This window comes from Strongylocentrotus purpuratus, unplaced genomic scaffold, assembly GCF_000002235.5.
Source record: "Strongylocentrotus purpuratus isolate Spur 01 unplaced genomic scaffold, Spur_5.0 spur5_scaffold_20, whole genome shotgun sequence".
In the NCBI taxonomy this organism is placed as follows: Eukaryota; Metazoa; Echinodermata; class Echinoidea; order Camarodonta; family Strongylocentrotidae; genus Strongylocentrotus; species Strongylocentrotus purpuratus.
This window is the reverse complement of record NW_022145606.1, coordinates 31,212,819-31,356,997: the sequence shown is the minus strand read 5'-3', so window position 1 is coordinate 31,356,997 and position 144,179 is coordinate 31,212,819. Positions and strand designations below refer to the sequence as shown.

The window sequence follows — 144,179 nt, the reverse complement described above, 5'->3', positions numbered from 1 at the left end:
TCTTTGCAGTTACAAAGAGCTGCACATATCGAATTATTCACATATAAATAAAGCACAATTTCAACTATGTTAGAAAAATCGACTCGAAAGAATCCTCTCCCGAAAGAAAAAGCGCAGGTAATCTGGAAACTAAGATGTATTTCTGCCCTTTGATGTACAATAGTCCTTGCGAAAATGAAAAAACAGATATATGTCACAGGCCTTCTATATGTCTGCGCCGGTTCAATTGATTAAAGATTATCAAACACGGAGATCCACTAAAAACATAAGTCTGAAACATATATTTTGTGCCAATAATTCCAAAGAGGTATTTATTAGTATCCGATGTCAAAGATACACCGAAAATAAATTCCCAGTGTAACAACTGGCACTGTCTAATTCAAAACAACAGTTATTATAAAATATATTTCATGCAAAGCTTTACAATATATTGTATGGGTAGAATAAATGATAGAGAAGGCACACTCTAAAAAAAACTGCTCATTTTGAGTCAAAATGTTACTCTTTTGGGTGGTCAAAAGGAAACCACCCGACTTTTGAGTAAACTTTACTCAGCATGTGTTGAGTAACAAATCTTCCCATCTGTTGAGTAAAAATATTACTCAATAAAAGACTAAATATCTACTCAGTTTGAATGAGTCAACCTTTACTCAATATTTAATCTTTGTTTAGCGGTTTCCTTTTTTACTCAGTACTGGGTAGAAACGTAATCAACTCATGTCGAGTAAGAAACTGCTCATGAGTTGAGCCAAATTTTACTCAATTAACGAGTACATGTTTTGACTCAAATTGTTTGAGCGATTTTTTTGCTCAAATATTGAGTATGTTTTCTGGGTAACGCTTAGTTGCTCAATCAATATTGAGTAAAAACATGTACTAAGTTAAGTACATGTTTTTACTCCATTAGGGGTGCAAACCGATGCAATAGCAGCACCTTTAGGGGTTCAATCCTGCACCCTTTAAAAGGTGCAATCCTGCACCCATCATCGAGGAATACTGGTAATATTTGCTCGTACACAAATACATATTAAACATGCATGATGTTTCTTGGTTAGTAATCATATAATCAATATATCTATTGCTAAAACGTGAATGTAATTGTAACATGATCAGACAAAATAATATATTGGTTAATGATTGCCAAAGGAAAATACAAAATCAAAAAATTGATGTGCATTGTCATAATTTGCTTAACAAATCATGATAAATGTATTTTTATGTGAACACGTGGAAAGTAATCATGAATATGCATGCAATATGCAAACTTTTATTTTGCACCCTCTTTTGGTCGATAGGGTTCATTTTTGTGGGAAGGGTGCAAAATCTTATATTGCCCCCTTTTTTTAACCCCTTTTCCTTCAATAGGGTTAATTTTTATGTAAAGGGTGCAAACTCTTATTTTGCACCCTTTTTTGCACCCTTTTTTTCTAAGAGTGTATCTCAGTTCTTTCGCATCTTTCTGCACGCGCACATGCATGCACGAGACATGCACATGACAGACAATGAAAGAGTACAAAATATCCAGTTCCTTAGGTAGACAAAGGAACATACAGCTGCTATTATGTAAAAATGTGTAGAACAGGTGTCACATGCATATTGACAGCTAGTTGCACTTTCCATCGATCCAACTTTCACTCGCACCCGAGGTAAATTCGGGTAAGAGATCAATGTTGATTTATTTATCACCTGCCGCAGCGTAATACCCAACCGTAGTTTACTCAAAATTGATACAAACGAAATTCGTACTCAATGTTGAGTCATTGATTTACTCTTTATCGAAGGTAACAAATTACTCGGGTGACGAGTACCACTAAAATCAAGGTCTTACTCCAGCTTGAGTACTGAATTGCTCATTTTGTTACTCAACTTGTTTTACTCGGCACAATTTACTCGCTGCCATTAAGAGTGCACTGCGTAAGCTACACTGTACAGTGCGTCCCAGAAAAAACGAAACCGAGAACTATCGATGCTTTATCATAACTTCATCACAATTATAATTAATAAGTGACACATATTTGGAAAGCTTAGATCCCCCTCTTTGATTTGATGCAACTCTTATGATGCATATTTCACGCATGAGTGATTACAACAAAATTGAAAAGAGGAAACCAAAAGTTATTTGACGGGCGGTATCTGCATTTCGAAAGGAAATCACATTTCTAGAAGGTTCAATTTCTGCCCTTTCATATGACACCTCAATTAGGAAAAATGAGCCAGGAATAACAAAGTTCTGTTTGTTTTAAAAAATGCTTGCATTTCCATAATTTGATCAAACGAGTTCGTTTTCACTGGCTGCCTGCCGTAGAAACAAACAGAGTTGACAAAAGACTTAACTCCGTTTCTTTGAAGATCAGCCATGCATCAGGTATTTCGTCTTCTTTGTGATGAAATTATATTTGGTGCCATATATTAATAAAGGGGAACAATTGTAGCTCAGTTATTTAAGAATAATAACATTTAGCGGTTGACAAATGGACAAAATGTTGGTAAAAGTTGTACATTTTTCCGGCAGTAAGCTGCCTTAAAGTCTTGAGTTCTGGTAAAAAAGGAAAATAATACAGCATGCATGGCGTGATTGCAAGACGAAGATATCGAGGCAAAATGTTCAGATGATGTACTCCTCGAAAATTGATGTAATGGAACTGATCAGGCGCGGATCCAGGATTTCTTAGGGGTGGGGGCCCAAATTTGAAATCAATTTTGAATTTAGTGTGCTGAAATATGAAAATCGTGCCGGCCGATTTTTTGCTCGGGGGGGGGGGGGGGGGGGGGGGGGGGGGGGAGGTAATGTGCACAATTTTTTGTTGGGATGCCTTTGAAAATCTGAAAAATTGCACCCCCCCCCCCCCCCTCCGCACTTGAGCGCCAGGAGGGGGGGGGGATCTCCATAAAAAAAGGGGGAAAATCTTTTCCGGGGGGGGGGGCCTGGGCCCCCTGCATAAGCCACTGGAACTGATATACCGGTACTGTTGGGAAAAGGCTTGCTTTAGACGCGTGGGTCTTTATCCGATATAAGGTGACTTGTTACAGGTTAAGCATAAAAGTGCAGGGTTATGTTGGTACTCTCTCAGCCGGGACAGGTAGAGGGGGGGGGGGGGGTGCACTCTTAGAATCTCGGCCATCGAAAACAGGTAAATAATCTAACTTAGCAAACATAGAATATCTCACAAAGAATGAGTTCATAAAATTTAATATCTATATCTCAAATGATTACTAATGAACTTTACAAATTTCCACAAATTGACAATTCTGCATTGTGTACAGTTCATAATGTTAATAGCGAAATGTTCATTTGTGCTGCATGCTACGCATCGAATTTTGCCTTTACTTTGGTAGAAATTATATAAACTTGGTATCAAAAGATAGGTGGCCGGGCGGTGGATCCTGCCCCGGCCCTTTCAGGATTAAAAAGAAGGAAAAAAAGCCTCCCGGGTGGTCGGGACTCTGAGAAGCCCTGCACATTGGCCCGAATTCACGAAAGAGGTTTGTCGACAAACCTGTGCGTTATATGACGCGTTTTGATGCGTTTCAGACCAAGATTTGTCTGAACCTTGGTCAGAAACTTATCAAAACGCGTCATATGATGCACATAGACCTAGGTTTGTCAACAGGCTCCCTTTGTGAATTCGGGCCTGTTTGTCCTATAGACATCAGGTTTGAATTACGTCAATGTTATGTTCACACATTTCAATAAGTGACCTTGGGAAAAACCATGTTTTTGAGGCGTGGTATGTTGAATAAAGGAATGTTGAAAGCTTATTTCAGTTTTATTAACCCAGACAATTTAGAAGTTACTTATCAAATAGTTTGGAATAATCATAATATTTGTGTCGTTTCCAAAACCCTGTTTTGATAAATGCATGCATATTAACCATGTCATTATCCAGGGCCATTTTCAATGAGTAAACTAGAAAAACAAAACATATGGTTTAGATACATGGGAATACAGTTAGCCATTATAAATCGTTACTAACCAACCACTAAGCCGCGCCCAGGCGTAAGGTCAACCTGACAATACCCTGAACGACCTGAAAAAAAATATCAGTCCACTGCTGTGTCAAGCAGACAGCCAGTCACAATCTGTTCCAAACTTCTTCTTTTTTCCGTTAAAGGTTATCAGTCTTGTCAATGAAACCAAAGTTAACATACAAAATGTCCCAATAACATGGCGAAGTATATAAACCTTGAGTAAAAGTTCGGAAGTAATTACAGGGTATACCCCCGACTCATAGATAACCAATAACCATTATCATTTTAAATATGTAAACTAAAACCAATTAAAACAGATAGTTTATAATCATGGAAAAGACAGCTAGTTATTATTATATTAATCGGTTGTTCGGTATCAACTTGTTAAGGGCACCTCCTTTATTTATTTTAAAAGGAAGGAGGATAGGTAGAAGTTTCTGCCTCCTCCTCTAAAACCTCAATGGTCAAAATAAGAGCTGACATCTTGTCGTCGCCTCTTGATGAGCATCCATACGATGAAGAGATTAACGACCATGACGGCGTGAATGAAGCCGACGATGATGAACACCATCGTGAATGACTGGGTGACATCAAACAGATAACCTAGGAAATGATCATACCAGAATTATATGTATTTGTCAGGGAATTGTAATATTAAAATTGCAAAGCGTGCTAAAATACAGTTTCGACCATAGCCTTTTAAAACTCCTATTAGTATCCTACCAGGTAGATCTTTGTGACAGAGTTCGAACTATTTGAGGCTACATGAATTGCCTGACCGAGCAAGAGCAATTTCCATAGACGCATCTTTCCCTCTCAACTATATATGACTCGTATACAGAAGCGCCGTCGATAGCTAACTCTCTTCACCTAAAACTCACGAAAGTCTTTGCCTGTTTGTAGCGACTCATTCATTCGCCTTACTTTTATTATACATTCATATTGTACATAATAATTTTCTATCACGGTACTTATTTATATTTATTATTCGTAGCACGTGTGTTTAAACTTCCAATCGAGCATCGTGGTTCCGTGCACTCGTTCAGCCCGCGTATTTTCAACAACACGATTTTTTTATTCACTCCCGCTTATTACATCCTCGGTCGAGTCAACAACTCCTGCTTACAACTCAGTCGAGCCAAGCAAGACGTCTGATGATTTTCTCTCCGGGCAGATTCTCTTTCGTGCCTATAACCTCTTTTACGGCACGCAAACCCTTTCTCTGCCGTCTTCAACGGGTTGGCAGTCCTGCAGTGGAACGTTTAAATCAGGACCCGACATGGCTCTTGATATCCGCCGGGAGCTGCCAGTTTGTTCGTTCCGGTAGCTCTTTTCACACACGAGCTCGATTCACTGTAGCTCGTCTGAACCTTCATCAACGAGTTCGACTCACTGCAACTCTGATGATTTCACTTCAAAGGCCGGCTCATTAATCCATCGAGCAACCCTCTGCCCTTCATCACCACCAGCTTTGATGTCCACATTTCAACATTGGCCTCCGACATCGAGCGACTAGCTGCCTTCTCGCCTGTGAGCTTCATAATCATCATCATCATCATCACGAGCGTCAGCGTTGAGATTCTTCACGGCTCTTCAGCCACGACAACGAAGCAACATCTCCGCCATCAAGCCTCCGCACCATCATCGCGTGAGCACCTTCCTTCGTGTTACCCGTCATCATCTTCATTGGACTTTCGACGCCATTTCTATCAGTCGTAAGCTTTTATTCATGTCATTCCATTTATCCATGTCCATCTCATTACATGACCATTTAAACTCCGTGCATTATCTTTGATTCTCATTTATGTGATTCGTATTCTGAATCATTTATTCGCTAGCATGACAACACCTTGCAAGTGTTTAGTGTACAGGTCAGTACCTCAATAAAATAACGAAAAGGAAATTCTTGTTATCATGTATTTTATTGCCAGTGTGACCTTGCTTCCTCGTAGCTAAATTAAAAGAGAGTTATGTTGTGTGACCAGTGAACACGCTTTACAATTTCCATTCACAATACCACACATAATTTTAAATGTTTACTGATAGTGACGGAATAGTACTACTAAACATGATTACCAAGAGCTTTGAGAAAATCAAGCTAAGGCAATTTAAACTAGACTCGTGCGTCATCTTTTGAAATGTATGATTAGGCCTGACTAGATAATCTACCTACGTCTCTTAACTTAATAGAGGCCGCAGAGCGACAAGGAAATTGAACTTGAGACACTGGTTTCTCTATAACTTTCTGTCTTCAAATTTTCTATTTAGCTGCTCAAACAGCAATCCAGTCCAAAGCATTGATGCTGTCAGTCCATAATCCAAAAATGATTTATAATGGCAATATATACAATGAGGTATTGAACTTAAGTTGATTTCTCAAAGGTTCATCATGTTTAATAAAAAGAAGCTGGCTATGAATTACTCACCTGTAATTGTTCCTGCACATGTCGCCCCCAGTCCTCCCGCGAATAAACCGAGAGCCACGGCCATGTTAAAATTCCGATTGTCAAAGACTGCATCTTTGAATAAACTGGACATAATAGCATCCTCGATGAAGAAGGAGAAACCCTGGACAAAAGCCAAGGTAGCACGCACCGCGTAAGCAGAACTGATGAAGTCCAGCAGAAATGATGCCGTGCCGATGAGACCTATGGCGATGTAGACGACATAAACATTGATGCCTTTGCCGACGAGGATGATGAAGATGGTCCGACCGATAATGCCACCTATGCCGCCAATTGTGGAGAGGAAGATAGCTTTGGAAGGAGGGATTCCCAGGTGTTCAGCGTGGGGGACCAGAAACAGCATCCACGAATACATGGAGAAAAGGCACAAGAAATTAATCGGGATGGTGAAAAGATAGAGTGGTTCGTTTAATATTCCACAGAACCGTTTGCCGGTTTGAAAGGCGGAGCTTGTCCAAGATGAGCGCGCATTCGGGGATGTTTCCTGTGTACTGGTGTTACGTCTCTCGTTTTGAATCAAACGCCTTTTCTCTAAGACGCACTCTTCACTATCATCTTCCTCCTTATCCTCCTCTCTTTCCACTTCCTCCTCCTCCTCGCGATAACAGATGCCTTCTGTTTGCATTGAAGGCTCTCCTTTAGAGAGACACTTCTGTTTCTCTTTTACTTCATTATCACTTCTGCCTTCATTTGTAGCTGCGTTTCTTGGTGCTTTGCGTATCGTTGCACCGCACGCGAAAAGGTTAAAAGCAATACCGCCAAGGATAATAAAAGCCCCTACATAGCCATATGCTTCGAATGACCGTTCCATTATAATAGGGAGCAGCATGGATCCAGTGGTGTAGCCGTACAACGTGATTGTGTTCATCAAAACGAATTTTTCTCTGAAGAAATCATTCAGTGCAATCACTGTTGGCATGTAGGTCATTGACAAGCCAACACCTGTGGGAAAAAAATGAAAATGAAATATCCTGCGTTCGTCCCTGCTAGTGCTACTACTACTTCTACTACTACTATACTACTTTTAATATTACTACTGAAGAATGCAGAATTGACAACAGACTTAACTCCGTTTCGTTGACAATCAGCTATGCATGAAGTCTTTCATCTACGGCTGATTGTCTACGAAACGGAGTTAAGTCTTTTGTCAACTCTGTTTGCTACTACGGCAGGCAGCCAGTAAAAACGATTTCGTTTGATAAAATTATGGAAATGCAAGCACTACTTTAAACAAACGGAACTTTGGCATTCCTTGCTCATTTTTAAGATTGAGGTGTCATATGAAAGGGCAGAAACTCAACTTTCTAGAAATGTGATTTTCTCTATGAAATTCAGATACCGCCCGCCAAATGTTTGGTTTCCTCTCTTCAAATTGGTTTTAATCACTCATGCGTGAAATATGCACTATATGAGTTGCATCAAATGAAAGAAGAGTATCTAAGCTTTCCAAATATGTGTCATTTATCAATTATAATTGTGATTAAGTTATGATAAAACATCGATGATTCTCGGTTTCGTTTTTTCTTGGACGCACTGTATAATACTTAAACGCTAATAATGATAATAACTATTATCATGATAATACCAAAATAGGAATACCAAGCTGCTTTTTCTTAAAAGTTGATGGCGATTATTGCGTTTTCCGTCAAACCATTTCAATATGTAATGTTCTTGTAGCTGAGTAATCACGTCGTGAGATGGCGCTGTTAACTGTACCTACACGGAGCTACTGATTAGGAGAGTTTGGCCAACTCGGTTGTAGTTGGGCTCAATATAGATAATACGGCTTTTGTTGGGCAAATTCTTTGGCCCGAATTCACAAAGGAGGATTGTCGACGAACCTAGATGTATGTGCGTCATATGACGCGTTTCGACGCATTTCAAACCAAGGTTATACAAACTTTGTTGTACAAACCTTGGTTTGGAACGAGTCAAAACGCGTCATATGACACATATAAACCTAGATTTGTCGACAAACCTCCTTTGTAAATTCGGGCCTTTGCGAATGAAAGTGCCAGGCTGGACGTTTATTAATAAATATGATTTATGACGTCATGATACGCCATCCATATCGTTCAACTTACGCTGTGCAATACTATACAAATATTGACTGCTCATGAGGATGATGGTGTGAACACCACCGAGGGAGTGGTAATTCCCACCATCATCCGATTACAGAGCAGTCCATATTTGTTTTATATACCTCATCCTTTTTATTGATTCATGATTAGTTCTAGCTGTATGTCTAGATCTAGCTTTAAAAATCAGGAAACGAGATCAAAAGCAATTCACTCACTACAATAAGAAAAATCCAACATCAAGTCAAAATTAAAGGCAAGAGTATTGAATTCCTACGCGCTGCGCGTAACCGTGCGCGCGATTGCGGTAGCCTAGCAACTCATAAAAATTGTGTGCGCAACCAAGTCGCGGGAGGGGTTCGGGGTCCTATCCCAGGGTTTGATAGTAGCTATCAAACCCTATGACGTAATAAAAAACTTGATATATCGAAATGCTCTTTGACATGTGATATAGTTTTGACCAATCAGTGAATGACAATCTATGTATGAGGTATATAATAAACAAATAGTGAATGGTCATGAGTGCAATGGTACAAGATTTTGCCCGAGGTGAAAGATAAGAGACGCTATATTCAACGAGGCGCAGCCGAGTTGAATGGAGCGTCTCATCTTTCACCGAATGCAAAATATTGTTCCATTGCACGAATAAAGACCATTCACTATTTGTTTTATACAACACCTCGGACGTTAACGGGCTTAACACAGTTTTCCTAGGCCTAAATCTCAGCGATTTTTGTTTGTTTTCAATTAATGAAATTGATGATAGTGAGCGCGCACTATCAAGCAGGCAGCAAACCTTTATGTTTATTGTTACGCGGAGTGCAATTTCGTTTGATCCTTTCGCACCATTGCACTCTGACGTCACTTAGCTTACCATATACTTTGTACATTGTTAGTGACGTCAGAGTGCAATGGTGCGAAAGGATCAAACGAAATTGCACTCCGCGTCAATGATGCCATTCAATGGTACTTTTAGCGCATGTCATGTGATCAAGAATTGACCAATGAGGTTGCAAGAATCTTAGTAGGCGTTGTATAAAATGGCCTATGGACCGCGGGAGTTATAATGATTTAGCAGCCCCATATGTTATGTATTTACTCATCACTTTCGTCAGCATATATGTGCGCCAATTCGTATATCTATCATTCCGTGTTCCTGCTCCAGTAATGCACCAGGTTATATTTTTTTAATGAATGGAACTACGAATGACTTTATAATATAATTGTATTGACATAATGATATGATTCTCTTGATGTTCTGTCAAATTAATTCAGAAGAAGAAAACTTTTTTTCTTTTCATTCAAGCTATCCACTTCAACCAGCCTCTTAAAGGTGAATTTGGAAGAAAGTGGTGAAAATATGCATGTTTGCTATTGTTGCAATGCTTATGACATAAGGAATACAAATAGATTGATTGACAGAAATTTGCATGTGTTGTTAAATTATTATTAGACTTGGAAAGATCAAAAGTGTAAGCAGAGGAACCCGGAAGCGTTGATATTCTCCTTCGTGACGTAGTATATGTGACGTATTTCCGTGGACTGTTCCTAAACCCGGAAGTACAACGTATTATTTCAATGTAAAAACGTACACAAACATGGGTAATTTTGTTAGTAGATTTTGCAATTTTTGTGATATTTAATGAAGTGTTTTATCGAATTTACAATCAAGAAATAAACATTCTTTCAATTATATAAGCATTGGTTACTTCCCGATGTTTGGTTTCCTTGAAATATTGACGTTTGGTACTGTAAAATTGATCGTCTTGCAGATCCTGACACACCGGCTTCGCCTATGTTTTGTTTTGATAATTAGCGTAACTTGAATTTCGCGGCACGGGGAGAACTCGCGATAGCTCAGCTCAGCCGTTCGTAGTGCAGTGTTCAGTGAACACTGCACTACGAACGGCTGAGCTGAGCTGAGCTGCAATTGCAGCGTGACATTTTTTGGAGATAAAGTTGTTTTTCTCGGGTTATAAATTAGCTGAAACGTCTGTCATTCGAACAAATTAAGTATTATTACTCGGCTTGTAATTACTACTGGTCTAGATGAAAATAATTTCTCAGTGCTGATCGAAAAAAAAAACTCAGCAAAGAGACGGCGCGGTAGTGCGGTACTTTCTCTTCGCCATGCATGTTGAATCTACGATATACAACAGGGAAGAATCGTCGGGGTAGGACGAAGAATCTCCCCCTTTTCCCCATCGAAGACTAATACCGGTACTTCAAGTTATAATTTCAACTGGCCAGCCAGATGCTCAGAGAAGTCGAGCAACCTAGAGTCAAAATTGTAATTACTCCCTTCGCATATTTTGAGATAATGTCGCCCCACCCGCTGCATGTTTGAATGTTTCTCTATGCACCCGCCGAAGCTCGGCGTCGGAGCTTCCTGGAGTAGGCCTAGCTGGCAGCTTGAACTCCCGCATCACGATTCGATCAGCGTTACATTTTCGTCGTCTTTAATTCGCCCAATTCACCATCATCTTCACTTATATACCATCATCACTGCTACTAACTTCTTCTTCATCATACTCAAAGATCATTTCGAGTTCATCCGAGCTGTTTTCTGTCATTTTTACTGATGATTAATATCCCGATATAACGTCTATACTTTCACTCTGATATGTACACTGCAGTGCTATCTGATTGCGAATAGAATGCGCGCGGTGACCGTGTTGTGAATAGTCCACGGAATGACGTCACATGCTCAAATCTCCTAATGGTATCGTAGACGAAATTCTCTCAGAAAAACTTGATTCTCGTAACTTCATTCCATTATATCTCCTTCCCCTTATGTTTATTGACAATGAACTTAAAAACAAAAATGAAGAACTAAAAATAACCTTTCTAACGATACCTAATTCAATATGAATGGAATTCAGCTTTAAAGCCCAATGCATTAATCATATCACTAACTCCACCCATCCTAGGACCAACACCATTAAAGGGGAAGGCCACCCTTTGTTGGTTTTTGATAAAAGAAGCAGCTCAGTGAAAGTTTGAGCAAAATTCAATTAAAAAGAAGAATGTTATGAGTTTAGTTGGCAACGTTATGACGTATCTGCGAGCTCCTCTCTCATTTTTTATCTACATAACATTTCTTGTACTTTCATTTTCATCGTTATTGATAACGGAATATATTTTCGTCCATACATGGGTCGTCTAGAATCATATTTGTAATCATTACGAAATGGCGCGTATGTAATTACGAAAATGATGAGGAAATACATATGGGACTGCTACATCATTATAACTCCCGCTGTCCAATGCGTTTCATGCAGCGCAAGTTAAGCAATGCGCATGACGTTCATGACATCATAGTCATGTTTATTCAGCCTGGTACTTTCATAAGCTTTCGTATGTATGGTTCTCTATATACCATGCAGGGCACAACATGAGCTACATAATGAAATATTCCATTACATAGCTAAACTAAAAGATATTTTGCTTACCTGATAAAGCGAGACAGACTCCTACAGTAACTGAGTTTTTGAAGAAAGCGCTGGCAATAATACATGATCCACACAACACTCCGCCTAGCATAGCGACAACGCGATGGTTGATCTTCTTCAGAACAAGTGTTACAAAAGGACCTAATATGTTGACAAATAAGGAGAAACGATACTAAATTAAAGTTACAAATATGAACAAAACGTGATATAATTACGTCCAAAAGTAAACACTGTTTTTAGAAACGTTTAGGAATTTCCCATCATCCAAATGTCAGAGTTATACTTACATGACAACATGATTATACCATATTGCTACCCGAATATGAGGTGACATTTAAACAGATAAATAAGGAATTACATTCAAGGTGGGGGAGGAGGAGGAGGACACATTTGACTTACTTAAGAGGTACATAGATGTTGCAGGCAAGCTACATATCAATCCGACAGTAGCATAATCTGACTCCAGACGCTCGACCATTGTAGGAATAAAAACACCGAAAGACTTCGCGATGCCAGTTACTATAAAAAGTACCACGGATTTGGCAACAACAATCCAGTAGCCCCAATACCACATACTGAATCTTGCTATAACTTGTGTACCCTCAATGCAGATGTATGATTAATCCAATCCAATCGAATCCAACAAGTATTTTATTTAGCCCTGAAGATATCGCTTCACATGATAGGGTCACCAAAGCAAGATTTCACTTAAACAGGACCAATTTGGGCAAAACAATCCAGTGTTGTCTAGCAAAATAGATAGGGCTTCAAACATTTCATGAACTAGACGGATGAAGCTGACTTCCAAAGAGGTATAGGGCCCGTTCCACAATTTTGCACCAAATAAGAGATCATTCTCCTGCGTACAAACGTCCGCCAAAGTTGCTTTTCGAGTCGATGATTATTTCAAAATTAGGTTCACGTTGATTTATTCAGTGTGTAGGCTACAAAGAATAGACGATTCTTCTACTGTATTTCCACAGTACAGTGTCTCGTGGCAAAGTACATGTGCTTTCTTAATATTCCCATCAGCTTCTCTTCAAACAGGTTTTGATGAAATAGCTACAAGTTCATCTAAATGAACACTAGAAAATAGTCGTATACATATCAAAAACTTGGCAGGAACCTCAACAAGAAACCGACATTTGGGCTACAATCGATTTTAAAGTTAAAAGCAGTAGGTCTGTATTGCGAAAATTGACGATTAACTTGCAATATCAACAACATGCAAATACGTGTTAATAGAAAGAGGATGCCTGAATGCCTATGGGACCAATTGAATGATGTGCAGTATCATACCCTATGAAAGACTACGGAGTACGCCATTGTCATGTATGCACCTTTCAATAGATTACCTTGGGGAAAACAGATTTGTGTGACATTGTTTGTTTAATCCAATTCATTTGATATAATCTTTTTGTCCATTACTCGATAATTTGTACGTTAAATGAACTTTAAATGACATTTGCAATACAACATATGAAATTAAACGTGTTCGTAATTATAATCTTAATTGTTTACACGTAATAAAATCATCAAATGATATATATAATATACAGGCCTAAGTATATTATAATTTAAGTCTAATCTAAATGAAAAGAGAAATCCAATTAAAAAGCAGAGCTTGTTTTTCCGTGGATTACAAGGAGAAAAAAAAAAACCCGTAGTATACAGCGCACAGACTCATATTCTGATATGCGCTATATAAGGTATATTATTATTATCTATGCAAATACATGTGCATAGCAAAAGGATGTATGAATGCATATGGGAAAAAGGATATAGAGTATGGGCTTCATGATTCCCTATGTAAGGAGGCATACATTTATTAAAAATGTAATTGTTTATTTATGACTGCATTGAAGAAAAAACGAAAGATTCATCGGAATTTCGAATGACGACTATGCAGAAGAGGAACAGAGTCTGGGCAATGTAATCAGTGGTGGATCAATGTGGGGCCGAATTTGCCGCGACCCTGCTACCCGACATAGGCCCTAAAGCAAAAAGTCTCGTGGCAAAGCAGTTCCTTATATTTATATATTTCATCAGCTTCCCATCAAATAGAACCTACATGAAATATCTACGTGTTCCTCTAAATCAATACTAAACAAAATAAAGTATAAATATTCAAGAACAAAATTATTATCAAACTTGTACTAAAATCAGTGCCAAAGATAAAAGCGATTGGCCTTTATCGCGGAAATGGACGGTGAACTTAACGTGTAGACGTAGGCTGTGCCTAGTTTGAGAGTTACGTCAACGAAATGGAAATCGAAACGCAATGCTTGAATGAATGCATATTATATAGGTCAAAGTCTGTGAATCGCTGGCCAGTATCGGCTTTGTTATTCCCAATGAAAGGCCCCTTATATTCAACAGGAATTATTAAAGACTGGTTTGGGAAATCTATTATTTATCAAATTCATCGGAGTTTAACTGTAACTCGACAATTGCTACCTTGACCTTTGTTTGTTGCATGCACCTCGCTAGGCCTTTATCTTCTACACAGATCAATTTCTTTTAAAATCCGTTTAACGCGGAATCCGTCATTGATTTTAGGTATATTTCAAGAGTTGGATTATGATTGCATATCATGGCAATGTTCATTGAATAAATAAGTGATGGGCAATAATAGTATTTATATGGAATGTAAATGTATATAGGACTGTTTGAAGGTTTGGGTATACATTTCCGTGCAGTGTAAAATGATGTAGTGTACGTTATACACCGATTCGGGCGACTTCTGGTGGAAGTGCGCCGTCATAAGGTGACGCCATAACTGGCGTCACCTTATGAAGATGAAACAATTAAACATTTTATTTTCTATTGTACAAAATACGACAAAGATAGACGTCTCTTAAAAGAAAGGATTAAATTGAACAACCCCAATCTGAAACAATTATTGATGTCTAACCCAATTTTTACTCGTGAATTATTGGGTTACATATACGATACTAATCGTTTTAGATAGCTTTTAAAGCTATCAGGGATCCCCTTAACTTATGTCGATCCTGTAATAATATATAAAATGAAGTATTTGCGGTTTTTCCATGAACAATTGCAACTAACTCCCATCTCGCCTTTTCTGTGCATTTTATGCAATTTTAATATTGCAGCCTTTTTTTTTTTTTTCTTTTTTTTTTTAAATAAAACCATATCACTATTAATTTCATTTCACCAAGGAAAGTCGCTCGTGGGCTTGATTTCCGAAGCCCACGCCAAAGCTATACACGAAATTGACTGGCGCAAATAATCTTTGAGATTGAAGAGCGCCATCTAAACGAAGAACCAACCAACCGCGTCTGACTGCAGCTAGCTAGCTTACATTGCAACGGGTATGCTATACCTATACCGAACCTCGCCCAGGCCGGCCAGGGTCGCTGCTCCGCTAGCTAGTAACCGCTCTCGAGCTCTCTGTACTGTCAGCTGGATCGGAAAAGCCCCCCAGTTATAGCGCCGCCACCGGCGGGCAGGTACATAAAACCCCCAAACCGAATCGGTGTATAGATGAGGTAATCAATATAGATATGTTGGGAACGTAATTATAAAGACATATCACACTTTTGCTTACATAATAGGAGGATAATCATCGCAGGCGTGTTACATACCACTCAACCATAGTAGTAATAAGAACACAGACACATTTACCGATCACAGTACCATTAACAAGTAGAACAAACCTTCTTATGGCACGAACTTGCTTCTACAACAATCACATACACAGGAATACACAATAGAGCTTGCTATGACAATTTTACCTTCAAAGTAGAAGTGTTATTATTCCAATCCAATTCAAATGATAAGGATTTGAATAAAGCCTTGTGCCTTTTCTTTGCAGTTACAAAGAGCTGCACATATCGAATTATTTACATATAAATAAAGCACAATTTCAACTATGTTAGAACAATCGACTCGAAAGAATCCTCTCCCGAAAGAAAAAGCGCAGGTAATCTGGAAACTAAGATGTATTTCTGCCCTTTGATGTACAATAGTCCTTGCGAAAATGAAAAAACAGATATATGTCACAGGCCTTCTATATGTCTGCGCCGGTTCAATTTATTAAAGATTATCAAACACGGAGATCCACTAAAAACATAAGTCTGAAACATATATTTTGTGCCAATAATTCCAAAGAGGTATTTATTAGTATCCGTCTATCCGATGTCAAAGATACACCGATAATAAATTCCCAGTGTAACAACTGGCACTGTCTAATTCAAAACAACAGTTATTATAAAATAGATTTCATGCAAAGCTTTACAATATATTGTACGGGTAGAATAAACGATAGAGAAGGCACAACGTAAGCTACACTGTACAGTGCGTCCCAGAAAAAACGAAACCTAGAACTATCGATGCTTTATCATAACTTCATCACAATTATAATTAATAAGTGACACATATTTGGAAAGCTTAGATCCCCCTCTTTGATTTGATGCAATTCTTATGATGCATATTTCACGCATGAGTGATTTAAAAAAAAATTGAAGAGAGGAAACCAATTTGACGGGCGGTATCTGCATTTCGAAAAGAAAATCACATTTCTAGAAGGTTCAATTTCTGCCCTTTCATATGACACCTCAATTAGGAAAAATGAGCCAGGAATAACAAAGTTCTGTTTGTTTTTAAAAATGCTTGCATTTCCATAATTTGATCAAACGAGTTCATTTTCACTGGCTGCCTGCCGTAGAAACAAACAGAATTGACAAAAGACTTAACTCCGTTTCTTTGAAGATCAGCCATGCATCAGGTATTTCGTCTTCTTTGTGATGAAATTATATTTGGTGCCATATATTAATAAAGGGGAACAATTGTAGCTCAGTTATTTAAGAATAATAACATTTAGCGGTTGACAAATGGACAAAATGTTGGTAAAAGATGTACATTTTTCCGGCAGTAAGCTGCCTTAAAGTCTTGAGTTCTGGTAAAAAAGGAAAATAATACAGCATGCATGGCGTGATTGCAAGACAAAGATATCGAGGCAAAATGTTCAGATGATGTACTCCTCGAAAATTGCTGTCATGGAACTGATCAGGCGCGGATCCAGGATTTCTTAGGGGTGGGGGCCCAAATTTGAAATCAATTTTGAATTTAGTGAGCTGAAATATGAAAATCGTGCCGGCCGATTTTTTGCTCAGGGGGGGGGGGGGGGGGGGGGGAGGTAATGTGCACAATTTTTTGTTAGGATGCCTTTGAAAATCTGAAAAATTGCACCCCCCCCCCCCTCCGCACTCGAGCGCCAGGAGGGGGGGGGGGGGCATCTCCATAAAAAAGGGGGAAAATCGTTTCCCGGGGGGGGCCTGGGCCCCCTGCATCAGCCACTGGAACTGATATACCGGTACTGTTGGAAAAAGGCTTGCTTTAGACGCGTGGGTCTTTATCCGATATAAGGTGACTTGTTACAGGTTAAGCCTAAAAGTGCAGGGTTATGTTGGTACTCTCTCAGCCGGGACAGGTAGGGGGGGGGGTGCACTCTTAGAATCTCGGCCATCGAAAACAGGTAAATAATCTAACTTAGCAAACATAGAATATCTCACAAAGAATGAGTTCATAAAATTTAATATCTATATCTCAAATGATTACTAATGAACTTTACAAATATCCACAAATTGACAATTCTGCATTGTGTACAGTTCATAATGTTAATAGCGAAATGTTCATTTGTGCTGCATGCTACGCATCGAATTTTGCCTTTACTTTGGTAAAAATTATATAAACTTGGTATCAAAAGATAGGTGGCCGGGCGGTGGATCCTGCCCCGGCCCTTTCAGGATTAAAAAGAAGGAACAAAAGCCTCCCGGGTGGTCTGGACTCTGAGAAGCCCTGCACATTGGCCCGAATTCACGAAAGAGGTTTGTCGACAAACCTGTGCGTTATATGACGCGTTTTGATGCGTTTCAGACCAAGAATTGTCTGAACCTTGGTCAGAAACTTATCGAAACGCGTCATATGATGCACATAAACCTAGGTTTGTCAACAGGCCCCCTTTGTGAATTCGGGCCTGTTTGTCCTATAGACATCGGGTTTGAATTACGTCAATGTTATGTTCACACATTTCAATAAGTGACCTTGGGAAAAACCATGTTTTTGAGGCGTGGTATGTTGAATAAAGGAATGTTGAAAGCTTATTTCAGTTTTATTAACCCAGACAATTTAGAAGTTACTTATCAAATAGTTTGGAATAATCATAATATTTGTGTCGTTTCCAAAACCCTGTTTTGATAAATGCATGCATATTAACCATGTCATTATCCAGGGCCATTTTCAATGAGTAAACTAGACACACAAAACATATGGTTTAGATTCATGGGAATACAGTTAGCCATTATAAATCGTTACTAACCAACCACTAAGCCGCGCCCAGGCGTAAGGTCAACCTGACAATACCCTGAACGACCTGAAAAAAAATATCAGTCCACTGCTGTGTCAGGCAGGCAGCCAGTCACAATCGGTTCCAAACTTCTTCTTTTTCCGTTAAAGGTTATCAGTCTTGTCAATGAAACCAAAGTTAACATACAAAATGTCCCAATAACATGGCGAAGTATATAAACCTTGAGTAAAAGTTCGGAAGTAATTACAGGGTATACCCCCGACTCATAGATAACCAATAACCATTATCATTTTAAATATGTAAACTAAAACCAATTAAAACAGATAGTTTATAATCATGGAAAAAAACAGCTAGTTATTATAATATTAATCGGTTGTTCGGTATCAACTTGTTAAGGGCACCTCCTTTATTTATGTTAAAAGGAAGGAGGATAGGTAGAAGTTTCTGCCTCCTCCTCTAAATCCTCAATGGTCAAAATAAGAGCTGACATCTTGTCGTCGCCTCTTGATGAGCATCCATACGATGAAGAGATTAACGACCATGACGGCGTGAATGAAGCCGACGATGATGAACACCATCGTGAATGACTGGGTGACATCAAACAGATAACCTAGGAAATGATCATACCAGAATTATATGTATTTGTCAGGGATTTGTAATGTTAACATAGCAAAGCGTACAAAGACAAAGCTTTGACCAAAACCTATGTAGACATGCGTATGGGGGCACGATCATAGCTTAACCCTTACTGTACTGGGCTATTTTGAGCACCTAACTGGGGGGGGGGGGGAGGGGGGAGCCCCCCCCCCCCCCCCTATGATCTCTGTCGTTGAATGTCCGAAGAACACGAACATTTGCATGTTTGTAGATATTTCCGTAAGGAACAAGATAGTACAATTAGTTTTGTCCTAATATGCAAATTTGTGTCGTTATAGCCTAATTGCTTATGCAAAATGCTAATTTTACAGAAAACTCTACATTACATAGCGAAGAATGTTGAAAATGTATTGGATAAATGTTTCCTTCTTCTCAATTTCATGTGGCTTCATTATTGTTATGATATTTGAAAATGCATAGGTTAATTGGCATAAATTATGAATACGCAAATTACGCATTCATGAATATCAAATCTGGAAATGTACAGGGAACTAGAATCATTCAAAAAATTGTCAGACTCCATTTTTTTAATGTTGAAACTCACTATTTATGTGAAACTTCTTTTCTAACACAAACTAGTTATTTTGATGTAATTATTAATGATAATTTAAGCAAATTGTATGCGATTTTCAAATATTTGGGCCTATTTGAGCTTTTTAGTGATGTTTTCGTTGTTGGAAAGTATGTTTAGGTGTGAAGATCAACCAACAAGTGCATGGTGGGGATAAACGCTTCTTTCTTGAAGACAGGAGGTTTATTGTGATGCACTGCCAAGCAAGTGCACAACAAGGTATTAAAGAACTTAGAGATTAGATATATTAGTAACACATATGCTCTAATCATGTTGGGACAATCCTGTGGTACAACTTTTATACAAGGCTAATGAGGTCTTCAGAAGCCTATTTCAAGTCATATGTATCTCTGTTTTCCAAAAGCTTCATCTCAAAATGTTTTTCTGAAGAAATTTTTTTCGAAATTCATCATTTTATTTTCTTATGTATTTGGTTGTTTTTTATTTCGTATTATATCTATTGTTTTATTTCTAATGTATTTTTGTTCTGGAATACATCAAGTTACTTTGAGAAATATTTAAAAACAATTTGATATCAATTCATATCTCCCACTTAGGAAGAAATACCTCTAAACCTGTATTCACATTTCTACTTGTACGTGAATAGTTGCAATTTTGGCACTTTTTGATGTCATGCGCATACTAATTGTTATGTAACACCTTACAGGTATATCCGATTTCGACGAAAATGGTATCAAATGTGCGTAAGACTTGGAAGAAAATTCAAAATTCCCATCGGTTAAGGCGCTATCTCCGAAAATATTGAGGGGGCCTCCCAGAGTTGTCAGTCCATAATCCGAAAAATAATTTATAATGACAATACATACAATGGGGTATCGAACTTAAGTTGATTTCTCAAAGATTCATCATGTTTGAAAAGAAGAATCTAGCTATGAATTACGCACCTGTAAATGTTCCTGCACATGTCGCCCCTAGCCCTTGCGCAAAAAAAAACTGAGAGACACGGCCATGTTAAAATTCCGATCGTCAAAGACTGCATCTTTCAATAAACTGGACATAATAGTATCCTCGATGAAGAAGGAGAAACCTTGGACAAAAGCCAAGGTAGCACGCACCGCGTAAGCAGAACCGATGAAGTCCAGCAGAAATAATGCCGTGCCGATGAGGACTATGGCGATGTAGACGATATAAACATTGATGCCTTTGCCGACGAGGATGATGAAAATGGTCCGACCGATGATGCCACCTATGCCGCCAATTGTGGAAAGGAAGATTGCTTTAGAAGGAGGGATTCCCAGGTGTTCAGCGTGAGGTACCAGAAACAGCATCCACGCATAAATAGAGAACATGTACAAGAAATGAATCGGGATGGTGAAGAGATAGAGTGGTTCGTTTAATAGTCCACAGGACCGTTTGCCGATTTGAAAGACGGAGCTTGTCCAAGATGAGCGCGCATTCGGTGATGTATCCTGTTTATTGATGTTACGTCTCTCGTTTTGAATCAAATGCCTTTCCTCCAAGACGCACTCTTCACTATCCTCTTGCTCCTCCTCCTCATGATAATGGATGCTTTCTGTTTGCTTCGAGGATTCTCCTTCAGAGAGACACTTCTGTTTCTCATTCATTTCATTATAACTTTTGACTTCATTTGTAGCTGCGTTTCTTGGTGCCTTGTGTATCGTTGCACCGCACGCGACAAGGTTAAAAGCGATACCGCCAAGGATAATAAAAGCCCCTACATAGCCATATGCTTCGAATGACCTTTCAGTTACAATAGGGAGCAGCATGGATCCAGCGGTGTAGCCGTACAACGTGATTGTGTTCATCAAAACGAATTTTTCTCTGAAGAAATCATTCAGTGCAATCACCATGGGCATATAGGTCATTGACATGCCAACACCTGCGGGAAAAAAATGAAAGGATGACAATTATTACTATTAACAGAAATAAAACGGACTCGCACTGCTCCATTTCCATTCAGTTCTAGTCTCCATGATCTTTAGGAGTGGCCTGCCCTTAGATAAGTTCCTTCTTCTTTCTAACTGCTGTTCAACCTCTGGCACGTTTGTCCCTTAAAGGCTGCCAGAAGAGCATTTGTGAAATCATTTCACCCTTGCTCCTCCAGCAATGACCTCTGGAACGGAGGCGGCATTCCCTCAGTCCTCTGGCGTTGTGTCTCTATACAACTCTATATTTTCCATAATATAGTCCCCCCCCCCCCCCCCCCCCAGCTGACATTCAATGCTTCTCTCAAAAGTCTTGTCTTGTAGTAATGATACTGCTACACCTAACACTACTTCTACTACTACTATTACTACTACTACTATACTCCTACTCCTACAATAATATAGTATTAATGACTGCTTTGAGAGAAATAGAATTGTGCTATTGCCCCGAGGCGTGCCGAGGGCAATAGCCCAATTGTAACCTTCCCGAGAGCGTATAAAAACAACTATTTCTCGAATATTAAAGCAGTCATTAATACTTTTATATGCCGAAAAAAAAATAAAGAAATAAAATTTAAAAAAAACTTTTGTCGAAGATGGGATTCGATCTCTTGCGTACCAAAGGTGATGTAACGAAAACCGCCGCCTTAAACCGCTCGGCTATCATACATAGCAGTTTTTTTTTTAATATATACTTTAAAATGGATTGAAAACGGCTTCGCGTGGTGGAAGCTTCGCGGCTGCTCCATTAAACAGGACCTTCTTTTACTTTTGCAATGCATATTGGCACGAATTTAGATCAAGATCTATCGGCAGATGTTGTTTTTTTGTTTTTGGAAGTTTATTTTCGTCTTAATGTCAACAATGCAAGATAAAATTGTCGGTAAGATCGATCGAGATTCAATTGTATTAAAATTACCGACCAATTCTTCGCACACGTACGGTATCCTCGATCACTCAGACCATCTTTTAACATGTAAACCTATGGGGTAACCATGGAGACTGACCTATTTTCCCAATAACCATGGTTATTGGGATTTTGAACTGTTTTAACCATGGTTACTGGGAATTTTCGGGAACAGTTAAAGTTTATGAATGCAATTTCGACCAATCAGATTGCTTGATTACTTAAGTGAAGTATATAACTACTACTAATACATATACTAGCTAGAACAATAATAATGATACTAACTATTATTTTGATGAGACCGGAATAGGAATACCAAGCTTTTTTTATTCAAAAGTTGATGGCGATTATTGCGTTTTCCGTCAAACCTATTCAATAGCTTGTAGCTGAGTAATCACGTTGTGAGATGGCGCTCTTTGCAATACCTACACAGAGCTACGGTTTAGGAGAGTTTGGCCAACTCGGTCGCAGTTTGGCTCAATATAGATAATACGAATTCACAAAGGAGGTTTGTCGACAAACGTAGGTTTATGTGCGTCATATGACGCGTTTCAAAGCGTTTCAAACCAAGGTTTGTACAACAAAGTTTGAAACGCGTCGAAACAAAGGTCTGTCGACAAACCTCCTTTGTGAATTCTGGCCTTTGCGTTTAAAGGTGCCAGGCTGTGCGATTATGAACAAATATGATCTATGACGCCATGATACGTTATCCTAATCGCTCAACTTAAGCTATTGTAACAACCCAAAAAAGTACCATGTAAGGCGGCTGGGAGGTGATTTTTCAGCCAATTTTGCCCGGACGCGGAGCGGCGACCACCCGGGTACCGATTGTTTGTCTAGGGCATCGCGTTTGGTTGCCGATGAAGTTTTAGCGCGGAGTTAAAATTCGGTTTCGCCTGCTCACTTTTTACTCGCCGCCCAAAATACGCTCGTTGCCCGGGCTGCCTAATTGAGCGTTCGCCGTCGAGCGATTTAGGTCAAAATTGGAAACCGCTAGGTCAAAGGCGCCGAGTGTTCGCCACTGGGTTATCAGTTGGTCACTGGGCGGCGAGTTTAAAGTCGCTCGGCAGCCTTTGACCTAGCGGCTTCGATGTTTGACCATGGTTTGACCTAAATCGCTCGACGCTGAACGCTAGATTAGGTCGGTGCTCAGGCGGCGACCGCCCGGCTGGATGGAGTTGGTCCTAGGATGGATGAATTAGTGAGAGGCTGGATGAAGTCGATAGCTTGACTGAGAAAGATTGTCTCTGACTGATTTATTTCTTATGAATTAATTTGACATAATATTAATTGAATCACACTTTTAAGTCATATATAGTTCCATATATTCTTTTGGTAATAGGCTGGTGCAATGCTGGAGTGAAAAATACTGAATGATAGTTCTACGAAATGGTGCGTATGTAATTACGAAAATGATGAGTAAATACATATGGGACTGCTACATAATTATAACTCCCGCTGTCCATTGCTTTGCATGCAGCGCAAGTTGAGCAATGCCGATGACGTTCATAACGTCATAGTCATGTTAATTCATAGCAGCCCAGACTGGCACCTTCATAAGCTACCGTATGTATGGTTATCTATCTACCATGCAGGGCAGGTGAGCTACATAATAAAATATTCGATTACATAGCTAAACTAAAAGATATTTAGCTTACCTGATAAGGCGAGACAGACTCCTACAGTAACTGTGTCTTTGAAGAAAGCGCTGGCAATAATACATGATCAACACAACACTCCGCCTAACATAGCGACAAAACGATGGTTGATCTTCTGCAGAACGAGTGTTACAAAAGGACCTGATATGTTGAGAAAAGAGGAGAAAAGATGTTAAATTAAAGTTACAAAAATGGAAACACATGAGGTAATTATGTGTAAAAAAAAAAACACAGTTTTTAGAAACGTTTACGAATTCCCCATCATCAAAATGTCAGAGGTACATGAAAACATGATTATACCATATTGCTGCCCGAATATGAGGTGACAATTACCCAAATAAATAAGGAATTCCATTCAAGGTAGAGGAGAAGGAGGACGAGGGGGATGAAGAGCAGGTGGAATGGGACGGGAGGGGGGGGGTGGGGTGGGTGTAGATCCTACCCCCTGCATTTCCCCCGGTAATATCCTTTGGCAAGATATCAATTTACATTTGCCACTTTCTACCCAGATAAAGTGAGTGGGAACCTATAAGGGAATTCGAACAAATGCAATTCGTAATGCTTTTCCTTACTTGCAATAACCATCTTAATTCATTATTACGGGCCTACCACTAATGTTCAACAAGAACAGCAATAATAACTACTACTACTACTTTTGACCAATGATGACAATGATGATTATCATGATGATTGTTATTATCACGATTAATATTTTAGTTGTTGAAGTTGTCGTTAGTATGGTAAGAGTCTTTATCATTTTATTACCCTAAATATCATCATCAATATATAACTCTTATTATTGTTGTTATTATTATTAATAATATTTCAATTACGAAGATGATGATGATGATGACGATGAGGATCATACGTAGTAGTATAATTATCGTTATCATCATTACTTTTACATCTACTGCTAACCACCACTAGTACTACTATTACCTAAAGCATGTATATATTTAACACATTTGACTTACTTAATAGGTACATAACTGTTCCAGGCAAGCTACATATCAATCCGACAGTAGCATAATCTGACTCCAGACGCTCGACCATTGTAGGAATAAAAACACCGAAAGACTTCGCGATGCCAGTTTCAATAAAAAGTACAACAAATTTGCCAACAACAATCCGTAGCCTGAAGACCACATACTGAATCTTGCTATAACTATTGTACCCTCAATGCAGAAGTGTGATTTCAAGTGTTTCAAAGTTACAAGCAGTATACGCCTGTATTGCGAAAATTGACGATGAACTTGCAATATCAACAACATGCAAATACAAGTCAATACAAAGAGGATGCATGAAAGCGGCATATCGGTCAAATGATAAGCACTACTGGCTTCATCATTGTAAGGCCCCATTTATTGAATAGTCAGATCATAAATTTGCATCAAAGGTTTTTTGTAACGGTTTCAAGTAGTATTCGACCTCAGAAATAACATAATTAAAAGTATACCCAAATCGAAGGTTCAGAAAGCTGTTATTTTCAAGATGGCGTCCAAGATGGCCGCCATCCTCGACTCATATAACACGCATATGTACAAGCACATTTAGTAAACAAGGATGTAGAACCAGCAGCAATGATTGCGCTGACTATTATTTTATTCTAGGGGGGCGGTAGTGAGCAGGCAAAACGTCCAAACTATTTACAGAGCGCGCGAAGGGGGTTGGGTACAGGGTGGGAGAGTTTCATTACAATAATTGAGAAATTAAGAAGACGATTCGTTGTACCTTTCACGACTCTTAATCCTTGTCTGAATTCAGTTGTCCCCCTCCTGCGCGAAGCGCGGAAGCTTTGACCATTAAGTAAATTATTAGAGAAAGAGGACGATTCGTCGAACCGTTCTCGACCCTTCATCTTTGTCTGAATTCAGTTTCACCCCTCCCGCGCTAAGCGGGGAAGCTTTGATGTTTCATTTAATTATTAGGGAAACAAGACGATTCGTTGTACCGTTTTCGACTCTTGACTCTTGTCTGAATTAAGTTTTCCCCTCACGCGCGAAGTGTGGAAGCTTTGGCGTTTTATTAAATTGGTTTTATTTATTTATTCATTTATTTATTTCACATATCAACAAAAAAATCAGCATATACACTGAGAATAGGTCTGTGCTTGTAAAGCGCCTTCCGATTTACAATTACAATTAGAAAAAGAAGACGATTCGTTGTATATCGTATATCGTTCCCCCCCCCCCCCCTCCTCCTCCTGCGTAAGGCTCGGAAGCTTTGACGTCTCATTAACTTATTACCGGAAAGAAGACGATTGGTTGTACTGCTATCGACTCCTTATTCTTGTCTTAATTCAGATCCCCCCCCCCCCCCCTCTGGAGCGAAGCGCGGAAGCTTTGACGTTTCATCAAATTATTAGCAGAAAGAAGACGATTCGTTCAACCGTTCTCGACTCTTAATTCTTGTCTGAATTGAGTATCATCCCTCTCGCGCAGAAGCTTTAGCGTTTCATTTAATTCTTTTTATTTATTTATTTCAAAAATTAAAAAAGGGGGATCCTAAACAGCATATACACTGAGAGAAGGTTTGCGCGTGTAAAGCGTCTTCCGAAATACAATTACAATTAGAGAAAGAAGACGAATCTTTGGCTACCGTTTTCGACTCTTAATCCTGTTCTGAATTCAGTTTCCACCCTCTCGCGCAAAGCGCGGAAGCTTTGACGTGTACATCAAATATTACTGGAAAGAAGACGATTCGTTGTACCTTTCACGACTCTTAATTCTTGTCTGAATTCAGTTTCCTCGCACGAAGCGCTGAAGCTTTGACGTCTCATTAACTTATTAGCGGAAAGAAGACGATTCGTTATACTGTTATCGACTCCTTATTCTTGTCTTAATTCGGTCCCCCCCCCCCCTCTCTGGAGCGAAGCGCGAAAGCTTTGACGTTTCATCAAATTATTAGCGGAAAGAAGACGATTCTTTGTACTGTTCTTGACTCTTAATCCTTGTCTGAATTCTGTTTTCCCCTTCTCGCGCCATTATTTTCATTAAATTATTATCGGTAAAAAGACGATTTGTTGACCCGGGTTGTAGGAGACCTACCCCCTGGACATCCATCCCCCGGATAACCACCCCCTAAGGCAACCACCCTCTAAAACGATTACCACCCCCCCCCCCCCCGACGCGTCATTTTTTCTGCGGCACAGATTGGGGCTTTTTTAAAAAGAGGTCTTGATTTAACCCTAACCCTAACCCTAAACTTTCCCATAGGCTTAACACACATCAAACCCCAATCTGTGCCGCAGAAAAAAAATACCGTCCCCGGGACAACTACCCCCGGACCAGGTGTGGCCGAGCGACTTCCAAAGTTCGGGGGGGGGGGGGGGCACCAAGAAAAAAACCCGGCAATTTCTGAAGAAAAAAGACACCTACAAAGGGAAAATCTCAAAACGGAAATATACATTTGTTTAGACATTGAAAAATACCCCTACATTGTGATTACATTATCAGGGATAATTTCAATGTTTGTATCACTTTATACACCATACAATATATTGCTTAAGCATCATGCTTGCAGAAGGGTGTGATGTTCTGAAAATTCATTTGAGAAGCGAATCAAGATTTGTGAGGTCGCAGTGCGAAAAATTACATCTCATACAGAGGAAGAAAAACAATCCTGATGGGGTTATAAGCACTTTCTCATATTAAACGGAAGACTGAAAAGACCTTTGATATTACATAAGTATATCATCTATAGATGTTTGCGAGTGTAGCAAGCGAGCTTTGGGGGAAATTGCTCTTAGTCGCTTGAAATTAGGGGCGTTTAATGATGAGAGGAAAAGGGGACACTTAAGGCGCATGTGTCGAAGTACATAGAGTAATTCTCAGAGGTGAAAATAGGGCACTTCTTAATCTTCAAAAACAGGCACTCACCAGGGATGAAAAAATGTAGTCGTGAAAATAGGAAATGGGCATTTGTCGACGATAAATGGGCTCCCATCCGATTTTGATAGGGGCATTTATAAGAGGTGAAAAGGGTATTTATGAAAAGGGGATAGGTCCCTTATTAGAAACGAAAAGGAGCACGTATCATTGTAAGAGGAACATTATCAGAGGTTAAAAAAGAGGCACTTATCGCATCTGAAAAGGGGCAATGACCAAATATGAAAAGGGGCACTTATGCGAATGAAAAAAGGGCACTTACCAAAAAGAAAAAAGTGCATTAGTTGAAAAAATAGGCATCGATCATATTTTAAAGGGGCATTTATCTTAGGTGAAGGGGGCACTTATCTGAAGTGAAAAGGAGTAACTTCTCGTACCTGGAAAGGGTCATTTACCAGAGACGGGACTCTTATGAGAAGGGGGAAGGGGCTCTTTTTTAATGGGGCACTTATCATTTGGAAAGGGGGCACTTATTAGAAAGGAAAAGGGGCACATGTGAAAATATTAGGTGCGCTTATCCAAGTTAAAATGGGGGTAGTTATTAAAAGTGCAAGGGGCACTTCTTACAAAGGAAAAGGGGCACTTGTCAAGGTAAAAGAGGCACCTCTCAGATTTGAATAGGGCAATTATCAGAGGTGGAGGAGGTACATATCAAAAGTGAAAAGAGACAGCACTCATACCTGAAATAGGGCACTTACTAGAGATTAAAAAGGGTAATCATGAGAATGGAAAATGGACACTTATTGCAAAGGGAAATGTCGAAAAAAGGAGCACGTGTCCAATCAATAGGGGCATTATGTAAAAAAAGTGCACTTGTCGGGTGCTTGAAAAAGTTGGGGGCACTGTGCCCCCTTAAAGGGCCACCTCTGCCCTTGACAATTACCGCCCAGACAACTATCCCCTAGAACAACTTCCCCCGGACAACTACCCCCTGGAAAACTACCCCCTAAGACAACTACCCCCCCCCCCCCGACAACTACCCCCAGACAACTACCCCCAGACAACTATCCCCTAGAACAACTACCCCCGGACAACTACCCCCTGGAAAACTACCCCCTACGACAACTACCCCCCAGACAACTACCCCCAGACAACTACCCTTTACGACAACAATCCTTTAGGACAGCCAACCCCGGAACAACTTTCCTAGTGGGTTTTGTCCTAGAGGGTAGTTGACTGGGTAGGTTATCGGGGGGCTGGATGTCCAGGAAGTTGGTGTCCGGATACGGTTGCACCGTTCTCGACTCTTAATCCTCGTCTGAATTTTGAAAAATGTTTCTTTGTTTGCTCCTTTTTCTCCCTACTTTCTTTTATTTTTTGTATGTGCTCTCTCTCCCCCTCTCTCTCCCTCTCTCTCCCTCTCTCTTTGCTCCCTCTCTCTCTCTCTCTCTCCCTCTCTCTTTGGCCGGCATTTTTGTTGGGGGCGGTCGCCCAACCGTTGTTGTTGTTGTTGTTGTTTTAGTATTAAGGGCGTGTGTCATTCAATCATGAATATTTACGCCCCCTGTAGTGTTAGTCTCTCTCGAAGTCGTCACATTGCATATCAAGTCACAGTACGTAGGGGGACATGTTAGCCAGCCGACCGACATTATACATCTCACCGACTTCAAACTTTTTTTATTGATATAGTACACGAGGATCGAGCAAGAATCCCGACACAGCTGACCCGACAATCAATGCATATCTTTATTGCTTCCTCGACGAGACGACTCAACCCAACAACTCCCCTCTCTCTCTCTCTTACTCACACCCCTCCTCTTTTTTCTTCTTTTTTTTCCTTTTCTCCATTTCTTTCTTTCTTTTCTTTCTTTTTTCTTTTCTTTCTTTTCTTTCCTCTCCTTCCTCTTTTTCTTTTTTCGCTTCTCTTTCTTTTGTTTTCCTTTCTCTCTTTCTTTTCCTTTTCTTTTTTTCTTTTCTTTCCCTTTCCCTCTCATTTCCCCTCCCCTTTCCTAATTTTTCCCGACGGCAGCGCCATTTTACCGACAATATCCTGACAAGTAGGGGTGTCACAAATATTACATAATCGAAAAAAATTACACTATTTTCCTTTCAGTGGCAATATGTTGACGTCAAAGCATTCTAATAGCAAACGTGATACATGAAATCGTATCTCTATTTCATGAACTTCAAATTTGATGATATTGACCAAAACTCAACTAATGACGTCGAGTTTATGCACACTAAATATCATGCAGAATTAACAATGTATGACGGAAATATGTACTATATAAGAAATTAACAAAATGGCGCCTAGATGACGTCACGCATCAGTAATAATTTGTGTTATCTTCGTTAGGATCGATAACATGCATATGTGTCTTTTCCAACCAACATCAAATTCTGTAGCACTTTGTAGGTTATTATGAATATGTAATGTTTGTCCTATATGTGGAATTTAAAACATTAGCAGTGTCCTATATTATTCAAATTATGTAAGGAAACCTGTTTATTTGCTAGGCTTCCCTGTCAGACACTAACATTGAGTGAATGAGTGACATCTTTTTTCTTTGGTAATCATAAAATACATAAAAATGAGCTGAAACAAGTACATGGGTATTTGTCTACATCAATAACCCACTACAGTGTGAGTCAAAAAAAAGTTTACACCTAGAAAATTGCTAATCATTTCAGAAATCATATATGAGCAGTAAATTAGTATACATGTTATGAAAGAGTATTTTATCCCGAATCATTTGGTATTATATTTGTGTGGTGTGTGTTGACGCTTGGATGAACAGGAGGCATTGTTTGCGATAGTGCAAAAATCGACTTGCGCCAAAGTTGCTTATGTGATGCTTGAATAAAACAATTGGGATTTGGGTATTAATTCGTTCTTTGCATATCCAAATAACATCCCTAACCAAATTAATCATGCCACACATATCAAATATCGAATATCATATAGCAACGTACATGTGTGCGCGTACGTGAGTGTGTGTTTGACTTTGCTTCTGCAAAAAGCATATGCAATGCATTTCATTTGATACATTCAATTCCTTCGTTCACTCCGCTAATCCCAACATAATATATGCTGTATGCATCACGTTGGCGCAACTCGATTTTTGCACTCTTGCAAACAATGCCTCCTGTTCATCCTAGCGTGAACACATACCACACAAAAATGATACGCAATGATTTGGGATGAAGCACTCTTTCATGAAATGTATAATAATGTACTGTTCATAGATGATTTTTTTTAATAATTACCAATTTTCTAGCTGTAAACTTTTTTTGGACTCACACGGTATACTTGTAATGGCCAAAATTAAACTGATTGAACCTTTATGCAACACAAATCATATGACCATTTAGTACAATGGTCTAAAAATCAGACTATTACTTAGATGATTGCAATCACTTATGTCGGTTCGACAACTAATGGTCGTTATTTACTAAAAAAAAAAACTTTTTAAACCCTTTCGTTTTGATGGAAGTTCTGAATAAGTATTGGCATTCAAATGTCGTTGGAATTTAACCATTTCATTGTCTGACCTGCAAATAGGACATAGTACCTTTAAAATTGTCATTATCATTTACCATGCCATTCATGAGATATAAAATGAACAAAAACCACACAGCAAGAAAGGGAAGATAAAAAAGCAAAAAGATAAATTCTTCCGAAATGTATAGGTGCTCTGCCACGCTTCGCGGCAGATTTTAAAAAAGACAATAAAGACAAAAAGACAATGAATAAATGACGAACTACTTTGTTTTCGTATAAGGTTATCACAAGGGTTTGCATTAAAAAAAATAACCTAAGAAAATGGCACAGTGGAATTAATTTAGAAGGTAAACTCTTGATTCAAACAATGCTATTATCCAGGGCCATTTTCAATGTGTAAACTAAAGAAATGACAAAAGACAGTATAGATTCATGGGGATGAAGTAAGCTATTATAAACCATTACTAACCAACCACTAAGCCGCGCCCGGCGTAAGGTCAACATGACAATAGCCCGACCCGACCTAAAAAAACAAATCAGGTAGGCACCCAATGACGATCCGTTCCAAAATGTTACATGTTAATGTGGACGTTTAGCTTTGCACGTCGACATAGTGGACTGCTACGTGTGACGTCCTTTTAAGGAACTATGTCGCCCTGCAAATCTAAAAGTCCCTAATGACGAAATCGTATGAGTTATTTATTTGGTAACAATTTGGTAAGCTCTTGTTCTTCGTCGATTTTCTAAGACACCGAAATGACAACAAAGATTTTGGCAAAATATTGGAAGTAATTAGAAGGTAAACTTCTGATATATTGAAGGCCAATAGGTCATTCTAAATTGTGCATACTAAAAACAAAACAAAACAATAGGTAAAGTTCATGGAAATACAAGTAGTTATTACTATTAGCCATTACTAACCAATCGCATGAATAGCTTGTTCGGTATCAACTTGTTAAGGGCACCTCCTTTATTTATGTTAAAAGGAAGGAGGATAGGTACAAGTTTCTGCCTCCTCCTCTAAATCCTCAATGGTCAAAATGAGAGCTGACATCTTGTCGTCGTCTCTTGATGAGGATCCATACGATGAAGAGATGAACGACCATGACGGCGCGAATGAAGCCGACGATGATGAACACCATCGTGAATGACTGGGTGACATCAAACAGATAACCTAGGAAATGATCGTACCAGAATTATATGTATTTGTCAGGGATTTGTAATGTTAACATTGCAAAGCGTACAAAGACACAGCTTTCACCAAAACCTATGTAGACATGCGTTTGGGGGCACGATCATAGCTTAACCCTTACTGTACTGGGCTATTTTGAGCACCTAACTGGGGGGGGGGGGGGGAGCCCCCCCCCCTATGATCTCTGTCGTCGAATGTCCGAAGAACACGAACATTTGCATGTCTGTAGATATTTGCGTAAGGAACAAGATGGTACAATTAGTTTTGTTCTAATATGCAAATTTGTGTCGTTATAGCCTAATTACTTATGCAAAATGCTCATTTTACAGAAAACTCTACATTAAATAGCGAAGAATGTTGAAAATGTATTGGATAAATGTTTCCTTCATTTCAATTTCATGAGGTTTCATTATTGTGATATTTGAAAATGCATAGGTTAATTTGCATAAATTATGAATACGCAAATTACGCATTCATGAATATCAAATCTGGAAATGTGCAGGGAACTAGAATCATTCCAAAAATTGTCAGACTCCACTTTTTGAATGTTGAAACTCATTATTTATATGAAACTTCTTTTCTAACAAAATCTAGTTATTTTAATGTAATTAATAATAATAATTTATGCAAATTGTATGCGATTTTCAAATATTTGGGCCTATTTGAGCTTTTTAGTGATGTTTTTGTTGTTGGAAAGTATGTTTAGGTGTGCAGATTAACCAACAAGTGCATGGTGGGGATAAAAGCTTCTTCCTTGAAGACAGGAGGTTTATTGTGATGCACTGCCAAGCAAGTGCACAACAAGGGATTAAAGAACTTAGAGATTAGATATATTAGTAACACATATGCTCTAATCACGTTGTGACACTCCTGCGGTACAACTTTTATACAAGGCTAATGAGGTCTTCAGAAGCCTATAGATTTCAAGTCATATGTATCTCTGTTTATCAAAAGCTTCATCTTAAAATGTTTTTCTGAAGAAAAAAAGTTCGAAATTCATCATTTTATTTTGTTATGTATGTTATTGTTTTTTATTTCTATTGTTTTGTTTCTAATGTATTTTTTGTTCTGGAATACATCAAGTTACTTTGAGAAATATATAAAAGCAATTTGATATCAATTCATATCTCCAACTTAGGAAGATATACCTCTAAACCTGTATTCACATTTCTACTTGTACGTGAATATATGCAATTTTAGCACTTTTTGATGACATGCGCATACTAATTGTTATGTAACACCTTACAGATGTGCGTAAGACTTGGAAGAAAATAAGTCATGAAACGACAATTCAGAATTCCCATCGGTTAAGGCGCAATCTCCGAAATTATTGAGGGGGCCTCCCAGCCCCCCCCCCCCCCCCCCCCTCAGTAGAGTAATGGTTAAATAATGGAACTCTTAAAACTTCCTCCCATGTAGATATTTGGTAAAGAGTTAGAACTATTTAAGGCTACATGAATTGCCTGACTATTAAGCAGGAGCAACTTCCATAGACGCATCTTTCTCTCTTTAATAACTAGCTATGACTCTTAAACAGAAACGCCATCGACAGCTTACTCTTGTCACCTAAAACTCACGAAAGTCTTTACCTGTTCACTGATAGTGACTGAATAGTACTACTAAACATGGATTTCAGAAATATTAATCTGATCACATGATTACCAACACCTTCGAGAAAATCAAGCTAAGGTAATTTAAACTAGACTCGTGTGTCATCTTTTGAAATGTATGATTAGGCCTGATTAGATAATCTATCTACCTCTCTTAACTTAGAGGCCGTGGAGCAAAAAGGAAATTGAACTTGAACCACTGGTTTCTCCAAAACTTTCTGTCTTACACATTTTATATTTAGCTGCTCAAAAAGCAACCAAGTCCAAGGATTTGATGTTGTCAGTCCGTAATCCGAAAAATTATTTATAATGGCAATACATACAATGGGGTATTGAACTAACGTTGATTTCTTAAAGGTTTATCATGTTTGAAAAGAAGAAGATGGCTATGATTTACTCACCTGTAATTGTTCCTGCACATGTCGCCCCTAGTCCGTCTACGAATGAACCGAGAGCCACGGCCATGTTAAAATTCCGATCGTCAAAGACTGCATCTTTCAATAAACTGGACATAAGAGCATCCTCGATGAAGAAGGAGAAACCTTGGAAAAAAGCCAATGTAGCACGCACCGCGTAAGCAGAACTGATGAAGTCCAGAAGAAATGATGCTGTGCCGATGAGGCCTATGGCGATGTAGACGATATAAACATTGATGCCTTTGCCAACGAGGATGATGAAGATGGTCCGACCGATGATGCCACCTATGCCGCCAATTGTGGAGAGGAAGATTGCTTTAGAAGGAGGGATTCCCAGGTGTTCAGCGTGAGGTACCAGAAACAGCATCCACGCATAAATAGAGAACATGTACAAGAAATGAATCGGGATGGTGAAGAGATAGAGTGGTTCGTTTAATAGTCCACAGGACCGTTTGCCGGTTTGAAAGACGGAGCTTGTCCAAGACGAGCGCGCTTTCGGGGATATTTCCTGTTTACTGATGTCACGTCTCTCGTTTTGAATCAAACGTCTTTCGTCCAAGACGCACTCTTCACTATCCTCTTTCTCTTCCTCCTCCTCCTCTTTTTTCACTTCCTCCTCCTCCTCCTCACGATTACGGATGCCATCTGTTCGCCTTGAGGACTCTCCTTTAGAGAGACACTTCTGTTTCTCATTCACTCCATTATAAATTTTGCCTTCATTTGTCGCTGCGTTTTTTGGTGCATTGTGTATCGTTGCACCGCACGCGACAAGGTTAAAAGCGATACCGCCAAGGATAACAAACGCCCCTACATAGCCATATGCTTCGAATGACCTTTCCATTACAATAGGAAGCAGCGTGGATCCAGCGGTGTAGCCGTACAACGTGATTAAGTTCATCAAAACAAATTTTTCTCTGAAGAAATCATTCAGTGCAATCACCATGGGCATATAAGTCATTGACAAGCCAACACCTGCGGAAAAAAATGAAAGGATGAAAATAATGACTATTACTAAAAATTAAACGGACTCGCACTGCTCCATTTACATTCAGTTCTAGTCTCCATGATATTTAGGACTGGCTTGCCCTTTGTAAACAAGTTCATTTTCTTTTTTTAACTGCTTTTCAACCTCAGGCACGTTTGTCCCTTGAATTATTGCGATTATTGCGTTTTCCATCAAACCTTTTTCAATATGTATTGTTCTTGTAGCTAAGTAATTACGTCGTGAGATGGCGCTCTTTACAATACCTATACGGAGCTACTGATTAGGAGAGTTTGGCCTACTCGGTTGTAGTTGGGCTCAATATAAATAATACGGCTTTTGTTGGGCAAACTCTATGGCCCAAATTCACAAAGGAGGTTTGTCGATAAACCTAGTATTTGGTTTATGTGCGTCATATGACGCGTTTTGACGCGATTCAAACCAAGGTTTTACAAACTTGTACAAACCTTGGTTTGAAACCCGTCGAAACGCCTCTTTTGACGCAAATAAACCTAGGTTTGTCGACAAACCTCCACTGTGAATTCGGGCCTTTGCGTATTCGGGCCTTCGCGCTGGGCGGTCGTGAATAAATATGATCTATGACGTCATGATACGTCATCCTCATCGCTCAACTTACGCTGTGCAAAACAATGGCCGTTGGACAGCGGGAGTTATAATGATGTAGCAGCCCCATATGTTATGTATACTCATCACTTTCGTAATCATATATGCGCCATTTCGTAGATCTATCATTCCGTATTCCTGCTACAGTATTGCACCAGCCTATAAAAAAATATGATTGGAACAATGAATTACTTCATAATACAATTTCATTAATTTAATGATATCATTCTCTTGATATTATGTCAAATCAATTCAGAAAAAGAAAACAAACATTGGTTGCCATAACCTTGAAATTTTCCCCAAACCCATGGATAAGAAGTTGTTAAATGTTTGTCACCGAAACGGCAGCCATTTTGAATGTTCATGGTCAAGGTAAGCACTTTTACTTTTGAAAATTGTATAGTTGAATTCACCACGTCAGGAAACATATTATTAGACACTAAAATCATTAGAATCGGACGTGGTGGTAAATTTGACCTTTTTGACCATAGCGCCCTCATTTAAGGTCGGAGGTATAACAAACTATACATTTTTTAATCCTCATGACCAGACGAGTAATTCGATATGCATATCGACACCATTTGAATATATTTGAATTTCAACCCCTGTTTGACCTTTGTTGGACCATCACGAAAATGCCCGAGATTTTCAAGGGGGCAGCCCAAGTCAAAATTGTTCGGTATTCATCAGGGAACACAAAAACACTTTCAAACCTTTGTTTCGAGAGATTGGTCACGGGACCTACAGGCTGGTCTCCTACTACTATTGTCACCGATCTTTGGTCCTGTCATCACAGGCCCGCCCCCCCCCCCCCTCCCCACTCAGTGTTATTTAGGGTACGCATATGCGTGTTCCCTCCTTTTGAAAACACCCCTAAGTCCGGTGTGTAAAGTCAATTTTGTGTATGTATGAGCCGGACTTTGGTGCGTGAAAAGTACCCCTTTACCGGACATTTTTTTGTACACGCATGCGGTCATTCCGACCCCCCGGAGTGGGGGGGGGGGGGTGGTCACAGGACGCCATGCAGTGCTGCGAAGCAAACGTGTGACTCAGACTGATCACTTAGCTTAAGAAAGTCCGCAGGAGTGGAAGCTTTAAAACTACATGTTATCATTATCCCCAACTGATAAAAGTTTTCTGTATCACTCACTCATCTGTTGCTCTCGTTTTTCTGCCGTTATTACAAGCAACTTAAATGGAATTTTACCCTGTTAAGGGTAAGCTTCCCCTTTAACTCCATTTGTATAGCCTAGCACAATCGAAACCTGCATCAACTCCATCCATCCTATACAGTACCAACTACATACACTATGAACATGATGGACAATGAAAGAGGACAAAATATACAGTTCCTCATTCTACCCTCAACAATTGATGTGGCAGACAAAGGAACATCCCTTCACTGCTATTATGTAAAAATGTGTAGAACAGGTGTCACATGCATATTCACCTGTTCTACACATTTTTACATAATATCAGTGAAGGGATGTTTCTTTGTCTACCACAGCAATTGTTGAGGGTAGAATGGGGAACTGTTTATTTTGTCCTCTTTCTTTGTTCGACATGTTCATAGTGATACGGCCTAGCATCAACCCCATCCAAACTATAGAACCAACTCTATCCAGCCCATACAGCACCAACTCCACAACTCCATTAGGCCTACCGCCATAATAAGCCTTACATTAACTCTAAATATCGCCCCGTCCGATCTCTCACTATGAACATGACCGACAAAGAAAGCGGACAAAATATACAGTTCCTCAGGTAGACAAAGGGACATCCCTTCATTGCTATTATGTAAAACTGTGTAGAACAGGTGAATATGCATGTGACACCTGTTCTAAACATTTTTACATGATAGCAGTGAAGGGTTGTTCCTTTGTCTACCTGAGGAACTGCATATTTTGTCCGCTTTCTGTGTCGGTCATGTTCATAGTGTCTATTTAAGCTTGCACCAACACCATCCAGGGATATATGGAGCTCATGTAAGGTTTATTTAAATTGGTGGTAGGCTGGATGGAATTTGGTTGGTGATAGGCTGGATGGAGTTGGTGCAAGCTAAAAATGGAGTTGGTCCTAGGCTGGATGGAATTGGTCCTAGGCTGCATACGGTTTGTCCTAGGCTGGATGAAGTCGATAGCTTGACTATGAAAAAGATTGTCTCCGAATGATGTATTTCTTCTCAATGAATTTGACATAATATCAATTGAATTATACATTAAAGTCATTTATAGTTCCATATAATCCTTTAGTAATAGGCTGGTGCAATGCTTGCGCGAAAATACTGAATGATAATTTCACGAAATGGCGCGTATGTAATCACGGAAATGATGAGGAAATACATATGGGACTGCTACATAAATATAACTCCCGCTGTCCATTGCGTTGCATGCAGCGCAAGTTGAGCAATGCGGATAACGTTAATGACATCAAAGTCACGTTTATTCAGCCTGGCACCTTCATAAGCTACCGTATGTATGGTTCTCTATCTACCATGCAGGGCACAAAATGAGCTACATAATGAAATATTCGATTACATAGCTAAACTAAACGATATTTAGCTTACCTGATAAGGCGAGACAGACTCCTACAGTAACTGAGTTTTTGAAGAAAGCGCTGGCAATAATACATGATCCACACAACACTCCGCCTAACATAGCGACAAAACGATGGTTGATCTTCTGCAGAACGAGTGTCACAAAAGGACCTAATATGTTGACAAATAAGGAGAAAAGATACCAAATTAAAGTTAAATATATGAAAAACGTGAGGTAATTACGTGCAAAAGTAAACAATGGTTTTAGAAACGTTTACGAATTCCCCATCATCCAAATGTCAGAGTTATACTTACATGAAAACATGATTATACCATATTGCTGCCCGAATATGAGGTGACGATTAAACAGATAAATAAGGAATTCCATTCAAGGTGGTGGAGAGGGAGGACGACAAGGACGAAGAGCTAGATGAATGGGGGGGGGGGGTGAAGGGGGGTGGGGTTTGGCGTTGGGCGTAGCTCCTATCCCCTACCACTAATGTTCAACAAGAACAGCAATAATAACTAGTATTACTTTTGACCAATGCTAAGACAATGATGACTATTTTGATATTTGTTATTATTTCGATTAATATAAAGTTGTTGTTAGTATTATCATAGTTTTTATCATTTATTCATCCTAAATATTATTATCAATATTATTATTGTTATTATTATTATTATTAATAATATTTCAATTATGAAGATGATGATACGTAGTAGTCTAATTATCGTTATCATAATTACTTCTACATCTACTGCTAACTACCACTAGTACCACTAATACCAACAGTTTGTATATGACACATTTTATTTACATAAGAGGTACATCAATGTTGCAGGCAAGCTACATATCAATCCGACAGTAGCATAATCTGACTCCAGACGCTCGACCATTGTTGGAATAAAAACACCGAAAGACTTCGCGATGCCAGTTTCAATAAAAAGTACCACGAATTTGCCAGCAACAATCCCGAAGCCAAAAGACCACATACTGAATCTTGCTAAAACTACTGTACGCTCAATGCAGAAGTATGATTTATCGATCCAATCGAATCCAAAAAGTATTTGATTTAGGCCTGGCGCCCCTTTTACTTTGCAATAACAAAGTGCTGTACAGATCGCTTCCAATGATAGGGTCACCAAAACAAGATTTCACTTAAACAGGGCAAATTTGGCCAAAACAATCCAGTGTTGTCTAGCAAAATAGATAGGGCTTCAGAAATTGTAGCTGACTTCCAAAGAGGTATAAAGCTTGTTCCACAACTTTGCAGCAAATTAGAGATCATTCTCCCGCGTACAAACGTCCTCCAAAGTTGCTTTTCGAGCCGATGATTACTTCAAAATTAGGTTCACGTCGATTTAACTGTATTCGGTGTGTAATCTTCAAAGAATAGAGACGAGTTCCTCTTTTGAAACAGTCGTGAGCAGAAGAGAAGCCAAATAAGGTTATTCAGACGGTTCTTCTACTGTATTTTCACAGCACACTGTATCGTGGCAAAGTACCCGTAGTTCCTTCATATTCCCATCAGCTTCTCTTCAATCAGGTTTTTTTATGAAAAAAGCTATATGTTCATCTAAATGAACACTATAAAATAGTCGTATACATATAAAAAAAAAACTTGGCAGGATCCTAAAAAAGAAACCGACATTCGGGCTACAGTCGGCTTCAAAGTTAAAAGCAGTATACGCCTGTATAGACCAGTTCACGGTTAGCACTTTACTGCAATGACCCCGAATATCCACAGATCTTCAACACATGAAGAGGTCCCACTTTGTACATTTTGAAATAATCACTCCTACAGCGATGGACTGGTGCTTTATAAATAGCCTTTGTTCCCCCTTTTCAAAGAATACTTCCACCTGGAGTGCACTGAATGTGCATGAATGAATAATGTTACATAACTTTCATGAGCACGTATCCAGTATTTCGTCTCCGTGTATTTCAAAATTTGTTCTGCAATGACCTTTATCTGCTCATGCTCAGACTGCAACCGTGAACTGGCTTATTGCGAAAATTGACGATGAACTTGCAATATCAACAATATGCAAATACATGTTAATAGCAAGAGGATGCATGAATGCCTCTGGGACAGATGATGTGCAGTACTGGCTTCATCATTTGTAAGGCCCTCAAAGTGGAATCGCTTAATTACGAATGCATTGACCTAAAAACGAAGGATTCATCGTAATTACACCCCGGCCCCCCCCCCCCCACTCAGTGTTATTTAGGGTACGCATATGCTCGTTCCCTCTTTTTGAAAGCACCCCCTATCTGAGCACTGCCAACATTTCCGAACCCCCCCTTTCGCTGGCTTTTCGCGGGCTTTTCCTGCCTTGGAGACCCCCCTAAATCAGGAAAAATGCTCAATGTACCCCCCTAAATTCGGAATAATTTCTCAGGAGTCCAAATAGATGAGAGAAAAAAAAGAAAAAACACCCCCTTTTTAAAGAAATCTCCGGGTGAAAAGTCAAATACACCCCTTTTTTTACAATTCTCGGGCCGGACTTTGTCGCACGAAAAGTACCCCTTTACCGGACATTTTGGCAACACGCATGCGGTCATTTCGAAACCTGAGTGGGGGGGGCCGGGAATTACACATGACGACGTACTATATACACTCTAAACGATGAAGTGCTAAACGACGGGTGCTGGGTACAAATTTGCACCACACGTGCCAAGTGTAGCCCTTGGCGTGCATGCATCGTTTGGGAAGCGATGACGAGCAGAAAAATGAGTGCTGGAAACACGTGCTATTCGAGAAATTGCACCCGAAGTGTGACCCTGCCTGTTTTAGCACTTAAATAAACACCAGTAGTGCTGGCGCTCCATGCGCAGGCGCACCAGCATTCCAGGTGCTAAGGCAGTGCTTCACACAAAAGAAATGTAAAGTAATTTAAAATTCAAATGAGATAGGTCGCCACTCGGCTATAAAAGAGCGGGGATCTGAGAAGGTATTCATCTTTTTGGAGAATGTAAGGTGGAAGGAGATTGTGTACCATGTACAAAGAAAGTGTAATGAATATGTGTGCAAATTCCAGGTGCTAGGGCAGTATTCTTTTCATTGCCTAATAATTTTGCTTGTGCATGATGATACCATTTCCAACATTCTACATGGCAGCAAGACTACCGCTTCGTGTAATCGACATAGAAATGTGCAATCTCAATGTAACAGTGACAACTTCAGACCATGGACGTACTACAAATGGACACTGATCGGTACTATAATATATTCATGCACCTGAATCTGTCAAAAGTATCATAATGACATTCCAAACATGCTTCCAGGCTTTGATCTCATCGCAACCGCCGCCATTCAGACATAAAAAAAACCCAAATTGTGCCTTGAAGAAATCAACAAAATGCCTGCGCAAAAGAAACTGAATCGCTTAAAATCACGGAAATGCATGTGCAGTTGTGGAGTACATATGAATATTGACGTATATGAAGTTTTTAATAGGAAATTAGAAGTAGTTAACAAGAGAAACCTGAAAATTTGGCTGTAACACATTGATTACATTTTAAAACTTATCCTATCCATTTCCAAGGAATAGAAGGTAATAGAACAGGAAGAAATATGTATTTTTCAAAGTTTGGCAGGTCCAGATGTATGTCCACCAGTGTTAATAATCAATCTAATATCACGCAAATTGTCATAATTTGGGGTTCACTGCTCCTCTCACTGGTCTTAAGTCACGATACTTTTCCTGAAACTACACTCTGCGCCCTGGCCCAGCGAAAAGAATCTAAAGAAATGTAAAGGTTCTTTTGTCTGTGATGATGCGTGATTACATAATAAACATTGTCGCGTCAAATAAATGTCCTCATCAACATACACATTATCAGGTGGCGGTGGTAATGATGTGATCAAAGAAAGACCCTCATTTATACTAGGGTCCATGGTTTAATAAAATCCTTTGTACGAATTCCATAAATGAGACGATCAAAGAAGTCCTATATGACAGCTGCCTGGGCAGGGTAATCCAGCTGTAGTACTTGAAACATCTTGTAGCAGTAGTCAACTGCTGCTGTCAATGAAGAGCATGAATAAGTGCTTATCTCGATGACTACATAACACTGTCCTGGCTTCTTTGGTGTTCCTCAAAGCACCAACAAAAACAGTTGGCTCCTTCCTCGATAGGATGATAACAACTAATTGGTTTTGATAAAAGAAGATTTCTTTTTTTCGGGAGGGAAGTTGTCCTACCCCGAGTCCTAGGGGGTAATTTTCTAGGGGGTAATTGTCTGGGGTGGTTGTCTTCAGGGGGTTATTTTCTGGGGGGGGGGGGGGGGGGGTAATTGTCCTGCTGGTAATTGGCCGATTTCCCAGGGGTAATTGTCCTAGAACCATTTGCATCTATAGACCTACCTCAGGCCAATACGTGTTTAATACAAATACAATAAAGTAGGCTAGCTATTACCGGTCACTAAATTAATGCATGCACGCTCGCCCTTAGAGAATTGCCCAAGTTCACAATCAAATTAATGACATCGACAGTGACAACAATAATTTCACAATCTGGATCAACACAGTATCATTGAGACTTGACTAAATATCACACGGTAGCTCTTTTAATATTATCATGAGAATTTCTTACCTTCTCTTATGTTTTTCTTTGTTTTTATCATTCTATCACTTTCTCTTCCTGTTTTTCTGGAGTCCGCCCCAACGTCAGCTCGTGAAAAGGCGACGTGAGGCCGGTGTGACCGCGTAGAATGTAACCCACACCTATCGTCCGACTATTAGAGATCGATCGAGAGCGGACGATCGGTGCGGATTTTATCCGCGCAGAATGTCTGTGTCGGACATTCCGTGAGCACCTCAAATGTCTGACGGACAATCCGTGCGGGAGAGGTCTCGCACCAATAGTCCGCCTGCCGCACCGAATGTCCGTACTCTAGTCCACACATATACATTGTCAATGTAGTGGAGGCTGTTAGGGCTAAATAGGGGTTGTTTGGTGCAGATTCTTCCAAAAGCACCAAATTTGGCCCAGAGGTAGATTATAAAATTACCATACTTTTACGATTTCTTCCGGACGCCAAGAAGGGTACCCTCTGGGTATGCAATATTGGGCAAATCCAAAATGGCCGCCATCTGAGTTAAAGGTCAAGCGTAGTCCCAAAAGGAAAAGCGGTTGTATGATAATAGTTTATATATTTATGGGGTTTTGGGGGTCAGAGAATCTGATATTGATATTCTTTCATCAATTTGAGATCTCATTGGGGCTGCCATACTGGTCATATTGGTCAAATCCAAAATGGCCGCCATCTGATAGTTACAGGTCAAGTGTAGTTACGAAAGAAAATTGGCTAGTATGAAAACAGTTTATATATTTATGGGGTTTTGGGAGTCAGAGAATCTGATTATGATATTCTTTCATCAATTTGAGATCTCCTTGGGGCTTCCATACTGGTCATATTGGTCAAATCCAAAATGGCCGCCATCTGATAGTTGCAGGTCAAGTGAAGTTACGAAAGAAAATGGGCTAGTATGATAAAAGTTTATATATTTATGGGGTTTTCGGGGTCAGAGAATCTGATTATGATATTCTTTCATCGATTTGAGATCTCCTCGGGTCATACTGGTAATATTGGTCAAATCCAAAATGCCCGCCATCTGATAGTTACATATCAATAGTAGTTCCAAAAGGAAAAGAGCTAAAATGATTTTAAAAAAAAAAATATATATATATATATATATATATATATAGTAAGGGGTTTTCTGGGTCAGAGAATCTGATTATGATGTTGCTTGTATCAATTGCAGGTCTCCTTGGGGCTGTCATGCTGGCCATATTGGCCTTACAAAAAATGGCCGCCATCCGGTTTAAAGGTCAAGCGTAGTTTCAAAAGGAAAAGGACCAGTATGATAAAAGTTGATGAATTCATGGGGTTTCCGGGGTCGGATAATCTGATTATGATGTTCTTGTATCAATTTTATTTCACCATCCTGTCATAAGGCTACAATGAAGTCCATTTCCTGGTTGAAGAAGATGAGGGAAGATGCGCCAAATTCACGCTTGAGTGGGTTTAAATCTTGGCCTGCGCCCATATGTTTCATCAATATGCAAATTTTCCTTTGTGAAATGCATAATAAATTCGTTTTCGAGGATTGGCAAGGAAAATAGATAAACAGTAGAAACAGACCATGAATAAAGAAATAAACAGCTTGTTCGATTTGTTTTGACGCATTATCTTTAAAAACCCGGACAGCTTTATCTTAATTATCCTTAAAAAAATAACTTCTATAATCACTCTGAGATGGAATGAAATACCAAAACGAATTGCATTATACAACGTCTAGACATAAAGGTAAAATCTCAACTTTATTTTTCTTATTCTTCTTTTAAATTTCGAAGCGTTCTTAATCCTGTTTTTTTCTACATACATTAATGCCCCCATTTAAGCATACTATGAATCTGGTCACGCTTCGAAAAGTTCGTGGCCTAGCATTTTGCTTCTGTTGATGATCAAATAAAGAAAGCATCCTTTATAGATCAGAGAGGGTGTGAACAAAGCACAAAGTAGGAGCAGTGCAATTTAAATATCAAGGGATGGATAAGAGTTTATTTCTAAAATAAAATGAAAGGGCTATTTTATTTTCATGAGTCCTTTCACTTCATTGAAGAAATAATCTCTCTTTATATCTTAGAGACACTTGCTCTTTAAAGTCAAATTAACTCGTGAGCATCCTATGGCTCCTCCCCGGAACCCCCGATGGGGGCTCTTCCAGGCCCCTAAAGCTCTTCCAGGCCCCTAAAGCTGTGCCATATTGCTTGTTACTTAATCTTTAAAATGTGTTATTAGAGGAATGTGAACACTGTACAACGCAAATTATAGAACAGGTTCCTTTTAAAGATATTTACAAATGGAGAGGGGGAGTGGTTTGGTGTGCATGTGTGTGTGTGTGTGTGTAACTTACATACATACATGTACATCGCATTTCTCTTTCCTTTTCCATTTGGTAAGCAAAGTAATCCAACTAATCAATAGCCATGAACACGTGAGAGGCTTCCTCAGCTATGATTGGTCAGCGAGAGCTGGAGGGCGAAAGTGTTTCTTTTGTTCTTTTCGTCACCGGCTTCTCGTGGTCACCAACGCCGGACATGCTGATTGGCTGAATGGTCTTTGCGGCGGCAGGAGGGCGGGACGTGTTGTGAGGCAAATCTCGTCCCCAGCTGGTCCTAGACACTTCAGTTGATCGAGACAAATGGCACCTGAATTATACAACATAATCGTCGATTTGTTTCTGCTCTCCCCCCCCCCCCCCCCTTTAACAGTAAATATCCATGTAATCTTACAATCTTAGCAGGAGGATTAACGTTAATGCCTGGTGAAGCACAGCTGATGAATAGAAATATTTTTGGAAAGCATAAATGATTTGGACGAGTGAGATACTTTTTCATCTATGATTGACCTGCGAGAGCTGGAGGACGAGAGTGGCTCTTTAGATCTCGTCACCGGCTGCTTGTGGCCACTGTCTATGACGGCAGGTGGGTGGGACGTTGTTCTTTTATTTAGAAAAGTCTCGTCCCCAGCCGGTCTTAGACACCAGCGAGGTCTTTAAATTAACTATACATTTTATATCTAGACTCTGTTTTGAGAGAAATTAAAAGGGGAAAATAAATAATGCCCTTTTACGATTACCTTAAGCCGGTCGTTAACAGTAAAAAAAAAAAAAGAAAAAAAGAAGAGAAATAGTTCTGAAGTTAATTAATTCGTTTTCTTAAAATAAAAATAAAATAAAAAGATGGGAGGGGAAGAATCTCCTTATATACTGTAAAGTTTATAATGGTATCAAAAGCCATTTGGTGGGGTACAAGCTGTTGAAGCTTAAAGTATGCACGGGGTTTATTTATTACGTTCGTTTATTACGTTTTTTATTTTAAAATATTATATATAGCCGTTTGAGCCTGGGGCGAAAGTATCATTAGTTACACATTATCTGAATCCGTTAATTATGAGGTCAAGTTATATCGTCTGGAGTTATGATAAATTGCTCTGTTTTATTTTCGGTGTTGGTTTTTTTTTTGTCACAGTAATAAGAAGACTGTATTGATACTTTGTTTAAAAGGCTGCCACGCCATGATTTAGAATAAGTGATGGGAGGGGTTTCGAACATGACAGCATATATTATGCTTATGTGTATGAATGTGGTTAATAGTGTTGAAGGGTTGGGTGATGGTATGTGTGGTATGTTTTCCGGTTCCGATGTCTGCCTGTACTTGTTTAATTTGCAATCTAACTTGAAAGTGTTTGTTTTTCCTAGAGTTGGAAATGCATCAAGCTTCCCATCTACTGTGAAACTGTCACCACTATGTACATTTCTAAAGGTTCTTTGTTACTGGTATAGATTCATAGTTCTCGATGTCGGTTAATTTAAAATTACTCTCAGTTAATGTCAGAGGACTGAGAGATAGAGTCAAAAGAAAGAAGATTTTTCAGTGGTGCAAAATGTCGGCAAATATGATATTCTTGCAGGAAACCTTTAGCACAGAAGACATTGAATACAGTTGGAAGGGTGATTGGGAAGGCTCAATGCTTTTTAGCCACGGGAGTAACCACAGTAAGGGGGTTGTTGTAATGTTTAAACCAGGTATTACTTTTGTGGTGGAAAAAACCTTAATTGACGAAGGGGGAAGATACGTCATCATTAAAGGCAAATGTCAAGGCGAAAAGCTAATATTAGGAAGTGTGTACTTTCCCACAAGGAATAAAGAAAACGCCCAATGTGAGTTTCTGTCTGATCTAAATAAAATAATTTGTTCTGTATTTAGTCAAGAATATTCCTTGATAATTGGAGGAGACTTCAATGTTATTATGAATCATAATTTGGATTACATGGGTGCAAGTAATATTTCGAAAAGCGAATATAGGGACTCAGTATTAGACTTTCTAGATAGGCTTGATTTAATTGACGTGTGGCGTAAGCGTCATCCTAATAAGAAAGAATTCACTTTCAGACAGAAGCAGCCATTAGTTCAGAGTAGATTGGATTATATCTTCATTTCTTCGAAAGTAGACAAGTTGATAAGAAAGTCTGAAATTTTGCCTTCCATTACACCTGACCATGCTGGAGTTAGAATAGAATTTAACAATTTAGTCGATAGTTTTGTTTATGGGAAATCGTATTGGAAGTTTAATAGTAGTCTATGTAATGAAAAAGATTTTGTAGATGGGGTAAAAAAGAAGATTTCTGAAATAGAGGAAACTTGGCGGAATCAAATAACGAGCAAAATTAAATTTTGGGATTTTATGAAATTGAAATTAAGAGAATATATAATGAAATTCTCCCGTGAAAGAGCAAAACTCAGAAGAGTCCACATGGAAAAATTGGAAAAAGAAATTAAAGACCTGGAATATCGATTGACGATCAACATTAATTGTCATAAAAGTATTCAGGATGAAATTGACATGAAAAAAATGGAATTAGAGAAGCTTTTCGACTATTCACGTCAAGGGTTAAAAGTCCGTTCAAGGACAGAATGGTCTGAAGAAGGAGAAAAAATTCAAAGTTTTTTGAACAATTACTAAAGTCAAATAAAAGGAAAAGTGTGATTAAGGAGATATATAATGAAAATAAGGAAACTGTGAGGGATGGCAAAGGGATTTTGAAGATTATCAGGGAGTTTTACGAGAATTTATATGCATGTAAAAATGGTGAAATTACAGAGGATATTGAAAATATGTTCTTAAATGAATTACCCAAATTAAGTAAAGAAAATAAAGAGTATTGTGAAGGCAAAATAACACTGGCAGAATGCTATCAGGCAGTAAAGGAAATGAAATGGAACAAATCACCAGGCAATGACGGCTTCTCGACTGAGTTTTATTTCACGTTCTGGCCAATTTTAGGGAAAACAATAGTGGTGGCTTTTAATGAAAGTTTTGAAACAAAAATGTTATCAAACTCACAGAGACAGGGGGTAATTACACTAATTGAGAAAGAAGGCAAAGACCCTTTGTACATGAAAAACTATAGGCCAATTACTCTCTTAAATGTAGATTATAAAATATTGTCGAAAGTATTAGCTACAAGGGTAAAGGAGGTATTGGAGGATATTATTCATTACGATCAGGTGGGCTATGTTAAAGATCGGAATATTGGGGAAGCGGTTCGGTTAATTAATGATACATTCTTTCAGTCCTTGTATCAACCTGTAGGCTTTTTAATTGCCGTAGATTTTGAAAAGGCTTTCGATTGCATTTCCCATAAACTTTTATTTAAAGCTTTGGAACAGTTTGGGTTTGGTAAAGTTTTGTGTTCTTGGGTTAAAACCCTCTACACTAATGTTAGCAGTTGCGTGATGAACGGGGGACACTCAACAGGATATTTTGGAATTAATAGAGGGGTAAGACAAGGCGACCCCCTATCTCCATATTTATTTGTAATAGTTATCGAATTACTAGCTCGTTATATTAGGAAAGATGAGAGCATTAAAGGGGTAGGTTCGGGAATAAAGAAATAAAGCAAGTTTTGTATGCAGATGATATTACATTGTTTTTAAAAGATATGGATTCAATTAATAAAGTGAAGAAAGTTTTCAAAAACTTTGAAAAATAAGTGGATTGAAGATAAATATGGATAAGACAAATTTTATGTGGTTAGGAGAGGAAACTGATAGGCCGGGTTTACCCTTTTTTGGACATAGGGTACAACAAAAGATCCTAGGGGTATATTTCGCACGTCATTCCAAAATAAAAGATGATTTGAACTATAAGGAAATTTTGAGCAAAATCAAAAGACTAATCGGTTGGTGGAAGCAACGAGATTTAACGATGTTTGGCAAAATTAAATTGTTGAAGATATATGTATTTTCAAAACTAAATTCTGTTTCGTCTCTTATGACAGTCCCACAAAACATTTTTGAAGAAATCGAAAAGATTTCTTTTAATTTTATTTGGGGAGGGAGAGACAGAATAAAACGGAAAATATTATATCAAGATTACTGCGCTGGGGGACTCAGAGTAACGAATTTTAAGATATTTATCAAGACTCAGAGAATAATGTGGATCAAACGGTTGCTCTATGGAGAAAAGTATTCAGGTTGGAAAGTAACCTTTGACCACTTTTTCAGATCACTGGGGGGTCGAATTATATTTCTTTGTAATTATGATATAAATAAAATGGACTTGAAGGGTATACCATCTTTTTATAAAGACATGTTGAAGGCATGGCAAGAATTAGATAAATGCAGACACTTTGGAGAAAATAAGAATAATCCGATTATATTTAGCAATAAGTGTATATGTCTCAGCAATAAAACATTTTTTGATGTCGAACTATTTCAGAAAGGTATACTTCAAGCATCAGATATAATTGTCAGAGGTCATTTAAAACCGATCTTACATTTTTTAAATTTGGGTTTTGCAACTAAAAGCTTGCTTAGAATTCAAAAGATCTTTTCAGCAATCAGAAACGAATGGATACAAAGTGATTTTATGGAAGTGGACATTGAAATTTTGAAATAGAATTGAAGATATATGGACGTTTACAGAAACTATGTGATATAAAATCTAGGCGGTTATATGATTACTTCATTGAAGACCTTCAAAAAGAGTATACATTACATGTTACAGATGGCAACTGTCAATTTGATCTTGGAATGACGGAGTTGAAAGAAACATTCACAAGGATGAAAGGTGCAATGCTTTGTAATAAACATAGAGAGTTTCAATACAAACAATTACAAGGGGCTGTATATACGAAAAGAGAGCTCTTTAAATTTGTTTTGAGTCAGACCATTTTTGTTCCTTTTGTGGACTAGAAGTAGAGACATACCAACATTTATTTTTAGATTGTCTTAAAGTTAAAAGATTATGGCAGGAGGTAATTCAAAAGTTACATTTAATCGAAATTGACATTGATGATTGGAAACCCATATTTATGGGAATATCCGGAAATACTACTAGAATATTTGTAATAAATTGTATCATATTTTTAGTAAAGTATATCATTTTTTTTTTCTAGAAAAGAAGGAACTTTGCCATCTGTACAGAAAACAGTACACATGCTTAAAAATTACAGAGAGACGAGGAATACAAAATAGCCTTCAAAAAGGGGAAACTGGGGATGCACTTACAGAAATGGGAACAAATCGATGCATTTTTACCTTAATGGACGTGGGTATTATGTGGGTATTATTATTAGTAGTAGTATTATTAATTCTCTCTCGTGTACAGGTGGACAAACCGGAACAGGTTGCATGCAGCGTGTGTGTCGGCGTGAAGGGGGTGTGAGATGGGTGGGCTAGGGGGGGGGGGGGGGGGGGTGAAGAGTTTGTGTGGTGTGAGTTGAGGGAACAGGTTGCATGCAGTGTGTGTTTGTGTTTGTATGGTTATTTATGTGTGTGAAAGGGGGTGTGGTGTGGGTGGGCTAGAGGGGGGGGGGGGGTGTGAGAGTGTTGTGATAGGATGGTAATATGTAACTTTAAACCTTCCTCTACTGTTATTTTGATTATACACTGATACATGCAAGACTTTTTTTCCCCCTTTTTTTTTTCCCCTTTATGTTCATTGATTAATGTAACTTATGATATGTCTTGTATCAAAGAACTTGTTTTATATTGCTTATCTTGATAATTTCTTGTTATGTGAAATTCTTGCTATGTGAAATTATGAGGAAGGAAATAAAATATCATTTAAAACAAAAAAATCTACACTTTAAACCTTCCTCTACGGTTATTTTGATTATACACTGTTACATGCAAGAATTTTTTTCCCCTTTTTTTTCTATGTTCATTGATTGATGTAACTCATGAAATGTCTTGTATCAAAGATCTTGTTTTATATTGCTTAATTTGATAATTTCTTGTTATGTGAATTTCTTGTTATGTGAAATTATGAGGAAGGAAATAAAATATCATTTAAAAAAAATATATATATTGTACGGATCCATTAGAAAGCATAGTTCTCCTATGCAAACTTCCTCTGTGAAATGCATAATAAATTCGTTTTCGATGGTTGGCAATGAAAATAGATAAACAGTAGAAACAAACCACGAATAAAGAAATAAACAGCTTGTTCGATTTGTTTTGAAGCATTATCTTTAAAAACCCAGACAGCTTTATCTTTATTATCCTTAAAAAAATATCGTCTATAATCACTCTGAGATGGAATAAAATACCAATACGAATTGCATTATGCAACGTCTAGACATAAAGGTCGAGTCCCTGGGGACTCGGATCACGATAATGCCGATACTACTTTACCGATGACCAGATTTCAAGAAAAATTTACTACAAAGAACCAATTCCGACATTCAGAAATGATTTTCGGTGACTGGTGTGTTAGATGTGATCATTCACAAAGGAAAGGCCAGCACACACAAAAAAATTACAGTTCCTCTCTCAGCTCTCTTTATGTTCATGTGACCTTTGCAAAATTTCGTTCCCGATTTTGGCGCATGCGGAGTGTGCAATTACGAACTCGCTTATGGATAAAAGAACATTATAATCAGATTATCCGACCCCGGAAACCCAATGAATTCATCAACCTTTTTTCATACTAGCCCATTTCCTTTCATAACTATACTTGACCTGTAACTCAGATGGCGGCCATTTTGGATTTGACCAATATGACCAGTAAGGCAGCCCCAAGGAGACCTCAAATCAATGAAAGAACATCAAAATCAGATTCTCTGACCCCCAAAACCCTATAAATATATAAACTATAATCATACAAGCGCTTTTCCTTTTGGAACTACGCTTGACCTTTAACTCAGATGGCGGCCATTTTGGATTTGCCCAATATGGCAGTCCCAGAGAGCGCCCTTCTTGGCGTCCGGCAGAAATCGTAATAGTATGGTATAATGTACCTCTGGGGCAAATTTGGTGCTTTTAGAAGAATCTGCACCAAAATATCCCTAACAGCCCCCACTAATACAAGTATAATTATACTTAATGAATGAAACGACTGGATAATCCATATTCAGCTTTGCCAGCTAGCTAGGGACGACACTACAGGTCTTCCCGGCGCGGGTCCATGGGGGAGGGGGGGGGGGGGGGCGAGAGGGTCTTGACCCCAAACCGCCAACAAAAAAATGAAGAGAGAGAGAGAGAGATAGAGAGAGAGTCAGAGAGAGAGAGAAGGTAAAGCGGAGATTAAGGGAAAGGAAGAAGAGGAAGAAGAACAGAAAAGAGGGAAAAGAAGTAGATCGGGGGCGAAAGGCCTTCGCCACCCCGTCCCCCCTCCCCTCAGCAAAAGAGAGATAGAGAGAGAGAGAGAGAGAGAGAGAGAGAGAAGAAAGAAGGAAAAATAAGGGAAAGTGAAAGAAGAGAAAAAGGGAAAAGAGGAGATAAAGGGAAAGAAAGAAGAGAAGGGGATATCAGTTGCAGTTTTCCCGCCAACAAGTTGGGGATCGAGGGGGGCAAATGGCCTTTGCCCCCCCCCCCCCCCCCCCCTTCTACAGCAAACTTAAAGAGAGAGAAAGGAAGAGAAGGGAAAGGGAAAGAAAAGAAAGGTACGGGAGATCAATTGTGATTTTTCCCACCAACGCGGTGTGGATCGGGGGCGAAAGGCCTTCGCCTGCCCTCCCCTGGCAAACAAAGAGAGAGAGAGAGAGAGAGAGAGAGAAGGAAGGAAAAGAAGGGAGAGGGAAAGAAGAGAGAAGAGGAAAGGAAGAAGAAAAGAAAAAGGGGAAAAGAAGGAGATCGGGGGGGGGGGCGGAAGGGCCTTGCCGCCCATGCTGTTGCCTTACCCCCCCCCCCCCGCAAAACAAGAGAGAAGGAAGGAAAGGGTAAGAAACAAAAGAAGAAAAGAAAAGAAGGGATATCAGTTGCAATTTTTCTGCAAACAAGATGTGGATCGCGGAGAAAGGCCTTTGTATCTGCCCGACCACCCCCCCCCCCCGCGCAAAACAAGAGAGAAGGAAGGAAAGGGAAAGAAACAAAAGAGGAAAAGAAGGAATATCAGTTGCAATTTTTCTGCAAACAAGATGTGGATCGCGGAGAAAGGCATTTGCCTCTGCCCCCTCCCCGACCACCCCACCCCCTCCCCGCCAAAAAAAAGAGAGAAAAAAGGGAAAGGGAAAGAGGAGAGCTAACATGGAACACAAAAGAGGAAGAAGAAAAGAAAAGGGTGAAAAGAAGCAGAGATCAGTTGCGATGAATCCCACCAAAATCGCGTGGATCGGGGGGAGGGAGCGAAGGGCCCCTGCCACCCTCAGCAAACTTAGAGAGAGAGAGAGAGAGAGAGAGAGAGAGAGAGAGAGAGAGAGAGAGAGGAGAGAGAGAGAGAGGGAGAGAGAGAGAGAAGTAAGGGAAGTGAAAGGGAAAGAGGAGAGAAAGGGACAGAAAACAAAGAGGAAGAAAAGAAAAGGAATTAGGGAAGATCAGTTGCGATTTTCATTGGTTCTTCTATCATCATTTTACAATTATCATCGTACAAATGTATTTATATATTCATTTATTTATTCCTGTTTGATAACAAAAATATGAATATAAACTCATAAACTCATAACAGCAACAAAATTAAATGTAGGAGGAAACTATCTTGCTGGGAGCAAGAAGCGCAAAAATGATCATGCATTTGCATGTACATGTAAGTGTATCATTAATATAATTCATATTGTTTAATTACATCTTGTAAAATAGTATGCATTCAAGATTTGGGGATTTTTTGTTGGTGTATTTCTATGAAAGAAAGCGTTTGGAGCTTATAATGCACATGTTGCAATTTCAGGTGCAACTTAGTGTTCAAATATGGGTTACGCACGGCCAGGCTCTAGTGTAGGAAATCTTCAAATGTTAATCAGGTATATGACTAAATTACTTGTCTGTTGCCTTACGAAAAGGTTTATATTTAGTCAGGCCTGAATTGAGTCGCAAAACAATTATTATGTTAAAAGGAAAAAAAAAAATATTTGATGACATTCGAAATTCCCCAATAACCAATACGATTGGAGAGCGAGTACTTAAACTTACTCAACTATGAATAATAGCTGGCCCGGATACTTGAGCCTCTCACAAAACGCAAGTATAGGTCAGTGGCGTCGCTAGTCCTTTTTCAGTGGGGGGGGGGGGGGGGGGGGGGGGGGGTATAGAGGCAAACTATTCCCGACAAAACAAGCCACCAATTAATTACCGACAAAATTAAATGTTCCAACATCTACAAATTTAACCCTATAAACCCGGGCCAAAGGCTAAATTGTTATGCGCAAATGGTCATTTTTGTCGACGACATAAATATACAAATTATTTCGTCAGCTTAGTAAGCATCATAGCTATATATTTTAATGCAGGCGCGTAGCTAGGACCTTATTAGCGAGCTTTCGATTTTAGGCACCCGACGTCGGCTACTACGCGTGACACAATATTTATCCCCTGCGCATGCGTGAGCTTCTGGGCCCACGTTTCCTTCCAAATCACGCGACGGGAGTCGGGGGCAATTTCCGTGATTACCCGTCGCCGTGAAAACGTCAACGTGAGTGTAGTTTCATCACCTTCTTTTATTTTATTCTTTGTTTTTATTATCTTATTATTTCCTCTTGCTATCTTTTGTTTCCTTTTCTATCACCTTTTCTTATGTTATTCTTTGTTTAATCATTCTATCACTTTCTCTTTCTGTCTTTCCCTATGTTATTTTTTGTTTCTTCCTTCTATCACCTTTTCTTATGTTATTCTTTGTTTTATCATTCTTTTACTTTCTGTCTTTCCTTATGTTATTCTTTGTTTTGATCATTCTATCACTTCCTCTTTCTGTCTTTCCTTATGTTAATCTTTCTTTCTTCCTTCTATCACCTTTTCTTATTCTTTGTTTTACCATTCTATCACCTTCTCTTTCTGTCTTTCCTTATGTTATTCTTTGTTTCATCCTGCTATTACCTTCTCTTATGTTATTCTTTGTTTTACCATTCTATTACCTTCTCTTTCTGTCTTTCCTTATGTTACTCTTTGTTTTTATTTTTCTATTACTTCCTCTTTCTATTCTTCTATCACCTTTTCTTATGTTATTTTTTGTTTTATCATGTTAACTTTCTATTTCTGTCATCCTTATGTTATTCTTCGTATCCGATTTTCGCGCACTGTGCAGTTATTACCTGATTTAATTACCTGATCTCAAAGATTGGTCACGTGACCGACGGAACCACCGTCGTGAAAAATCGTGAGCACTTCCGCGAAGGGAACGGACGTGAGCTGCGCAACGTCTCCACGCTCCAGTACCTCGTAGTAGCCGACGTCGGGTGCCTAAATCGAAAGCTCGCTATTTTAGGGAGGGGCGGTATTGAGCAAGCGAATCACTTAAAGAGCGCGCAAAGCGCTCCCCAGGTGGGGGAGGGGATGGGTGAAAGGCATCCCGCGCGAAGCGCAGTAGCTTAGACGTTCCATTAAATTATTATGAAAAGAAGACGATTTGTTGTATACCGTTCTCTACTCTTAACCCTAATTGTCTGAATTCAGTTTCTCCCCCTCTCGCGCGAAGCGCGGGAGCTTCGACGTTTCATTAAATTATTAGAAAAAGAAGACGATTCATTGAACCGACTCTAAATCATTGTCTGAATTTAAAAAAATGTTTCTTTGTCCGATAAAAAGTCACAGTTCTAAGGGGAAGAAATTGCTGGCCGACCGACATAAAAAAAATACCACCGACTTCAACCCCACACCCCCCCCCCCCCTTTAGCGCCGCCCCTGAATGTAGAGTGGCCTGAGCGGGTAGGCACAGGGCGTGGTTTTAAACTTACAGAGACACTTCGATGAAGACACCTTTATTTCATGATTGCATGTGTTAAACTGCCATGGGCTTTACAACTTTAAACCTCCAGGGTTTATTTTGCATGTATAGGGATTTACATGATCATTTATATAATAAAAGGAAATAATGAATATTCAAATATCATAGGTAGCAAATAAAGGATGACTAACAGAGGAATGAAAACAAACCGATAGGAGAGGATGATCAAGCATAATGATGTGCACCAATCATAAATGTGAATTACTAAGTAGCCTGTTCACACTACAGCTCTACAATAACAAAGCATTTGTAGCCTTTGAAGCAGTTGAAGAAATTAATAAAAGTAGGCCTACTTGAAGAAATCGTTGAATTATAAGATAATTATTAAGTTTATTTCAGAAAACTATTGCCCAAACTTTGTTTTCAGGAACACAAGAAGACAAAACTTCTTTGGCACATTTGTCTGAGGCTGCATGAAAAGAAGAAAAGTCTGAAATTTTTCGCCGCGATGACATAGACGAGGAACAAAGAATTTATTTTCAGGTGCAAATTAAAGACAAAGAAGAATCTCAGAATTAAATTTGTGGGTGGTGCCACATTTCAGTTTTTAAATATGTCCGATTATAGGCATGTGTGACAATAAAAGTTTTGTTTTCACGTTTCTGGGGATGTGCACCTCTGAGAATGATCTCTTATAGATTGGACTGTTGTTGAAAACTCACATATTGTTTTAATGTATATTTGATAGGTTTACTCTCATCGTCACACACGTCTTGGAGGCTTGTTAGCTGCCGAGTTAATGCTACAAAGTCAATATCTCCGGCATACACTTCCCTCAACTCATCAGCACGAACAAAATATTGGGGAGAAGGCTCATGATAACCGAGCCCGGCCGAAATATTGGGGGGGGGGGGTGGCTCAATGATATCCGGGCCCATCAAAATATCGGGGGGCTCCGTGATGTTATCCGAGCCCCACACAAATATCGGGGGGCTCCGTGATGTTATCCGAGCCCCACCAAAAACACTTGAGGGGGGGGGGGGGCGGAGGGCTTATGATATCTGAGCCCCACCAACATATGGGGGGGGGGGCTCAATGATATCCCTCCAAAATATTTTGGGGGTTAAATGATATCCGAGATCCACCAAATATATTTTTTGGGTCAATGATATGCGAGATCTGATGTCTGAGCCCCCCCCCTCCCTCCTCCCTAAATAAATATTTATAAAATGTTTATATTTGAATGGTAATCTGTAGATTATAGGTATACATGAGTTTCATGCCTAGAATATAATCATTGGGGAGGAGGGGGTCATGATATCCGAGCCCCGCAATAAATCTCGGGGGCGGCTCAATGATATCTGAGCCCCACTTAAAATATTGGGGGCTCAATGGTATCTTAGCCCCTAAGGACTCAATAAATTCTAAGCCCCACCAAAAGATTGGAGGGCTCCATTAATGATAACTATAAGCCCCGCAAAAAATATTGGTGGGGGGGGGGGGGCTCAATGATCTCTCAGCCCCCCCCCCCCCCCAATATTTTTTTTTGGGGGGGGGGCTGTGCCCCCCAATCTCCGTCCCCCCCGTTCCTAAGCCTAATTACAGTTCAATGAAGTCTACTTTTTGAAACTTAAAGGGATTGGGTAACTTTGTATTAGGTTCTGAAACAAAAAATCCTGGAATGATAGTTAGGGCTAGTTCTGATCGGAAACGACCCAAATATCGGAGTATGGCTAGCTGCCCCAGGGCCTTGTCCTATATACGGATCAGAGAAAAATACTTTAAACATTTCGGGGGTTCCTTTTATGACTTTCGGGGGCTCTTTTTGGCATTTCGGGGGCTAATTCACCCCGAGCCCCCGTGTATTTTTCCTCCTGATACGGATAAGTGAGTGCCCTGATGGGTCTACTTCTAACTCGTGTTTTTAGCCCTGCTTTCCTTACTTTTTCCTTTCCTTTCTTTTTTCTTTCCTTTCCAAAGAGGGGGGGGGGGAGGTCCATCGCCCCCGTATATCCGCGCCTGAGTGACACCCACACAGACTAACCTTATTTATTACCGAACAAAAAAATGAAGAAAGAGCCCCTCGACACCATAGGTGTAAGTATTCAGCCAGTTCCTACCCCCCCCCCCCCCCCCCCACCCCCCCCCCATATAAACACTTTAAAAGTAATTTTTTTGTTTTCTAATTTGATACCAGTGATATACAGATGTTGCTGCAATGGCCTAACTTTCCGGGATTTTTCCTCGCTTTTTAGTAAATTTATTTTTTTCGCATCTTTATACAGAGTAACATGTTCAGCTATAAAATCATTACAAAACATTGTTGAAAACATTAAGATAAGCTGGTTTACAACAGGGCTCTGTTTAAAAACAACATAAAAATGACAATGAACAATATTGTATATATAAATGACAGGGGTAACGAAAGCTAACACACACACACACACACCTGTTAACCACCTGTTTACAAAATAGAAATTACATTAAAATCAAGCATAAAATGAATTTGACCTCATTGCAACCCCCTCCTCCACCTTCATTAAAAAAAGCTATTTATTGCCAGGTTTGATAAAATTTTTGAAATACTTTTTATGCGTTTGTTGGAGAATGACATATATCACAATTTACAGTCAGGCAAGAAATGTGCTTGTTTACTATTTAGAGGCCGACATGTCAGGTCCCGCGGAACGTCGGGCTTGGGGGCTCAAGCCCCCCCCCCCCTCCCACCTACACACTTTTGAAAAAGTATATTAAAGAGAATTAAATAGAAAGAAATAGAAAAGAAAGTATGCTCATGTAACCGTAATTAAATGCCCATACCCCTGAGCTAATTCCGGGGGCTCTGCCCCCTGGACTCCATCTTGGGCCCTAAGGCTGGCCCCTGGATGCTAATCTGACCTTAATTGTAATGCCTACAACCCCTACGCTTCCGGGGGCTCTGCCCCTTGGACCATACGCCAATTAGTGACCTGCCAGTGTCATGAATATGGTATTAAAATATGCTCATCTGACCGTAAGTACGAAGCCACGTACAATCGATTACAACAGTAATTGTGGGGCCGATATCACGAGTATGCCTTCATAGAATAAAGGTTTTAAAGAAAATATTCATTTCTACTTTCAAAAGGACTGACCTATTTGCTTTAAAAAATTGTAGAGAGTTATTATTATGTAATTTCTAGAAAAAATGCCAACCACATGATTTACAATGAGACAAAAAACATTGATTTGCCGAGTTTCTTCCTTTTATCAAATATACACGTAAAACAATGGGGGACAGACTGAGCGGATAGCAATCCGCACGGATCGTCCCTCGGACGATCCGTGCGAGCAGAAAACCCGCATATTATGTCCGACGGAAAAACGAAACTGGTAGGACAAACGGCGCGGTCACACCGGCCTATGTGTAGACGCAAAATTCCTTGGAAATGGATAAGATAAGTTTTAATATGAAGTTTAAAATCATTGTGTTACAGCCAAATTTACAGGTTTCTCTTGTAAAATACTCCTAATTTTCTATTGAAGATGTACATTGTTTTAAAATTGAAATGTTTAAACTACATACTTTTTAATATCATGTATGATGAGAAAACTTTGAGTTTTTACTGTGATTAAAACTGATTTTGGAAATTAAAGTCCACAAATTATGTTACTGAATTTAAAATGTCGTGGACTTTATATTATTTGCATAGTGTGTGAGTGAAGAACTTCAAATCAATGCTAAATTTATAAATCAGGCAAAATTATGGTTTATATTCTCTATTGACAAATAATGGTTACTTAACAGCTGTTAAAAAAGAACAATATTAATCAGCGGTTTAGTTAAACCCTTAGTTAAAAAGTTAAAACCCTAGTTGAATCCACCTTTGTTTTAATCAGTATTGAGTAAAAACATGTACTTAACTTAATACATGTTTTTACTCACTATTGATTGAGCAACTAAGCGTTACCCAGAAAACATCATACTCAATATTTGAGCAAAAAATTGCTCAAACAATTTGAGTCAAAACATGTACTCGTTAATTGAGTAAAATTTGGCTCAACTCATGAGCAACTTCTTACTCGACATGAGTTGATTACGTTTCTACCCAGATGCTGAGTAAAAAGGGGAACTGCTCAACAAAGGAGTAAATATTGAGTAAAGGTTGACTCATTCAAACTGAGTAGAGATTTAGTCTTTTATTGAGTAATATTTTTACTCAACAGATGGGTATATTTGTTATTCAACACATGCTGAGTAAAGTTTACTCAAAAGTTGGGTGTTTTTCTTTTGACTACTTAAAAGAGTAACATTTTTACTCAAATTGAGCAGTTTTTATTTAGAGTGTAGGCCCTAAAGCTAAAAGTCTCGTGGCAAAAAAGTTCCGTACTATTTCATCAGCTTCCCTTCGAACAGAACTACACTTTTTTGTTGCTTTCTTTAGCACACATTCTTTCTTTTTTGACGCCAGGGGGCCGGGCCCCCGCCCCCCCCCCCCTGGATCCGCCACTACCCACAACTGTTACTGTTCGATTTACATTTCTTGAGTGTCTGAGATGAACTGAACGCTGATCAAAAATAAGTATCAGCTGACGATAATATTTTGTGCAACTACTCAATTCACGAGTCATCTTGGATCCCTGTTCGAACAGGTCGATCTGCTCGGGTCGAGATTGTGTAGAGATCGTGTGTACGGCTAGTTGGTCTAGAAGGGATCGCGTTGGGATTGTATGCAGATCGGAAAGATCGACAAGAAATCGAAGTTGTGGTCGACTATACGCCCGGCCCCCCCCCCACTCAGTGTTATTTAGGGTACGCATATGCGTGTTCCAACCGACCCCCCCCCCCCCTTTTCAGCAAAAGTCCGGTGTGTAAAGTCAATACGGCTCGACCTTTTTCTTTTGTATACGAGCCTTTTTCCGCACCCCCCCTTTTCAGCAAAAGTCCGGTGTGTAAAGTCAATACGGCTCGACCTTTTTCTTTTGTTACGAAAAGTTGGCAACACGCATGCGGTCATTTTGAAACCTGAGTGGGGGGGGGGGGGGGGGGGGGGGGGGGGGGGCGGGACTATACGTCGTGCAGGAGTCGTGAGTGGTTGAATGTGGGTCGCCAATGGTCGAATAGCGGTCGGGAAGAGCTGGGGTTAGGCATGTGGTCGGGATTGGTTTGGGAAAAATGGGTGATCGGGCTTGATGGTGGGTTCCTACTGCCGATCAAACCAACCGACCAAGCCCAATCAATCCCGATCACCCATTTTCCCCCGATTAATCCCGACCCCATGCCTAAACACAAGCTCTTCCCGACCGCTATTCGACCATTGGCGACCCACATTCAACCACTCACGACTCCTGCACGACGTATAGTCGACCACAACTTCGAAACACAAACCTGGATCTGCCGCCAAGTAAGGCACAATATAAAAAGAATATCTTCGTAGCCATTTGAACCCAAGTAGACCGATCTCCGTGTAAGGGAGGTTATTTTTTATGTTTTGTCATGTATTCGAGAGCGAGAGACACACACAAATTGTAAAAGGGCACTGTAACAAATCTTTAAAAAAGATCTCTGTTTAGTACGGATGGGGTTCGAACCCATGCGGACATTACGTCCATTGGAACTTAAGTCCAACGCCTTAACCACTCGGCCACCGTACTGGAGGTTTGTTGTGATGTTCAAGACATGTATAGCGCCACCAACGAGTTTCGTTTACGAGTAAATCATATTTGGAAAAGAAAATATAAACACATTATCGCATTTAAATATTTTGGAACTCTTTTTGCCTCTGACGTTATTATATTTTATATTGAAAAAATATGAACGGTATTTCAGGCAAATCTTGATATGCCCATCAATATCAAAATGGCCTTTCTTTTTATTGAAACAAAATTCGAAATTCGAAACAAACAACCAAACCTTTCGTTTACCTTATAAAAGACCTCAAAAAGCTTTTTTGCCTTATTCAGATATCAATATATAAAATTATAAAGGGGAACATAATTTGTCTTAAAGCATATATCATAGTCCATTATCTTTTACATTATAAACAAAGACATATTAAAACAAATATTAGTATCAAAACTAATATAGTAATCAGTTTTTCGAGTATGAAAATTGTGATACATTTCTACAATTTGGGACAGAGAAAGAACAAATTCAACATAGAACAGGTCAAAGGTGACGATTATACTTCAAATTAATATTTTCGGATATAACATTATAAAAAGGAACATTTTTTTTACAGTATAAAAACATTTTCTATGCAAATTTATTAGTTCAATATAAATTTAACAATCTGAATAAAAAAAAATCTTTAAAAACAAAAAGTGTATGCTGAAATTGCTGCTTGCGACCCATAAGAAACCAATTTGTTTCATATTGTTACATATAATTACAAAGTGCACTTGTTTAACTCCAAGATTTTATTATTACTATATGAGGGTTTTGTGTCAGTGGAGGTCTGTAACTATCTTGTCGTAGTAAAAAAACAACAAGTAAACAAATAGATAAGTTTCAGGATCAAAGAGAAAGTGAGCAGGAATTTAAAAAAAAAAAAATTAGAAGTATAAAAAAATTTTATATAAATGGGGTAAAATTTTCCCATTTTGTCTTTATTTTTGCTTTTTCATAATTGTTTATTCATATTATTTAAAAAAAGAAGCTTTTTTGCCTTTATTCAGATTTTCATAATTATACAAAATGATGAATAGGAACATAATTGTTCTTACAATATAAACATACATGTAGTAAAGTGTCTCATACATTATAAACACAGACATATTTTAAAAATATTTTCCATAAGTATCCAAACTAATATAGTAGTACACTTTCATGAAAGCATCATGCCGCCCTCTTTCGTTAGCTGTATACTTCTTTTCATCATGGTTACGTAATGTCATATTTTTGATGAGATCAGGAGGTTCGTGGCTATTCGCATGGAATATATATAATATCCAGTATCTACCTTTTTTTTCCTTCAAATGCAAATAGCATATTTAAACTAAAATAAATAAACAACATTTCATGTACAAGTAGTATATGTATATAGGCCAAACTTCTCACGTACGTTGCGCGAAACCCATTTTGGCAATGTCCCCTATGAACGATTCAAAATCCTACTTCAAATCCAATCAATTGTAAATGATATGACTTTTATTCTCTCAATAAGAATTAAGAAGTAAAGGGAATTGGAGATATCTTTTTTAAAAGTCAAATAATGAGTAGATATACCTTTTAAATCTCGGGAAATCAACGTTAAACATTTTACTACCCAATAAAACCAATTGTATACACCTGTAACACAACCTTACGTATGAATATCGTCTGCCCGCCCCTTGGAAACATGGCTTCTTTAAACAAAATACATCAATTAAAAGAATTTTTCCGCCCTCACGTTGAAACAAAAATCAAATCTTGTGGAAATATTTATTTCAAATGAAGTATAAAGCAGACTGCAACATTTTTTAAATGTGATTATGAATGGTTTGTCGATAACATCATAACATAGAAACGACTTAATTTGAGGAGTAAGTTTGCTGAAAAGAACAGCGCATGCAATTGTCAACAATCGACTTCTATTCACGCCCTCCACTCAAGCTCTCGACACTGACTCTCAGAGAATGATAGAAGCCGATTTCCAACGGAAAGTCTGACTATGTGGCTTATATTTAGCGATTTTTTGAGCATCCTTTGAACTGTCTTGGTTAAACGAGCTGACAGTCGGAATCAAAGATAGCAGAGATTCCTGTTACCGAGACACTGGTGAGATTTCTCTCATTCTAAAATCATGAAATCGTGGTTTATTTGGTGGCATTTTGTGCCTATGACTATGCGGTAGTTTGTGTGTGTATCGAGTGCGCAGTGAATTATGCGGTATACTCCGGATGCTATGATGGTGTACGGCTAGCTACGGCGTGCAAACTCGGGCGCCGCGCGGTAGCCACAATAATACGTTGTTTCATGGAGTTTCATGATTATCTGTTTGTAATATCTTGTTGCAAAGTGTGTGTTGATGCACTGCGGTGCAAGGTATTTTGTAGTTTTAATGTAGAAAGAATTATAAAGACCAAAATGTGTATCAGATAAAGATGAATCATTTCATGAAAAACTTCCATTGTAACTTTCAAGATTCAAAGAAAGAGAAATAGTGCATAGTGATGATGTGATGATGATAAATGATGATAACGGTAAATGGTTACAACAACAACATCTGCATTGATGAAGATGATGATAAGAATGCATATGTACTATACTGCTATACTACTAAATAGACTAGTTACTACTTCTACCAGTACCATATACTACGAATTGTCCATTTCTAAGCAAATTCATTTCTATGCTGGCAATTATTCCCCAATTTATTCTTATATCCATACAAAATGGGAAATAAATGATACTTTTGTGTCTTCAAAAAGTTGCAGTAATTTAGGTGGTTCGTCTCGAGACGTAAAATTATACCTCTAATGAGAAGGAACAAAATATAGTTTCTGTCTTGCATCCTCGCCTCTTCCAGCTCCATTCCTCGATTGTTACTATAAAATCATTCAAATGTACCGGTAAACTACATTTCTTTGGGTTTTCCTCCTATTGGGCGTTGCGGAGATTTGTCAGAAGTTGCCTTTTTAGACCCCTCTAATTTGTGGAGTGTACATGTGATTGACGACTGGAACTCTCTGCCTGAAGTAGTAGTTCAGGCTCCCACCATAGACGCCTTCAAAACCAGACTTGATCGTTGCTGGAAGGAACAGTGTCATATCTCTCAATACTCGAACTGATTTCTTCAATTTCTTTGCTCCTGGGACATTGTACATAGCACATTGTCCAGTCAAGTTGCAACCTCTTGCCCCTCTGCCTCCCTGACTTGTATATAATGAGAATTATTATTATTAGAGTATGAGTACAAGAAGATAGACCGAGAAGATAGACCTGGAAGCTCGACTGCTGTCTCAGCATTCTTCCAGTATTTGCGGTAAAGGTAAAGGTAAAACATGGATGAATTTAGTCCGGATTTTGCTTGTACATGTATGTGCCTCACCTCAGTTCTCACTTCTGCTCTATCATGCTCTATCCAATACAGAGTAGTGCAACAAGTCATGCATGCACAATAATTGATAAAACCCAGAATTAGTAAACATACTTATGGATACTAATGTAAACTTCTTTTTAAGTTGGTCGGATCATAAACGGGTCGGTGTCGAATTTAAACGTGACAGGTTCACTTCAACACTTCTCCATGACATTAAAACATTAATTGTAGACACTGAGGGCATCGGTGTCGAATTTAAACGTGACAGGTTCACTTCAACACTTCTCCATGGCATTAAAACATTAATTGTAGACACCGAGGGCATCGATGTCAAATTTAAACGTGACAGGTTCACTTCAACACTTCTCCATGACATTAAAACATTAATTGTAGACACTGAGGGCATTATCTAGACCTTCATTTGAACTATTCCAGGGTTTCTTCATTCTTACGCAAAAATAATGATTACGTTTCTCAGTGTCGGAATGAACAGCTTTTTAATCTGTCACCTATTGTATTATAAACAGTTTTTTTCTAGTAGTGTAATTGTGTAAATGACACTATATAAATAAATGATTTTAAAAAATTGGGTTTTCAACAGTGTAAATGGGGCCTAACGTTGACAGGAGATCTAATCGCTGGCATGCTACCCATGTCATACGTGACCGTTCCTTTTGATTTCGTCCTTCGATGTGTGCCTTACTTTTGGTGACACCTTGTTAAATCAACACTGCCCTACCCCTGTATACCTGTGCAATGCTGGACTATCTCTCTGTCTCTGTCTCTCCGAGTCGCCCACTGAAAGCAAAGGGCTATTCACATACGATTGGTATTCAAATAGGAAATGAAAATTCATTGTATATTACATAAGGCACTGTACATCATTACTCTCTGAAAAACACCTAAACATGGATTAGGCCAAATAAAAAAAAAAAACATGTTTAGCGTCCTGTTTTTTTTGAAAAATAGGAAGGAGGAGGCCCTTTTTATTTTTTATTTCAAAATGGCCGCACGGTACATTTTCCCTGACAGTCGAGGCTATTTTTTTTCAAGCTGGCCGCCGACAATTTAAAAAAAAAAAAAAAAAAAATCAGAAATAGAGCCATTTTAGCAGTGTTTTTCATGTTTTTTTTTCTTTTAAAAAAAAAAAAAAGAAAAAGAAAAAAAAATTCCAAAAAAAAATAAAAATAGGAGGCGGCCCCCAAAAAGGAAGCGGGAATGGCCTTAGAAGTTTACAGTAGATTTTATACCAAGGTACAGGGAAACCATTGCCTTTGGGAACCATAGTAAAGTAGATGGGAATGAGAAAATCCAGTAGTCAATGGGTTTCTAATAAAGGGATTATATCCTGCACAGTGTTTTGCACCCTATTCAAAGGATCGTTTCTTCTAAGATATTTTTTTTGTATTTCCACAGGATTTTAAAATCCTCTAGGACCCTTTGCTCCCAACTTGGAATATGAAAATGTTGTACGCTTTCCGTCTATCTTCTTAAAATTGTAGAACATTTTTTGGTTTAGGTTTTGAGTTACTGTTTCTTGTCTGCAGTTGGAAATTCTAGGCCTGACAAAATTACATGTAGACCACCATAGTTAATCTTCAATCCGGTCTAATGGTCTCGTTGCTCACATTGTATCTATTCTGCTACTGTAGCTCCATGCTCTTATCCATTCATTAAGAAGGCTGTAGGGAAAGCCAATTTATGACCTGCTTGAAGCCTTTATGATGTCCTATTTAATACCCCTTCTATACCCCCTTAATACCCCTCTGATGCCCCCCCCCCCCCATTCAAATTCCCTTTGAAGCCCCACTGTTGACCAGGAGGGGGAACAAAGAGCACCCTCTATTACTCCCCTCTCCCCTATTGTGAAACTGATGCGGTTCTTTCTTCCATGGAGATTTCAAATGGTTCATAAGAAGATAACCCTGGACCTCCTAATTCCAAGGCAAGTGATTTAAAGAGAATGTATTGTTTTTTGTTTTCTATTAGTTACAAAGATAGGGCAGTGAAGCAATGAGGGTGGGAGGGAGAGGGGGGGGGGGGGCAGGAGAGGAGGGGGAAGGGGAAAAGTTGCAATGATTTTGCTTTGTACCTTGAACATGGAGAAGAATAGTGCTGTTGTCTGTTACCTACATGTACAGGTAATCTGTTGATTTTGATTTTTTAGAAATGTTACATAGTTATATTACATTATTATTATTATCATCATTGCTGCTAGAGAAGAGGGGGAGGGGGAAAGGTTGCAATGATTTTGATTTGTAACTTGTAACTTGAAGGTTAAGAACAAATATACCGGTAGTTATATGGTGCCTACATGGACATGTAATGCATCTGTTGATTTTGTGAAGTGTACATAGTATTATTACATTATTATTATTATCATCATTATTGTTGTTATTACATCATTTGTAACTAGTGTATTGCAATGCCTTCATAATGATAATATGCATACATAATTTATAACTCCAATCTCCTTGATTCTTAACTTCAAAATCCCAGGGTATTTAAATTGTCAATCAATTAGACCTTGCCCCTTTTTATGGCCCCACATCTTCAAAGTAAATGGCCTGTATCAAACAGGCAAATGAAAGGAGAGTCAGGGATTTCATACAAAAAAAGCCCCAAATTACAATAGGACTTTGAAATCTTATGTGGATTTGCTCAAGCAGGTAGGCTATAGTCTAAAGGAGCAGACCCTCATTCCGATCTGACAGATTTGTGAAGGAAGTTCATGTATGTAGATTCAAGATTGTAATTTAGAATTCCTATGCCCATTGCCACCCTTTTGTCCAGGATATAAAGTGATCTACTCGTAGCAAATGCAATGGTACTGTGAAAAACATTGCATGACTTTGTCCTATTTTTAAGAGTCTGCATAATGCAACTACATGTAGGTGCAGGTATCAGAAAGATTCTTATTCAATTTTGTGTATATTCACGTTTTTTAGATCATGCTCCACAATGAAAAGTCATTTTCTTGTGTCATTACCCACTCTCAGAATAACTTGTAAAAAGGCATTCATTCAAAACTGACTTTTTTGGTTTTGTCAGTCTCATGAACCCTTAGAAACCTTTTCAGAAGGGCTGCTATCGATAGATAGATACCAACTTTATTGGTTTCATGGGCCAATCGCTTTTATCAGTCTCGTGAAACCTCAAAAATCTTTTCAGCAGGTTTTTGACACCGACTTGGTTGGTATCATGGGCTAAAACTTTTTCAGAAGGCCCATTACAGTGACTTTGTTGGTTTCATTGGCCATTGGAATGAGTAGCATTTTAAAATCTTCAGAAAATTTGACAGAAAGACAGCAATATTGACTTTGTTAATGTCATGGGGCGTCAGTCTCGACTAGTGCTGTAGTCAAACGTTTAACCGTCCGGTATCCGACCGCCCATGGCGGATTCCGTTTTCAATTGGATGGTTTCGTTTTCCCGTTTTTTTTTTTTTTTTTTTTTTTTTTTTTTTTAATAATTTTTTTTTTTTTTTTTTTTTAAAGTTTCGATTTATGCCCCTCCACCTGGCACTATGCCTGGCAATGTCTCCCAGCTCAGTAATCGGTGTGATGACTTACCACTTGGAAACTAGAACAACACTCCAATTTGTCTGTCATCTTGGTTTGAAAGTAATCTTTGTAATAGATCTCAATATATATATTCATCCAAGTTTAACACATGGTGTACCACAAGGTTCTATCCTAGGTCCTCTACTGTTTTTAATTTACTTTAATGATCTTACACATTATTCTAAAACGACATTGTTACTATTATTGTGACTAGTTCACGAGCACAAATCGGCGCCTTCAGTTAAATCACCTTCCTGCTTTTTCACACGGCCAAAAAAAAAAAAAAAAAAAAAAAAAAAAAAAAACGATTTTTTTTTTTTTTTTTTATTTTATTTTTTTAAAATAAATCGTTTAACCGAAAACCGTCCGGTTTTGACAGGCGGTTAAACAGAATTGGAGATATCCGTGATGTTACAGCACTAGTCTCGACTTTCAAACCTTCAGACAGTTTTTCAGAAGGGCCTGCTATATACTTTGTTGGTGTCATTGGTGCTCAGCGTCGTTTAAAAAAAACCCAGAAAAGTTGTCAGAAGGCAAGCGTGTGTTACACTGTGACTTTGTGCCATCAATGTTGTTTAAAAACCCTCCAAAAGGTGCCTGAAGATTAGTGACCCCTTATTTTGTTGGTGTTTTGGGGCATCAGTCTCAAACCTTCATACATTTTTTTCAGAAGGCCCTTAGCAGCGACTTAGAGCGCGTTTATCTAGGCTTGCCACTAGAAATGTACATATCGTACCCCACTATCGAACCCCACTATCATACCCCACTATACGATCGTGATTTGCGGGATGTCGCGTTTATCTACACTTCACGATTCGCAATAAAGGCCTCGTCTCTTCGCAGCTGCTCAGCGCCGTTTGACCCGGGAAGCAGACAGTTTCTCGGAGGTCAACTTCACACGTATGCTTGTACACAACACCTGGGCGGTCCTATTTGTATGTGAGGTACAAAACAGCTTTGCGTTTATCGATCATTTTGAAACGTGATTCTGGCTGTATGTGACATACAAAACGCACCTTTTTGCGTCTTTAGATATGCCCATATCTAAAGCCCTTTAAAAAAGGCTTTGCGTTTATCTACTTCTAAATTTGCCTGAAAGACGTTTGAGAAACCTGATTCTAGCCAAAAATTTCCTAGATAAACGCAACCTTTGTTGATCTCATTCTCATCAGTCTCTTTTTGAAAATCATCAGAAAAAACTTGTTGGAAAGGCAGCTGGACATCACCTCAGAGGTGATGTGTCACTAACTTTGTTGATTTCATGGGCCATCAAATATCAGTCTCTCTGAAAACTTTTCAGCAGTTCTTTGACACGTATTGCCATTTTTTGTTTTTTTGTTTTTGTTTGGGGGGGGGGGGGGTCTCATAAACCAACTGTCTGGAACCCTCAGACACATTTACATGAACACATATCTTTTCTGAATCTTTTAGAGTTGTTTGCCATTATAAGGTTGGACTTCACATTAAATGTAGATGTACACTTACAGGTGTACCTCTAAATGTACATGTACAGTCACACCTGCTAAGTCACCACCTGTCTACAAAGACCACTTTTTTCTTTCCCTTGAAAATGGTTTCACATTGAAACATGTACTGAAGGAACCTGTCTACAAAGACCAACTTTTGAGTTTCCCTTGGGCGGTCGCTACAGACAGGTTTGACTGTATATGGTACATGTATCTGTAAGCTGTGTATTCCTGTATCAACGGCACATACAATGTAACACCAGTGCATGCATTGAAGCATGTAGATTATGCACATATCTAGGGGGCCAGTTTATTTACGTAACTGTCCATGTAGAAATAACTGTCACTAAATCTATGTACCTAAGAGATCAAGCAAAGTTGGCACTCTATCTTGAAAAGTACTTTTCTGATTCCTTTTCTTTTCAAAATCCTAAAAATAGATAGACACAATAAAGGTCACCCGAGTGAAATCATAAAAGTGGTCCTTGACACAAAAAAGAGGTTTCTCTATATTTGAGAGTTCAGTTTCGGGAAGGCCAGGTTTCTATTATTTTTGAGTGATAATTATATATATTATCCTTGAAAATATTTGTATTTAAACAATATTCTTTCTTTTTATCAGATTTTATTAGAACTAAGCCAAGGGCAACTTGATTGAATTTGATTTCAATTTTGTTTTCAATCTTGATTTTCTAAAGCTTTTGATCAAGTGTGAATTCACCAGGGTTTGTGGGAGGGGAACCGTGTAAATGGACATGTAATTTATAATTTCATCCCTGGACCAGAATCAATAAATTTTGTACAAGACAACCACTAACCAAAATTGAAACTATATTCCCTAAATCTGTAATGAAATACACACTTGAACATCTGTACATACAATGTACATGTAGGCCTACATTTTCACATCTCATGTTAATTCACAGTAATGTCCAGCAGAGGCAACTGTCCAATCACCTAATTATTTCTCTGGAATATATATAGCAAGCTATGTACACTAACCATTGCATACATTTTAATACTTTATCAAGGGCTTGTCTATATCAGGCCTATACTCTAACTATGGCATATGGAAAACTTTTAGCCCTAAACGCGCATAAAAGAATACGCACTAAACAACCGCTTTCACGAAGAGAGAGCGCTCAAGTGCACTCCTGCGTGAAAGTACACTGATCAGACTAGTTCAATGCGACAAGGCGGGGGTGAGAGCGCTTGCTCTTGTTGACTACTAATTACTAACACTAACAAACTAGAATTAGAAATGAAACTCACCTAGTTAAATAAATGCAAAATTACGGTAGACTACATAAGCAGAGGCTTGCCATCACACCGTAGACGAAATCGAACTCATTCCCTCTTCCAATGACTATACTGACTTCCCTCTAGTTGGAGTGCAATGACCCATTCGGGTGCGCATGTATACACATGATGCGGTCTCCGAGATTTTGAGCGCACCGCACACACTCTGTATAATACGCACTGCGTTAAATACACACACTGACCTCTACAGCGATTGCACGGAAGCTATAACTGTGCATTGTTTGTACGGTACGGGCGCACTCGTTGTGAGTAGCTATAGCGCTACACTATCCCAGTCACCTTGGTTTAGTATGAAAAACTACTTTTTATTGGTTGGAAAATGGCTACCGTTTCCTCTCCACGAATGAAAACAATCGTTATACCAACGTAAAGGTGGGATGTCAAGGTTTCTGAATCCGTCCGAAGATTTTTTATACGTCACTCGTGTAAGATTTGCCGACCGGTTGACTGAGCGAAACCCGACAAAAAAGGGGAAAAACAGTGCAATCTCCATAGGCAGGCTGAAAAAGTCAAAACTTTTAGGTGAAAATGGCTACCGTTTCCCCTGAAAGAATAATCCCAAATTTAGTATCATTTTTAAGACGACATTTCAAATGATAAGAAACCGTCCGAAGATTTTTTTAACAAATTTCCATTTTCCCGTAATACAAGCAATTATATCAAAACATGGCTTTTTTGGTGTACGTTCCCCGTGCTTAACAGGATAAGCGACGAGGCGCAGAGCAGATGCGCGTAAGTTTTCCATATGACCCCCCCCCCCCCCCCCCCCCCCCAAGTTAGAATCCAAGGGATCATGCAAAATTGAGAATGGTCCTGTTTGGATTGAAATATTTAAAGTTTGAATTTGAATTTGCATACAGACTGCTAAAATGCTGAACTGTATATCCTGATCCCTTTCCCCCAAAAATTGTGTGAGGCCCTAGTGTATCCCAAGTATTTATTATTTACTCAGTGCATTAAAATGGCTTCTAAACTCCCTTACATGTACCCTGCAGATCCATCTGACCCCCAAAAGACGATACAAGAAAAGGCCCTTAAAGTCTGTCCCTAATTTAAGATGTCATGAGGGGCCGTCTAATTCCAGTTAAAAAACAACATCTCTCAATCAATACACATCCATGGGAGACAAAGGTCCCGTTCCGCTGCCCTCTATAAAAAGGCGTGTCAATCTATAACGTTAGATTCCAAGTGTAAAGGGCATTGATTTTTGCCGGGGGGCAGGCTTGTCACGCAACCCACGCGGAGCAAACGCAACAATTGCTTCGTGAGACTTAAGAGAATGATGTTTCATCGCTGGAACATTTTCTTTTGTGTTTCGCGAGTGATCCCATTTGTAAACATGTTCAGTGAGGGTTTTCCATTGTGATGGGGTGAAATATTTATGTCTTGTGATGGACAAACATTCAGGTCGTAAAAAAACATGAATGAAACGTGCATGCATTAAGTATCGTGCGATGAACAGGTATTGTTTTGCAAGACAGTGGCTGTAAGCGATGTCTCTGGCTTTCTGTCAAGCAATCTTTATGATAATATATTGATTTAATAATAATGATAATTATAGGCATTTCTATAGCGCCGTCTATCTTATTCCGAGGCGCATTTATTATTACCCCAGCTTTAGCCTGGCTGCCATTACAGCGCTCCAGCATATCAAGGAATTAATTCCTGCCAGGACTTACATGGCCGCGAGACACGAGGGAATGAATATTTTATCCCTTGAACATTTTCTTTTGTGTTTCGCGAGCAAATTAACATGTTCAGTGAGAAGTTTTATTGTGCTAGAGTGAAATATACATGTATAATGTCTCAACATGGACAAACATTTGAGTTATGTAACAAAACATGATTGAAACAGCCAGGCCTCTCGCCAAGAAATTAAAAACGCGTGGCGCGACCCGAGGGAAAATTTGATCCCCCCCCCCCCCCCCTAAAAAAAAAAAAAAAAAAAAAAAAAAAAGTAAAAATTTGATTATTTTTTTTTTTTTTTTTTTTATTTATTTTTATTTTTTAGAGTCTAATTTAAATTTATTTTTTACAAGTATTACAAGTAATTTGATGAATTTTTAATACCATACCTGCCAATCCTTACGAATAATTCAGAATATCCTGTTTTGGGGGGATTTCTAGGACCAGAAAATCCGGAATTTTCTGATTTTTCAAAAAAAAAAAAAAAAAAATTGGATTTTTTTTTTTTTTTTTTATTTTTATTTTTTTTAAGAACGCGTGGCGTTAGGTCGGGCCCATCAGGAACGCGTGGCGCGCGCGCCACGCGTTATCTGTGTACGCGAGGGCCATGGAAACAGCATGCATTAAAGATAAAGTTGAGTTCTGGTCATGCGATTGCATTGTGAAAGAAACATTTAATCAATCAGAAAAACTTGATCATCTAGTATACCCCCTAATGTATAAAGTATTGGTGTGTACTGCAAGGTTCTGGAATCATCACTTAATCAAAATGCTAAGAAATTTGGCCCAGTCTAGGTAAGGTTACGAGCACTGTACACAGAAAGATGTATATGGGACTACACAAAAATGTAGCATAAAAATCTGTCCCGATTTTTATGTACATGTTAATGCCATATTTAGAGTACAAAAGCATTTGAAGAGCCATGCTTTTCAGGGAACATTTTTTTATCTGATGTTCTTCCACACTTGCATACATCATGTAATTATATGATAACGGTCACAAATTATTTTTCACCTCTTCCGAGAACTCAACCATCTCTTTAAGTATCATGCGATAGACAGGTATGCTGTATTGCGATGCGTAAGACTTTCTGTCCTGTATTTTTTATTATATTTTATTGATTTATGGACTTATATGGCTGCAAGACATGAGAGAATGAATATTTAATCTGGAACATTTTCTTTCGTGTTTTGCGAGCAATATGTTAACATGATTAGTGAGAAGTTTCATTGTGCTTGGGTGACATATATACCGGTATGTCTTATGATGGACTAACATTCGGGCCGTAACAAAACATGAATGAATCGAGCATGCATTATTAAAGTATCGTGCGATAGACAGGTATTGTTTTGCGGGACAATGGCTGTATGCAATGTGTCAGACATTCTGTCATCTATTTTTCATTATATTATTGATTTATGGACTCAAGTCATGTTAAATGTATACAATAACAAAGATTGATGTTTGTGATAGTAGTTTGTGACACCTTTTATGTTCACTTTGCCGCACACAACATTGACACTTACAATGTACATCGTACATGAAGACAAACCGTTTTATTCTTTTGCATCCAAATGGAGATGTTGCTTATGAAGTTGAAAAATGTCATAATAGTACAAATAACATCCACCATACATCTGCAATTTTCAAGTGCTGTGGCTCGATCAAGTCCTGGACTGATACCACACCACATTAAGTCTGGCGTTGATGTACTGTGCAGGCTAGGTATTTTGTAAGGAAAGTAGGTTTACAATCCTTAAAGGTAATACAAAGTTTTGGGAAATTTTGAAAATTGGCTTGATTGTGATTTTTTTACAATATTGATATATTTGGATGCCCCTGTAGATGTATTATAAGCAGTAGAAAATTTAGCCCCTAAAGCACTTCTCTTTTCAAGAAAAATTGAATATAAAAATTCACTGGTACTCCCGGTAAATTTTGATAAATTTCAAATAGCGCCTACGGCCATACAATGATAGCTGCGACCATTCAAATCTCAGAATATGTAGTTGTGATATATAATTTCCAAACAGGAAAAGTCAATTGGTCAGGTGCAATTGGTCGATTTTAGTCAAGAAACGTTGTTTTATAGCTAAATTAATATCTTGACTTTGAGAGGGAGCTATACAACATAAACAGCTTATTATTTACAATTTCATCACTTTAGACTCCATTTCAACCCCGACAACGATCACAGAATATTGTAGGATCGCATATGCTTCCAGTATGTTCATTTGAACCAAATTCATGACGATATACCAAAACCTTGTATTACCTTTAACTTAGCAACACGTCAAGAGATTCAGAGTTGTTGTTTTTCCATCAAAATATGCATTTTCTTACAATTTCAGACAACATTCTTGCAAATGTATATTAGCTATATACAGGTATATCTATTTTATTGTCATTTTAAAAGGATGTCTTTTGGGGTTTACCAGAGTTCTTCTCTGATCACCTCAAGGACCAATTCACTCTCTGCTCCATGTATTTTTATTTTTGCTGCAATGAACTACATGTAGTGACACCATCAACACTTTTTTTAGATACCACCGTAGAATATATACATACTTGAGATTCATCACGGCTTCTCAGCTTCACACAATTTGTTCATACATGTAGTTTCATATATAGGCGAGTTTTAATAGCTTGGAATGAGGGGAATAATTGATCTCTCAACGTTGCTGAATAGCTCTGCCATTGATCACTTGTGTGAAGCTCCCCATGGACGAATTGACATTCAAAATGGATATAGCCCTAGGAAGTACCTGTAATCAATATGAAGAGATACTTAAATTGACAAATTGAACAGAATTTGACCCTCGCATTCCGATCATGGCTTTCATGGTTTATTGTTAATTAGTTTAATGAGACCGCAGTTAATGTGTTGGTAATTCATCTGTCACATTTTTCCAATGGCGCTGATGATTTCTATGACGGCAACCAGGCTAATGAGACAGTGTATGTCTTTAAGCACTATTCTTCTGTGGTTGATTTTAGAGTTGGATTCTCACAAAAAACGCTCTCACACACACACACACACACACACTTCACAATTTTGACATTGCGGATCGTCTTTCAGACTTTATCAAGGAAAAACGCATGCATTTTCTAGGAAGTTTCCTTACAATCCTGTAATGATAATGCCATCAATTCACGTCTCTGCAAGCCTTGATAATGCTTCTTTAGATTTCCGGGAGTTGTCTTATGAATAGAAATCACAGATATATTTTGTGGTTAAAGGTGTTTTTAGCTTTCGGTTCTTCTGAATGCTAAGCTCTGATGGTACAGTATGGTCACTATGGCTGTCTTGAAGAGAAAAGAGATTATAAGGGATAAAGGGGAAATCCCTTTTACTCCGTGGGATTGATAATGGAAATCATTAGTTGTTTGTAGCCTGTTTAGTATATAAAGCATTGATGTACATAATATGCGGTTAAATAAAGAGATTATTTGGAATTTCTTTTAAATGCCTACCCTCAAATTCCGAAAATTCCTCAAAAAACCTTTACAACACATTAAAAGCATTGTTTAATAATGTTGAGTCTGAGATGCACGAACCTCATGTTATCAGTGTCTGTGATATGGTGTAATATTGAAGCCCTGATAAAAGATTGCGCTTCAAAATGATCAAGAAGTGCCTCAAAAAAGTACAAATCTTTGAGTGTCGGTTTTACCATACTACCATATTTGCCGGCGTAAAGGCCGCAGTATTTTTGGAAGAGAAAATATCAAAAAGTCGGGGTGCGGCCTTTACAACGAAAGAGTAAAAAAAAAAAAAAACGTAAGTCAAAACCAGCACAAATTTGCCCATATGGGACTACAAACGGTAAAATAACTGTACCACTATGGTACAGGACATTTTCAAACATCTTACCGACAATTTTATCTTGCATTGTTGACATGAAGACGAAAATAACTTCCTAAAACAACATTTGTCGATATATATCTTGATCTAAGTTTGTGCCATTGCATTGCAAAAGTAATTAAGGAAGGGACTGTTTAACGGACCTCCCGCGAAGCATCCATCCGAAGTCATTATTTTGTTTTTCCATTTCATGCCATTTCGCATTTCACCGTACATTGTGGTAGGGGTATATCGCACACCAAATCTGCTTGCGATCACTTTTTTAGCTAAACTTCCGGTAAATTATAAGAATATTGATGAATTTGGTATCAGTTTGTAAAAAAAAATAGTGTTTTAACTTTTAAGAGAAAATTACAATTATTTTTTCCTCTTGGAAATGTCAAAGTTGGGGTGCGGCCTTATCGCCGGCAAAAACGGTACTTGTTTTCCCCAATAGACTAGTGTTATGAAAATAGTTTGGCAAACACAAAACTTGGTTTCAATATCCAATCATAAATATCTTGATAATCAGACAGGCAATCCGCTTGTAAAGGTCATGGGGTTCCTGACTGGCCTAAAGGTTTCTAATTATCATTGCGAGCTGAGCTAAATCAAGGATTTGTTAATTTTGTTTAAAGGATCTAAAGACAAAGTTACCGGATCCCTTTAAGACTAAGCCTTCTACAAAAGTGCTATGAAGTACCATGACACACAAGCATCATGCAGAGCTTCCTATCAACCAGAAGATAGTATGACAATGGGAATGCATGCCTGATTCTCAATAGGACCGTGGAGTATCCCATTGATACAAGCAGTCAAGCTCTACTTAATACTAGAGATCTCAGTTCCACATTGGACTATTGTATTGTCAGGATGTGCGCTCGTTAGAGATGACCCCTAGAGGCTACATGTACACGCAAGGTTTGCCATGGCATGAAATAGGCCTTGCTCAAATCAATATATGATGAACGTAAGACTATGCGTTCGTCTATTAACATTTGCAGATTACATAACTGTTACATTGTCTCTTCAGGAGGATGTTTTTATTTGTTTATTTCATTTCATTTATAAAAAAACATTACAGTAAACATACAAACATGATATACATGGTACATGTGTATACAGATTTTTACAAAGGGAAGGAGCAAACAATTTTTTATGGGAATGTGGGGTTAACAAAAAGGGCAATTGGCCTTTGAACGTCAACCCCTTTAAAAGTATATGCTGTATTGTTGAGAAAAGAAAAAAAGGAAAAGAAAAGCAGAGAAAACCTGAACACCAATACAAAAGAAAACAAAAGGGTAGGAGAATACATGTACATTATAAAGTGCATTTATTGAAGCGTTACATCATTTAAAGGCCCACTGCACTACTTGTAGCTACTTGCGCCCTCTATATAACAAACAATGCCTAATCGGTGACCATTGGTCCCCCATGATCCTCTTTTTCTTATGTTAACTGAGAGCTGAGTTGATGAGATAACCACCTGTCCAGTGACCTTGCAGGGCAATCTAATCCCTCCTATAAACTATGGCAGATAAGCTTTAATTTGCGCTAAGGGAACTTAAAGCATGTGTGTTTGTGTGTATTTGGGTTTTTAACAGACTAGTATCATTCAGAGATTATTGTTTACAACTGGGGACCAACTTTTAACATCACCATCCGAAAGCTGTGACCTGGTTTCAAACCAGGGTCCATGTGAGTCAATTTGTAGAGCTGACCACTACTAGACTAACTTCCATCTCCCTTGTAAGGTTGTTAATTCTGTGTACCACATTGAAAGCTCCATTTTGAACCACAACACCAAAAACTGTTAAAAAACACTTTAATGTTTGCGAGCAAACTCTGTATTACCATTTCTGGTTACATGAAGGGCAACAAACCTACAGTTACATGTACTTAAACAACTTTTCAAAGGTTATGATGGATTGCATGCATAGAAGGTCCAGCATTTCCAAGACTCTCTGTACATAGCGGGACTGGAGTAGCACGACTTCTTTGATCTGTTACGCCCACAGTTCCAGAGTAAGATTATTACAGAAAACATTTGACTGTATACACAACCATTGTTGAACTGGAATAGCTGCACCTTTGAGTTCTTTGGCTGAAGTTTATTTTGAAATTCAGTTGAGTCCTCGCTATGTATGTCGTTGTCATGGACTAGTTTCACTGCGGCAGTTATGTGAAAACTGTTAGTTGTGCTGGAAGTTGCTAAGTTCATTTCAGAAGTGTGAGATCTTCAAATAGACGGAATAGTATTGATTTCAGTTTTCGCAACAGTTTAGAAATTAATTGTGAGCTCTGGCATAAAATGTAGCGTTGAATGGCATTGAATGGCATTTAACTTTGAGAGAATAAGTTTGCTCTGAGTAATTTGTTCATTATGCAGGTGACGGGTTTTTGACCGTGAAATAGAAAAAAGTTTTGACTTCAGTTTTAAAAACAATTTAATATACGTGCATATTCACCTCTGGTGTACATTGTAGATTTGAATAGTTTGAGTGAAGCGTGCTGTGAGTGCAATGCAGTTGATGTGTTTGGACCATGAGAGAAAAACGGATCGAGTTGAGTTTTAACAACAGATTAAAGATTATCTTCACCTTATTGACAACTTAAAGATAGACTGTAATTTTGAGAGCTCTGGCATAGAATTGAAAGGCAATTGGAATGAACTTACTGTACCCTGTGTAATTTGTTTACCGGTAAATGAAGCAGTCGATGGGTCTTTTTGACCAGATTCTAGGAGCTACTTTCTGACTCAAGTAATTACGCTGTTTTCTAGCTTTTGTCCTATTCACCTTCTGACATCACTGTACATTTCTAGATTTACTGCAATCTTGAAAATTAAATGGCTTTAGTGAGAAGTAAATGGCTTAAGTGAGAAACTTGGCAGAAGTAAAATGTTCTAAATGGCTTATTATGCAATAGGATAGCTACATATAGGTCTAAGTACAGACAATCTTCTTCACATGCTGTTTAATGCATGAATTCTGTGATGTGTGATAAATGGCTAAAACAACCCAAAATGTATTTTGATCAGGTTATCACTTATTTTTCCTCATCTAATAAACTTGCGAAAAACTAAACAGTGTCACCAAGTAGATCTACTGGATCAATTCTTCAATCATTATTATTGAATTCGAATTATTGTTGGATTCTATTCAGGAAACTACAGTTAACAACTGAATTAAATTATTCATACCCTTCCCAAGTTTTGAAATATTTAAATATGTGAAACCTAGATTTGTACTGATTAATATTTCTTGAGAATGTGACATATTAAAGTTTACAGTTACATCTAGAAGTATTTAATAAATGTCCTTTTTAAACCTGTCATTCTTGAGTTATGAGAAAACAAACATCAAAATAATTTTTAAAATCATTGCCAGAAGTCATGACTACCATTTAAAATTTGAACAAAATATGGAAATCTTTCTTCGATTGGGGATAATCATATAATGTTATTTGGAATGGTATAATGACATTATTAAAGCTTCTACCAACCTTGAATTTTGTGGGCAAGCTTTCGTCCACTCCTGTGGACTTTCTCAAGCCATGTGATCATAGTCACACGTTTTCTCAGCGCTGCCTGGTGTCCTGCGATCACTGGACCAAAAATAGGTGACAATAGGTATCCTCAGTCCCTGTTTAATGAAGGATTAATCCTGTTAATCCATATTGACTCTTTCACCTTTTTTGACCAGAAGTTGCTTTCAAAGTCAATGAGTGCATCATCCCATCCAATAATATGTCTTGTGTTGAGGGCATGTTCAGCTAAAGCTGAATGGGATGGCCGGGTTACGCATTCTGAAGGCTCTTATGTGTTCTTTCAATCGCTCTTTAAGAGTTCTGCCAGTTTCCCCCAATGGGTAACCGATCACTTGGATTGAGAAAGTCCACAGGAGTAGTCAAATGCTTGCCTACAAAATTCAAGGTTGGTGTAGCTTCAAAAATTATGTGATACCTTTTATAGCCCCCTCTGCACTAGTTTGGCATGGAGGGATTAGACCTCCCTGTGAGGTCACTTGCAGGTGGTTATCTCATCAAGTCAGCTCTCAATTAACATAAAAAAAAGGGCATCATGGGGGATGAACGGGTACTGCTTAGGCATTGCTGGCTGGAAAGAGGGCGCAAGTAGCTATAGGTAGTGCAGTGATGTTTTAGATTGCAAACTATCTGTTGATTTTGAGAATAACATCTATCTCTTGTTTCTCTTTCTCGTTTGTTCTTCTTTGCAGGATATCTCTGGTCTTGATGTTCACACTATGATCGTCTCAACTCACATGTGATTTCACAGGTTTGTGGTTTATTATCCTAATGAGTATTCAATTCGGTGTTGAAGGGATTGGGTATCTTTGTCTCAGATTCTGAAACAAAATCCTGGATTTAGCTCATGCTGCAATGATAATTGTAAACCTTTAGGTCAGTCAGGAACCCCATGACTTTTACAAGCCGATCGCCTGTTTGATTATCCAGATATTTATGATTGGAAATCAAAATCGAATTTGCGTTGTCCTAACGGTTTTTATAACACTACAGTCTATTGGGGAAAATGAGTATGGTAAAATCTATCATCCAAAGATTGTTACTTTTGACCTTAGCTTTCATGATGTGAAAGAGCTGTGGTCTTTCAAGCCATGTGTGTTTGTAGTCCCATATACCAACTTCCATGTGCAGTTCATGTGATTTTCCGCAAGATTAAATCAATTTCCTATCATTTTGATGACTGCGAAACCTGACATTGTACACCAATTCTGAAGCACCGCATAATCAACCTGTCCCCATTGCTTCTAGACATCTCTTTTAAAAATGTTATCACTTGATCAGAACTCAAGTTTTAAGTAGGCTGATAAATGTTTTTTTCTCTCCGTCTTTTGTGAGGCTTTCCAGTTTCCACCTGTCATTTTCAACTCAATTCTATCTTTTTTCAAATCAATCTCTTTGCCTAGGTAGGTTTTAAACTTTTAAGCCTCTGTTTGGATTTGTCCTCCTTTCAATACGAAGCTATCAGATTAATATCAAAGATTGAGATTTGCTGACATGTGACATCGTAGACTATGGGATAGTTTAACCAAAAAACACTTTGATTGCCTTCTTTGTCTCTCGATCTGCATGGTTGCTTGTTTGCCATACGTGCACCTTTGCACAAGACAGTAGGTAGTAATTGACAGAAGAACTGCTTTGTAGAACACAACAGCTTTTGCAAATAATTTCCATTCTTTATTGCCTCCCTTTGCAATCCTTTTTAACACTGTTATAGATTAATCTTGCATTGGAAACAGTTACGTAGCTGCAGCTGATTAAGAATGTGGGAAAATAACCTTTAAAAAAAAATTATACAAACATAGAGATTCATTAAGGAAATGCATTTGTCAATTATTTAAAGAAGAATTTGGAAGGAGACACCTCAATTGTCACAACGTCAAATGAATAAGAGGTTCAAATTCAAAGAAATGTTATACTATTACTGGTAACTAATTAAGGTAAATATTATTACATTATTATTTACAGTATATTCTTTAATGTTTCATCGAAACATGTTCATGTATATGTACCGGTACATGCATTTTCAGAAGTAAATGTTCTGTCTGTTTCTGAATTTGTTTTGGTTCGTGTTCTAAACTCTCAGATATGTTATTGAATACAAAAACACTGAATGTCAAAACAAACTGATTGGTTTACATGTAGGAGCTTGGCTCCACATATTAAATTGAACAAATATGATACACGTGTGTGTACATGCACTTAATATGCTGATATCAAAATATAATGAAGTATTTTGCACAGGCACCAAAGTGTGACTAATCTAGTTTTAATTACATCTAGGTTGTCTCTATGTCATCGATGTAATAAAGCAGACAAAATGGACATTATTAACATAAAGTGAATATATTACTTGCGTTTCTCTCTGTGTGTCTGTCTGTCTCTCTCTCCGTCTGTTTGTCTGTCTGTCTCTCTCTTGTTCCCTCTCTACTTCATATGCAATGTCACAAAGCAGCAGAAAAAAGACATTTAACACAAAAATGAATATATTAGTGAAGTTTCTCTCTCTGTCTCTCTTGCTCCCTCTCGACTTAATATTTGATGTAAGAAACCAGCAGAAAACAAAATTAATACAAAAGATGAATACCGGTATATAAGTTACATTTCTCTCACTCTCTCTCTACTCCATTCCCCCCTAGATGTCAAATTAGGCTAAATCCTTATACATGTATGTGTATTTGTACATATTTATTCATAATGGCTAATCACGTCCTTAAAGATAAACTTTAGTACTGGTAATGCGATTGCATTGTGAAAGAAAAGGTGTGGAAAGGATCAGAAACAGTTGATCATGTAGCATGTAAGTATTGGTGTGCACTGCAAGGTTCTGGAGTCATCAAAATCATACTAAATTTGACCGAGTCTTGGTAAAGTAACAAGCACTGTACACAGAAAGCTATATATGGGACAACACACATGGTGTTGGGGCTAGTACTACCTTGATTTCCTTGTCTTTCTATGCTCATTACTCAGCCAGTATACATTTTCTTCCAAAATTGTTTGGCACATGTCATTTATTTGTAATCTTGAACATTCAGTGTGTTTCGTTTGATTCTGTGAGAATTAATTATTTTTTTTTTTACCAGAACTGGAGTTTATCTTTAATAGCTTCCGATGTTTATATTTAGGAACCATGCTTCAGTGATGAAAGAGTTATTGTTATTAGGGGAGGTGTGACAATGACTCAGGCATGTTGAATGCAGATCGTCAATAAATTGGATGGAAATTTGACAGGGAAATGGACGAAGAGTTATGAAAACATTTATGACCCACCTCTACGGGCTTCATTGCCCCCCACCTACTTATATGACGTAGCGCATGATTGGACACACATAACAATCAGTTTAGCCTGGCGTTTCATTGTAGGAACTTGCGCACTGGTCGGTCATTGTGTGCAGTGAAGTCCCTTTGATCGCCGGCAAATATTCCAAATATTTCAAGTTCACTCATCTGGTATCAATGACGGTGACATGTTCATATACATGTAGGCAAGTCAACATAAGGCATGTAGAGGGCATTGCATTGAGGGGTTGTGGACGAATGCGACAAAAATGCCTTACACACCATTGAAGCGTCATTGAGAACGATGAAAGCAATTAAGCTCCAAGTTCTAAAGTATGATGAAAGTAATCTGATTATTTCGATATAATATATAGAGAGAGGAAGGGAGGTAGGGATGGATAAAGGGGGAGGGGACCCGGGACCGGTATATAAGAAGAGGGGGTGAAGAGGAAGGGCAGAGAGTGAGATAGAGACGGGGAGAGGAGAGAGAGAGAGAAAAGGAGATAGAGAGGGAGATAGAGAGGGAGGGAGGGAGGGAAGGAGGGAGAGAGAGAGAGGGAGGGAGGGAGGGAGGGAGAGAGAGAGAGAGAGAGACAGACAGAGAGACAGAGACAGAGAGAGAGAGAGAGAGAGAGAGGGAGGGAGGGAGAGAGAGAGGGGAGAGACAGAGACAGAGATACATGACACACGTACAGACAACCAAATAGAAGGAGAGCGTGAGAAACTCCAGTTTCATAGTGTGTTATCTAGAGAAGATCTGAATACATACATGTATACTTTAGCCTTTGGCTTGTCATTAACTCTGCAGTCCGTTCGCTAAGAATCTATTTAAATGTGTATTTTTTATGTAGTTCTCTGACTCTGTCTCTTTATCTCCATGAAAAAAAATTATTTAAATCATTTTGGGGGTAACTTTTCAAGCTTGCTTGCATGAATATAACACTCATTAATATGTTTTGCATTGAACTCTATGCACATTTTTGGGGCTTTTTTGGCATTTCTGGGGGCGAATTTGCCCAAGACCCGTGTATTTTTTCCCCGTTTCTCTCTCTTTCTCTCTCTCACTCCCTCACTTAACCTCTTCTGTATTACATGTAGCCTGTATACATGTCGCTTGAACTCTACACTGTGTATATCTTTTTACTCTCTTATATACCCTCCCCTCCCTTCTTTCTGTACAGGTAGCTCTAACTCTCTCTCTCTCTCTCTCTCTTTCTCTTTCTTTCTGCCCCTTTCTCTCTCTCTCTCTCTCTCTCTCTATCTCTCTAGCTCTCTCTCTCTCTTTTTCTTTCTTTCTTTCTGCCCCCCTCTCTCTCTCTCTTTCTCTCTTTCTCTTTCTTTCTGCCCCTTTCTCTCTCTCTCTCTCTCTAGCTCTCTCTCTCTTTTTCTTTCTTTCTTTCTGCCCCCCCTCTCTCTCTCTCTCTCTCTCTTTCTCTTTCTTTCTGCCCCCTTTCTCTCTTTCTCTCTCTCCCTCCTTTCTATGATCTGCTTTGCATGTACACTGTATGCGTGATAAATCTTAAGGCCGTCTTTCAATGAATAATGGTTTCTTCATACGACCCTGGATGCCTTTATTACATGCATGCATTGTTATGAAAGATATGGGGATTTTACAGTGTAAGCACCTATACATTGTTCACTATATCCTCCATGCAGTTTGAATCACTGCATGTTCCTCAATAGTCATGATAAGAAAAGATGCATAATGCAATTTCAGACATCTCTGTCAGTGTCACTCGATTATTACCTTTATTATTATATACTGTAGTTAAACCTGTCTATACCCACCGCCCAAGGGAAACACAACAAAATGGTCTTTGTAGACAGGTGGTCTTTGTAGACGGCTCCTTTATTACATGTTTCAATGAGAAACCATTTTCAAAGCAAACAGAAAATGTGGTTTTTGTAGACAGGTGGCCACTAAAGCAGGTTTTACTGTATTACAAACTATTTTCTGGCTTGAGTATGGACACCCATTAAATGCTATTTTCTGACTATTCTGACATAAATTTGACATGTACCAGTACCTTTTTCTTGCAGTTATACTTCTGTTCTTTGCCAAATGGTACTTCTACCAATTACATTGTAAAGCTCATAATTCCACGTTCGCATTTTATAAATATGGGAACCCAAAATGTAGGGGCCTCTCTTTGTAGACTATTATAAATCTGCGTATTTCATAAGTCAAGTTCCTGATATCTACTGTAGCCCTTCAATGTATATTGCTGTAGTTGGCTAGACGTGTTATGGACAAAAATATATTTCTGGAACATTACACAGCAATGATGTCAATTAAATTCCTCGCCTTTTTCATACAATAGGAAAAAAGGAAACACTACATGACGTATGCTCAGAATGCCTTCACAGTAAGTGCAAACCTTGAAAACGGAAACCGAACACAAACAAAAAACATGAGAACACTAGAGAGAGAGAGAGAGAGTAAGAGAGAGAGAGAGAAAGTAAGTGAGTGAGAGACATAAGAGAGAGAGGGAGAGAAAATAGAGAGAAAGAGACGTAGAGAGAGAAAGAGAGAGGGAAAGATAGAGAGAGAGAGAGAAAGAGAGAGATACAACTGTAGAGAGAGAGCCCTATAGAGAGACAGAGAAAGAGGGAAAGAAAAGAATGGAAATGCTAAGAATAGCTCAGTTCATATCTGCACAACCGTAATATTTTGATATGCCTCGTTATGCAATTTCTCCTCCACAGTTCATCTTGATAGGGAAGTGCATGCATGATACCATAACCATACCATAATAGTGTGGTATTTTTCTGTAAGCACTGTTCATAATGTTGAGGAATGCCCCAATTTTTCCAGTTTTGGGTAGGTTTTTTCTCCTGATAGAGGAAGTGGTTGCTATCAGGTTGGAGGAACTGTGGCAATAGGCCTGTCCTCATCAGCTCAAGTTTGCCAAATAATCCCCTATTTTCAGACTGGTGATATTTTCTATTAGCTTGAAATTGTTTCTTCACCAGATACGCTCATCACAAACTTGCATTGACAGGCGCAATTAAATTAGACGGCTACTATCTCAACCAAATATCCAGCTAATTGCAACTGCATGCTGATAAAGATGGAAATTAACTGGTTAATTTGTGATCGGGATAGTAAAAATAGCGGGTTATATGGCAAACTACATGTAGTATACCTGTAGACATAGCGGCGGCTGCTTTCAGTAAGAATAGGTGGCCGATATGAACAGGGCGAAAGCGTAGGGAGAAAGAGAGATCGAGAGATGTACATGTACTGCAGTTGGTAGCATACATGTATATTTTTGCAGCTATTAACGGATAGATGGCAAATACATGTATGGATGGTGCCTGAGAGAGAGGGAGAGAGAGAGAGAGAGAGAGAGAGAGCAAGGGAGATATAAACAGAGAGAGAAAGATACAGCAAGGGAAAGAGGAAAAGAAACTGACAGTATAGAATGCAACATAGAGAGAGAGTGGAAGAAAGAGAGAGAGAGAGAGAGAGCGAGAGAGAAAGGGAGAGATAGATACAGAGAGAGAAATAAACAGCAATATCAAGGGAGAAATGGAGAAAGAAACTGACAGTATAGAATGTAACAGAGAGAGAGAGAGAGAGAGAGGGAGAAAGAGAGAGAGAGAGAGAAAGGGAGAGATAGATACAGAGAGAGAAATAAACAGCAATATCAAGGGAGAAATGGAGAAAGAAACTGACAGTATAAAATGTAACAGAGAGAGAGAGAGAGGGAGAAAGAGAGAGAGAGAGAGAGAGAGAGAGAGAGAAAGGGAGAGATAGATACAGAGAGAGAAATAAACAGCAATATCAAGGGAGAAATGGAGAAAGAAACTGACAGTATAGAATGTAACAGAGAGAGAGAGAGAGAGAGAGGGAGAAAGAGAGAGAGAGAGAGAGAGAGAGAGAGGGAGAGATAGATACAGAGAGAGAAATAAACAGCAATAGCAAGGGAGAAATGGAGAAAGAAACTGACAGTATAGAATGCAATAGACAGAGAGAGAGAGAGAGAGAGAGAAAGGGAGAAAGCTAGAAGCCCATATTGTTGCAGATGGGATTATCTTTGGCAAAGGAAGCACTCCGCACACAATACATGCATGCATTTGGCAAGTGCTGGAAAACAATACTAAACAGCCAGTTGAAGATTTAAATCTGAGCTGACTCTTGGGGGCGAATCCTATTGAAGCGAAGAGAGCCCCCATTGTTCCGAGGAATGCAGGTAGGACAATGGCGTGGGGGTGAGTACAGAGGGGGTACTGTCAAGCGGAGGGTGAAAATGAAAAAAGAAATGCTGAGAGTGTGTACATGTAAGAGGAAAGTATACATGCAAACTGTTATCTCCCTCCATACATGTATCTCTCTCTCTCACCCTCTCTCTTGTTCTCCCTCATCTCTCTCTCTCTCTCCTTCATAGCCCTCCAGAAAAGTATAGAAAATTATGATGTCATGGTACAATTTGTGTATTAATGTGGTCTAACCATTTATAATTGTTTGTGTTGACCAACACACACTGTAAACATACATGCACAGTCATGTTTAAGGGATCACCTGTATACAAAATACCATCTGTCTATAAAGACCACTATTTGGGTATTCCCTTGAATATGATTTTTCATTGAAACCTGTACATAAAGACCACTTTACATGTTTCCCTGTTGCACAACACATACCATTGATGGTAACTTTGCCATCAATGATAACTACCATGTAAACCTTGATTTTGATTGGCTGTTGAGCCATGTTACCATGGTAGTTGACATTGATGGCAAAGTTACCATCAATGGTAAGTTTTATGCAACATGCAAGCCCAGAAACATTTTGAAAGCATAGAAATCGATGTTGTGGTTCATTTGCTTTGCACCATGTAAACTGATGAATCTTGCAAAATTGGTTAGTTTGATGCAAGCAAACCTTCCTACCATTGCTTCTTTCTAGGTATGGCTTCATCAGCTCGAGATTGCCAAATAGCATGCTATTTCTGATTTGGAAAATAATCCTGAAGTTACAAATCGCGTCTTCATCAGCTCGAGACTCAACCTCGAAACTTGAAACTCAAGCTTGGGAATTTAGCTCAGCTTTCGCGCATAGTGTGAGTCTTCGGGCTGGTGAAGACGCACCAGACACATAGCGGGAAATTTTGCCAAATAGCGAGATACTTTGCAAACTAGCCCACAAAATATCTTGGGATGATTATCTCGACCAAATATCCTGCTGATTGCAACTTCGGGCTGATGAAGACACAACTTAACTGGATCATTTGCGATCAGGATAGTTGAAATAGCGGGATATTTGACAATCTCGAGCTGATGAAGACGGGCCTTCTCTGTCCCTTACCCTCTCTGAAGTCTTTCAACCTCTTTTTCTCCATCCTCCATTGCTATCCTTTCTCTCACTATCACCTAATGTCTAGACTCTACATTTAATTATGTCTCTCATTCTTTCTCTTTCATGGCACCTTGATTTATGTTTTATGTTTCTAATTTTTTCTTTGACTCTTTTCCTATCTCTCTAATACTAATAGCTGTATATTTGCTTTGTCATCTCTCTTTTTCTCTCCCTATCTCTCCTTCTCTCCTTTTCTCTCCTTCTTTCCCCTCTTTCTCTCATTTCCTTACTCATGCATGTAAGTCTATTACTTACTATCAGTATCGGACTGTATTGTGTAATAATCTTCAAAATTTCAAAAATAGACCCAAGATTCACCTTCTCAAATATTATGCTTACTGCCTACCATTTCTCATTTTCACAGCTCTACTGTAACTTTATTGACACTTATTTGCACATTGGCAACTTCCTCTTGATATTTTGTAATTTTAATTCTCAAAACTGTCTCATCTCATATATATTTTTTCAAACTATGAAATAGTGATAAGTGTAGTGATCAATCTTGTTCTTATTTTGATATTTCATATCCTCCATTTAATAGAAGTTATCTGTAATTTTGTTGCTTTATTCATTATAAAGCACATTGGTATTTTCCATGAAGATAGAATCGCTCTAGAAGCCTACCGGTAGGTCATTTATTAATAAAAGGGAAAGTGAAAATAATTGTTTCGAATTTGAGGAGAATAAAAGTGATTCATTTAAACTGTAAGAAAGGGTTTTAACCGCTTTTTCCGTTGAAAATCTAACCTTGGAATATCCAAGAGTTACTAAGGTTTCTATGGCCAATTGTGAATAGAATGAGACACCTGCAGTAGTTTCCGCACCGTGCAAGCGAGAGAAGGAGAAGGAGATGCAACGATTTAAAGCTGAATTTAAGGGTGGTTTCCCAGATAACAATACGACGTTACGCCAACGTGGGGCCAACGTAAGCTGTTACGTTGGTCCAACGTCGCCAACATGATGTTGGGCCCACGGCTTTCTTGCCGGCGGGCCAACGTTGGCCCGACAGTGACAAAATGACATTAAGCCAACATCGGGCCAACGTTATGCCGACCCCTATCCGACCATATGTGCCGATGTCCTCCCGACATTGAACCAACGTTATGCCAATCTCTTTTCCACCGTATGCCGACGTCTTTCCGACATTGGACCAACGTCGTCCCAACCCTTTTTTAACCATGAGCCGACGTACGACCAACGTTATGCCAACCCCTATCCCACCATGTGCCGACGTTGTTCCGACATTGGATAAACGTTATGCCAACCCTTATCCCACCATGTGCCGACGTCTCCTCGACATTGGCCCAACGTTATACCAACCTCTTTTCAACCATGTGCCGACGTCTCCACGACGTAGGGCCAACGTTATTCCAACCCCTATCCCACCATGTGCCGACGTAGTTCCGACATTGGACCAACGTTATGCCAACCCCTATCCCACCATGTGCCGACGTCGTGGGCTGTTACGTTGCGCCATCGTCGCCAATGTGATGTTGGGCCAACGGCTTTCTTGCCGGCGGGCCAACGTTGGCTCGACAGCGACGAAATGACATTAAGCCAACATCGGGCCAACGTCCCCCCGACGTATGACCAACGTCATGTCAACCCCTATCCCACCATATGCCGACATAGGACAAACGTAATGCCAACCTCTTTTCCACCATGTGCCGACGTCTCCCTGACGTAGGACCAACGTAATGCCAACCCCTTTTACACTATGTGCCGACGTCTCCCCGACGTTGTCCTAACATAATGCCAACCCTTTTCCCACCAAGTGCCGACCCCTCCTCCACCATGTGCCAATGCTAGACCAACGTTATGCCAACCTCTTCTCCACCATTTGCCGACGTAGAAGCAACGTTATGCCAACCCGTATCCCACCATGTACCGACGTTGTACCTCCCCTTTCCAGTTCATGCCAACATCCTTCTGACATTACCAACACCAACTCAAAAACATATTCACACCAACATCAGTCGTCCGTTCATAAGAACATCGTCAAGATCATACTACATCGGACATGTACAATCATTCAAACACATGCATCACAACGTGGCAAGGAAAAGCCAAGTAGTTTAAGATTGGATTAAATAAATAAACAGAGCAAAATCCACAAAATGAAGATAGTAACAATTTCATCAAAATTAGACTGAATTTGAGAAAAGTTCATTATAGAACTCGACTTAGATCCCTCTGGAAGATATGTATAATAACAATATTGAAGCAAGAGGGACATGTTATTTAATTTCGTCATGTCTATTATCTTGTACATTTTAATCACTATCAAAACTTGATAACAACTTATTTGTCCCATTTTAATGAAAAGTTCACCATCTTGCTTCTTAGAATTTGCTCTGAATACATCCCCCTCCAAAACAAAAGAACAAGGAAAATAAACTGATTTTGTGATAAAACATACTTTATTTTATGTGTAATAAACAAACTGTTGTAAATGTGAATACAATGATTGTACATCTTTCTTTTGTATTTTCGTTTGAATTCGAAAAAAGATGTAAACATAGTTTCAAGTTCAAGGTATCTCAATGTGTCACAATATAGGCCTACTATCAATGAATGCTAGGACGACAGGAGCTGTTATAAAATGAATTGTCGCTTACACGTAACACAACATAACATACTGAAATTCATTGTACGAATATAATAAACAATCCTCACAACTTCCCGAGTAAAACAAAACGAACTTTCTGGCAGACGAACACGATTGCTTATGAAAAGATTCCTCTACATATGTACAGCACAAAAATATAAAGAAATTAATAAAGTGTCCACCATTTGCATACCAAGAACTAGGCAATTAATGTAAACAATGTTCCATAAAAATAAAAAATAAAATTCAGAGAAATTGCCAACATTTTTTATGCTTAGGCATTTCAGAGATGCTGATACATTTCGTCGCCATATCTATTGTTAACACATCTACAAACTGTTTTTTTTAGGAGGGATAGTATACATTGCTTGAATGTGTGAAGTAAAGCAATCGCTAAATGTTTATATAACAAGAGAGGAAATAGGAAAGTGAAGTAAGAAAGAGCAGAGCTTGTAAAGGGAAAAACACAAGTTTCTTCACTCTGATATACCACTTCCAATATTTCTTTAAATTGAGAAGAAGGTAGTACGAAAAACATTCAGTCACTTAGATATATGAAACATTTTTTTCTTACCTTTGAAATTCTTTATAGCATGCATTTAGTTGACACGTTATACAGGCATTCAAATCAATTACGACCTTCTTCGACTCATGGTATAGCTCTCTTTTTAAAATTGGGCCATTAGTGAAATTTCACCACAATAAATAACAAGTAAAGATGCATAGCACACTCTTTAATAACAAAAGTTATTGTTTATGTTTGTGTACAAAACATAATGCCTGCAGAGCTGGCTAGCAAGCACCGTAGCTTGCCTAAGCGGAGATCGTTCTTGATATAACATCACTAATCCTTTGGTCAATCATTCCGAGGAACTCTGAGAATTGTAAGGGTCGGGGTCCACCATTAGACGAGCAACTTGGAGAGGTTTTCAAAAAATTGTAAAAAATATAAGGAGGCATTTATTTATGAAACAATTGTTATTATGTTGCTTTAAAAGGGTCTTGATACAAGACATAAAAGTTTTAATTTCCTAAGGCAATGGACCTTTAAAGAATGGGTTAGTCGGAATCAAAATCTTGTCTAGCTTGTGGTGGTACAACTTCGACATCTGCGGCAAAAAAAAGAAGAAAGAAACCAAACAAGATTTAAAAGCAGATCATGGAAACATCACCTTGAAATAGTACGGATATTAATCAAATAGTACGGCATTCAAGGGAAGTAGTCCTGAGTGGCACATCCTCCCTAGTTTTGATGAAATTTCATGGATAGAAGTACTTTGTCATGAAAATAACTTTGTTCAAACTTTAGAGCGAATGACCCAGACGTATGGAAATTAGAAAGGAATGGATTTCTTTTATTTTTGTCTTGTTTAATTAGAATAGCATCAAACGCTCTTCTTAACAAAGGAAATATACATTTGAGGTAAAATGGCAGTAATATTCTTCAATAGAAAGAACCAATTTGTAGTATCTGTTTGCTCAGTGTTGAGATGCTTGATTGATAACAGTTTAAAGCCCCTCTTAAGTGTTGGATCCCAAAATTAGCCAAAGAATAGATGGCACAATCTCACTTAAATGGTATGATGTAAAAGAGGATGTCATTAACACCGGACACTTCTGCAAATAGAATATTGCCCTAACAAATGTGTTTGAAGTAGAATATGGATGAAAGAATACAAAATTTGCGTTTTCTGCATACAACACAAAACCCTTAGTTAGCAAGTTTGTATTCTTTCTAATTTTTAGGACAAATGTTTGAAGAAGAGTGGCATTTTCTTTCACATCATTATAACATTGAAGTGAAATGTGAAGCTCCCAATACTTTTTTTTTGTATTTATGTAAGCTCCCAATACTTGAGAGAGCTCGAGGGGCTTCAAAGTAGAAACAAAAACACAAAGCTATATCGTTAGTTGCTTATACAAGAAACAAATCAATTGACTGTGTTTTGTTTTTTGTGGCACCCTGCACTCAGAATTGTTTCCAAAAAAATACTGCTATAAGCAGTATTTCATGATTTGTTGTTGTTGAATAGTTTTGTAAGTGATCACAATGCAGTTTCTCAATATAATCAGGAAAAAGATACTAGCATCCGTTAGCAGCTATGTCCTACACAAACGTACATTAATCCAGTACATTTGTACTTTGTGTGCAGGGCACAACTATAACGAATACTAAGAAGTGGTATCCTGTCTACATGTATAACTAAATACAAAATGAATAAAATGCCAAATGACATACCCATATTTCTGAATGTTGAGGTCAATGGGGTCGTTGGGGTCGACAGTGTTCTGGAGGTTGATGGGGTCGATGTCGAAGGGGTCCTTGGTGCTGTTGATGCTGTTCTGGATGATCGAGGTAGGGGTAGCTGGATCTGAACGGGTAGAGGAATCTGGAATTTGTTGTGAAGTTGACGATATGAAATGCAGGATTTAATATTTAAATTTCAGAATTGTAGGGATTATGGGAGAAAAAAGTATTGGGATTTGGAAGAGCTATATAAAATTGAATGTATTAATAAAGAACGTCAGAATTTTAAAAATAAATAATTAGAATATTTACCTTCAGTTCAAATTATAGCAATTTAATATACATGTGCGTAAACAATAAAAACTAATTTGAAAATGAGAATAAAAATGCAGCAATAATCAAATTTGTGAATGAAAATTGTGAATGAAAATTATGGGATCGATCAGTGTTACCCCCGCCCCCAATAGTTTTTCCTATTTACTATTTGATCAAATTGAGGTTCTTGGCCAATTGCGACTTTAAATTATTGCAAATGCCAAAATGAGGGTAATTCCCACCAGCTACCTCTTTCACATCACACTCACAATCCACTAAATGTGTTGATACAAAGTTCTTGCATATTTTGGCAGACTTGGCACACTCCCTTGTAAGATTTCAGGAGGCTAGAAACATGTACTAGCGGGATATCTTAATTCACAGCCCAATCTCGTAATTTATTCCTTTTCGAACTGAATCATCATCAGCATATATGGAGCTACTACAGAGTATAGTATAGACCTACTTCTAAATCTGAAAGTATCAGAGACTATAATATCATTTAGATATGGATAAAAAGAATGATGTGTCTTCCCATTCAGCTCTATTTGATTCAATTGGTCTTTCCAACAATGCATCAGCACCTTCAACACTTGTAACACCAACAGATTCACAATCATTTGATTCATGGTCGATATTGCATATTAGGATGAACATCATCACTGTCACGGACGCTGCAACATGATGCATCAATACATCACCTAGGTCTAACTCTAAGTCAGGAACATATTAACATTTATCACGGCAAACACTCAATGCATCTGATGCCGACACTTCGGCCCCCATCATAGCCATCATAGCCATCACTCACACTTCAATTGCACGCAGCGGGTGTGCATGCTAAGCGTACGCAGAGCGATACACTCGTTTGGACAGGGAATTATCAATGATTACTTTAACAATTTCTCATGCTATTTCCCTCGCTTTGTGACGGGGAGTTCTCACACTATACAATTTATCAGTTTCACGCGACATGCTCACAAAAATAACGTTGAAAGAGAAAGAAAATCATTCATTTACCATGCAGTGTTGGTACTCCCCGGCAACTGGTCCAGACAAATGGACAGGATATGGCTGACGTACGTTGCAATTTAATTGCATGAGCACATGGGCATGCGCACGCATGCAATTTTTTTTACCCGGATGTAGCGGTACTAGGTCGTATTTGCTACGTTGGCCCAACGTCATATAGCCAACCAATATATACAAGCACTATTTATCAGTAAAGATGGAGACGATATAGACCATGGGTGTCGATCTGTCATTGATACCTATTCATCAGGGGGGGGGGGGATGATCTATTCATTCACCCCCCCCCTGAACAATAGGTATTACGTAAGATTCGACACCCATATATATAGACCAACGTTAAGCCAAGGTTGGCCCAACGTCGCGTATATTAGCCAACATATCCACCATTTCTCAGTAAAATTTGAAACGATGGACCAACTTTGAGCCAACGTTAATAGCCAAACGTCGAATAGCCAATTAACAGCCACAATTTATCAGTAATAATTGAGACGATGGACCAACGTTCAGCCAACATTGGCCCAACATCGAATGGCCAGCCAAAAGCCAACATTTAAAATTTAAAATTGAGACGATGGACCAACGTTCAGCCGACGTAAGCCCAACGTCGAAAAGCCAACCCAAAGCCACCATTTAAAAAAAAAATTGAGACGATGGACCAACATGAAGCCAACATTGGCCCAACGCCGAATAGCCAACCAATAGCCAACATTTATAAGTTAAAATTGAGACGATGGTCCAACTTTCAGCCCACATTGGCCTAACGTCGAATAGCCAACCAAACGCCAACAGTTATCAGTAATATTTGAGACAATGGACCAACGTTGAGCCAACTTTAGCCCAACGTCGAATAACCAATAGCCACCATTTATCAGTGTCTCTGGCGACAATGAGCCAACGTTAGCCCAACGTCGAATAGCCAACCAAAAGCCACCATTTATCAGTAATAAATGAGACAATAGACCAACGTTCAACCAACATTGGCCCAACGTCGAATAGCCAACCAATAGCCAACATTTATCAGTGATAATTGAGACGATGGACCAACATTTAGCCAACATTGGCCCAACGTCGAATAGCCAACCCAAAGCCACCATTTATCAGTGAAAATGGCGACAATGGACCAACATTGAACCAACAATAGCCCAACGTCGAATAGCCAACCAAAAGCCACCATTTATCAGTGAAAATGGCGACAATAGACCAACGTTCAGCCAACATTGGCCCAACGTCGAATAGCCAACCAATAGCCATCATTTATCAGTGAAAATGGCGACAATGGACCAACGTTCAGCCAACATTAGACCAACGTCGGATAGCCAACCAATAGCCACCATTTATCAGTGAAAATGGCGACAATGGACCAACGTTCAGCCAACATTGGCCCAACGTCGAATAGCCAACTAATAGCCACCATTTATCAGTGAAAATGGCGACAATGGACCAACGTTCAGCCAACATTGGCCCAACGTCGAATAGCCAACCAAAAGCCACCATTTATCAGTGAAAATGGCGACAATGAGCCAACGTTAGCCCAACGTCGAATAGCCAACCAATAGCCAATATTTATCAGTGATAATTGAGACGATGGACCAACATTTAGCCAACATTGGCCTAACGTCGAATAGCCAACCCAAAGCCACCATTTATCAGTGAAAATGGCGACAATGGACCAACATTAAACCAACAATAGCCCAACGTCGAATAGCCAACCAAAAGCCACCATTTATCAGTGAAAATGGCGACAATGGACCAACGTTCAGCCAACATTGGCCCAACGTCGAATAGCCAACCAATAGCCACCATTTATCAGTAGAAATGGCGACAATGGACCAACGTTCAGCCAACATTGGCCCAACGTCGAATAGCCAACCAATAGCCACCATTTATCAGTGAAAATGGCGACAATGGACCAACGTTCAGCCAACATTGGCCCAACGTCGAATGAGCCAACCAATAGCCACCATTTATCAGTAAAAAATGGCGACGATGGCCCAACGATTAGCCAACGTTGGCTTGCCGACTGCGACCCTGCCGACGGTGGCCGACGTTGGCCCAACGCCGTATTGTTATCTGGGTTAGGCCTTTATATAAGCTCTTTGCATTTAGGATCTTTAATCGCCTTTTCTTCTATGAACGCTAAGCTTTGCATACCAATGTTTGTCTGCTGGAGTGGCTTTGGATAAGCACAGCTCATTTGCCTATAACGGTACGTTTCGTGTATTAAGGTGGTTTGACCATGTATACTTTGGTAGTCATCGTTGGCATAGGCCTACACACATAGACATACAGTGGGACCTGTATATAAAGACCGCTCAAGCGAAGCATGAAAATTGGTCTTTACCGGGCAAGTGGTCTTCATGAACAAGTTTGTTTAGTATGTTTCATTATTCAGGGAAACAAAAAATGTGGTCTTGATGTACAAGTGGAAAGACCACTTTTCATGTATCACTTGAGCAGTCTTTATACGCAGGTTTCAATGTATGTGTATGTGTAGAAAAAGAACAGGATTGACAATTTGTAATTATATCAAATAAATATTTGTCAAGTCCTACCTTACAAAGTATATCACCTAATTTTATTTGATTGCATTTTTCTTCTCCATACAATGTACATGGGGAACATATGCATGCTACATGTATTTCTAAGTTTCTACACTTGTAAAAGTATAATGAATGCTCTATTTTTTTAAAATTTGAATTCTTTTGAATTGTATTTCAATAATCAGATGGCAAATTGCTTATTGTTGCTACATGTAGGTAGGACAACATGGAATGTATGATATATGCTTTCCGACTTTTGAAGTACAAGTATTTCTAACAGGTGGATGAAATAATTTGTTACAAGGCACTTAACAAAGGTTCATGCACTACATTTCATAATATTACAAAAAAATAGCCTACTGGTATTCTGTCATTTTCATTTGAGAATAAACAAGACTGCATCCCTCATTATTTACTCAATTTGACCATTTACTGCATTTCCTTCTAACCAAAACAATTAAAAAAAGCTCACAAAAGAATTCAAATGTATAGAAAACTAGAGCTTTCATTATAATTCAACCCTTTGCTTACAGGAGCCTAGTGGTCCCTGCATTAAGCCTATGGGACCTATACAATTCAGTAGTCAACAGGTTAAACAAGTGTAGAAATAGGATGTGTGTCCCGTCCTATGATGAAGAAAAATGCGGTCAAAGGAAAATATGTGAATTGCAGATATTTGCGGTCAGAATCGGTTCAGAGACTTCCAAAGAAGCCTTTTCAGTTGTTCAGGATACTAATTCTTTATCTCACAGCCTGTTCACACTGAAGAAAATTTACACAAATCTTGTACAAAGAAACAGCATCTACATGTAGAAAAAAATCATAGTTTGGCAATAAAACTACATGTACATGTATGAATAAATATTGGTGACAGGGTTATTACTGTACACACTTGAAAAAAAAAATTATATTTGGTTAAAAGAAACAGGTTTTCAAGAGATATCAGCTGACACAAACTGGCACTATAATATTTACTAGATCAGCTTTGATATGTCACTAGATGACAATCTAATGCCCACTGATTGTGATAAACCACCTCATTTTAAACGATACATCTACATACATGTACAATGTGACGTTCACACTATTCCTTTTTTCAGACGAGAGGAAATTTGAATAAAAATTGTATAAAAAAACGTTGCACGAAACGTTACCATATATTGAAATTAACATTTGGCATTAACACTTGGCATTAACACTGGGTAGCAACATATTATATGGCGTTCAGACTAGAAAGGGACCTGGATTCTTTATCAAATATTCTTTCAAAACAATGCTCAAATGTGTGTTTACCTACATGTATATGTTGTTTTATTGAACAATATTTTATTATACTACATTCAGATTAGAGGAATATTGTACAACTCTATGATTTTCTTGTTTGGCTATACAATGAATTTCAATAATGTGAATGGGGAGGGGTCTCTAAGGCACTGGGGTCAATGCATTCCAATCATCTATTTCATTGGTTGATAAAGCGTGGTAGGATAATGAAGAGAACTATTGTGGTTGGGGACGTTTTGTGAAAGATTAGTGGACCCATTTCTAGTGATTTCTGGTTTTAAATTAAAGGATAGTGTGAGAAGTATTAGTGATCCATATTTTCAGGAGATACTTACATGTACATGCATGATATATATTTTTTATTTTTAGATTATTTTAGATCATTTAGTAAAAGCATATCATGTACATTTGACTTTGCTTTGGACCTTGAAGAACCATCATGCATTTTATGCAGGTGTTTAGACCAGAATACAAAAGTTGAACAAGGATAAAAAAAAATGTTTTGAAAAGAACTTACATGAGGGTACAATGTAACTAAACAGACATCTTTTATTCATTTATGGAATCTACCATGTTTGTGTGAAAACTGAAAGCAAAACAACGTTAGGATTACACATTTATTTGATTTTGTATATATATCACCTAATATAATATCGGACTCCCTTTGGATTTTGTTCCAGCTTTTATTTCATGAACCAGCCTTGGTATCATCTTTAAAGTCTGTTTATACATGCTCTGTCAATTGCTGATGATAATAGTAATTTGTGAAAAGGAAACCCTTAGGCCAAGGGGGTTATCTTTCTGTATTTCCCACCGTTAAATTGCTGAAATTCATTGTACAGGTAACACCGTCGAGGTCAAAAGTTCTTGTGTTCCGGAAATTTGATTTTCAATAATATCACAACCAATATTTCTTTCCATATCAGAGAGAGGGAAATATTGCTATTAGCTCAAAGATATCAAAGTGATTATGATAATATAATTACTTTGCATATTTTAAATCATCATTTTAAGTAGGAACTTAACCTTTTTAAAACTATTAAAGGGGGTTACATATATGGGAATGCAAAGTTATATTCATAATATTGTTGGCATATTTGTATAGCAATTTCAGAACCTACATGTATGTAGTATGATAGGTGGTATGAGTAGTATGATACATATTTCTGAATGGATTTATGTTAGTGGATGTCTGTCACTAGAGCCCATCCGCATTAGTTTGACCAGGGGGGATAAGACCTCCCTGCAAGGTCACTGACAGGTGGTTATTTCATCAAATGAGTTCTCAATTAACATAAGAAAAAGAGAATCATGGGGGACCAACAGGCACCAATTAGGCATTGTTTGCTATATACATGTAGAGGGCGGGAGTAGCTACAAGTAGTGCAGTGGGGCTTTAAATGAGATAACCTTAGGGGCACCAGTTATTGACATTTTACGCAGTACCTTGAGGTCCTCTTTCGAGATAAAACTCAAATATTTCTGAAAAGCCACAAGCTCACATGCTCAAATTTCCATCCTGTTACTCATCTCTCACAGCAAAAAATACAATAGCTAAACTCGAGGGTTCAGTAACACAAAGACGTAACTCAATATTTTACCAAAATGAATATTTGATATCAAAATGTCCATAAAAATGTGGGCTTTCCAGGAAACACAAAGACTTAACTCCACCCAACACCCCATTTAAGTCGATGCATGGCTAGTGAAACATAGACTTAACTCCTTATGGCCCAAGTGCTCAGTGAAACCACTTTTTTTCCCAAAATGGCCAAACTGGAGTTACGTCTTTGTGTCACTGACCCCTTGATATGTACTTTGCCATCATGGACATACATGCATTGCATTGACAATCTACAACCGTAGGGTTGCACTGATTTGCCAAATGGGCTGGGTCGGCATGGGATGGTCCCTATTTCTCCATAGGCCTGTTTTCATCAGCTTGAGATTGCCAAATAACCCGCTATTTCAACTATCCCGATCACAAATTATCCAGTTAATTTGCGCCTTCATCAGCCCAAAGTTGCAATTAGCGAGATATTTGGTCGTGATAATCTTCCCAAGATATCTTGGGCTAGTTTGCAAAATATCCCGCTATTTGTCTGATGTGTCTTGAACAGCCTAAAGACTCGCACTATGCGTGAACGCTCAGCAAAATATCTTGAGCTTGAGTTTCAAGTTAGAGTTCGAGTCTCGAGCTGATGAGGACACAATTTGTAACTTCTGGATTATTTCCTGAATCGGAAATACATGTAGCGGGCCATTTGGTAATCTCGAGCTGATGAAAACAGGCCTCCTGTCTCTCCATTTGTTAGGGTGTATGCTTTATTATCAAGTACAACCTCGTTTCACGCTCGGTTAAGCCGCAGACAATAGAGAAGCATATCCTGTCCTCCCAAACAATATTCAGCCCTCTTTCAGGTCCCACAGTACGTGGTCCGTTTGTGAGTCACTTAGTACTGTAGCCAGGAATGTGATTTTTTGTGACAAAACGCGAAAAAAGGTGGAATCGCATATTTCTCTCAGCAGCGTTGCGTGCAGAAGGCTTGATTTGTTATTAAAGTTGGAACTCTTGATAGCGATAGACGCACAGACTCCTGTTTTGGATTTATTGGCTAATTCTATTTCAACTTCTGCTTGCTGTTTGACTGAGGCAAGTACTCAGCCTTAATACTTCCCGTTCTCAGGTAAACAAATCGTTCAAAAATGGTGGACTGATGTATTTCTATAAGTTGCATTTTGTGAAAGATTTGCTTGACTTGTGATAGATGTGGATAGTCTTGTCTACGATCTAATGAGGTATTATATGTTACAAGTTCTTCTTGCTGTTTGACTGAACCAATTACTTACTTGGTTTCTTCCAGTTCTCAGGAATATAATCTGTTGCCATAAGATGGAATCGTCCATGTAAACTTGACGCAACGTCATTTATGACTTGTTATGAAGGTTGGAACTACTGATAGTGATAGACATCGAAAGTCTTGTTTTGGGATTCAATGCGGTATGTTACAAGTTGTGCTTGCTGGTCAGGCTCACCATTTTCATACATGTAGCTAGTTAACCCTGCAGTATGTATTGTTAATTGTATAAAGCATAATTCACTTTTCTTTTTAATTCAGCCATCGCGGCTCCCTGGAGAGTCTTGAGAATCTATTTTTATTCATGACACCGGTTTCCTTGCGGCTTGCAAGTTGCAGTGCGCCCCCTGCATGTGGGTTCACCCGGTCTACTGATTATCCAACAAATTATTGATATATTCACAGTCTTCTTTACAGTCGGGTAGATATCATTATCTCTTGAGGATACTGTACATTATTTAGAATAGCGATTTATATCCGGATGTTACCAAAACACAAATACTTGAGAGCCATTTACACTGCAAACATAAACCCAGAAACGTTCTCACGTTCAAGAGTTTCATCAGAAGTAGCTGCTTCTACTACTTCTACTATACATAAACATGCCCCCCAAATCTGAATACCAAAAATAATCCTCTGAAGTGTGGCTTTTCACAAAATGTGGCAAAACTTTGTCTATTTTTTGCAGTGTAAATGATCGTTTTTAAAACATGCATGAATTATTCCATAAATTGTGCTCGAGTGACTCCCCTCACTTCTGTGCTATAGCATGCAGAGCAGAAGCAAGCCCTGCATGCACATATCTCACCAGGAATTGTGAATGCTTTTAATAATGGGAAGTAGTTGTTTCCACTTGTACATAATAGTACTTTTAAATTCTTTTCTCTTTTGTAAATGGGCCTTGAATCAGAATGTAGCCAAATACAAATATTGACAATTCATCTTATCTTTTCATGCAAACCATCATGTCAAATACCTACATGTAACATAACAGTGCCAGGGGTTGTAAGGTACTGAACAGATAAAATGTGTCTTGTAAAATACATACTTTTTGTTCCAAAAAATAATAGGCTCAAAGTTTCTAATGACAATGATGTCACTGTTATGGACCTTGTGGCAGATTAGACCTGTGCTAAACAAGTTATCCAATAAAGTCTACTTCTACTTCTACTGCTACTACTATCAAACTTTTCAGAGAAGTGAGACAAAAAAACAGTCATGATAATTTGAATAATATTTAGGTTTTTATTTGTGGTGGATTTGACCACTCTCTATGTGGACATAATTTGGGAGGAGCAATAATTAGAATCGTTTTAGAATGGAAATTATGTGGTTTGGTGTGAAGATATTTGATGTTGGTCATGATTCACTGCTGTAAGTGAATATGTGACTAAAGACTGTGTATTTATCACACTCTCAAAGATCAAAGCTAGTCCAAAACGAAACGACGTCAGCAAAACCCGTCAAAGAACCCAGTTTACAAGGTCACTTTAAGATGATTCCGAAAGAGTAAATACAGATTCCCAATTTCATCCGCTACGTCATTAGATTTGTTCATTTACCTTTCACAAATTCACAGCTTTAGAAATATTTGTCTCAATCCTATGTAAAGACAGGAGTCTGTTTCCACAAAACACCTAACTCCAGAGAGGACTATCCTTTCTATTTCTTTCTCTTTGTTGTACCACTTTCTCCTTCTTTCTATCCACTTCCATTTGTTGTTATGATTTTTAATTTTCTCTTTTACTCCCTCAATGTCATGCTCACTTATTCTCTTTTTAGTTAAATTCTCTCTTCTGATCTCTTCTCACATACCCTATTTTTCTCCGTCTATTCCCAAAAAATACATTACTTTACAAAGGGTGTCACTGTTAACAATTTCGTTGTTAAATGTATATGCTCCGGCAACATTTAATGTAGGGTTGGGTTAACATCATTTTCGGCTAATGTTAGGATTGTTACTAGTAAGGAATACCGGTAGTGCAGGGTCCAGAGGTAGAATTAAGTTACATGTAGGTTGGTTTTTAGAAATAGTCAAGAAAGCACGTGTCGCACAATTTTAACCAGCCATGATCTCATAAAGGAATTGTGATGTGGGAACACGCCTGCTTCCTAAATAAAGATGTTTGAGAAGATAACAAAAAGGAACGAGGTGCTACTCGTGTTTGAGACCCGCCCGGCCAAAGTACGATGCCCGCCCTTTGCCCCGTTGCTGTTTGCTTTTGGTAACGCCATAGCGGCCATACCCATCCCGCAGTCTCTATAGACTGTTCACACATAGCCGTTTTAATTATACCTTCAATGCCATGCACAAGATAATATAACAAAAGATGGATGGAAATAGAAGTGGGGAATTTGCATCGTCTCATGTCTTCCCCGCCCTTTGAACTTGTGTTCAGCTTGAATGCATGCGTTTCGATTAATTAAGTTTTGGATATTGAACACATAACATGTTTCTGAATATTGAATGCATTGCAAACGACAAATTAGCATGTAATGTTAAGGGTAGATAAAGTAGAGAGAGAGGGAGAGAGGCAGAAAGAGAGAGAGAGAGAGAGAGAGAGAGAGAGAGGGAGGGATGGAGAGAGATAGAGAGAGAGAGAGAGAGAGAAGGAAGGACATCTGCTCTATGAGGGAACTAAACCCATGTATTTCACCTTGTTAACACTTCTAAAACTTTGGAGTGGGCATGTACCGATGAATGAAACCACTTTAAAAAAAACTTTGTGATGAAATAGGCAGTACAGGAAAAATATCAAAAATTAATATCAAGGCGACCTGTCCTTGCTTTAAACTATTCCAAACAAGAAACTATGAATCAATTATTAATACCTGGCCTATTTAAGATGTGGATGTGCTATGGAAAAAAACAAATCAAAATTGTAGACAGGAGAATGTGGGAACTTTTAGGTCGAAGTTATTGACCTTGGTCGATCTATAGAAATGTTTTGATTGCATTTCATACAAGAATGTCATCGTTTCAATGCAATTTTCCCCTCCATTTGAGTCTAATGTGAATGGAGTCAAAAAGAGAGATGTTTACTTTATAATGTAGGATGTGGTCTTTCTATCGTTTGTTTGAACAGGCTACCAACAATTTCCATGACGTCTTTAAAGAATTGTAGAATAAGGAATTTTCAGATGGAAGAAACATATTTTGATAGATTTCTTAGTTTTGTACACAAAAAATGGTACATCATAAGGATTGATAATACATGTATATACATGTATGTTTAACAACTAAATTATTCATACCCTTGTAAATTTGATGTGTTTTTTTTGTAACTCAAGAATTAAAGTTGGACTGGTTGAATTACTGCCTTAATTGAATACTTTACAATGTAAGCATTAATAAATATGTCACATTCTCGAGAAACAATAGTAGGGTAAATCAACAACTTTGTCAGGGTATGAATGATAATAGTTGTAAACTGTATACACTGATTTAATAGCAAGGATGTTCATTTTTGTACGTCGAACAAGCCATATGCTTGCCCAATCTGGCAACAAGAAATAACATTAAATTGGTAAATTCTTCCCATTGAAATACAAACCTATTCACAGAGGAATTGCATGATTCATGAATATAGCCAAAAATGTATAAATCTGAAAACACAAATAAAAATAAACAATTAATTACAATGAAAACGAAAATACCCCATTGTCGGATACAGCTGTAACCAAATTGGATTTGATGAATTATATTTGACAAGTTGAGCATGATTGAAAACCATTCCTAATCTTCCGTATAAAGAGTCAGTGTACTTTCTGTAGGTAATGATGTACAGGTACTGTGTATAGAGTACAATTGAAAACAAGATGAGGAAGTAGATGCTGTCTAATTGGGTTAGCAATTTTAGTTTTGGATAGAATTCCATTGTCATCTTTCTGGAAAACAACTTCAGGGCATGTAATTGATCTTCATCTTTATGAAGAGAATGCTATGTATGGATAAATCCATTAGTGAAGATGGGAAAGGAAGGGAGGAAAGGAGAGAGAGAAAGAGAGGGAGAGAGAAGGGGGAGAATCTAGAAATAGGGAGGAAGAAATGGATAGCATGTGAGATAACAGTTTCAAGAGACATAGTGGGGAAGAGGGGCGTTTTGAAGAAGAATAGATAAAAAGAAATAGACAGTGATGAAGATAGAAAGAGAGACAGAGACAGAGAGAAAATGAGAGCAAGAGAGAGAGAGAGAGAGAGAGAGATAAAGAGCAAGATACAGACAGAGAGACAGACAGAGAGAAAAAGAGAAAAAGAGAGAGAGAGAGAGAGAGAGAGAGAGAGAGAGAGAGAGAGGAGGAAGAAAGGAAGGAATGGATAGTGTATGAGAGAAAGAAAGTGTTCAGAGAGAGAGTGTGGAAGAGAAGAGAGGTGGAGAGAGGGGTGTTTGGAAGAAGAATAAATTAAGATAGACAGAGAGAGAGAGAGAGAGAGAGGTAGAGGGAAGGGGGGGATTAAGCAGAATGTTAATTATGAGAGTTGCAAAGCATGCAGGTAGATAGAGGATAACATATTAACACTGTAACATCTTAAGACTTTCACATCTTCCCCTGATCTGCCACATTTGAGTACAGTCTATCTTGGACAAATTTAAGGAAATGATGTTGCTGGCTCCTCACAATCGAGGCTAAACACTGTCCCTTCAGAGCCTTTTTAGCTCCAGAGAAAATACATATGTAATCCCCCACATTAAAGTCCATAAAGGTATACCAATTTGAATGTAAGATGTATTTGCTACCTCGCTGATGGCACTTTTAGTTTCCTTCAGAATGTTTCTGAGAAATAATTTGAAAAGTGACTACCGTATGTACCTTATTGTTTTCAGAAGTATCCAGTATTTATACAGTGAAACCTGCCTATACAGACCACTCAAGGGAGATGAGAGAAGTGGTCTGCATAGGCAGGTGGTCTTTATGTACAGGTTCCTTTAGTATATGTTTCAATGAGAAACCCTGTTCAAGGGAAACAAAAAATGTGATCTTTGTAGACAGGTGGTCTTTCTATTCAGGTTATCACTATAAAAGCAAGTTTGACTTTATATACCCTTTAACAGTTTCAGCATATGTTTATGTTAAATATTGCTGTGCAGGTTGATCAACAATGCCATAAATCTTGCTAAATATTTTGGCACCCAACTTTTTTTGGACAATACTTTTTTGTCACCTTTTGTCGTAGATTAGCTAGTAAAGCGAAATTGAACAAATTGGCAACAAGCGCCATCGCAAGTCATCAATAAACTTGATTGGAAGTTATGCAGGGATTAGCACCAATCACCTCTTTGGAATTTTTGGAATGTCAGAGAAATCGTAATATTTATGAATTATGTCACCACAACAATGCACCATTTGGCGCGAAAGACATCTTGTTCAGTCAGGCATATAATGAAGTATTTCCTGAAAAGTGGTGAATTATATTATAAGGCATGAAAGAGAAAGTTGATTTCCGGTAAATTTGTCAAATTTCTGGATATTCCTACCTACACATACACATGTAGTACATGTAGGACTCCATGTATATATGGAATAAATAATGTAAATCTCCTGAAGGGAATCCTCATGCAAAATTCGATTTGGAATAGTATAAGACTTTTGACCACATTTTGATGCAATTAATTAGTTTCATTTTGATTGCCCCTTAAATTTACTGTACACATTTTTTCTGTTATATTTCTTGATCAACCTTCCCTTAAGCTATTTCTTTTTAATATCTTGTTTATATATTTGTTCACAATGCACCATCATGACAAGTACCATTTATTGAACTTTATCTTTAACAATGCTTAGTATTAATTCTATTCAAACCTCAGTCAAGAAGGAATGGGAAATATGCCAGTCGCCATGCCAACTCGTAAAGATCAAACAGAAAGAAATTGACCTAATGAATTGAGCGAGAATTGCTGAGCAAATAGAACAAGAAGGGGCCCGATTATGCCAAGATAAACGGCTTTCGATATTGATACGACTCACAGCACTGTTTGGGATAGGACCCTCTATAGAAATCTCTAATAAAAGACAAACAATAATTCAGGCATACATGCAATTCCTTAATCTATTCTGTTTGGTTTCAAAGGCGAGGAAAGAGGCTAACTAAAGGGGCAGGGAAGAGAGTGTTCCCCTTAGGGCTTAGTATACATTGAGGAGAGGGCGGGGGAGGAGTTACATGTACATGGTTCTGGACCCCCTTTATATTTCTTGTAATATGTCTTCCTCTATAGGACGGTTTGGACCCCACACCTCCTTTTTTACTATTCACTTCTTTTTCCTTTTACTTGTCAAATATTTTAATGGATTTAGACTCCCCATTTTAGGTGTTGCACCCCCTTTTTTTTCTCTGCGCTCCTTGGAGATTTTGGGATGTGAAGTCGACACTCAAACTTATGATGATACTTTAATCTTTGCTTTTCAGAATTTAGAGGGAATTTCACCCCCTCCTTCTCCCCCCCCCCCCCCCCTCAAACTTCACATTTCCTGTAAGAATTCTAATGGAATACGGAACCAAAACCCCTCCCTTTGTACAAAGCCCTGGAGCCACCTCTATCTATCTACATCTCTTTCAATAGATACATGCCACCTGACCGTGAACAAAAAACTTCATGAATTGTTATGAAATACCTTGATACGGTACATTTATTATCCAATATAATATACGTTTTATACTACGGTTTACACATGATGAAGCAGTGCTTTGGAATGGCACTGCATTGTAAAGGCTGTATTGTGTAGAGATGCATGTGACCTATTAGCCTGCCAAGATACAAGTTTGTCACCCGGTCCGTTCATACTACAATTGTACACCACGCTAAAACGTAATTACACCTGAATGTGATAAAAATTTGACAACAATGGTTTTTGTTTCCCAACCAGTTTCTTACAAAGGTAAAAAAAAGAAGTTTTTATTCATAACTATAATATACTGTACACTGTTTTACTTTTTTGTTATGTTCTTCCTTACACTATACCTCTCTGACAAGGTAATGATGTTAAATACAAATAAACAAAAATAGCTTTAAAAGCTTTGAATACTGTTGGATATTGGCAAACTTAATACAAGTGGAAAGGTTGGGACCATAATCCAAGAAAGAATTATACAATTTTTAATCGGTTTGAAAAAAATTGCAATCACAAATATGATTAACCCTTTCTCTGGTTTGGTTGATGAATGGAACAAACTGTGGGTTGCCGCAGTCAAGTGTTGTCATACTCACAATATGTAATATACTTCTGAACAGTTTGGCAGTACAGGAATTCTGATTGTTTTTTGAGCAACTGTAAGAAACTGAGGGAACACAATTCAGAGATGTAAATTGAAGATTTAGACCACCTTCTAAAGATAGATAGATGTGCATGTATATTGCGCACATCACATCAAAGGCAGAAGTTTTAATTTACATGTAGCCTCCAAAAGCTTTAACCTCTAAATACAAAAAAACTGGAAAAGTATAAACAAAAATGAAGATGAGCATAACACAGGGAAGAGATAACATCAACTGTGTCCTTACTTTATGTTTTGTGTGAACGCGCTGGCAAAGTTTGCGTTCTTTTGAAACGTTCTATTGAGACGTCATAGTCCAAGGTTCAATGCTCTTCTTTAGATGTGGGTCGGCGGACGGTGTGGTATGGACAGACCTATTAGCATTACATTGGAAGGTGTGTGCTTGTACTGATTGCCTCAGTCTGTGTACGTAACATGCTACTGAGCACTGCAAAATCCTACGACGTGATGCACTGACGTGAGAATTGTGTTTTGGAATAGTTAAGCAGTTTTGGTCGAGTTGACGACACTACTGGTACGGGCGTGAAGGTTACTGTATAGTGTTGGATAATCATTAACTGAAGTGGTTATTAGTAACTGGAACACTTCTGTTTTGACTCTTGATATATGTATAGGAGTTTGCTGACTGCTATCCTTAACATTTCTGTGCAACTTTGGAAGTTAGACACTGTAACTGCATTTTGGATTAGTTCAGAAGTTTTGGTAGAGTTGCATGGTGACACTACTGGTAAGGGCTTGTGGACTGAAGTGGTAATTTGTGACTTTAAAATTCCACCATTTGGGTCTGAATATGTTCATTTATTAATCATTGCTTACTGCTATCCTTAAATATTCTTTTCAACTTTGGAAGTTATAACACAGTAACTGTGTTTTTGGAATTGTTCAGAAGTTTTGGTCGAGTTGATGACACTACTGGTACAGGCTTTTGGACTCCTCTGTAATGTTGGATAATCATTAACTGAAGTGGTAGCTTTGGACTTTAAATCCTTCCATTTTGACTCTGGAATTTGTGGTTTGCTGACTGTTATCCTTAAACCTTCTTTTCAACTTTGGAAGTTAGACACAGTAATTGCTTTTTTGAATAGTTTAGAATTTTTGCTGCTTTGATTCTCGGTATAGGCTCGTTGACTACTGTTTAATGTCCCATATCCATAATCTGTAGCAGTAAACTTGTGATTAGAAAGCCCTTCTTACTTTTTTTCTTAACTGTCTTTATTCTCTGGGTTTGTACATACATTTTTGTTATCCTGAAATGTGCCGTTGTTACTTTAAAAGTTTATACATTGTGTTGCAAATTTGCAAAATTTCAGAAGTTACTTTTTTGTAACTAGAATACATTTATTCGCTCCATGATTAAAGATTGAAATCATTAACTGCAGCAGGAACTTGTGATTCTGAAGATTTTTTTAATTTTTTTTGTGGATACATTCATAGTTATTACACTGTCATTAAACTTGGGAAGTGATATTATTTTGTTGCAAAACATCCAGAAACTATTTATTAGTATATTCTATCACATTCACATGCTCGTAAATTACAGTTCATAAAGCTGTTTAATTTCTAGTAGTGCCCTATTAGTCTGCATGGACATCTGGTGTTTATCACTTCTCCAGTACAGTAACTGAAAATTCTTAACCCAGTTTTTATGGCTTCTACAATTTATGGATATTTTTATGATCTATTTTATTGATCTCCTTGTTTGAATTTCACATATTAATGATGGATAAAAGCTATTGCACCCATATTTGAGCGGTCCATCCAATTTAATATTGACAAAGTCCCCTATTTATTAGGGCCCACATGTACATGTAAGTATCCTGACTCCCAGGCTGATAGTGATAATAAATATGATCCAAGTCTCTGTGTACACATATCTAAAGCATGTATGTTTTCCTTTTGTAACATTTTGTTGTTTATTCATGAGGCTTATTTTGAAATAATATTCTTTTTAGTGTACATACGATTGTTTTTCCCTTGATATCAATTTATATGTATTAACACTATCTTTATGAATTGTATCTCACTCAAAAAGGGAGTTAAAGTTTAAACTTTGAAGCCTCAAGTGTTATGATCCCTCTCTGATACATTAATCAGTTTTTATCTGTGTTTCGCTTGCGGAATAAAGTTTACTTTGCAGTTCAGGAGTATATATTGTTTGTTCCTATGATAATTTATTGCAGGGAAACTATGCTAAGTATTTTATTACACAGTCGATTGACTAACTCCCTCTTGATTTTATATTTATGTCTTTTCTACAGGTGTTGTAAACTTGGCAGATTGAGAGAATAAGAGGCTGATTAAGCGACGAGAGACGGCACAATGCCGATTCCTACCGGGAGACAGAACCCATATGCACTGGAGCCAGCATACGGGCACCATGGTGCACACCACCCACAGTAAGAATAATAATAATAATAATTTGTTATTATAACTTCAATTTATTTAGCGCACAATAATTAACACTTCATTCTCTATGCGCTGTACATTAAAAGAGCAAGCTTTACAATCTACATCAACATGTATAAGAGGACCATTAAAACCACTACATGCACACCAATACATCAAATCAAGAATTGTTGCTCTAATGTAAAAAAAGGTGTGTCTTTCATGCTGTATTCATGATCGTCATGTGCAGAGAATTCCACAGAGCTGGAGCCAAAACCACAAAGGATTGGTCTCCATAGAATATGAAATCTTTTTGAAAACCTGCTAGAAATAGAGCAGTGCATTAAATTGAATCAAATTTTGGCGGGCATTGAATATGTTGAAAAGAATCAAATCAATGTAGGGATCCTCAAATAAATCCCAAAGTTGAAACTAAAAATGAACTAGTTTAGGTTTTGGTTTCTGTCTTTGGATTTTTTAAAAGATCAGTTATTAGTTATTGATTATTTCTATAGTACCAAAACAATATTGTTGTAGCCCTACTTTTTTGATCAACAGCGATAACAATAATGGATTTGTGTGGTTAGTTATCTTTTACTCAAATGTAATGACTATAATACAATGTTATAACACTGATAATAATGGTCTTGATTTATATGGCGCTTCATACGATATACTGTCTCTAAAAGTATTACATATATTATTACCCCCATCATCAGAATCATTCATGTACAACGTGCATCATCTCCATTCCCTGTAGAGTATTCCTACTATATGGACACCCTGAGAATATTATGCAACTATTAAACACAAAGGCTACTAGGTCTTTATATCTCTTCAGGGTATGGATTGGCAAATGTAGATTAATGCCTTCCACAAGGACACTGGTGCCGTGTCGAGAGTCAAATGCACAACCTTTGCTTTCCAACTAACTACGACGCTTCAGATAATGCACTTTTGCTCCTTTTTGTTTCATTAAATGATTCTGTTCTACTTATCACCAATAAATGAATCAATACAGTGTGCGATCAGTCATTCCTAATGTATCTTGTCTTGTTACAGAGCAATGAACGGTCACGGAGACAGAGGTCAGATACCCAATGGCTACCCTACTGGTCCTGGGCGCCAGAATGGCATTTCACAAGAGGGGCCTTCCAGGGGATCAAATAATAACAATCACAAAAGTCATTACGGTAAGTTTTTCAAATTGATTCTTTTCTTTCAACCGCATCGTCATTATTTAACATCTGTATTTCAACATGCTTTGGGTTTGGACAATAGACCAGTTTGCTATCATATTCAAAATGTATGCATACTTTTTAAAGAAAGGTTGGTCTTGACAACCTGAAAACATGCCAGAGGTTTGACCGAAATAGCAACAAGAAATGTATGCAGAACGCATTGTAGTTCATAGGTCATTCATTCAAAGTGACTGTTTCATCAAGGGAAAGAACTATTTTAAATTTAATGCATTTACTATACATGTCAATTTGAATTTTCAACATTATTAATTAAATGGATTAGAGTGTTTCAGACTAAGTTTTGGGCTATTGTCTGCTTTCTGGCTAGTTCTTGCTTCACATTATACAGAATGTTTCAGGTTTCAACAAGTTTAGGTCACCTTTCTTTCTAAATGAGTAAGACCAGTTCCTAACATTTCTTTGTTCATGTGTATAATTTCTGTGAACCTTCCGTTTTTCTTCAGGGGTGTACGGAGACCCCAGGCATACAGCAGAGATGAGCAGAGACCCAAGGCATACAGCAGAGCAGATGGGCAGAGACCCAAGGAGGCCTGCCTCGTACCCCAACGGTCACCCTCCACCAGAGCATGATCCCTCCAGGAGGCCCGTGTCCTACCAGCAGCAGCCACACCCCGAACCCCAGCCCCACCCTCATGGGCACCACCACCACCAGCCACACCCCCAGCAGCAGCCACACCCCCAGCAACAGGCCCACCCACACCCACAGCAGCAGGCCCATCAACCCTCCCATCATCAGCCACAGCCGCAGCAGAGAGCCAACCGGTTCCCTGTCGAGGTGAGACATGATTGATTCCTAGATTTTAGGATGGATTTGCCCCACACTCACATCAACACCCACACCCACACCTACTGAGAGATCCCGGAGTGCTCAGTGTTATTTCCTTGACAAAAATATTTATCACGGATAAATATATTATTTTTATTTGTTGTTGTAGCCCGTGAATAGGCCCCCTAAATCTCACTCGCATTAACAACCACACCCACACCCACACAGAGCCTGGAATGGTATAGTGGAGTTTCCATGGAAATATAATTACCTGGGGAAATATTTTTTTTTTTTTTGGTAGGTTCCTAGCTCCTGCCTCTCCTCACACACCACACCCACAACCACACTATCTCTCACACACTATTAAAGAGAGTCTGAAGTAGTCTAGTAAAATTCCTGCTGTATGATAGTTACCAGGGGAAAACACAAAGTATTGATTTTGTTCCTAGCTCCTCCCTTGTACCCTCTCACACACGCTTAGAGAGCCTGGAGCAATATATTTCCTACAATAAAGTTATATTTTATTTTAGTTCAGAGCCTCAAAAGTTGTACAACACAGGAAATGTATTATGTTGGTTGTAAGGCTTTAAACAAAAATCCATACCAGTCCTATCTTACTCAGGAATTTATTGAGCTTCAGTATATATCTACATATAGATACCAAAGCGAAACAAGAAATTTAACTTCTTCCAGTGAGTTTATGGCTACAGTTCACATTATCTGCTACTAGGTTCTGGACCAAAATATTCCTTCTCTTATTCTCCAGTCCAGGATCTCTGTACATTTCCAGTCAATAAAAAGGAATCTTGGATCTCTATTGGCTCTAGATATTGCTAAAATGTCAATTGTGTAATGTAGCGTCTATATTTATTCAAGAGAGATAAACAAATCCTGAGACTTGATTAAGTAATAATCAAAATGTCATTGTTTTTTCATTCGTCACAGCATCTTTACTGAAATGTCTGTTTTGTAATGTAGCGTCAATACTTATTCAAGAGAGATAAAAGTATTTCTGAGACTTGAATAGAAAAAAACATTGTTTTTTTCATTCTTCACAGCATCTCTACACATTCGCCATGGATAAGAAAGAGGGCGTGGTTTCAGTGGAAGACGGTATCCGCAAGCTGAGATTACTGGATGCTAAGGGCAAGATCTGGTCCCAAGATGTCAGACTGATGGTCACTGATAAAGAAGTGGTACTCATGGATGAATATACTCAGGTAAGTTGAACTCCTTGGGTGGTGTTTCACAAAGATCTCAAGTCGAACTTGACTCCAAGTTGGACTTAAACATTATGGATAGCCATTTGTAATTCTAAAATGAAATATATTAAAAAGAAAAAATTGAAGTATTTTACACTTTTCATAAATTCCACACCAAGAATATCAAATCTATTTGATAATAAAAAAAGGAATGATTTGAATCAACATTTTATGCCTTTTGAAATAATTTTTACAAAATGTTTTCAAAGATGCTAACGGCTTTCCGTGATTGTTCAGTCCAACTTAGAGATAAGTTTAACTTTGTGAAACACCCCCTCGTTTGTGTTTTTAATTAAATGGAGATGGTAGTCAGTTCTCATGTGCAGTAGGTCATAATTGACTGGCACAAGACTTGGTGAAAATACCATGAATGGGTGTACAAGTATCGCACAGCAAACCTGTGGGCCGTGGTCCCATCAAGAAATACCCCCTATTCTCTCAGAGAGTCTGTGGATTAGGGATTTAAAATCGGGGGGGGGGGGGGGGGGGGAGAGAGGGTGGAAATGCAAAGCATTGCATAATGCCTGTTGGTAATTAAACTGAACGCTAATTCTGGTGATAGATAACACCTGATATGTGGTAAACACCCGAATGGTGTCAAATTACCCATGAGAGCCCACTATTATCCGTCTTTAATATTTTGGGGTTGTAGTACTTTTACTCATAATTTTTGATGCCATTGTTATTTGTCTTGTTTATAATAATAATTATAATTGCTTATATAGCGCCTAAAACTTACTTATCAGAAGTCTCCAAGCGCTCTACAATAATGCAGCATAATTACCCTGGCTTTAGCAGTGCAGCTGTTACGCATGCTGCGTTTCAAGGAATAAATTTCTACCTACCGGTAATCTGGTTTTAAATTGAACTTTGAAACAAAATGAGATAACTGAACCAGAACACTAAGGAACGAAAATAGGTTAAGCGAGGATCTCATACATGTTTACATTTTTTGGTAAAGTCTCGTACACCTTGATGTGATTCCCTTCTTGCATATATATGCTTTCTCTCATGAGCACAATGATATACATGTAATTCAATGTCATGTATTTCCTTCTTGCAGGAAACGTTAGAGGTGTTCCCATTGCAGGACATTGGAGCAATCTCGGCCGAGCTGAAGCAGTGCAACTACGACAGTCTACTGGTCATCAATGTGAGATATAGCAACAAGCGAATCCCAGAGATGATGATGTTCCAGTGCGAACAGATCCCGGTAAGTACATGTTGGATACAGGAACCCAGATAACCCCAGTTCAGACCAGAAGCAAAAATACATATTGAAACTATAGCTACACGCTATAATACAACATTTAAAAATGTTAGGTATAGCAGCGAAAGGACCCCATAGGTAATGATGTTTCAGTGTGAATAGATCACTGTAAAAACATGAGTAGTAAAGGATCTTGCATGCCTCTTGTTCAGACAGTGATATCTTGTTGTTTTTTTATGATGGAGGTGGAGCTATTTTACATTCTACAGAGTATTTTTCGTATTTCTGTTAGGGCTGGACACTTACATTACAAGCCCCTGTTAAAAGTTGGCCTCCAAAGTCTCACTCAAAATCCCCAAATCTCATCATTTAAGAAGGGCAAATGAATATACCCCCCCCCCTCCCAGGTATGACCCCCTTCTATAACTTATTGAGGACTGTGGTTTATAGGCAATAAATAAGACATCAATTCAAGTGTTGTTGTTTTTTCACATGACTGTCTTCGCTAAGGGTTGCAGAGCAGTAACAAGTGGCGCATGCACACAACTTATCCCAACACTGAAAAAGCTGTTTATTTATGGGTTTGTCCAGTAATGTAAATATGAGTTTAACAAAAACATGGTTTTTGAAATTGTTTTTTTCTGTAGTGTAAATGAACCTATAACATTTATCTCTTCAGCATATACATGTAGGTCTACATTTATCATGATAAAATGGAAGAGATAAGAGTTCACAATTGACAAAAACCCTATTGTCTTGGTAGATAATGTAGGCAAAAGTTGAGCCTCTAAAGCTTATCACACCGATCAATGAGAACAGGGGTCGTTTTTTATTGAGACATGTATACATGTCCTCGGTAAAGCTTACCTGCAATCATGAGGTTTCAAAATAAATGAGACTAACGTAAGCATTATTATGTAGGCAATGCCAGACATTTTCCAACAAATATTTAAAAGGTTGCAGTAAATTGCTATCTATACCACTTCAGCAATTGCTCTTTTCCCCGCTCTGCACAGTAGCCCATTTTCCGGACATGCATTTCTGCACAAAATAATAGGCACTTGTTGATTGGAGGATTGCTTTATGTAACGCAACAGATTTGAACGAAAAATCCCTATTCATGGTCTGTATAGATAATTCTTACACTGCAAACAGATACAAAGAAGCTTTAAGTCTTTGCATATCAATCTCATGATGAATACATTGTGGCACATGGAGGTTATTTGTGTGGCATGTAAAGAGTTAAAGAGAATGTTCAGTGCTCCTAATTTGTGAAATACACTTTGTAGAATAATACTGAAATGGTGATTATGCAGTAACAAAAACAGCAATAGTGTTTTGGCAGTTTCCTGGAATCGTCAACACGACTTTCAAAATGACTCACTCTGGTGGAAAATGTTAAGCTAAGTAAAATACTTGATACAGGGACAATTGGTACATGGTACTTTGCAAACAAGGAGCAATTAAATCTGAAGGTACTTATAGCAATTCTTGAAAAATCCAGACAGTTCATGGGCCATGACAAGAATAACACTGCTCACACATTTTTTTTTGTAATACCAGAATTTCAACATTGTATTACAGATACTATGCATTGTAATAGTGTTATGACATCAGTAGGCAAGTGTTTGGGAGTGCCTTTTGACAGTCCATTTTATGGTGTGCTTCAGTGCATATTTGAGCATGTAAAATTTACACAATTCAGGTGCATGTTCACCATGTACATAAACATTTACATACATGTACATGTACATTCATATACATGTAAATGTACATTCATAAAACATATAAATGTACATTCATGTAAATGTACATTCATAAACATGTAAATGTACATTCATAAACATGTAAATATACATTCATGTAAATGTACATTCATATACATGTAAATGTACATTCATGTAAATGTACATTCATATACATGTAAATGTACATTCATAAACATGTAAATGTACATTCATGTAAATGTACATTCATAAACATGTAAATGTACATTCATAAACATGTAAATGTACATTCATAAACATGTAAATGTACATTCTTAAACATGTGAATGTAAATGTACATGGTATGTAGATGTACATATACAAGTGCATCATTCTCCTGCATGTACAATTACATACATGTCACATAACAGCTAGACATTGACTCTGCTACAGTTACATGAACATTGTCTGACTCTTTTATCCAGACACATTTATCATTCATAAATGTTCATATTTTTTACTCCTTTGTTCGGTCTAAAAATGATGTTTCTTTCATTTTTTAAACGTCATTCTAGGCCCCAGAGATTGCCAGGTCACTCCAGAGGGCGGTAGATTACTTTTCATCAGGCAAGAAAAAGAAGCAACACAGGTAAGATTTCCATGAATCAATCTCGGCAGATTTGAGCACACTTTATCATTGAATGCTTGTTTCAAGTGCAAATGAGAGTAAATATACTGTCTGAAGGCAACACAGAGAGATTGATTACCGGTATGTATTATGTGAGAATTGGTGCTCGCTCGGGGGTCGTGGAATGATAAAAGTCACATTTGTAAAGCACTTCACAGTAGAGCCTACCTGTCTAAGTGCTTTACGCTGTAAATATTATTACCCCAGCTATTGGATTAAATTGCTAATCCGCACATGATAGTGCACACGCTCCGCTCCCTGGGGATTATTCCCGCCAAGCGCCATTTTGACAAGCCCACACATGCCAATCCAACTGCATTAACCTTCTGGTCATATTTTGAATAATATTCTTCAATTGCAGCACAGGCAACCGTCATGAGTATTGTTGTACTGTGGATTACGAGGGCAAATGAATAGCAATTCTTTTCATAGAACATTTCTCATATCATTTTCTTCTTAGTAGGCTTAAAAAGAATGACAACGCTCACAGGTTTCTTGCTGTTACCAGAACTCAAACTACTTCACAGTAGAGCCTACCTGTCTAAGTGCTTTACGCTGTAAATATTATTACCCCAGCTATTGGATTAAATTGCTAATCCGCACATGATAGTGCACACGCTCCGCTCCCTGGGGATTATTCCCGCCAAGCGCCATTTTGACAAGCCCACACATGCCAATCCAACTGCATTAACCTTCTGGTCATATTTTGAATAATATTCTTCAATTGCAGCACAGGCAACCGTCATGAGTATTGTTGTACTGTGGATTACGAGGGCAAATGAATAGCAATTCTTTTCATAGAACATTTCTCATATCATTTTCTTCTTAGTAGGCTTAAAAAGAATGACAACGCTCACAGGTTTCTTGCTGTTACCAGAACTCAAACTACTCTTTAACCCTTACTGTACTATGGGGGGGGGGGGGGGCAGTCACGAGGTGCTCAAAATAGCCCAGTACAGTAAGGGTTAACCATGCTTGTGACATGCCAAATGGAAAAAAAATAGGCGAAGACATGGTTCATACAATGTCTATTCAGTCTTCCCATACAACCTTCCCATTCATTGCCAAACCTTCATGTCTACAAATAGACATACTCTAATCAGAAAGATCTGATGTGTGGCCGCCCCCCTTTGACATGTCACGTAATGTACGTGTCAATATGTTGACTTTACTTAAATGTTGTCTGTAATAACCCATTGCTGACGGAAACCGGGCGGCCCCTGTATAAAGCCTATGGCAATGCATTAATTCAGGAGTCAAAAGGCCTGTCTTCACTATCTCGAGATTGCCAAATATCCAGCTATTTGAACTATCCCGATCGCAAACTATCCAGCTAATTTGCGTTTTCATCAGACCGAAGTAGCAATTAGAAGGATATTTGGTCAGGATTGGCATCCCAAGATATCTCTTGGGATAGTTTGCAAAATATCCTACTATTTGGCAAAATATCCAGCTATTTGTCCGTGCGTCTTCACTAGACCGAAGATTCAAAATATACGCTAACGCTGAGCAAAATATCTCGAGCTAATTTCTCAAGGTCGAGTTTCAAGTTTTGAGGTCGAATCTCGAGATAGTGAAGACGCGATTTGTTACTTCGGGATTATTTCCCAAATAGCGGGCTATGTGGCAATCTCAAGATATTTGGCTTATCTCGAGATGATGAAGACGCGCCTAATGGGTTAAAAGCCAGGAGGCATAAACTGTAGTCTTCAGAATAGTTAAGAACACTTAGCGAAATGCAGTGGCAAAAAAAAAGTGTCCAGGACGCAAAAGACTTAATAGACAATGATGTTTGTTAAATGGCAGCCATTTTAACATAAGATCTAGATAAAAGTTAAGGTAACATCAAGCCTCATTGAAATAGTCCATGCATTTACCAGCTCCATATCCAAATGATGTGGTTGCAACTCTATGTGATAAAGTCATCATTTTCAACAATCATGCATTTTGCCCTCAGGACGCATCTTTTTGTTCAACTACATTTCGCCATGCTAGGTAAACTATTCTAAAACCCCATAATGACATTCTTCCTGTCACATGGTGATATCAATGAAGATGAGGCCATTTTGTTAGGATCACAGCATGTTCAATATTGCTTTCAATCTCATTTAATGCACTCAATTTACCCTTAGCAAATAAAAACTGCAGTTTGCCTGTCTCCCAACCTTTCCTTTTCATCAACCCTCTTTGTCAATACCATACTTCCATGTTTGTTGATGGTGTCGCACTTGAATGCCCTGTTGACGTATGCTTGCATTATATGTATTGTGTACTTTTAGTGAACTTTGTGACTTATTAATACATGATTGTTAAAGATAGGTGGTCCCTTGTACACACCTTAAAAACGAGCGGAAATGCAACATAGTCCAAAAGGATTCGTTTGGATGATACATGCTTCAAATGTTTGAAATTTTAAAAGCAATGTAATAGAAAATATGTCATATTTGAGGGATTAGGAAAGTTCAGCAAAGCTTTAATATGCAAAACTGTTTATTATTAGGAAATATGTTACCAGATTTTAAAGTGATTGTATTTGTACTTTCTCTACATATACTCATACTCCGACTAACAGAGTGTTTTTTTTTCTTTAAAAAATAACTGTTTGCCTTTACATCAGTAATGTGTGTGGAAACTATAGAACTTGAATAATGGAAATTATTCTCATAGGTTTCACAATATAGAGAATATATATAGATAAACATGTTTACTTGATATACATATATCATTTTGATGACAATGAGATTAAACAAAAAGATAAATAGGAAGCAGAAAAAGAAGAAAGAAGAAAGAAAAAAAGAAGAAGAAGAAGAAAGAAAAAGGAGAAAAAGAAGACAAATACAAAAAACAAGAAGGAAAAATATCAGAAAAGTATTCGCTAAAATGACACAAAGTGAAAGAAACAAGTTAGTAAGTAAACAAATTATGTGAGAGTGATGAGTTCCAACAATAGTTCATATAATACAAAGAAGGCAGAAAGAACAGCAAATGTCCACCCCCCCCCCCCACCCCCCATTCCAACACCCACTGCAAAAGCAAGAACAACAACTACAGAATAAGACTAAGTTAAGAAGACTAGGTAACCCATGGCAACAATAATAACAATGTCAATGCCAAGGAGAAAAAAGATCCACCACTTTCATCCTCTGTGCGGTGCCAATACATGGCTTTGACCTTTGACCCCGGCTGGGTCACCAGGGAGCAAACCTGGGTTTAAACTTGAAGTCCCCTGCTGAACATCTATTATGATGATAGGCTTGCTATTCAGACCCTTGCTTGTGGAGATATTACAATCTCTTTGTGTGGAGGACATCTAACAAGTATTGTAATGTTATTAGTGCACTTTGCTTTTGCCAATGAAGAAGAAGAACAACAAGAAGAAAAAACCATGAAGATGAGAAGACAAAGGAGAAGAAATACAAACGACAAGAACAACTTGACAAATATTTGAGTAATATACTCAATAACAATTACCTTACCAAATAAATATAACAGAGAATTATGAAAAGTGAACAAATAGCTGAAGGGATAAAAGAAAAGAAAAGAAGGAGTAGTAAAAGGAGAAGAAGAAGAAGAAGAAGAGTAACAAAATAAATGAGAAACTAAAGACATAAACCTGATAGCACCTATACTATTGAGAAATTACCTCATTAAATCCAAAACCATATTTTGATCAAGTTCATAGCAAAACGCTTATCAGGTTTCACGAGATGCTCTCCTCAACATCTCAGGAGGTCTATGTTTATTAACTTGAAGACTAGCTTGCCATGGTTAGCTAATATGCTGCTGTGATCGAGGAATTCCGCTGCACCCACCAAAAAATGATGCTAATATCGGTGCCTTATCCTTTGCCAATGTTATACCACACTGAACAACTCTGGTATGTTCATGGCATTGATGACGCATGTAACTTTCACTCTGAGTATATTTCGGAAGGATATTTACGATGGATTATTCACAGATAGTTGAATATTTTGCTCAAATGTATAGGTAAGAAATTCTAGACTTCGATTGTTTAAGTTTTGCTGATATTTTTTTAGTTTGATGGGGATTTGGAACTTATGTAGCAGACGTGTATGATGGTTTGTTGATGTTTTCGTCCATCGTGTACATGTAGTTTGGAATTTCACAAAGATTATTTGAGGGAACCAACTTTTGAGTGGTGGTACATGTAGTTGAGTAACTTCTGTATTTTATTATGAGTGTATTGGATTATGCTACCTATTAATACCCCCCCCCACACACACACACCTCCACACTTGCTTGCTCCTGTAGTGTATACTGAGAACCTTTAAGGGTGCACTGTACCTTTACCATTCCTTTCAGTTTATGAGCTTTCACCATTTAAACTTAGACAAATACAACAACAACAAAGACAAAACACAAACAACAACACCAACTTCAACAAAACGAAAACAAACAAAAGTAGCTCCTTAAAGCGAACTTCTTACATGTAACTCTGCTGTAAGTGGAGTTGCCATGTCAGAAAGAAACTTGTTTTTCACTGTCAAAACGAATACACCTTTCAAAGGGGGGGTAGAGACGGGGAGGAGGGGGGGGGGGGTGGGCTTTGTCACCGATGACACAGCAGAAGGGTTTGAATCGAGAGAAAAAATAATTGACCTACCCTTTTGCATGCCCTATTACATGGCCCTTTGAATACCCCTTTGCTACCCCCCTTGCCTACCATGAGTTAAGTAAGATAACGGTTACATCTTGCTTTTAGACTGAAAATATTTTCACTGGAGGAGGTTATTTATGTGGAGAGGAAAACAGGGTTAAAAGTAAATAATCACTCTGTGTTGAAAAGGCAGATGGGATTGAATAGCAGAAAGTAAATTATTTGTTTAGCCTTATTATGCAATGTTGAAGTGGTTGATACAAGACAAGAATGTTTATGGGTACCTTGAAGAGACTACCTCAAACAAGAAGGTTGAGTTTTTATGGGAAGAGATGAAAAAGAGTGTGTGAGCGCTATCATTGTACAATGCAAGAGTGGAAGAATGTCAGATGAAACAAAAGTTCCCTGAAAAGCCTTGCTCTTTAAATGCCTTAATATTCTAAATATGGCATGTGACATCATGTTCGTGTAGTGGCATATACATCTTTCTGTGTACAATGCTTAAGTGACTTTTACCAAGACTGGGCCAAATTTCTTATCATTTTGGTGATTCCAGAACCTTGCAGTACACACACATGCTATATGATCAACCTTTTCTGATCGATTCCACAATGTGTCTTCCACAATGCAGTCACATATGAACAGAACTCGACTTTATTTTCAAGTGGACACCGCTTCATAAAACTGGCCCAAACAAGCCTGTTCATATGCTACTGATAATTTTGTATCATTATAACTGACATTTTCGTTATGGAAAAAAATGCAAATGGGGGAGGGCGAAGGAAGGAGACAAAAATATATATTGCAGTATGCTTCTCTAAACTTTGAACCCACTTTGAATACCCAGTACATAGACATCGGAATGCAAACCTATTTTTAGAGACTGATACCATTGTTCATGTGCACAAGACTGTACACAACTGCATGCCTTTTCTAAATGAAAATTCATGTTGACAATTGTAGATACTAATGGAAGAATGATCATTGTGTGCGTACAGGGTATGTGAGTAAACATTGCTTGCAAAGGGGAATATTTTTGTACATGATTGGTTGTTTTCAATGGAAAAGGTGCACCAGTTGCAGATAAAGTTTGATGTATGTAAATGTTTTGCGGAAATGTATCCATTTCCTTGTCCTTTTTGTAATTGACTTGCCATGAAAGGAGAGAAGATGAAATGGAAGCAGCTATGAGCTCTATAAATCTAACGTTCCGTTTTCTTCCAACATCTCTTTTAGAAGTATTTCTCTCTCTTCATTCCTCCCCCTCTTTCACTCTCCCTTTCTGTACCTCCTTCTCTCCTATAAAAGTAGTATTGCTATTGAAAATTTAAAACATAAACATTATTTTACGGAATCATTATACCTGTAATAACACACTGACAATTAATGATTGTTTCCTGTATTCTATTATTAAATCAGGTTTCATTTCCATGTTGCCTGTCTTCGTCTTTTTCTACTTGTAATCTTCAAAGGACTATGGAGCCTTTCCTAAAGACCTGTGTATAGATCTATTATTATATTAGAGAAATTGTCTTTATTGTTTACTTTTATTATCAATATTATTCTCTTTATGAAAAACGCTTTGCAGTAGCTGCATCAAAGACTTGGAACAGCATCCCTCTTTCCATAAGGGAAATTACCTGTCCTGTCACCTTCAAAAGATCCCTCAAAACTCACCTTTTTCCCCAATGAGCTATGTCATATACTTCCTGTACTGTACCATTTTGTCCTCTTTTCATAAATTTGTATTTGTAAGCGCTATGGTACTTATTGTTTTTAGCGCTCCTAAATATTCGATATTATTATTATTATTATTATTATTTATAAATTTTCTCCAGGTCTGAAAACTATGGTATGGTGGCAGGAGCTCAGGCCCACCCCCAGTCAGATGACAGGAGAATGCGCTACGACGGAGACACCATGTACATCCCACCCCCTCCCGATGAACCTGCCCCGCCCCCACCCATCGATGGCAACGTCAAGAACAAGGTTGCTGCCTTTGCCGCAGCAGCTGCAGCCGCTCAAGGTAGGGCAACTTCTTTGCTTTTGTTTCATGTTTTTGGTCTGTTTTTGTATTTCATTTGAAAAAATAGAGAAAACATAATGTAGTCACCTGGGGTTTTTTTTTTTTTTGGGGGGGGGGATGTTTCCCCAAAAACCTAAGTCAAAATAAATCTAAATTGGACTTAAAAGTTATGGAGAGCCATTTGTAACCTTATACTGAAATATATTCAAAAGCAAAAATTCAAGTACTGAAGACTTTTCAAAAACTCGATCCACATCAAGAACATGAAAAATCCTTGATAATAGAAAATATTAATGATTTGAATCAACATTTCATTTATTTTCTAATAACTTTTATGAAATATTTTCAAAGATGCTTTCCATTATTGTTTAGTCCAACTTAAAGATAAGTTCAACTTAGGATCTTTATGAAACGCCCGCCTCGTTAGCTTAGCAAAACGTAGTGGAAGGGGATGGCATGTCTAAACCGTGAAATGTCTGGTAATGGTCTTATTTTATATATGTCTGAAACGAAAGTTTTCAAGTAATGTAATATTCATCCTAATCAAGACAGTATACTCTCAACTCTCCAATATCCAGAGATTAGTATTATTTGGTTCATGAAACCGCATTTCCTTGCTGTCCTTTTAAGATATGGAATATTTGCATTCACTGTAATTTTCAGGTTACATTCGTGCAAATTATTCAGCTACCATTTGTAAGTATGTTTTTGAATAGGGTTGAAAAGGAAATCTAATTGTATCCCTAACACCACCCCTCCCCCTCCCACCGTTCCTTAGAATGATCAATTAATTAATTATCTGCTTTGTCTGTTTCCGTTGAACAGTACAGCTAATAAAAAGGGTGCCTGTATCTAACCTAAGGGCGTGCAGTTTTGGTTTCTTAATGATTAGAGATTTGTATCATATATTCATATTACTTCGAGCAGTTTACCACTACAGGTTATAGGAATGGTTTCTCATCATGAGTGCTCTAGTCTTCTATCAAAAAATAGGCTTTATCATTTATTCACACCCTTCTTTTACCATTACAGGTAATGGAAATGGTGTCGGATTAAGGGGTTTAAAGGTTTCTGAAAGGTTACAGACTTATAACATCTTTTCATATAACTTCAATTTATTTTACCATTGTGGCCAATGGGAATGATATCTAACCAGAGTTACAGTCTCCCACCAATTACAGACTGCTATAATTTATTCTTGTGAACTTTCCTTCTTTCACAGTTAAAGCCAATGGGAATGGCATCTGATCAAGGGGTTTCCAGTCTTCTGACAAGTTACAGATTGTTATAACCTTTTCATATTTTTGTTGCTTCTTTCACCATTACTGCCAATGGGAATTGTATTTTACAAAGAGGTTTCCATTCTTCTAAAAACTCCAGACAGGTATCATATTTTCACATAAGTTTCCTTTCTATTTCCCATTACAGCCAATGGGAATGGTATCTCACCACGGGGGTTCCAGTCTCCTAAATCAGCCCCAGTGAGGTCCTCAGAGTCGGAGGAACCCATTGAGTTGCTTGCTCAGAGGACAGAGAGGGACGTGGTAAGAAAAATGAAATATATATTATTTTAATATTTGACTAGGGTCCTGTTTATAATAATAAGATCAAGATTCAAGATCATGATAATTTATTGTCTGATTTTAAAAAAATACAGAAATTTGTCCTCCACTGGCAAGTGACATACATACAAGCAACATAAACAATATGTAGATACATTAAAGGATACAAAGAAAATACAGAAAATACAACAATAATAATAGTAATACAAGCAATAACAAAACTGACATGTAAACTTGAAAACTGGCATTAAAAATTGAATCTCGACAATGCACAGAATGCATGAAATAGATGATAAAAAAGTGCTCTGAACATTCACCCCTTCTCTCCCAGAAGAGGAGTATGAGGAAAAAACAGAGAGAGAGAGAGAGAGAGGAGTCGCATGGAGTAGAACAGAAAGGAAATGTGAGGGAGAAAGAGAAGGTGACAGAAAATGAGGAGCTCTGGGAGGGAAGACTTGCTTGAGTTACTGGGAGCTGCAAACAGTTTAAGAGGTTACAATCAGAAGTTCAGCTCAATCCCACTCTCTTGAAAATACATGTACCTGAGATATCTCACCCAACTATTACATCATGAGAAATACATGAAAGGAATTAGGAAACCATGCAATAAATTCATATGCAAAGTTGTCATATATCACTGCACATGTGTCACATTTAATTCATGCAAGGCTCACACATAATACGTATCCATACTCAAGGATACCACTTGACATGATTTTGCCTGATTTAAGGTCCAGTAACCTTTCAGTTCAAGGCTCTCGGTAATAATAATAATCTGGATTTACGTAGTGCTTAAAATGAAATACCATATCTAAGAACTTTACAGATATTATTACCCCGGTCACCGGATTCACTCACATGTAATGTGCACCATCTTAATCTCTGGGGAGTATTCCTACCTTTAGGGCAAATGGTAATGACAAAGGAAGTTCTCTTCCTACCAGCTCCCCATAGATTTAGTGGAATGCAATATTGAGAGTTATTGCACTAGCCCTCCATGCCATCACTATGATTAATTTTACCCCATCTACAGGAGATACTCAACCACTGTTTTGACGACATCGAGGCATTCATCGGCAGACTCCAGAAAGCTGCCGAGGCGTACACGGAGCTGAGCCGGAGACGACAGACCAGGAAGAACCGCAGGAGGGAACACGGCGACGGCCTTCTCCTGGCCAGGTCCAGACCACCCACGGATGGAGAATACATCGAGTGCTTCCAGAAATTCAAATATTGTTTTAATCTACTGGTGAGTTGTGGCTTTTCATAGATTATAAATTGGAGCTTACATGTATATATGTGTTAGACATGCAAAACATTTGATTCAGGACATAAACATGAAAACTAACAAATTATTAATTGTAAGGTTTGTAGACTCATTGCAAGTCAGTCAGCTCTACTTCCTTCCTATCACGTACTTCTGCTCTATCTGTCTTTTATTTGATACCACCTCTTTGTTTCATACCTATATTTCTTCACCTCCTTTTCTTAGATTTAGGTCTTTGTTTTCTTCCTCCTAATGCCTTCTCTCCCTAATCTTTTTTCTATCCATTTTGTTTTCTTTTAGAAATATTTTTTTCACCTCAAATTTCCTACCTCTTTCCTTCTCTCATCTCTTCTTTCCACTTCCAGTGCTGCTGTCCTTTTGTCTCTATTTCTTTCTAGCATTCTCTCTCACACTCCCACTCTCTCTCACTCTCTCACTCTCCCCATCCCTCTCTCTCTCTCTCTCTCTCTCTCTCTATGTATATACATATATAAATCTCTCTCACTCTCTTTCCATTCATGTACTCTCTCCTTACAGGCCAAGTTGAAGGCCCACATCCACGACCCCAACGCTCCCGAGCTGGTCCACTTCCTGTTGGTCCCCCTCAAGCTCATCATCCAGAGCTGTCAAGGTCCAGAGCTGGCTGCCAGCGTGGTCTCTCCCCTCCTCAGCCCCCAGGCCGTGGATCTCCTGCAGAACTGCCTCACGTCCAGGCAGCACGAGCTCTGGATGTCGCTGGGCAGGGCTTGGACTTTACCCTCGTAAGTAGACCAGGGCCCTGTTTCACAAAGATCATAAGTCAAACTTAACTCTAAGTTGGACTTAAACATTACGGAGAGCCATTTGTAGTGATAAGATAAAATATATTCAAAAGCAAAAAATCAAGCATTTAGACTTTCATAAATTCAATATCAAGAACATGAAATCTCCGTGATAATATATGAATGATTTGAATCAAACTGTAAGTAACTAATAACTTTCAAAAAATATGTTAAAAGATGCTAACAGCTTTCCATAATTGATAAATTGAAATACAATGAGAAAAATAAGATTAATACATTGTATTTCTTGATTCCTTTAGAACTGAGTGGCCCAAGGACCGTCCCGTATCTCGTTACGTCCCTCGATTCCGCGATGGCTGGATCCCAAGGCCAATTCTAGAACCTCAGACCGCTCCAGACTTCAACACCTCAGTGTTGGTCAATAACGCATCGGTAGCGGCCAGCGCTGCAGCGGTGGCTCGGGAGTCACCTAGAAGACTATCGGACAGGGTATGTCATTTTGATTTCTATAATGCTCCATCTTTTGCTGTTATCTGATGTCTCGCTTTGTTTCATCATTTTACCTTCTTTTGTCCTCGATTTGTCCTCGATTTATCCTGTTATTATGTCATGATTGTATTCTGTTTGTTTATATTTTATTGGAATGGAATGAACTAAATTGAATTGATTGTTTACTAACAATCAAACACACCTATTAACAAAGATATTGACTACCTAAGAACAAGAACATTTGCGCATATTTCCATTTTTGAAGACTTGTGACAGACAGTTCAGTGCCCATAATAATGGAATTTCTTGGTCAGTTGAATTATTGAAACAAAGGATGATAACATTTTCAAAGAATTGAACATTGCAGTATAGAGTAAGAGGGAAAGAAGGACAAACATGCACATAAATCGCCCAAAGTGGTCAAAATAGAGATTTAAATGGCAGACATGAAAGCAGTAATACACCAGTTTACAGTTGTGTGCGCCATTTTAAACAAAGCTAATGACCTAGGAGTCATGTATTTATGCGTAAATTAAGATTGCGCCCATGCAAATAATGATGACATCACTGCCTGCGTGCTGCGTTGTGCGCGCACATCATCATTTGCATGGGCGCAATTTTAATTTACGCATAAATACCAGAGGTCAGAGGTTATTGGCCCCAATTTTGGGGCCAATGACCCGAGGTCAACTGTCTGCGCATGCGCACTGATACAACTGTAAACTGGTGTATTGTGGTAGAGAGAGAGAAAAAGAGAGAAAGCAATGACACAGGCTATAGGTGGATGTAGGAAGAGAGAGAGAGAGAGAGAGAGAATGGACTTCCTTATCTTGGGTGAAATTAATGTAACAATGTCTCACTGTTTCTTTCCCTCTTTTGTAGAGCGATCAGCCTGATGGCCCCATTTTCGGTCACAACCACCAGAGACAACCTTCAAACGACAGTGGTGGCCATATCGCCAACGGACCGATCATCCACACCAACGTGCCTAATGGTCACTCAAATGGGCCTAATGGTCACTCGAATGGGCCCAATGGTCACTCCAACGGTCCCATCGGTCATTCGCATGGACCGCCCACTCACACGAATGGAAACGGTTATCACCAGAGACAGTCATCAGACTCCTTGGGGCACAGTCCAAGGTAAGGCCATGATAAGAACAGCTGGGCACCATTCAATATTCCAAGACTGTGACTAGTCCTATGAGTGAAGATGTAAAGGAGAAAGGTGGTGGTGTAAGCATGAGAAATGGTACCAGTCTTGGAAAATAGACTTTGTTTCAGCTGTTTTAACATCTTGCAATAAAAAAAACCTCCATAGAAACACATGTTAAAGACCTGGTAATAAGGAGATATATGGAGATATAGAATATAATAACAGAATAATGAAAAATGATAGAGAGAACTGATTAGAGAAAGAAGAAAAATGAAAAAAGAAAGTAGGAAAACAGGGGAAGGGGTCCACATTCATAGAGATACAGAATGATGGTAATGGATAGGAAGAAAAAGAGATGGAATAATCAGAGAGATTGAGAAAGGCGAGAAAGGTCGAAATTCAGGCAGGTAGATGGCGGAAGAAGGAGAGATAGAAAGAGGGAGAGAGAGGGAAGAAGAGAAGAGAAGAGAGTAAGTTGGGAAGGAGAGTTTGGGAGAGATGCATGTATGTAATTATAGTTTAAAAGCGAGTCTTTGATGATGTACCAATCACTTTGTATTTATTGGATTAACAATTTCTGGATTTCTCGCATCTTTGTTTTTCACAGGGGTTCCGCCATGCCTACTCCACCCCCTCCTGCCCCTAAGCCTGTATCCAGTCCTGCACCCCCGGTGTCCAACCCCGTACCTACTAGACCCGGTGCTAAGACGGCAACGGCCATCTTTGATTTTGTAGCCCGCAACTTTAAGGAGCTTACCATCATGGCTGATGAACAGCTTGAGGTGAGGATTTGCTTCATTTTTTATTTGCAATAAACGTTTCTTTTCAGTGATTACATTTCTTGAAATTTTGTCTCATTTTAGGATCAGTCAGATCAATGGTTCAGCACTTTGCATGCATTACCATACACTGAACATGTGGGGCCCCAACATGTGACAGGTTGATTTTGCGAAATGTTTCCAATACTATGGAAAAGTGTTATCCATTTTCTCCATGATAACGTTAAATATGACCAGTGACTTGAAAATCCTTAAAATCCTTGGGCGATTGTCATGTCAAGACATTTTGAAATTTGAAAATGTTTCACATTGTCATGTCTCTCTCCCAGCCCCCCCCCCCCCCTCCCACTCAGTGTTATTTAGGGTACGCATATATGCATGTTCCCTCCTTTTGAAAACACCCCCCTAAGTCCGGTGTGTAAAGTCAATACGGGCCCAATTTTTGTGTACTACGAGCCGGACTTTGGTGCGTGAAAAGTACCCCTTTACTGGATATTTTGGTAACACGCATGGTATCCCTCTGTTCAAAGAGTGGGGGGTGGGGGGGGGGGGGTCTCTCTTGTATGCTAATTAACCCATTGCGTACTGAAACTGGGTGGCCCCTTTATTAAAGGGATATACAACCCAAATAAACAACTACTCTAAGAGAAAACAGCCTGTGTTTCATAAACCACCTGTTTATAAACACCACTTGTCATGTTTCCCTCGAGTGGTCTTTATATACAGGTTTCACTATAATAACAAATTCATCTTCTATCCCACAGGTTCTGAATGACACGCGTAAATGGTGGGAGGTCAAGAATACCTCGGGCCAGTCCGGTTATGTGCCTTCCACCCTGCTCAAGCTGACTAGCTCCCCCTCCCCCAACACAAACACCAACTCAAACCACGTCCCAGAGCCCCCTCACAGCCTACCGCCCCCTCCCCCACCCATGTCAACGTTCAATGTGAGTATCCGTGTAGGCCAGTTGTGTTTATTTGTAATCCTCTTCGTTACTTACAGACCACATCTATAATTCATGCGATTGCATTGTGAAAGAAAAGTTGTGGAATCGATCAGAAAAGGTTGATCATGTAGCATATAAATATTGGTGTGTACTGCAAGGTTCTGGAATTGTTGAAATAATAAGAAATTTGGCCCAGTCTTGGTACAGTTACAAGCACTGTACACAGAAAGATGTATTTGAATCTTGAGTCTTTGAATCTTTGGAGTGGCACAACTGTCTATCTGTATTATTGTTCTTCTTCTGTGCATCATGCTCTTACTAAATCTCAGTTCAATTTGCTCTTTTCCATTCTAGGCCCCTCCCCCTCCTCCACCCCCTCCCCCATCAAATGGAACAGGACGGTCAAATTCAACTCAGAGTAAGTCTCCCACATCCTTTTTGTGGTACTGCTATGAAAGCCCCACTGCATTACTTTGAGCTACTTGCGCCCTCTATATAGCGAACAATGCCTAATCAGTGACCATTGGTTCCCCATTTGTCAATGTTAATTGAAAGCTGATTTGATGAGATAACCACCTGTCAGTGACCTCGCAGGGAGGTCTAATCCTTCCTGGCCAAGCAAGCACAGATTGGCTTTGAATAACTTAAGTATTGGATTCATTTGAAAACCAGATGTAATTGTTCCTTTCCTACGGTGAATAAAAACCTTATTTATTTTGCTTTTACTTTTTCTGCCCTAGAGCCGAGGGAGACTGTGTTTATAGATTATGCATGCAAAATTTGTCCATTGCAGTTTTTTCCAAACTGCCATAGTTAGGAACCTATTAACTATTTTGTATAATTGTTCACACTCGTTATTTGTAATTGGTTGCAGTGTATGATTTATTATTGTGGTTCATAATTAAACATATGATGATAATAACAATAATAGTGGAGTCTTGTAAAGCGCTCATGTCTGACACATTGCCGCTTCGGGCACTCCATTAGTGATACTCCCGCTTTAGCACGGCTACCATTATGGTGCCCAAGCATTTTAAGTAATTAATTTCTACCTGGTATTGATTTACCTTACCTGGCCGGAGTGTGGTGATTTGTAGATTAAAGTCTTACCAAATGACATTATCACTGTGGCATGGATTCAAACCCTACGCCTTGTGGTTCACAGTCCAGAGACTTATCCACTGGACCACAATACCTCTACATGCTCGTAGTTCGAAATGCATTATTGAATGTTGATTGTTCTATTCCGTCTTCTTTTTAAAAATCTGTGTTGTCTGCAGAAGTAATCGGTATGGACATACTTGTACATGGAAGTGCATTATTAACTATTGATTGTTCTATTCTGTCTGCTTTTTCCAAACCTGTGCTGTCTGCAGGAGCTAACGGTATGGACTTTGCTACCCAGCTCCAGAACACATTGAAGAACAAACAATTCAAGCAACCTAATGTACAGGAGAGAGGTAAGTTTGTTGCTGCACTGGCCACAGTAATTATTAAAGGCAAATCCCATATTGATAGCAAACTACTCTAGAGAAAAACAGAACAAATCAGATTAGCAGACTGGTGAAAGTTTTAAATAAATCATGCCAATAATAAGGGAGGTATGGGTGTTTGAAATATGAGATTCACTAAATCCATGCAAATCTCAAATAGAAGATTGGTAAGTGGATTATTACTTTGTCATGGGACCACGCTCCTGTTTGTCATGTACACAAATGTAATTAATTTATCATTTTCTCCTGTCGGGCACTACTCAAAATATACAAAACTTTCTTATCTTTTATCTCCCAAACAAATAAAGAATTACCTATTGCCAATAATAATTTCATACAGGGGAACATAAAGACTTTTCAATGACACACACACATGGCGATACAGTAACAAGAGAGATATAAACGCTGAAACATGGATTGCAGAACTTTTTTTAGGTGGCTTTATATTTCCTTTTGTCTATGGAGCTCTTGAATATGTTCATTTTCTTTTGTTGCCATAGCACCAACATCCAGTAGTCAGTACGACACCCTTCAAGAGGAGCTGAAGAATCGTGTGAGCAATGGAGGCAAGTCCAAGAACTACCGAGTCCCCAAACGAAGTATTAGCGATGTGACACTGACGTACGACTCGAGTAGGGACGATGTGAAGAGGTGGCTTGAATCCAAGGGCTTCAGTCCCATGTAAGTATTTTGCATGAGGGTTGGTGTACAGGGAGAGAGAGAGAGAGAAAGAGAGAGAGAGAGGGAAGGGGAAAAGGAGGGAGAGAGAGATAGAGATAGAGAGGGAGATAGAGATAGAGAGGGAGGGATAGAGAGAGATAGAGGGGTAGATGGAAAGGAGAGAGAGAGAGAGCGAGGGCGAGAGAAAGAAGAATATAGATAGAAAGAGTGAACTAGAATTAGAAAAAGAGAGAGATGTAGAGATAGGGGGAGATGGAGAGATAGAGAGAGGGAGAGAGTTAGTAGTGTGGTCTGAAAACTACATTATATATTATTTTCTTGTATGTGAGATGAAAAGGGATTCAGGATATCTTTCTTGCTCTTTCTGGTATCTCTTTTCATGTTTACACTGCAGCTACCTTCTCTCAGGTAACTTTACCTCTGGGACAGTTTTCAGGTTTGGAATCTTGAATAGAGCCCAGCTGTTTAGTTTAATCAAGAATGAAATCTAACACATCGTTCCTGTGTGCTTATAATGATACGATGTCAAGATCAATAAAGAGTCTGAAAGAAAGTCTACTTTCTAAGACTTGTACCATTTCTCAAGCTTACACTACCACCTTCTCCTGTACATCTTTACTCATAGGACTGTTCACAGTCTTGGCGTTGTGAATGGTTTCCAGCTGTTAGTCTAACCAACAGGTTACAGCTTCAGCAGGTCTTAAGCATATGTTCCTGTTTGTTTTCTAATCACAAGATATGAAACACCTAAAATAAAGTCTATTTTCCAAGACTGGTATCATTTCTCAAGCTTACACCACCATCTTCACCTTTACATCTTCACTCATAGGACTGTTCACAGTCTTGGAATCTTGAATGGTGCCCAGCTGTTCAGTCTTACCAAGGAGGAGCTACAGCAAGTCTGCCATGACGATGGATCCAGAGTCTACTCTCAGCTCATGATCCAGAAAGCTGCCCTTCAGGTAACTTTACAAACTAAACTGTAAATCCAGTCCCATGTCACTGTTTGGCCCACAGACACCAGATTACTTAAATATTTACATGTATCTGTTGCACTTAAATGTATTTAGGTACACCATACATGTGCGTGCACTCTAGGTTAAGAATCTGTTTGCTCAGTATCGTATGGTTTACACCAAGTAGAGTGAGGAGGTTTTGTTGTTGATGGGTTACATCACCTCATGTTGCAGGTTTTTTCTCACTTATACTATACATTAATCGGAGTGAAGCTCCGAAACGAGGCTTGATAAATCTGCTGTCAAATCAGTTATCTTGCACATTATTTGGTCACTCGTGGTCAATAACTAGGGATAATCGGGTAACCTTCCAAACTAGACTAAAAATACAGTCACCTAACATGGGAGAGAATATTGTTTTAAAATATGGCAAATTTTGATGAAAAACAACGATTTTGAAGCCCTCATTCTTTTGATATTAGTGAATCTGACTAGAAAATGTGGATTGAAGGTCACAAAAGGAAAATGGAATGGATTTGGGTCTCTCAATTAGATCATCTGATATATGATTTGCTCACCGGTGGTTAGTGTGGCAATGTGTGAACCGATTTTAGTCTTGAAACTCAGATGAAATGGAGACACATACAGCCTTTTTGTAGATAATAATAATAATAATTTAAACTTTTGTGATATCGCTTGATACATATTGTATGCTTGCTGGTGTGGAAGGGGGCCCAGTATTTACACAGTAAACATTAACTTTGTATTACCGTAGTCTAACCTGCAGCAACCGATATATTCATTAGGGGAACCTGCTAGACATATACTATAGAGACGTATAACAGTATACAGTGGCTATATATATATCATATGTATGCTTGGCAATTTTAACCTCATTATAAATCATATATTTTAAACATTTATAGTCATTTATCGAGTATATTAATCAGTTTGGATATATTATTTGTGCATGAACAGCACCTATTAATTCAATACCACAACATGGCACAGTCATTTGCACGCATTAGCTTTTCAGTTTAATGGAGTGCAAATGTATGTACATGTGCTGTTAATGTTTAACTGAAGTATATCCCCATGTCTTACCCTTAATACATTCTAATACATGTATATATGTCATTTTGTTAAAGTTTTGTAATTTTTAAAACATGTGAGCAAGTGACATATGTGACATGCTAAAGCTATAAGTATCTACATGTATTCAACAAAGGCCTTAAGTCAACCTGTCCGCCTTTCATTCTTGAGTTACGAAAAACACAAAAAGGATCAAATTTAAAATTTCATAATTCAGTTGTTTACTGAGTCATTATTGTAAATGTTTTAACTACAGTATAGCCTCATGCCTTACCTCCAACACACTCTAATACAAGTACATGTATATATATATATATATATATATTACACAAAAATCTTAAATAAGTGTGATTATGATACTCCTTCAGTGAGCATTTTAATATCAAAGTTTCAGAAATAATTGAATATTTAGTATACTTAGGGATGCATATATATTGAAGAGAAACATAGTTTACCAATGTACTAAAAGTCCAAATAATAACCAAAAAAAAATGGGAGAAGTACCAGTCCAAGGCCAACAAATTAATCTAGCGCCACAATTCTTGAAACTACCTCCGACTCTAAGTCACTTTGTGATAAAATTGGAAGCTAGTGTAGTGATATGTGTATCTATCTTTCTCGTGCTGATGTGTTTCCATAAAATTGTGATATTTCCTCACTGTTGGTTGTAACCCCACCGAGTTGTATATTTAGAACCTGTGTACCTGCCTGAATGTATTTCTAATGTTTGCATTAATAACAATAAGTTAAATAATTATCTCAAATATGAAAGCGGCCTTAAAAGTTGTGAAATGGAAAATTTATGTTAGTCCGCTCAGATCAGAAATCTGAGACATGTAAAATATAGCCATTTTTTTTATCAAGCCAAAAGTTTTGTTGTTGACAGTTTAGTTACAATATGATTTACTAATCAATAATTTACCTTTTCATAAGTCCTCATATTGTCATAAAGATTGCAAATGTAAAATCTCCCCCACCCCCCCCCCCCCCCCCCCCCCTCAAATAGATAAAAATTAGCTTGCTTTTTCACCTTAATATCTGTTGGTACCCATTTAGACTTCAAATAGCCACCATGTTTCACAAAATTAAGAGGGCAAAAAAAAAACACACTAGTGTTGCCAATTTAATTTGTAGGAACCAGTTCTTTTGAGTTAATGATCAGACAGCACGTTGTTGATTGTGGCATGTTGGTGTGCACCTCTCTTTTCTTCTTTAGGAGCAGCAAAACGGGAAGTCTGAGCTTGACGCCATTATGATGCAGCGCAAGTCTCGGGTGATCGACGACGCCCTCCCCCCGCCCGATTTCATCCCGGTCCACCCCCCGGTGTTTGATTCGCCGACAGGTAGACACCTTTGATCCTCCACAAATGCCGCAAAATGAGAGAGAGGAAATTTAAATAATCTCTTTCCTGAAACACTTATTCAAATGAAATTAGTCTACAGTTGACCTCCTTGAAGTCTTCAAGAGATGGTCTATCTTTTTGCTTTTACTCCAAAGAAGAAATATGGGTTCATTGTTTTCTTGGTAGTTTGTTGGTAGTCATTACTGTTTCTTAAAAAAATGAAGTAATTCTGTCTTTTTGCTATTTCTTATAACTAGCGTACAGATGCCGCATACCCTGTTCTCACATGAAAATCTTTGCCTTCCTCATTTCATTCATTATCTGTTTGATTTCTCCAAACATAACTCTTTGTTTAATCTTTACTTAGCTGTCTTTTTTGGCCACTTTGACCAATTCATTGAAAATAAGGATATCTTTTCTGTATTAAAAACGAATCATTTAGAACTTTTTTTGACATGCCCTGTTTCAACTTAAGGAAAATACATATCGGTGAATACTTAAAATAAAAATGTAGAATTGTCCTCTTTTGTACTGCTAGGTTCTGTAAATACAATATATTCTCTTCGCACTCAAACAAATCAAGAAGAATCTTATTCCTTCATCAATTGGTGTTCTCGAGTCTTTGGTCAAAACAGTTCACTTGCACTAGTTTCATACGTCACCCTTTGCTCCCAATGCACTTGTCATTATTAATTTATTAATTTTGTTTTGTCATGTTTATTACATAAATGTTGCTTAACAAAACACTCATATTAACTGTATGTTTATATGTTTCATGTCACTAACAGAGCACTAAATATGTTTGTGAAATTCAACTTTAGTTTCATGCATCACCTTGGATTCCATTATCTTCCATGTCATCTAATATTCTCTAACTTTTGTCTCCCCTTTCCCTGCCATTGATTTAATCTACATGTACTAAATATGGTTTTATCATGTTACATGCCTTATCTCTTGGCAGACAGAAGTAAATTATAATTAAAATATTGTGATTGCTGAAATACTAATCCCATCTCATCTGTTTTTCTCACACATCTTTATTTTCATGCTTTCAGAATCAGAATTTTGTACATTTCTCTGAAATTTCATGTGGCATTTTTGTTCTGGTTCATTAATGTGCTTGGATTAATTGGGTTTGTCTGGATAACAGAATGGAAAGTACATTAAATGTGTTGTTGTTAAAGTCTGGTTATCTCTGAGGAAAAAATGGTCTGTGTTGGAATATTAAGGGATGCTCTACTTCATGGTTTTTCACTGTTGTTTTATCTCCCTGGTTTTACATTGCAACAAATGTCAAGCTCGTCATGCTGCAGAACATCTTTATTTTCAATAAGAATGTTGTTGAAATGAATATCCATATGGCATTGACATCTTGAGTTCATTACACAATTATAGTATAATACTAAACTGTAGACAAAAATGATGTTGACACTTGTCGCATGGTTCCTGACAAAACCTATTGTAATCATAGGGACCACCACCTTCCCATATCATATGATGCCTTGCAAACATATTCCTATATATCTCTCATAGAGTCCAACGACAAAATGCAATCATAATCCTCTGTTTTCACTGATTTAACCTTACACCATATAAGTCCATTAACACAATTCAATCTTATTCCTTTGTTTCCACAGATCTAACCTTATACCATATAAGTCCACTTTCTTTGCAAACTAATTCTTGTTTAACTTTGCTAATTACAGAGCACCACCTTGTACCATATAAGTCAATTGACATAATGCATCCATATTCCTTCAATAGTTCTAAAAGAAGATGACCTTATACCATATATGTCCATTGACATTATGCAACCTTATTCCTGTATTGCTCTTATAGAGGGGCCCCCAGACGTCCCATGGTGAAGTAACTTGGAACATGTCTCGCCGCTTCTAGAACCTTCTAGCTAACATGCTTATCTGCTCATCTTGGGTTCATAAGGCAGTTAAAATCAGCTTAATCCACCATATTGCTTGGGGTTTTCATGCAATAGCTTTATCCTCCACTTAACCCATTCCCTACTGGAACCAGGTGGCAATGTATTAATCATATGGCAATGTATTAATCATATGGCAATGAATGAATTCAGTAATCAATGGGTTAAATGTGTATAATGTGAAAATAAACTGCTTATTCATTTTCATGGATTGACAGAGGGATTAAAGAAAGTTGCATGTGCCTGAAGTACAGCATTGTCTGAATTTATCCATGCTTTTCCATGTGCTTTAATGTCCAATGCTTTTGCTCTGTTTTCATTTTGCTCTGCTCATAATGCTTACAAGTAATGAATCAGCAGCATTCATAATGCTTATGCTCACTAAGCTTATGCTTATTTGCTCTGTACGGCTTCTCCAATTTCATCTGAGTTGATCTGTATGAGAGGAATTCCCTGACCAATTCCTTAATTGGTGATATCACAAAAGTAAGAAAGGTCATCATTCATGCAATTGCTCCAATGATGTAAACCTGGGCACACAATAATGTGATTTGGTGTTAGCCACTCCAGCTGTTGTGTATTAAATTTCCATCTACTACGAGTTCAAATTTAAGACTGCCACATTGTTTTTGACTATGTTATATATACACATTGCATTTTGTGCATAGTCATACTCATGCAGATATCAAATTGGGAGCACAGTCGGCCAAATAATATGCACACCAGGAGTTACACTATTTCATTTTACCAAACATTTAATGAAGAAAAGTTAAGAGCAGTGTTTTAAAAAAGCAAACATTTTTAGCAGGATGTTCATATCATTCCTTTTATTAAGCTGTAGATAATACAAATGTTTTATATTTACCAGTATAAGACCACACTTTTCAAGAGTACATGCATACCTTGAAAACACATTGATAATATCTTGAAGATTGAAGCCTTCTTAAAGTAAAAAAGGGACAAGTCTAACATGTGTCAATATAATAGCCATAAAGACAAATACAAACTTCATGTGCTATGTTATTTGTACAAGTGTAAGTGGTTACTGTAGTGCTGAAGAGAATAATGTAGTCCCATTGTATTCATTCCAATGTTAGTGATTATTGCAGTACTCATATCTGTACTAAATTTGTATTCCACTATGTTGTGGATAAGTTTTCACATACAGAAGATATATATTGCAACAGTAGCACTTATTTTTTCTGCTGTTCATGTCAGCAAATGAATTGTATTCAAGATTAATTTGTATATTTTGTTAATGACAATATAATACTAATACTACTTTGACACTTGTATATTATATTTTTTACCAATAGAAAATCTAAAATATTGTAAATTTGGAATGTGTTGTAAACAGTTATTAAACAGAATATAAATTTGTGATATGATCTTTACAAATCGGTGCATTTTTAAAACAAGAGAGGAAAAATATATCATTTTTAAGACTATGAAGCGTTTATGCTGAGCTGGAAAATAAAAATTCAGTTGATATTCTGAATAAATCTACCTTTGTACATATGATTGAAAGTAGAGATGTAAATAGTCTGTTATACAATTTCATTTATGTTCCGAGGAAAAAACATATATTCCCAAACATTCTTACAAATATATATATGCATATGCTCCCTCTATATATACCAGTATTCTGTGTGTTTTGTACAATTGGGTTGTATACAGAGGTTCAATGCAAATAAACCATGTAATTCATACCTATATTTATCAATTATATATTAATTTGTGTATTTATATTAGTCTATGTAAAACATTACATTAGTGCCTATTACAGAATGTTATGTACATTTTTATCACGAATGTCATCTGTTGAGACGCAGGAGGGGCTGAACTCATACCACAGAGTTCATATGTTTCTGGGCTCTGAACATATGGTGTGTTAAGATTGTAAATCATTATATTTTTTAAAAGAGAGAGAAAGAAATAGTTGAGGTGAAGTTGATTGTCATTGCTACAAATTTGTTTATATTTGATGTAAGTAAGGATTTTCATGGAGGAATCGGTGCATGTATTCAATTCCTTGTGGCTCGGAAGATCCTCGCTATAAATTGATAAATGTTCTTCTTGATATCAAATGAGATAATATCTTATATACCACATGCATACTGTAAGGTGTACTTAAAACTTATTATGTTAACTTACCATAGACATGTGAAATATATATAACTATATATATAGTTTTCAATATATATGCAACATACTATAATGATTATATCCATCCAATACAGTTACTCAAATACAACAAAGATATAAAGCGGTATATACACAAAGATTTGTATTGCTCTTTCCTGAAAAAGGCCATACTTGATCCAAGACAATCTAAATGGAATCACTACAGAGTGAGATATCTTATATACATTGTACTGTTATGTAATATGCTTATTCTTGATATGATATGGATAAATTCATGGTGTTTGGGTTCTTTGGGGGCCCTTCACACTAAGCCTAATTCACATTGCTATCTCTTCATGTGGATGGTGTCAATGGTGTTGGTACCAAGAAACATTGACACCATCCACATGAAAAGATAGCACTTTAAGCATCACCATGGCCTATAAAGAGACTCCATTCTTTATTCCATAGCTTTAGATATTGGTGAAGTTGTTAAAAATACCTCAGAAATTGTTTATTTAATTCCATAAACAAAGTTACTACTAAAGTGACTCCTAAACTAGAATATTTTACACTCCTTAGTACTAAAGATATCAGTTTCCCCTAGTGAAAATTGACCTTTTCTTGTTCCTTTTCATATACTTTGTTTCCTTTTTTGACAAATGACAATGCAATCATGCATATCATATGATGTGAACGCACGTTTTTTGCACACCTACACAAGAACAACTCAAATTATTAAACATGTTTCATGTCTATTTGTTTAGCTTATAATTATTCACTCACATGTTATATTTCCCTTACCAATATGTTCTCATCTGTTACAGTACCGAAGAAAAGAAAAGGCACCCAAACATAAGTTGTGTAAACATGTTAAATGTTATTCTATTTAGTTTATATTCACACACATACTATGTTTCCAATACAGGTATGAATTCAATTGTTTTTACTTAATTGTAGGAAAACTACTTAAACGCATTTTGTAAGCATCTCGTATAAGTTTGTACTCGTTTGTATGGTAACAATAGAGTATTCCTTGACAACGTTTTCCACAAGTGTGGGTTAACTTATTTGCCAACCAAGTGCAAACGGCTTACTTAAAAAAAAACATTTAACCTGTAATTAAATTATTCATAATGTTTGTTTTAATTACAAGCCTGTTGTTAAAATAATGTCATATGCCCAAACGTTCGGTTACAATTTGTCAATGTATGTAAACTTGTTCTTCTTTGTTTATTCTCTGCGGTTTGATAAGAATATAAAACCGGGAGAATTCTTTGTTGTATTATGTTTTCACGTTCTCAATCTTTAGCATTTTCCTTACAAACTATTTGTTAAATCCTTCAAAACCTCATAGTATTTTTGTAGATTTGAAATTATATGAAAAGATAATGTGCATACTTAATCCATGAATAGATTTAAGAAAAAAATTAAATAAGTATCCCATATATCTATATCGATATCTAAAAAGTTATTGAATTTCTTTTCTTAGAAAGGTATGTAAGACAATTTAAGTTGAATAAACATTGCAGTGGCCGCGTTCTATAACGGTCTCTTGTTTTTATTTGTAATGTTGGATATCTCTGAAAGAATGTAAATAGTCTGTTATAGACAGTATACGCATATAGTATTATATTGCTCATTAGACAGAGGCCTGCCTTCTTTTGTAATGAAATATCAAAGTTGATTATCAATTCAAATTGATTACCATGTCGAGCAGAAAGACGAGTATTGATTCAAAAAATGATATTTCTGTACATAAAATTATGATATATCATTATTAAAGATATCGAGATTATCTAGCCATATTTTTAGTTCCTTCTTCTTTGTTAAATGATAATTGTGGGGAGTAAACTACTGATGGTGTGTCTTGAACAATTTTATAATTTGTCTCCATTTTTTCTGAGGAAACAAAATGATCGTACTAACGTATTAACCTTATACTTATGTAAATAAAGATTGTTAAGTTTTCCCTTTGAGAGTTTATCACAGAAAATGTATTTGTATCCATTTTTGAATACACCTCCAAAAGAATGATGAATATTTACTGCAAAAGACAGATGTA

General features: G+C 38.1%; 4 protein-coding genes, 1 long non-coding RNA gene and 1 other non-coding gene across 11 annotated transcripts; 1 reads left to right on the top strand and 5 right to left on the bottom strand.

Annotated features, from left to right (window-relative positions):
* Positions 1–4,313: 4,313 nt before the first annotated feature.
* Positions 4,314–12,731, bottom strand: LOC115927685 (monocarboxylate transporter 12-like). Its single transcript, XM_030993852.1, has 4 exons — positions 12,364–12,731; positions 11,965–12,105; positions 6,396–7,376; positions 4,314–4,572 (listed from the first exon to the last, which is right to left on the bottom strand). Exons 1-4 carry the CDS (start codon positions 12,536–12,538, stop codon positions 4,427–4,429), a joined length of 1,443 nt encoding a protein of 480 aa, XP_030849712.1. The 5' UTR covers positions 12,539–12,731; the 3' UTR covers positions 4,314–4,426.
* A 6,028-nt stretch (positions 12,732–18,759) lies between these two features.
* Positions 18,760–25,048, bottom strand: LOC115927684 (monocarboxylate transporter 12-like). The gene is made up of 3 exons (XM_030993851.1): positions 24,970–25,048; positions 20,479–21,384; positions 18,760–18,905 (listed from the first exon to the last, which is right to left on the bottom strand). Exons 1-3 carry the CDS (start codon positions 25,046–25,048, stop codon positions 18,760–18,762), a joined length of 1,131 nt encoding a protein of 376 aa, XP_030849711.1.
* Positions 25,049–32,306: 7,258 nt separating this feature from the next.
* On the bottom strand, positions 32,307–40,446 carry LOC115927395 (monocarboxylate transporter 3-like). The gene is made up of 4 exons (XM_030993190.1): positions 39,503–40,446; positions 38,715–38,855; positions 34,528–35,514; positions 32,307–32,498 (listed from the first exon to the last, which is right to left on the bottom strand). Exons 1-4 carry the CDS (start codon positions 39,675–39,677, stop codon positions 32,353–32,355), a joined length of 1,449 nt encoding a protein of 482 aa, XP_030849050.1. The 5' UTR covers positions 39,678–40,446; the 3' UTR covers positions 32,307–32,352.
* Positions 40,447–61,908: 21,462 nt separating this feature from the next.
* Positions 61,909–61,992, bottom strand: TRNAL-UAA. Its single transcript has one exon. It is a non-coding gene; the product is annotated as a tRNA-Leu (tRNA).
* A 1,925-nt stretch (positions 61,993–63,917) lies between these two features.
* LOC115927392 (epidermal growth factor receptor kinase substrate 8-like) lies at positions 63,918–141,798 on the top strand. 6 transcript variants are annotated; one of them, XM_030993184.1, is made up of 23 exons: positions 63,918–64,096; positions 81,479–81,537; positions 111,844–111,981; positions 113,033–113,163; positions 113,676–114,007; positions 115,057–115,218; positions 116,324–116,473; positions 118,752–118,825; positions 125,321–125,508; positions 126,172–126,204; positions 126,937–127,052; positions 128,104–128,319; positions 128,875–129,098; positions 129,419–129,608; positions 130,491–130,750; positions 131,371–131,545; positions 132,307–132,489; positions 132,844–132,907; positions 133,866–133,949; positions 134,483–134,663; positions 135,493–135,625; positions 137,928–138,054; positions 139,894–141,798. In XM_030993184.1, the coding sequence occupies exons 3-23, from the start codon at positions 111,905–111,907 to the stop codon at positions 139,917–139,919; spliced, it is 3,126 nt and encodes a 1,041-aa protein (XP_030849044.1). In that variant the 5' UTR covers positions 63,918–64,096; positions 81,479–81,537; positions 111,844–111,904; the 3' UTR covers positions 139,920–141,798. The 6 variants fall into 6 exon arrangements, with proteins under 6 accessions (XP_030849044.1, XP_030849048.1, XP_030849049.1 ...); XM_030993185.1 differs by lacking the exon at positions 63,918–64,096 and adding an exon at positions 81,116–81,174; XM_030993188.1 differs by lacking the exon at positions 137,928–138,054.
* Positions 91,829–95,682, bottom strand: LOC115927394. The gene is made up of 3 exons (XR_004065609.1): positions 95,619–95,682; positions 94,275–94,425; positions 91,829–93,144 (listed from the first exon to the last, which is right to left on the bottom strand). It is a non-coding gene; the product is annotated as an uncharacterized LOC115927394 (long non-coding RNA).
* Positions 141,799–144,179: the final 2,381 nt, after the last annotated feature.

What these genes read in the sequence shown, in the direction of transcription:
- LOC115927395 (XM_030993190.1), bottom strand. Translation starts at nt 39,677, where the DNA reads ATGTGGTCTTTTGGCTTCGGGATTGTTGCTGGCAAATTCGTGGTACTT. An exon ending in AACATTGATGTACCTCTTAT is followed by an intron (nt 38,856 to 39,502) that starts GTAAATAAAATG and finishes TCAACATATTAG; the next exon opens with GTCCTTTTGTGACACTCGTT. An exon ending in ATGTGCAGGAACAATTACAG is followed by an intron (nt 32,499 to 34,527) that starts GTGAGTAAATCA and finishes ATCATTTCCTAG; the next exon opens with GTTATCTGTTTGATGTCACC.
- LOC115927684 (XM_030993851.1), bottom strand. Translation starts at nt 25,048, where the DNA reads ATGGTCGAGCGTCTGGAGTCAGATTATGCTACTGTCGGATTGATATGT. An exon ending in AACAGTTATGTACCTATTAA is followed by an intron (nt 21,385 to 24,969) that starts GTAAGTCAAATG and finishes TTTTTCCCGCAG; the next exon opens with GTGTTGGCATGTCAATGACC. An exon ending in TAACATGGCCGTGTCTCTCA is followed by an intron (nt 18,906 to 20,478) that starts GTTTTTTTTTGC and finishes ATCATTTCCTAG; the next exon opens with GTTATCTGTTTGATGTCACC.
- LOC115927392 (XM_030993184.1), top strand. Translation starts at nt 111,905, where the DNA reads ATGCCGATTCCTACCGGGAGACAGAACCCATATGCACTGGAGCCAGCA. An exon ending in AGCAGCTGCAGCCGCTCAAG is followed by an intron (nt 125,509 to 126,171) that starts GTAGGGCAACTT and finishes TGTAATTTTCAG; the next exon opens with GTTACATTCGTGCAAATTAT. An exon ending in AATATTGTTTTAATCTACTG is followed by an intron (nt 128,320 to 128,874) that starts GTGAGTTGTGGC and finishes CTCTCCTTACAG; the next exon opens with GCCAAGTTGAAGGCCCACAT.
- LOC115927685 (XM_030993852.1), bottom strand. Translation starts at nt 12,538, where the DNA reads ATGTGGTATTGGGGCTACTGGATTGTTGTTGCCAAATCCGTGGTACTT. An exon ending in AACATCTATGTACCTCTTAA is followed by an intron (nt 12,106 to 12,363) that starts GTAAGTCAAATG and finishes TCAACATATTAG; the next exon opens with GTCCTTTTGTAACACTTGTT. An exon ending in AGTCTGTCTCGCTTTATCAG is followed by an intron (nt 7,377 to 11,964) that starts GTAAGCAAAATA and finishes TTTTTCCCACAG; the next exon opens with GTGTTGGCTTGTCAATGACC.